This window comes from Balaenoptera musculus, chromosome 2, assembly GCF_009873245.2.
Source record: "Balaenoptera musculus isolate JJ_BM4_2016_0621 chromosome 2, mBalMus1.pri.v3, whole genome shotgun sequence".
NCBI classification, from domain to species: domain Eukaryota; kingdom Metazoa; phylum Chordata; class Mammalia; order Artiodactyla; family Balaenopteridae; genus Balaenoptera; species Balaenoptera musculus.
The window spans coordinates 102422189-102560697 of record NC_045786.1 but is presented as its reverse complement, the minus strand read 5'-3'; the positions used below and the strand labels follow the sequence as shown (position 1 = coordinate 102560697).

The 138509-nt window shown below is 46.5% G+C and overlaps 10 protein-coding genes across 23 annotated transcripts in view; 6 read left to right on the top strand and 4 right to left on the bottom strand.

The window, feature by feature from the left end:
* The window catches only part of LOC118890523 (granzyme B-like), a 3246-nt gene extending 1768 nt beyond the window's left edge, over window positions 1-1478 (top strand). Inside the window, exons 3-5 of the mRNA XM_036843499.1 lie at window positions 1-132; window positions 332-589; window positions 1243-1478. The exon at window positions 1-132 is cut by the window's left edge and continues 4 nt beyond it. Coding sequence (XP_036699394.1) covers window positions 1-132; window positions 332-589; window positions 1243-1386 — 534 coding nt within the window. The 3' untranslated portion in view covers window positions 1387-1478. The remainder of the gene's footprint in view (window positions 133-331; window positions 590-1242) is intronic.
* Window positions 1479-18738: 17260 nt separating this feature from the next.
* Window positions 18739-21816, top strand: LOC118890522 (granzyme H-like). The gene is made up of 5 exons (XM_036843498.1): window positions 18739-18867; window positions 19966-20126; window positions 20551-20686; window positions 20888-21145; window positions 21559-21816. The coding sequence occupies exons 1-5, from the start codon at window positions 18814-18816 to the stop codon at window positions 21700-21702; spliced, it is 753 nt and encodes a 250-aa protein (XP_036699393.1). The 5' UTR covers window positions 18739-18813; the 3' UTR covers window positions 21703-21816.
* Window positions 21817-47711: 25895 nt separating this feature from the next.
* Window positions 47712-50954, top strand: LOC118890521 (cathepsin G-like). 2 transcript variants are annotated; one of them, XM_036843495.1, is made up of 6 exons: window positions 47712-47740; window positions 48233-48349; window positions 49088-49232; window positions 49683-49818; window positions 49967-50221; window positions 50669-50954. In XM_036843495.1, exons 2-6 carry the CDS (start codon window positions 48295-48297, stop codon window positions 50828-50830), a joined length of 753 nt encoding a protein of 250 aa, XP_036699390.1. In that variant the 5' UTR covers window positions 47712-47740; window positions 48233-48294; the 3' UTR covers window positions 50831-50954. The 2 variants fall into 2 exon arrangements, with proteins under 2 accessions (XP_036699390.1, XP_036699392.1); XM_036843497.1 differs by lacking the exon at window positions 47712-47740 and adding an exon at window positions 47797-47975.
* Window positions 50955-54829: 3875 nt separating this feature from the next.
* LOC118890524 (40S ribosomal protein S26-like) lies at window positions 54830-55306 on the bottom strand. Its single transcript, XM_036843500.1, has one exon. It carries the CDS (start codon window positions 55283-55285, stop codon window positions 54914-54916), a length of 372 nt encoding a protein of 123 aa, XP_036699395.1. The 5' UTR covers window positions 55286-55306; the 3' UTR covers window positions 54830-54913.
* Window positions 55307-61896: 6590 nt separating this feature from the next.
* Window positions 61897-91447, bottom strand: LOC118890520 (cathepsin G-like). 4 transcript variants are annotated; one of them, XM_036843491.1, is made up of 14 exons: window positions 91331-91435; window positions 80295-80346; window positions 79766-79852; window positions 78341-78381; window positions 77910-78087; window positions 76857-77002; window positions 76449-76561; window positions 76182-76318; window positions 65116-65235; window positions 64502-64618; window positions 63618-63762; window positions 63032-63167; window positions 62629-62883; window positions 61897-62181 (listed from the first exon to the last, which is right to left on the bottom strand). In XM_036843491.1, the coding sequence occupies exons 10-14, from the start codon at window positions 64554-64556 to the stop codon at window positions 62020-62022; spliced, it is 753 nt and encodes a 250-aa protein (XP_036699386.1). In that variant the 5' UTR covers window positions 64557-64618; window positions 65116-65235; window positions 76182-76318; window positions 76449-76561; window positions 76857-77002; window positions 77910-78087; window positions 78341-78381; window positions 79766-79852; window positions 80295-80346; window positions 91331-91435; the 3' UTR covers window positions 61897-62019. The 4 variants fall into 4 exon arrangements, with proteins under 4 accessions (XP_036699386.1, XP_036699387.1, XP_036699388.1 ...); XM_036843492.1 differs by lacking the exons at window positions 77910-78087; window positions 78341-78381; XM_036843493.1 differs by lacking the exons at window positions 77910-78087; window positions 78341-78381; window positions 79766-79852; window positions 80295-80346; window positions 91331-91435 and adding an exon at window positions 77205-77253.
* On the top strand, window positions 76475-79603 carry CMA1 (chymase 1). Its single transcript, XM_036843501.1, has 6 exons — window positions 76475-76532; window positions 77149-77281; window positions 77590-77625; window positions 78366-78501; window positions 78721-78975; window positions 79442-79603. The coding sequence occupies exons 1-6, from the start codon at window positions 76475-76477 to the stop codon at window positions 79583-79585; spliced, it is 762 nt and encodes a 253-aa protein (XP_036699396.1). The 3' UTR covers window positions 79586-79603.
* A 198-nt stretch (window positions 91448-91645) lies between the features above and the next one.
* On the top strand, window positions 91646-94769 carry SDR39U1 (short chain dehydrogenase/reductase family 39U member 1). 2 transcript variants are annotated; one of them, XM_036844288.1, is made up of 6 exons: window positions 91646-91729; window positions 92037-92143; window positions 92237-92319; window positions 92691-92812; window positions 93577-93720; window positions 93997-94769. In XM_036844288.1, the coding sequence occupies exons 1-6, from the start codon at window positions 91714-91716 to the stop codon at window positions 94407-94409; spliced, it is 885 nt and encodes a 294-aa protein (XP_036700183.1). In that variant the 5' UTR covers window positions 91646-91713; the 3' UTR covers window positions 94410-94769. The 2 variants fall into 2 exon arrangements, with proteins under 2 accessions (XP_036700183.1, XP_036700184.1); XM_036844289.1 differs by lacking the exon at window positions 92037-92143 and having other exon boundaries at window positions 91702-91729.
* A 1367-nt stretch (window positions 94770-96136) lies between these two features.
* Window positions 96137-104732, bottom strand: KHNYN (KH and NYN domain containing). Of its 6 annotated transcripts, none has more exons than XM_036844284.1 (8): window positions 104607-104732; window positions 103584-103804; window positions 101648-102768; window positions 101359-101489; window positions 101176-101272; window positions 98439-98546; window positions 98129-98230; window positions 96137-97589 (listed from the first exon to the last, which is right to left on the bottom strand). In XM_036844284.1, exons 2-8 carry the CDS (start codon window positions 103782-103784, stop codon window positions 97337-97339), a joined length of 2013 nt encoding a protein of 670 aa, XP_036700179.1. In that variant the 5' UTR covers window positions 103785-103804; window positions 104607-104732; the 3' UTR covers window positions 96137-97336. The 6 variants fall into 6 exon arrangements, 5 of the variants coding, with proteins under 5 accessions (XP_036700179.1, XP_036700178.1, XP_036700177.1 ...); XM_036844283.1 differs by having other exon boundaries at window positions 104472-104719; XM_036844282.1 differs by lacking the exon at window positions 104607-104732 and adding an exon at window positions 104229-104291.
* Window positions 104733-105228: 496 nt separating this feature from the next.
* On the top strand, window positions 105229-113303 carry CBLN3 (cerebellin 3 precursor). Of its 3 annotated transcripts, XM_036844290.1 has the most exons (4): window positions 105230-105936; window positions 106230-106349; window positions 106689-106802; window positions 113090-113301. In XM_036844290.1, exons 1-4 carry the CDS (start codon window positions 105637-105639, stop codon window positions 113180-113182), a joined length of 627 nt encoding a protein of 208 aa, XP_036700185.1. In that variant the 5' UTR covers window positions 105230-105636; the 3' UTR covers window positions 113183-113301. The 3 variants fall into 3 exon arrangements, with proteins under 3 accessions (XP_036700187.1, XP_036700185.1, XP_036700186.1); XM_036844292.1 differs by lacking the exon at window positions 106689-106802 and having other exon boundaries at window positions 105229-105936; window positions 113090-113303; XM_036844291.1 differs by lacking the exon at window positions 113090-113301 and having other exon boundaries at window positions 105234-105936; window positions 106689-108261.
* Window positions 113304-116470: 3167 nt separating this feature from the next.
* Window positions 116471-136179, bottom strand: NYNRIN (NYN domain and retroviral integrase containing). 2 transcript variants are annotated; one of them, XM_036844279.1, is made up of 9 exons: window positions 135790-135877; window positions 130152-130201; window positions 127769-128412; window positions 126063-127649; window positions 124990-125120; window positions 124753-124849; window positions 123034-123135; window positions 122710-122811; window positions 116471-121146 (listed from the first exon to the last, which is right to left on the bottom strand). In XM_036844279.1, exons 3-9 carry the CDS (start codon window positions 128254-128256, stop codon window positions 118305-118307), a joined length of 5349 nt encoding a protein of 1782 aa, XP_036700174.1. In that variant the 5' UTR covers window positions 128257-128412; window positions 130152-130201; window positions 135790-135877; the 3' UTR covers window positions 116471-118304. The 2 variants fall into 2 exon arrangements, with proteins under 2 accessions (XP_036700174.1, XP_036700173.1); XM_036844278.1 differs by lacking the exon at window positions 130152-130201 and having other exon boundaries at window positions 135790-136179.
* Between the last annotated feature and the right edge of the window lie 2330 nt (window positions 136180-138509).

Genomic DNA, 138509 nt, shown 5'->3' with positions numbered 1-138509 from the left:
GTCAACGTCACCCTGGGGGCCCACAACATCAAGGTTCGGGAGAGGACCCAGCAGGTCATCCCGGTGAGAAAAGCCATCCCCCACCCAGACTATAATAAAAAGAACTACTCCAATGACATCATGTTACTAAAGGTAAACCTCCTTGCTTCTCCTGCCCTCCTGGAAACAGATCATTTCCCCTCCCACCGCCATGCATCCCTTTCCTCCCTCCCACCTGGCTGCCTGACCAGTCCCTGTGGCTCAGGTGAGAGGGAAGACACTGCAGCATCATTGCCATGTCCAGGCCTGGGGACCACTGGCTGAGCTGGACTCTCTTGCCTCTTCCCATCAGCTGGAGAGAAAGGCCAAGCAGACTGCAGCTGTGAGACCCCTCAGCCTGCCCAGGGGCAAGGCCCGGGTGAAGCCAGGACAGGTGTGCAGTGTAGCCGGCTGGGGGCAGGTCGCTATGGGCACGTACTCAGACACACTGCAGGAGGTAAAGCTGACCATACAGGAGGATCAAAAGTGTGAATCCCACTTACGCAATTATTACAACAACGCCATTCAGCTGTGTGTGGGGGACCCAAAGGAAAACAAAGCTTCCTTTAGGGTGAGTATGACCACCTACTTTGCTTGGCTCTGGGGAGACGCATGTTTGCAGAAGATCTGGGACCAGGGGACCCAAGCAGTGTGGGAACTGCCCCACCCTCTAAGCTGGGACCTTTCTCTCCAGGAAGAGAAGGGGGAACAGCCGGAGCTGGGAGTGCCTAGGGCCCCTGTACGCCTACAAAAGACCTGTGGTGAATCTAAACCTGGTGCTCCTTCAGAGGGGGAATTTGCAACACACTGAGGCACAGGTGTTAGAAAACTGGGCTTCCTGAGTGTGTGTAGTTAAAACCAGGTGCCTCCTCAGGACTGGAACCCACCTGGCTTAATGAGCTCATCCTCCCTGATGAGTGTTAGCCCACCAACCTGCTTCCATGTCCTTGAACAGCAGCTTGGAGCCAACAGTCCCACAGCGTCTTGACAGAGAAAGGATCTGAGACCCGGGGGAGGAGGGGGAGCTGCCACCTGGTGAAGTGAAGCGGTGACAATGTCCAGGGTCAGGGCTTGGCAGCCGAGGGGACCAGGGGGTCCTGCCCTGCCCTCTGATCTCCTACCTGGAGGCCATGCAAGGTGGCCTCCCCCGAGAGGGGGCTTGGGATGGCAGGGGGGGGCAGGACCAGGAGACCTGGCTCATTCCTTCCCCTTCTCTGTCCTCAGGGGGACTCCGGGGGCCCTCTGGTGTGTAACAATGTGGCCCAGGGCATTGTCTCCTATGGACAAAAAAATGGGTCACCTCCACGGGCCTGCACCAAAGTTTCAAGTTTCCTGCCCTGGATAAAGAAAACCATGAAAACCCTCTGACTGCGGAACCAGACCTTCTTCCCTGGAGCTGATCCAGAATCACACTTGGGGGCTGGAGGTATCAGCAGCTGAATAAATGTCTCTCAGCTGAGCAGGAAGGGCTGGTTTCTCGTTTACTCATTGACCCTTCTTCATAGGCACCCACTCTATATTTCGAAAGCCAACGACAAAATTTTGCTGTTTTCTGCTTCCACCTCTTCCCCCTCCCGCCATCTCTTCCCATAAACCCCATGCAAAGCTGTTACCCAGGTCCTGCATACCCACACCTGTCTTTCAGGGCCTGCCCTCCTGCCAGGGCTGAAGCTGAGCGCCATCAGGAGAAAACATGAACCTCTCTGGTCCTGGGGCTCAGGGTGAGCTTCTTGGCTCCTTGCCCTGTGTTACATGGCGGAGAAGAGGGGATCACACCATGGGTCCTGGACACCAAGCAGGCACAGCCTGGGGCTGCAGCTCCAGGACAGAGCCCCACCACTGGGGAGGGGAGGCACCTTCCTGAGCAGACGTTTCTGTCCCACAGCCAGGGAAGCTGGCGCAGAGCAGGGGTGGGTCTCTGGAGAAGCTCCTCATTCTCACCTAGGCTGGGCATCCTCCCAGCCCTCCTCGGAGCTCACGGACCAGTTCTGCCTCCAGGCCCCAGGCTGCCGCTTGTCCCTCCCTGCTCACCACCACGAGTTCTCAGAGCCCACCGACTCCTGTGCCCTCCAGACCGCACTGATCCGAGCTGACCCCTTCCTCATCTCCTTCCCACCCAGGACACCCTGAGCACCCTGGGGTTCCAGCAGGGCATCACCACAGAGATGCCAACCCAGCTCATGCCCTGGCAGAGAGGGGTATCAGAGGGACCAGGCCTGTGCTGGCACCAGGCAGGGCCCATGAGGGATGTCTCTCCAGAACCCTTGGCCCCATCTCTCTCCTGGGCAGGGCCAGCTCAATCCCCTCATCCAGCCCAGTGCCCCCCATGTGTTCAGGGTCCACTGGCCACCTGGTCACTCAGTAGCCTGAGTCCCTTTCAGCCTGTCCCTTTAGTCACTGCTGGCCTCTAGGCTAAGATTCCCTGCTGGTTACCTGGGACCTTTTGAGTTAGAAAGGGCTCCTGTCTTTAGTAGGACTGAAAAGCACAATGTTTTTCATCAATCAACACACGCACTGATTGAGCACCGACTAAGTGCCAGACACTGGGGTTGTACAGTGGACATAAGATAGGTGTAACAGAGAAGAGCCAAATCTGACTACATGTTGGATCTGTTTCTTTTACTTTAACCTTTGCTTTCCGTTGCTTTTGTTCACTAAAAGGATACTGTCTATACACAATGGCCTGCCTCAGGGAACCCTGCCTCTCTGCCTGAATGTTAAACGAAAGTGCCTTTGTTCAGGGAAACATCCTGACCCTGTCCACCTTTGGATGGTTGCAAGAAAAAAGAAATTGGACTTCCCTGGTGGCACAGTGGTTAAGAATCCACCTGCCAATGCAGGAGACACGGGTTCGAGCCCTGGTCCAGGAAGATCCCACATGCCACGGAGCAACTAAGCCCGTGCACCACAACTACTGAGCCTGCGCTCTAGAGCCTGCAAGCCACAACTACTGAGCCCACGTGCCACAACTACTGAAGCCCGTGCACCTAGAGCCCATGCTCCACAACAAGAGAAGCCACCACAATGAGAAGCCCGTGCACCACAATGAAGAGTAGCCCCCGCTCGCCGCAACTAGAGAAAGCCTGTGTGCAGCAACGAAGACCCAACGCAGCCAAAAATGAATGAATGAATGAAAATAAATAAATAAATAAATAAATTTATTAAGAAAGAAGAAACTATCACATTGCCTCCCCGAGGGAAGAAATTAGCACATCCCCTCCCGAAGGCTGGCCATTCCAGGGGACATTTGCCAATCTTATGGCCTTTTTACCTTACTTCCTCATCTCCTCTCCCATCTCTATTCTATAAAAGAAACTGGCATCCAAACCAAGATAAGATGGTTAGTTTTGAGACTTTAGTCGGCCATCTTCTCGGTCTGCCAGCTTTGCGAATAAAGTCCTATACCTTGCCTCAGTACCTCGTCTCTGATTTATTGGCCCATCATGCAGCAAGCAGAGCGAGTTTGGACTCTGTAACACAGGTTCTATCATCTGAGCGCAGGTGGAACTGACAGTGTTGACTTTCATCTGAATCTGTTATCCCCCTTCCCACCTTCACATGATTCCACCTGAGGGGCCTAGATCTCTTTATCCCTGTGGGAAGCCCACAGGGATAAAGCATTTGTGTTTATTTTTATTGCTGGTTACACTCTGTAGAAGTGTTATTACATGTGACTCTAGAACAAGTCATTTGTTTTCTAGATGTGAAAATCCTGCTCTGCTCACCGGAGCATCCTTGTCCCCTAGGGGAGAGGGTAGCAGGGAGGGAGGAAGAAGGAACAAGGGCAACCTTATTTCTTTTACTCTAAAAGTAGCAGGTAGGAGTGTCATTGCACACATTCAGATGGTAGGGAAACCCATAGGAAGTATTTGTTTGAAGGCAATCAGAATCTGAGTCTACACGCTCATCCTGTTGGATGGACCAAAAACATGATCCCTGTCATGACTGCAAGCTCCTGCCTGTGCAGATGAAACTGGAATCAGGGAGGCCCATGTGGTCTGGACAAATGGAGAAGCGTCTCTGCTCTTTAGGCCATCATGGTTACTGCTGCATCCACACAGTCCAAGACGACCTAGACTTTTCAGACTTAGGAAGGAAAGCCTTGGAGGCCACCATGTAGAGTATGTGATTTTTTACTGAGCAAGGATCTCCCTGTGCTGGGCTCACCTCGCCAGACACTCCCAGCAGCCATCCATCCAAGGTCTTGCACCGCTATGCAGCACTGCCTGGGAGGTGAGCGTCAGTTCTAGCTCTGTGATGGTGCCATCCTGCCCCCAAAACACACCATGCTCCTCTGCGGCATGGGGTCAATACTCTGGGATCACGTAACCCTCAAAAGCATGCCGTTTCCCATCTTTTTGTGCACAAAGCATGCAGCAACGTAATCTCCTAATGACCTGGGCACTTTTACAAAGGAAGAGCAGTGATGTCACACAGCTTCTGATTTAGAGCTGAAAAAACCCCTAAAGCATACTAAGGACCTGGCTCCTTGATTGAAAAAGACAAAAAGGAAAATGTAGAAACAAAACAAAAATAGCATTTTAAAAAGTTGCCCAGCCACATACATGTTCAGCTCAAGTATTATATTTATTTTGAGGAAATGGTTTTATGATTTAAAACAGGTTTAAGAATCTTTGTTGCTGGGGCTTCCCTGGTGGTGCAGTGGTTGAGAATCTGCCTGCCAATGCAGGGGACACGGGTTCGAGCCCTGGTCTGGGAAGATCCCACATGCCGCGGAGCAACTGGGCCCGTGAGCCACAACTACTGAACCTGCGCGTCTGGAGCCTGTGCTCCGCAACAAGAGAGGCCGCGATAGTGAGAGACCCGTGCACCGCGATGAAGAGTGGCCCCCACTCGCCGCAACTGGAGAAAGCCCTCACACAGAAACGAAGACTCAACACAGCCAAAAATAAAAATAATAAATAAATAATAAATAAATTAATTAAAAAAAAAAGAATCTTTGTTGCAGACCCTCATTCTCCTTTGAGAGATGAGGGAGACAAAGTCCCAGGAGGGGTTAGTGACCGACTGGAGGCACCACAGAGTTAGGACAGAGCCTGGACTGAGCCAGGTTCCCTGACAGCCAAGCCAGCAAGAGGCCTTCCATGTTTTCTAACCCCTGCCCTTGTGATGACTTCCTGGCATCCCTGGACAAGACATGAGCCTCTGCTCAGACACCTACCTCCCCGGAGAGCAAGCCTCTGGGCTCCCGTGGCAGCCATTCTCTGACAAGTATTCAAAACACCTTCCTGGTGAGCTGGTCTGTCTGCTCATGGGCACACGTGGATGGAGGCAGGTAAGTACCTGAAACATGCTGATTCCTTCAAATCTTCTTGTCCTTAGAAGTATCCTCTGTCCCCCACCTTCAAGGAAACAATTCTTGCCTTGCTTAAAGATCTCTGTAATGGAAATAAAAAATGAAATGCAGTAAAACATCTCCGCAATGACCTCTAACGAAATGCCTCTACTCACCAAGACTCTCTCCCATCACCCCTCCTGCCCTCCAGACCCACAAGAAGACTCAGGTCCCAGTGTGGTTGGAGAGAGAACTGCCAAGCCAGCTCTGGGGCGAGAGACCTAAAGGGATGCAAGATCTTGCTAATTTCTCTTGGGAATGTGCATTGGAACAGGGATGGCTCTGCCTTCCCTGCCCATGACCATACTTCTGCCAATAGCACTCACTGTGGACTTGCAGAACTTCCAGGGTTTATTTCCTGTCTTGGTATCCTACACAATACCCTTTTGGCCAAAAAACACATTTCACTATGAAAAAAGTTCAGCAAAAGTTTCCTTTCTTTCCAGAGGCATATTGCTAGACTACATTTCTTATTCAGAGTCAAGAGGCTCAATGAACCTGTGTTAATCAGGTAAGACAAAGAAAATCACATCTAAGCATGTAATAGTCAAATTAATGAAAATCAAAGATAAAGAGAAACAGTTGACCATAGGCAGAGGGGAAAAGAAGATACATTACTTGAGGGGAAACAAGAATCACAATGAGCTTCTTGTCAGAAATAATGGAAGTCAGAGGCAGGGAAATAACATTTTTAAATGATTGAAAGAAAAAAATAGGCAATATATTTCTGGAATTCAACCTAGAATTCTATGTCCAGTGAAAATATTGTTCAAAAATGAAGAAAAAATAAAGACATTTTCAGAAAAACAAAGGTAAGAGAATTTGTTGCCATCAGACCTGCACTGCAAGAAATACTAAAAGAAGTCTTCAGGCTGAAGGGAGATGATTCCCCCATTTGCAAGCAGGAAGGGAAAAACAAAAATAAAAGTGTAAAATGTGGACTCAAGTTGGTGAAGTAGGAAGACCCCGAGCTCACCTGCCCCCAAGAACACATCAAAACTACAACTACATATAGAGCAACTCTTGCTGAGAATAACCTGAAGACTAGAAGAATAGCTCTTCTACAACCAAGGCTATTAAAGCACACATACACACACACAGGGAGTTCAGGAAGAGGAGGAGATGATATCTAGGCAAGACCTTTATCCCTAGTGATGACCCATAAAACGAGGGGATGTCATAAACTCAGGGATCCTCACTGTGAAGAGAGGGGGTTTGAGCTTCATATTAGGCACCCCAGCCCTGGGGTCTGACACTGAAAAGGTGAGACCCATTAGCTGGTTTAAAAATCATTGGGCTTACTGGAGGGTTCTCCCTAGACTCCACTCTTGAAGAGTGCACAGACTTGCTCCCAGTCCCTGCACCAAGGCAGCATACTGAAAACTGCCCCTGTTTTTTGTTGTTGTTGTTTTTTTGTTTTTAAGAAGAAAAGGGAGAGAACCCAAATAAATAAAATAAGAAATGAAATAGGTGAAGCTACAACTGATACCACAGAAATACAAACAATCATAAGAGAATACTGCAAAAAAGTTATATGCCAACAAATTGGACAACCTAGAAGAAATGGATGAATTCCTAGAGACATACAATCTTCCAAGACTGAATCAGGAAGAAATAGATCATCTGAACAGGCTGAGAACTAGAATTGAAATTGATTCAGAAATCAAAAATCTTCCAGTAAACAGAAGTCCAAGACCAGACAGTTTGACAAGGGAATTCTACCAAACATTTAAAGAGTTAATACCTATCCTCCTCAACTATTCCAAAATAATGAAGAGGGAACACTCACAAACATTCCATGAGGATAACATTACTCTGATACTGAAATCAGACAAATACAAAAGAAGAAAGAAAGAAAAGAAAGAAAGAAAGAAAGAAAGAAAGAAAGAAAGAAAGAAAGAAAGAAAGAAAGAAAGAAAGAAAGGAAGGAAGGAAGGAAGGAAGGAAGGAAGGAAGAGAAAGAAAGAAAGAAGAAAGAGAGAGAGAGAGAGAGAAGGAAGGAAGGAAAGAAGGAAGGAAAGAAGGAAGGAAGGAAGAAAATACAAAAAAAGAAAATCCCTGACCTACATAGATGCAAAAATCCTCAATAAAATATTAACAAACCAACTTCAACAATGCATTAAAAGGATCATACACCAAGATCAAGTGGGATTTATTCAAGGGACAGATGGATGGTTCCTTATCTGCAAATCAATCAATCCTACACCACATTAACAAAACAAAGAATAAAAATCACATGATCATCTCAATAGATGCAGATAAAGCACTTGACAAAATTCAACATCGATTCATGACAAAAACTCTCAACAAAGTTGGTATAGAGCGAACATGTCTCAACATAATAAAGGCCATTTATGACAAACCCACAGCTAACATCATATTCAACAATGAAAAGCTGAAAGCTTTTCCTCTAAGATTAGGAACAAGACAAAAAGGCCCACACTCACAATTTCTATTTAACATAGTATTGGAAGTCCTAGCCACAACAATCAGACAAGAAAAAGAAATAAAAGCATCCAAATAGGAATGAAAGAAGTAAAACTGTCACTATTTGCAGATGACATAATATTATATATAGAAAACTGAAATGACTCCACCAAAAAAAAAAAGAAAAACTATTAGAAGTAATAAATGAATTCAGTAAAGTTGCAGGATACAAGATGAATATATGGAAAACTGTTGTTTTTTTTATACACTAGTAATGAACTCTCAGAAATAGAAAGAAAAAAAATCCCAATTACAACCCATCAAAATAAATAAAATACCTATGAATAAATTTACTCAAAAAGGTGAAAGATCTATACTCTAAAAACTATAAAACATTGATTGAAGGAAGTTGAATGAATAAATGGAAAGATATCACATGTTCAGGGATTGAAATAATTAATATTATTAAAATGAGATACGACCCAAAGCAATCTACAGATTTAATGCAATCCCTATAAAAATACCCATGACATTTTTCAGAACTAGAACAAATAATCCTAAAATTCATATGCAACAACAAAGGACCCCAAATAGCCAAAGAAATGCTGAGGAAAAAGAACAAAGCTGGAGGTATCATCCTCCCTGACTTCAGACTGTACCATAAAGCTACCATAATTAAAACAGTATGAAATTGGCACAAAAACAGACACAAAGATTAATGGAACAGAATAGAGAGCTCAGAAGTGAACACATGTACATAAGGTCAATAAATATACCACAAAGAAGGCAAGATAATACAATGGAGAAAAGACAGTCTCTTCAATAAGTGGTGTCAGGAAAACTGGACAGCTACATGTGAAAGAGTAAAATTAGAACATTTTCTCACACCATATACAAAAATAAACTCAAAATTTATTAAAGACCTTAAACCATTAAATTCTCAGAAGAAAACATAGGCAGTGCACTCTTTCGCATAGGTCTCAGCAATATATTGGGGTTTTTTGGATATTTCTCCTCAGGCAAGGGAAACAAAAGCAAAAAGAAACAAATGGGACCTAATTAAACTTAAAAGCTTTTGCACAGCAAAGCAAACCGTCAACAAAACCAAAAGGCAACCTACTGAATAAGAGAAAGTATTTGCAAGTGATATGTCTGATAAGCAATTAATATCTAAAATATATAAAGAACTCACACAACTCATTATCAAAAAAAAAAAAACCCAATTGAAAAATAGGCAGAGCACAGGGAACTATACTCAATATCCTGTGACAAATCATAATGGAAAAGAATATGAAAAAGAATATATATAACTGAATCATTTTGATGTGCAGCAGAAATTAACACAACATTGTAAATCAACTATACTTCAATGAAAAAAAGTTTTTTAATGGGCAGTCATCTAAGTAGACATTTTTCCAAGGAAGACATGCAAATGGCCAACAGATACATGAAAAGACGTTCAACATCACTAGTCATCAGGTAAATGCAAATCAAAATCACAGTGAGATATCACCTCACACTTCTCAGAATGGTTATTGCCAAAAAGATAAGAAATAACAAATGTTAGCAAGGATGTGTTGAAAAGAAAAAACTGGTATCCTGTTGGTGGGAATAAAAATTGTTTAAGCCAGTATAGAAAACAGTACTGAGGTTCCTCAAATACTTAAAAATAGAACTACCATGTGATTCAGCAATTCCACTCCTGGGTATATATCTGAAGAAAACAAAAAAAACTAGTTCAAAAAGTTATACCAATGTTCACAGAAGCCAAGCTATGGAATCAATCTCAGTGTCCATCAACAGAGGCATGCATAGAGAAGATGTGGCATATATATATGCACAATGGAATATACTCAGCCATAAAATAAACAATGAAATTTACCATTTGCAACAACATGGATGGACCTGGAGGGTATTATGTTTAGTGAAATAAATCAGATAAAGACAAATACTGTACATTTTCACTTACACATGGAATCTAAAATATAAAACAAATGAATGAATGTAATAAAACACAAACAGACTCATAGATACAGAGAAAAAAGCTAGTGGTTACCAGAGGGGAGAGGGTAATGGGAGAAAGAAGATAGAGAAAGGAGACTAAGAGGTAAAAACCACTAGGTATAAAAATAAATAAGATACAAGGATGTAATGTACAACACAGGAAATATAGCCAATATTTTATAATAACTTTATAGTGAGTATAAAAATGTAAAAATACGGACACCTGAAACTAATATAATATTGTAAATCAACTATAATCTAATTTTTAAAAAGTGACTAAGTGGAAAAGTATTTATATCAATTTCTTACATGGATTATTGACTTTAAGGCAAAAAATGCTTTAGTATTTATGGCATATAGTGGTGAAATGTATGACAAAAAGAACTCAAAGGGTCAGAAGGAAGACAAATGAAAATATATCATTACAATGTTCATATATGAAGTGGTATAGCATGAATTCAAGGTTGCCTGTAATATGTGAAGGAGGCATATTGTAATCCTAGAGTAATAGCTAAAATAATATAGAGAGATATAACTAAAAGCCAATAAAGAAGACAAAATGAGATACAACAAAATATAGCAGGAAAAGTAGGGCAAAAGAACAAAGAATAAATCACATTAATAGAAATCAAATAGCAATACGATATTCTTTAATCCAACCCTATCAGTAGCTGCATTAAATGTAGCTAGATTAAATACTCCAAAGGACAGAGATTGTTAGTCTGGATAAAAATGCAAGACTCAACTTTGTGCTGTTTAATGAGAAACATCTTAAATATAAAGACATGGATAGGAGGAAAGTAAACTTATGTGGGAAAAAAAGATGTATCCTGCAACACCATTTAAAAAAAAGCCTTACCCATGGTATATGCTGTTTAACTTTAGAACTTTTGGCCATCCAAGAGATGAGATAGAGTAGAATAATTATTTTCTTTTTTTCCTTTTGTTTTTTCTATTTATCTGAATAAGAGTGAAGTTGAGACTCTTTATTATTTTTTACATATATTTTACTGTGAATGCTCAGGTCTTTTGCCCATTCTATCAGGTTTTTGGTCTGTTTCTTCTGGATTTAGAGATCTTTGAATATTAGATTAGCTCCTTAATTGTGACATAGGTTGCAATAATTCTTTACAAGTTTGCTGCATGTAATTTGAATTTTCTTACACTCTTCTTTGATATACGAACTTTAAAATTTATTTTTTCAAATCATAATTTATTTATCAGTCTTTCTTTTAAAGTGTATGAATTTAGAGTCATTGCTAGAAAGGCTTTCTCCACTCTCACTTTCTAAAGGACTTTACCCATGTTTATTTCTAGGTAATATATGGTTTTATTTTGTGTATTTCAGTATACAAATATCTTACCTATTTGGACTTTATTCTGGTGGTTTCTGTGAGATACTGCTCCAACTTAATCTCTTAACAAATGACTATCCAGTTGTTCCTAAATCATTTATTAAAAGTCCATCTTTTCCCTTATGATTTGAATTTCTACCTTATTATAAACTTCATTTCCATATATACTTGTGAATGTTTCTGAATTTTTCCATTGTGTTTCACTAGTCTCTCTCTCTGTTCATGATACAACACCACACTGTTTTTCGGAAAGAATTTTTATAGGCGTTCTTAAGATCTGATAGGCTAACCCTCTGCCGTACTATTCCTTTTTCTTTTTGACAATTTCCCTAGTGATTCTTTCATGCTTATTTTCCACACAAATTTTAGAAACAATCTAGACCTTGTGTAACACCCGGTGAAAAAACTGGGTGGGTTTTTTAAAATCACATCATATATATTATTTTTATAATCCCATTTATATATTAGCTTTGGGAGAATCAGTACCTTTTTGGTGTAGATCTGTCATATGTGAGAACTAAGAATATCTTGCTGTTTCTAAGTCTGTTTTTGTGTTTTTCAGAAGTTCTTTAACATTTTGCACAAATAGGTTTTTCACAATTCTGGTTAAGGTTTTCCTAAGCCCCTCATCTTTTTTTGCTGCTACTATAACAGATTTTCTTCCCAGTTATATCTTCAAAGTGGTTATTATTTGTATATATGAAAGGTACAGATTTCCTTTTAATTTTGAAAAAATCTCCAGCTTATAGAAAAGTTGCCATTGCAATACAAAAACTTTTGTCTTCCAGACCCATTTGCGAGTAAAATTAGTGACGTGATGTTCCATCAACTTCCCAAATACTTTAGAGTGTAATCCCTACAAACAAGGACACTCTTACAAAACCACAGTCCTACGATCAAACCCAGGGAATTAACATTGATGCCACCAATACCATCTAATCCTCACACAGTGAGAAACCTGGCTCATTAGCTTAATATGTTGACTTATTTGATTAATCCCCACAGAGGTTTATATAACAGATCTCTCACTCATCTTCTCCAAGTGCCTCCCCTGCTTCCCCCAACCCAGGCTCTGGTGATCCACATCAGGCAGCCCCTTCATACCAATGCCCACCTCACCCTATTTATCCTGCTCTGACACATCCTGCCAGACTCCCCTCCCGCCCCGCCCCGACTCCATGAAGGCCTTTAAATCTCCCTTGAACTCCGATACCACCTAATAGCCAGTCCCTGTTTGAACACCCTCTTCAACCCACTTGGGCATCCACTCCCTGCCTCACATGTATTCTAATTACTCATCCAGGCTGCCCAGTGCAGGGTGTCCGAGCCCATGTAGGGAGTGTGTCCACACAGGAGAGAGGCCTGGAGTAGGCACGTTCCCACCCCACGCAGGCTTGGCTTGGACACCACGGTCTCATTTACTGTGGCTCCCCTGCCAGAATCCCTACTGAGAGCGTGCTTTGTTTCTTTAAGGTTTTGTTGCTTTTTAAGAGACTTGGGATCAAGATATTTAGAAGCAACAATATTTTCAATTCCATGACTCTCTCCTTCTTTTCCGTTATGGGGACATGATCAGGATAATTTGTTTAGCAAATGGTACAGGGACATCAGAATGCAATTCTCTGGTTAGTGGTGTGGGAATCCTGCTTTGGCACCCTGGCATCCATTCTCACTTCACGTGGTATCAGTAATTCATTAAAAAGAGTAACTCTGGGGACAGGCAAACTTCTTCCATTCTCAGTGCACGTGGGTTGGACAGAGCAGACGCCAACCTATCCAAAGGCACTGACCTAGGCTTAGACGTATCAGTGGTTTCAGTGGCTCTGACTAACCCTCCAGACCCCTAAAGCAGTGTGGCAGATTCTGCTTTGCTGTGACTGCCGTTGTGTATCTCCCATCCCACACGCTCTCCTTACTTGACTGCAACATTCCTCCTGCTGGGAGGTGGGGTCTATGACCCTTCCTTTTTAATCTGGTGGGGGCTCTTGATTGCTTCAATTAGTGGAATATGGTAGAATAGATGCTTCTGCCTGGCTCATTCTTTTTTTAGCAGATGCTCATTCTGGGGAAGCCAACCACTGTATTGTGAGGGAGCCAAACAATCCCATGAACTGAGACTACTTGAGGGGACCTGGTGAAGAGAAACCAACGAACAGCAAGCACTAACCACTGGGTAGGTGTGAGTGAGCCTTCGGATGATTCAGCCTCCAGGATTCAAGCCTCCCTGACACCAAGGGGAACAGAGGGGTGCCATCCACACTGTATCCTGACCAAAATGCAGATTCGTGCGTAAAAGCACTGTTGCTGCTGTTCTTAAACCACTCAGTTCTTTATAACTGGAATAAGCCCTCTTCAGCATCACTCTCACACCATTCTGTCCATCCCATACCAAGGATCTCACCATCTTTGTCTGACCATGACGGCTTGTCTCCTCCACCAGAAGCAAGAGATCTTATCTCCAATGTTTCCCACAGTCTCACACAAAAAAGAGGCCTCAATACACAATCACCCTGGTGATCTAAAGACAACCAAGAAAATTTATATATTCTTGAATCTATCATCATGAGACCCAGGTTGCTAGGGCTCAGGGACCTGCTATTGGCTGATACAACATCTCCAACTACCCTTACTTGGAGCTGCCTTTCTTGTTTTCTGCTGCTGTGGTGGTGCTGAGCCGAGAGCTACGGGTCCTTCTGTGGTGACTGATAGTTCATGCTCCACTCAGACCCCAGGACTTGATCAGACAGAGCTGTGAGACTTTCAGAGAAACCTCATTTGATAAAGGTCACAACACCAGAGGGGACACTCAGGGTTAAAAGACCAGAAGGAAGCAGCGGCAGCTCAGACGTGGGCAGCCTTCCTGGAGAGATGCTCCCGCTCCTGCTGGCCCTTCTTCTGTCCCCCACTGGGGAGGCAGGTAAGTGACCATCCTCACCATCAGAGGCCCAGTCCCATCCTGCACTGGAGCAACCCTGGTCAGGTGCTCCACTCATACATGTCCTGGCCCTGGTCCATCTCCAGGAACTTTCTGAACTCTGGTCAAAATCCCTCAAAGACCAGCAAATCTGCTCCCATCTCCCCTCTCCAGCCTTTGGCTCCATGAGCACAGCGGGCAGGCTGCAATCTTTCTTCCAGGGAAAATCACTGGGGGCCATGAGGCCAAGCCTCACTCTCATCCCTACATGGCATTTCTTGAGTACCATGTTTCAGAGAAAAGTTTCATCTGTGGGGGTCTCCTCGTGCGTGAGGACTTCGTGCTGACAGCAGCTCACTGCTGGGGAAGGTGAGGAGCAGCACCTGGGCCCCCACCCCTCTGTAGACCCCTCACAGGGAACCCCCTTCTCAGGGGCTGCAGACGTGGGCCGCTAAGTAACATAGGAGAGCTCTTCAGAGGACAGGTGAGCTTTGGGGAGAGAGGAACAGGTCAATGCGAGTGGCCCATGGAGAGAAGGGACTGATCAAAGGTGGGATGGAAGGAAGCTGAAGTTGCACCCTGGAGTCCAGAGTGCAGATGTGAGAAATTCCTGGTTTTCCTTAGAGACAGTCAAGCTCTGTGCAGGACTGAACACCCTAAGTGGACTCCAGGAACTTGCACCCAGCCCGGGCTGCCAGGAAGCAGACAGCACAGAGATGCTCAGCCCCAGGTCCCATACCTAGAATTCTCTCCCCTCCAGTCCCGCCCTGTCCCAAGCTGTGCTCTTTCCTTACAGCTCCTGGCCTGTATTTCCTGTGACTCCACCTCCCTCTCTGCTCTCGGTGTAGCTCAGTCAACGTCACCCTGAGGGACCACAACATCTACCAGCAGGAGAGGACCCAGCAGGTCATCCCAGTGAGAAGAGCCATCCCCCCCAGGCTATGATCATAAGTGGGTCAACGCTATCATGTTACTGCAGGTAGGGCATGTGGCCGCACCGGTTCTTGCACACTTTCATCCTGGGGTTTTGAATCCCCCATGACCTCATTCCTGTCCCTCCTTCCAGTACGACCCCTTCAGTTGTCCCAGGGAAGTGAGGAAGGCAACCCCACAACTGTCTCTGAGGGTTTTGTGGGCCAAAAGTAGGTTAGAATGCCTTTCCTCTGCCTTCAGCTGAGGAGGAAGGCCTACCTGACCGCTGCTGTGAGCCCCATCAGGCTGCCCTGGAGAAGGGAGCTGGTGAAGCCAGGGATGGTGTGCAGTGTGGCCGGCTGGGGGCACCTGGGCGTGAACATCCCGTGGCGGAGAAACTGCAGGAGGTAGAGCTTGAAGTCCGAAGGGATGAGGAATGCATCTCTCGCTACAAAGATTACAACACTACCACCCAGATATGTGCAGGGAACCCAAGAAAGAGGAAGGGTTCTTTTCTGGTGAGATCCCCAGTGTTATCCATGCAAAGCCCTGGGCACAGCCAAGCTGTGAGGGTCCGGGGCAGTGGGAGCTAATCATATCCCTATGTCCCCAGCCTTTTCTCCTATCCAGTCTCTGTCCTTTTTCCCTGGGGGCATGGAGACTGTCCCACCATCACATATGGGCAGAGGCTTCCTTGGGGAGGAGAAGGGGAGATTGTCAAGGCCAGGCTGAATCCTCAGGACCAACAGCCCCTGATATCAGTCAGGGCCCCCAACAGAGACCATCCACCCTGGGGCGGCACAGAGGACCACACCTGAAGAAGGTTCGGCTCAGCCCTTCCTCTCTCTGCCCACAAGGCGCCTCTGGGGGTCCCCTTGTGTGTAACGGCATGGGCCAGGGCATTGTCTCATTTGGAGAAGAGAATGGGACACCTCCAAATGTCTACACCAGAGTCTCGAGCTTTCTGTACTGGATCCAAAAAACAATGAGCTACTACAAACTGCAGGGAGCAGATTGAGGTGCCCCTGGGATGGATCCCTCCATCTTCTCTGGGGTAAAGGTCAGAATGGCACTGGGCCAAAAGGGGGCAAAGGGGGGACTGCCTGGAACTTAATAAACTTTCATCTCTTGAGCAGAAATCATTGATTCCTATTTTATTCATTCAAACACATTCATTAGGCACCTACTGTGTCTGGCAACCATCCGTTCACATTTCTGATCTGTTACGGGCTTCCCCCTCCAACACACCACCCACCCTTCCAACTCTAGAATAAAAATTTCTGCTGCACTGACAGCCAGCTCCCTCCAGCCACTCGTCCCCAGTGCCAGCCTCCCCTGCCAGGCTGACCATGGGCTCCATCAGAAAAGGGAGACACCTCCTCAGGAGAACACGACCCTCTTCTAGAGGACCCTCTTATCGCATCCATATGTCCTCCTCCTAATCCACACCCACTCCCCTGCCCCACCCTATCCCAGTGCCAATGTGGCAACATAAGAGAATCCAGATTTGGAAGGAGGACCACCTGAGAAGCTCTGGGGTTGAGGGGGGCACTTCTCAACCCCAGAAACAGAAATGTGGGGAGGCTTTAGAAATGTGTAGTGCTCCCATGCAGAGTTCCCTCTCCACATCAGAGCAGCCAGAGCTCCGAAGGCTGAGAGAGTTTCAGGGGGGCCTTCAGTATTCCCAGACCCAGCTCAAGTGCCCGTCCCAGCTCTGTCCTGGAGTCCTGAGCCCAGGACCCTGTGCAATCTCTGGTGTCCTGACGGCACATCCTCCTTCGGCCCCAAGTGGCCTTGAAGGCGCTCTTCCATCTTGGTCTGAGCCAGCGTCTCCTCAACTCCCACTCTTTTCACCTATGTGTGTTTAAATATATTTATTTCCAAAGGAAACTCACTGTAATGAAAATTATTGGTTTCAAGGGTATCCTAATGTTTCAAAGATGTCTATAGCCCATATTTTATTGAGTAAATTTTTTCTTCTATTTTTCAATAATCTCTGAATTTTTAATATAAGAATGTATTCAGAAAAGCAACCTCATTTTTAAAACATGCAGCTTCGAGATGGCTGGGCTGAAGAGAAGAACTGGTTTGCTGAATGTTTGCATGGTGAGTGAGCTTCATCTCTGGCAAAATGTGTTTTGGGTATAAAAGTAACATATATTCATCATAACATATTCATCATAGAAAGACAATTAAATACAGAACATATAAGTAAGAAAATTAAAATTACCAAGAATTCCACCATCCCAAGATCATCATCATTCATGCTTAAGCATGTTTCCTTCCCCTCTTTTTCTATAAGTCCATAGAATGCTGTTTCTTCAACTGACTTGGGGTTGGGTTGTTTAGAACTCCTCATGCCTTCCCTGCCATCACTCTTCCTTCTGTCCTCATACTGGTGAGAGTGGTGGATCATCTGCAAATGTTTAGGATTACTATGCCCAGGGCCATCAGAGACGTGGTTCTCTGGACAGAGAATACTTAGTGGGTAGTAATTATTAGGATGACCGGCATCCGTTTCACCTTCAGTGCACACCAGTAAGCAGCATTTCTATAGAGGAAGCCCCTCCCCACTCACAGGCACCCTGATTTGAGTGGGACAGCCCCCATCTCAGCTCGAGGGGTGCTAAATACCTCAGCACAATCCAATCAGTCACTCACTTCCAATGGACCCAGTGATGGTTTGTTTTGGTCAAGTGAATACCAAGTCCAGGAATTTTGTTCAAGATTGTGGGATAAGAAAAGCTCTCTTGGACTTCCCCGGTGGCACAGTGGTTAAGAATCCACCTGCCAATGTAGGGGACATGGGTTCGAGCCCTGGTCCGAGAAGATACCACATGCCACAGAGCAACTAAGCCTGTGCACCACAACTATTGAGCCTGCACTCTAGAGCCCGTGAGCCACAACTACTGAGCCCACGTGCCGCAACTACTGAAGCCCGCATGCCTAGAGCCCGTGCTCTGCAACAAGGGAAGCCACTGCAATGAGAAGCCCGCACACCCCAACGAAGAGTAGCCCCTGCTCGCCACAACTAGAGAAAGCCCGCGTGCAGCAACAAAGACCCAACGCAGCCAAAAACAAATAATTAATTAATTAATTTGAAAAAACAAACCACAAAAACAAAAAACCACCACCAAAAAAAAAAAAGCTCTCTTTGTTGCAGAATGTTTACATTTAAAGAGGCGATTCTAAACACTTCAAAAATATGAGGCTGGGATGGTGGCAACATAAGAAATGGGGTTGCTGCGTGGGGTACTTGGGTATGTCTAGGTCTATCTGCTCCTAAAGCAAGTCCAGCCTCTACCTCACAATGGCACCAAGCAGACCCCCCTCACCATAGTCCTTGCCATCTTGTTCTCTACCCACAGATTCTAGGTCTACTCCAGCTGACAGCCAGCCTCTCAAGGGCAGGAGCTGTGTCTCTCATATTACACAATAAGACCTAGCCTATTGTGTAATTATTCAGGATTTCACCAGAATCGAAAAAGAACCAAGAGTCGAAAAATGAAGATATTCTTGATTCAGTCACTGAGGGGCTTCTGGGACCCAGCCCCTGTGCTGGCTGAACCACAGCCTTCACTTTCTTGTTCTTTCTTCTTGCTTTGTGACTCAGCGGTGGGAGTACAAGTGTGGTGACAGTGTCGTTCTCACTTAACCCACGGCAGAGAACGTGGACGACCACGTTGCATGCTAACACCCGGCTCGGGGGGAGCACAGGTCTGGGAGGTCTGTGTGTGCATTGAGCCTGCCCTTCTTCCTTCCACTGTGTTTTGTGTCTGGAAGAAAGAAACACCAGCAGCTCCAACCTAGGCAGAACTTCGGGGAAGATGCAGCCTCTCCTGCTCCTAATGGCCTTTCTTCTGCCCCCCGGGCTGGGACTGGTGAGTGACAATCCCCATTCTTAAGGCCAGAGCCCATCTCACTAAACCTACTGTAGTCCTGACCCTTCTGCCCAGCTCAACTTTCTCAACCCCAGCTCCCGTCCCAAACCCAGACTAACAATTTCGATGCTGCATAGACACTCAGCGAGGATGGATGGCAGAAAGGAAGGGTGGGTCTTAGCCTAAAAGCTCTCGTGGGTCTTAGCCTCTCTCTCACCAGCAGGGAAAGTGGGTTGTGTATTTGGCAGAGGATGTGAAGCTACAAAACACAGGTAATTAAAATCCCTCACTTCAACCCAGGAATAGGCAGCTCAAGTGAACCCACTATAGTATAGGAATTGTCAGTGGACCCAGCTTAAGAACCAATGAAATTTCTCAGTGCCCTCCACCCCTCACTCCTGCCCAGGAGAGGAACCCAGGGGGTGATTGATCAGAAGTGGCTGGATGACAGCACCCAAAGCTCTCCGGGTGACTTGACTCTGCCCCAGGACCCAAGCAGCTCATTTTCTGCCCCATCTCCCCCACCTCCCAGGTCCTTGGCTGTCCCACTGCCTTTGGCAGTGCTCTCCCCCCATCCCTATGGCCTTGAATCCCACCAGCACTATTCCCACCAAACCTCAGCCTAAAGCTAATTGGAGGCTATTCACTCTTGCAGCCAAAAAACATCTACTGAGATCCTAGGTTGTGTTAGGCCCAAGGACATGAGGATTTTAGAAAATCCAATTCCGTAAGCTCATAGGTAATTATTAGAAAATGGCACAAATCAAGATGTTAGCAGAGGCTTAGAGGGGTCCCGGAGACTCAGCGGGAGTGAGGGCTCATCAGGGAGTCCCGTCCACGATTCTCTGGGCCTCCACCATCCGGAAGGCAGACCCGCCCTCCTCCACACATGTGTCTGATGCAGGACCTGGAGAACAAGCACTGACCCCTTTCTCAGAGGGAAATTCTGAGGCTTGAGGTTCAGAAAAGGTTATCCTGCTGCAGTGAGAACCTGGGGGACTCTCCCCCGGTGTCTGCAAGGCGCTGTCAACCCACCTCGACTGCCACCTCCCTGAACCTCCATCCTGACCACACCTCTCCCATCACCCCATCTTCCAGCCTTTTCTTTCAGAGGAGATCATCGGGGGCCACGAGGCCAAGCCCCACTCCCGCCCCTACATGGTGTTTGTTCAGTCTCTGGATAAGGAGAGTTGGAAGAGGTGCAGCGGTGTCCTCGTGCAAAAGGACTTTGTTCTGACGGCTGCTCACTGCAGAGGAAGGTGAGGGGCAGCGGTCAGCCTACCCCTCCTGAGACCCCGACAGGGACCCCGTCCTCTCCACAGGGGCTGAGCCCAGGGGAACCCCTCCCTCACCCTGAGATCGTGGTAAGTCAGGACCACAAGACCTCATCAAACAAGCCATCTTAAGAGCCGCACTAGGGTGACGAAAAGCTGAGAAATGGGGCAGGTAAGTTTTGAGGTCAGAGGGTCAGAGGTGAGAGCAAGAGGCAAGGTTGAGAAGCGAGGGCCCACACGGGTCAAATAAAGCATCAACGGAGGATGAAAGGGGGCACAGAGAGTCAAAATCCAAACTCAGAGTAATTTCACCATATTGCCTGAGAAAGCTCCCAGGATCCCTGCCCTCAGGTCACTGAGAAGCACAGGGCACAGAGTCCCGCCAACTCCTGCTCTGCTCTCTGTGCAGTTTAATCAACATCACCCTGGGGGCCCACAACATCAAGAAACAGGAGAGGACCCAGCAGATGATCCCAGTGAGACGAGCCATCCCCCACCCAGACTACAGTCCTAAGAACTACTCCAATGACATCATGTTACTGCAGGCAAGGAAACCTCCCCACTCCTCCTGCCCTCCTGGGGACAGATTGTTTCCCCTCCACTACCGCCTGTCCCTTCCCTCCCTCCCATCTGGCTGCCTGACCAGTCCCAGTGGCTCAGGTGAGGGGGGTGGTCAGTGCGGCCTCATCGTGGCACCCAAGCCCAGAGACCATTGGCTGAGCTGGACTCTTGCCTCTTCCCATCAGCTGGAGAGAAAGGCCAAGAGGACTGCAGCCGTGAGACCCCTCAGCCTGCCCAGGGGCAAGGCCCGGGTGAAGCCAGGAAAGGCGTGCAGTGTGGCCGGCTGGGGGCAGGTGGCTGTGGGCACTCCAACCACCACCCTGCAGGAGGCAGAGCTGACGGTGCAGGAGGATCCAGTGTGCAAATCCCTCTTCCCCGGCTATTACAGCCAGGCCACCCAGATTTGCGTGGGGGACCCGAGGAAGGTGAAGGCTGCCTTCAAGGTCAGGTTCCTCGCATCTAAGCACACAGGCCCCGGGGAGAGGATCTTGGGGAGGTCTGGGAAGGGGACAGGCCACATCCTCATCCTCAGCTTGAGAGCTTGGGCAGCCAGGTCCACTAATCCAAAATTTAATTCTCTCCCCTGAGTGGATCAGGGTTGGGGGTGAGGAAGGATCAGTCATCCCGTAGCTGCGTTATCACCAGAGTTTCCATGAGGACTGACAGAAAGGTAGACCTGAGTCGAGCTGCAAAGAACAGTCAGAGCCAGGCTGGACCCCAGGAGCGAGGGAGGTGACCAGGCCCCCTCTGGCCCAGATCTTCCTCACAGCCCCTGACAGAGACCACCCAGCCTGGGGTGGCAGGGAAGACAGGACCGTGAGGAGGCCCACTCAGCCCTTCCTTTCTCTACCCACAGGGTGACTCCGGCGGGCCCCTCATGTGCAAAAAAGTGGTCCAGGGTATTTTCTCCTATGGAAAAGTGAACGGGAAATCTCCAGGAGTCTTCACCAAGGTCTCACACTTCCTGTCCTGGATAAAGAGAACAATGAAGCGCCTCTAACAGCAGCTTGAGACTAACCTTTTTCTCTGCTGACCATCATTCTGCGGCAGCGGCAAGAATTCCATAAGGCTTAGCAGTGGGATCACAGGGCCACAATAAATGGATCTCTAGAGTGATTACGACTGAATTCCTATTTATTCATTGAACCACCTCAATATGCAACCACACTGCTCCAGGATGCCCTCTGCTGTCAGTTCTGGGTTTTGCTTCCCCCTTCCTCCCCAGCCCTCACTCCTCCCTAAATCCCATGCTGTCTGTATAGAGTCTCACTGATTTCTCAATCATGCCTCTTTGGTGCTTAGCCTTCTGCCAGGTCTGAGTCTAAAGTGAGGTCCATTAAAAAGGACAATCTTCTCTCCCCCAAAATGGTCCTCTCTGGGCCTTAGAAATTTCTTACCTTCTCTAAGCCAACCACTGTCACCAACCCCTCTTCAATTTGGCAGAACAAAGAACAGGTCAGAGGAAGGAAAATAACTCCAGGGACCTAGAATGTCAGGGGGTCATGCCATGGACACTCAGTTTCCTGTTTCCAGGGCCTCTCTCTCCAGTGAGGGCAGGCTTCTCCCGTAACCAGGACCGTCTAGAGCTTAGGAGGCTGAGATGTTCCCATGATGGCCCTCAGCCTCACTGGGGTCCCATCTCCCTACTCTGCCCTGGGCCCAACATGGGACTCAGTCAACCTTGCTCCCTGTCTACCGTCCCATACCAGCCCCTGTTTTCTATCTGAGTGCCCTGGCCACCAGCTCCTTTCCATTCCAGCTCACGCTGTTTTGAGCCAGCCTCCCTCTCATCTCCCTAACAGAGCTCCCAGGGCCCCATGTGAATTCTCCTCCTTTGCCTGTCCCCTCCAAACCTGACTTGCCAGCCAGTACCTGCTGCTTATCAGAGGAGCCAGTACCCATCTCCCACCTGGGTGGGGCCATCTCAGGCCCTGGATCCAACCCAGCATCCTCCAGGGGCTCAGCCACCTCCAAGGCCTGTGTAGTCACTCAGCAGCCTAAGCCCTTTTCCGCCTGGCCTGGCCTTGGACCCCTGACTCTCCCTGCTGACAACCAGGTTATGGCAGCCTTGTGAGCCAGAGGGACCCGGGGCTGCTGGGTGGGAAAGTACCACTTTGCCATCCATCAGTAGATCAAATGTTGACCTCTCTCTGTACCAGCACATAACAGGCTCTGTATCTGCCATTGGGAAACTTACAGTGATGAGAAATTTCCTCTAAATTCTGCTGGTTCCTCTCCTTCCACTAGGAAGTTCAGTTTGACACAGATGGACCTGTATTTGTAATCTGGAAGAAATCTTGTCTTGAAAATAATTAAATTCTCTGTATTTTAGCTGGATTGCACATTAGAGTTTCACATGCATGATCTTGTTTGATTCCAGAAGGGCAATGTGAAATTGGAAGAGGCTTGGTGACCCACAGGTCCTGGGGTTTCCAATCTGTGCTCTGTGGAGTCCATGTCCGGAGGAGAGGGAGGGAAGAAGGAAAGAGGCAACCAGAACAGCCTGATCTTTAGTTATATTACATGTGGAGGCATGAACCTCAGTCCACAAATCCATGAAAAGCCACATTTAAAGGGTAACACAGTTCACTGTGACCCAGATGTCCTGTATCCTTCAAACAGCACCACCAGTGCATTGGAGGTGACAGAACACAACAAATTCACGATAACTGGACAAACACTGAATAAAGTGAGATCAACATCGTAAATGGAAGGAATTTCACTAAAAAGAAAAACAAATCGCATGAATATGAAAAGCAAAATTCAGCACATTGAAAACTAAGGTGAAAAGCAAATAAAAACTTATTTTTTACACAAGACAGTCCCTACATCCATCTGCCAAGTCTTCCCTGGAGCCGGCAGAGCAAGGTGACAAAGAGCTGAATACATGCACGGAGGTGAGCAAGCGAACAGTAAGATGTGCATGAGCCAAGGGACAACTTCAGGTCACAGCAGTAAATGACGACACTCTTAGGAGAAGCTGTCATACAAAAGGAATGTAGAGAGCCCAGAAAGTCAGCCATGAAGAGCTCCATGGAACCCCAAGGTGTAAGCCGGAGCCAGCAGCAGATCCACCACCACAGGCAAGGGTGTGTGGCCTTGAGGGACAGTGCCTGATGGGTCACTCTTCCCCCTTACACCTGATAGAAACACTTGACATAGTGTGTGTTTAGGGGGGTTATTCATATCGATGTTCATCACACCATTATTTAATCATAGATCTCAAATTAGAATCAGTATTAATGTCCAAAATAGGGAGATGGTAAAATATGGCACATTCGCATTATATATTATGTAGCCATTAGCATCTACATTATCCACCGCTCTAGAAAACTAGGCTAAGAAAACAGAAGAACAAAAACTAAGCTGAGAAAACAAAAGAAAGTAAACTAGGCTAAGAACATTAATAGGCAAATCATAAATAAACTGAATAAACACTTGGGAAAAAGTGAAAGCTCACTAATTAATCAATGCAAATTAAAATATTAATAATTTTTGCTTATATAATTGAGAAGGATTGACAAAAATGATAATGATATGCAGAATGGACATCGAGAAAATGCACTATCACACCTTGTACACAAATATCTTTAAGAAAAAAAAAAGGAAAAAAGGTGTCTGATGTAACCATCAACCACACGGAGAAAAGTGGAGAAGGTAATGCCTAAAAAAGTTACACAAGTCAAATCTTAGAAATACTAATTAATCCAACACTAACTGGGGTTTTGCTTTTTAGAAGTTTCATAGCTTTGAACACTATGGAAACTTTAAAGTCATGATATAGAATTACAATTGCCACATGAAAGAATGTTCATTAGATTTAAGTCAAAAGCAGGTTAAGAGCAGCATATACTGCAGTCAATTTTTGTTTATACATACATTTTCCTTTTAGGCCTTTCTTCCTGCACATCCACTTATCTAATTTTTCTACAACATTTATGTATGATTTAGATAACTTAAGTGCCTGTTTATTAAATATGAAGAGATTCTAAAATGATCTTCACTAATAGATTTTTTTTTTTTAATAAATTTATTTATTTATTTATTTTTGGCTGTGTTGGGTCTTCGTTTCTGTGCGAGGGCTTTCCCCAGCTGCGGCAAGCGGGGACCACTCTTCATCGCGGTGCGCGGGCCCCTCACCATCGCGGCCTCTCCCGTTGCGGAGCACAGGCTCCAGACGCGCAGGCTCAGCAGTCGTGGCTCACGGGCCCAGTCGCTCCGCGGCATGTGGGATCCTCCCAGACCAGGGCTCGAACCCGTGTCCCCTGCATTGGCAGGCAGACTCTCAACCACTGCGCCACCAGGGAAGCCCAGATTTTTTAATAAAATGAGGAAAATGTTTGTTGAATGAACTATAGGATCCAAAACTGAATGAATGTACTGTAATCACATCTATAAAAAATACACATGTAAAAAATCTGGATGGAAATACATCCGTTAACAGTGGTCAGTTGGATGGTGAGATTAGGGCTGACATTTTTCTTCTTTCTGTTTTTAATTTATTCACTATTTAAAATTTATCATTAGTAAAACAATTCTATTTTTAAAAACATTCCATGTTAGAAAAAGGCTGGCTTAAGTAAGTTGGCACTTGTTAGTTAAGATAACCCTGACAATTCTAACAGATAAACTTTAGCATTTCGTGGCTAGCACAATAGAAGTATATTTCTTGCTCAGGCACAGTCTATTTCTTGCTCAGGCACAGTCCAAAGAGAGTATTCCTGCTGAGCAGTGCCCCCTTCCACTCTCAAGTGTCCCAGTTGGGTAATAAATTACATGGTCAGCCTAAGATTATGAGACACAGTCTCAGTTCCCTAAAGATGCTTCCAAGTTCCCTGTGTTCATCTGTGTCAAATCCTGGAACGGGAAGAAACTAGATGGTCAGGCATGGGAGTTTACAGCCCAGCTCTGGAAGGGGCTCACAGCGTTTCATTCACATCCCATTTCCTGCGACAGTGACAGAGTCACACCTACCCTCAAGGTAGACTGGGCAGTGCAGTTCACCTATGTCCCCTGGAAGAAAAGAAAACTGGTTTTGCTAAGCTGCCAGATCTTCTCTACCACGGCGCTTAATACTGTGTGCTGTTTAAAAGGATCATGGGCCCTAAATTTTTTTTCTGCTTATTTTTTTATAGAAAAATCAGATTTAATTAGATAAATTTTCATTTATTTGTTTTTGCTTTTAGATTTTTTTATTTATGTCTTTTTATTGAAGTATAGTTGATTTACATTATTATATTTGTTTTAGGTATACAGCATAGTGATTCAGTATTTTACAGATTATACTCCATTAAAAGTTATTACAAGGGCTTCCCTGGTGGTGCAGTGGTTGAGAATCCGCCTGCCAATGCAGGGGACACAGGTTCAAGCCCTGGTCTGGGAAGATCCCACATGCCGCGGAGCAACTGCGCTCGTGAGCCACAACTACTGAGCCTGCGCGTCTGGAGCCTATGCTCCGCAACAAGAGAGGCCGTGATAGTGAGAGGCCCTTGGACCGCGATGAAGAGTGGCCCCTGCTTGTCACAACTAGAGAAAGCCCTCGCACAGAAACAAAGACCCAACACAGCCATAAATAAATAAATAAATAAATAAATTTTAAAAAGAAAAGATGACTACTATCTTAAAAAAAAAAAAGTTATTACAAGATAACGGTTATAATTCCCTGTGCTGTACAGTATATCCTTGTTGCTTATCTATTTTATACACAATAGTTTGTACCTCTAAATCACATACCCCTAAATGCCACTCCCAGCTTCCCTCTCTCCTTTGGTAACCACTAGTTTGTTCTCTATATCTGTGAGTGTGTTTCCACTTTCCATATACATACATTTGTACTATTTTTTAGATTCCACATATAAATATCATATAGTATTTATCTTCTAACTTATTTCACTAATCATAATATTCTCTAGGTCCAACCACACTGCTGCAAATGGCAGAATTTCATTCTTTTTAATGGCCAAGTAATATTCCACTGTATATGTATACCATATCTTCTTTATCCATTTGTTTAATTGGCACTTGGGTTGCTTCTGTATCTTGGCACTTGTAAATAGTGCTATTATGAACACTGGGGTGCATGTATTTTTTCAATTAGTGTTTTTGTTTATTTTTCTGGATATATACCCAGGAATGGAATCACTGGATCATATGGAAGTTTATTTTTAGCTTTTTGAGGAACCTCCATACTGTTTTCCATAGTGGCTGCACCAGCTTACATTCCCACCAGCAGTGTAGGAGGGTTCCCTTTTCTCCACATCCTTTCCAACATTTGTTATTTGTGTTCTTTTCGTTGATAGCCATTCCAACAGGTATGAGGTGATATCTCATTGTTGTTTTGATTTGCATGTTGAGCATCTTTTCATGTGCCAGTTAGCCATTTGTGTGTCTTCTTTGGAAAAAAATGTCTATTCAGGTCTTCTGCCCATTTATTGATTGGGTTGTTTGCTTTTTGATATTGAGTTGTATGAGCTGCTTATATATTTTAGATATTAACCCCATGTCAGTCATATCATTTGCAAATATTTTCTTCCATTCCATAGGTTGCCTTTTCTTTGGTTTCTTTTGTTTCCTTTGCTGTGCAAAAGCTTTTACATTTAATTAGGTACCATTTGTTTATTTTTGCTTCTATTTCCTTTGCCTTAGGAGATAAATCCAAAAAAATATTTTTACAATAGGCAGTGTTCTGGCTATGTTCTCTTCTAGGAGTTTTACGGTTTCAGGTCTTACATTTAGGTCTTTAAACCATTTTGAGTTTATTTTTGTTTATGGTGTGAGGAAGTGTCTAATCTAGTTGTTTTACATGTAGCTGTCCAGTTTTCCCAGCACCACTTGTTGAAGAGATTGTCTTTCTCCATTGTAGACTCTTGTCTCTTTTGTTGTAGATTAATGGACCATAGGTGCATGAGTTTATTTCCTAGGTTAAATGGACTGTAGGTGCATGGGTTGTATATTCTATTCCACTGTTCTATGTGCCTGTTTGTATGCCAGTACCATGCTGTTTGGATTACTGTAGCTTTGTAGTACAGCCTGAAGTCAGAGAGAGTGATAACTCCAGCTTTGTTCTTTTTTCTCAAGATTGCTTTGGCAATTTGGGGTCTCTTGTTGTTCCATATGAATTTTAGGACGGTTTTTTCTAGTTATTTGAAAAATGTCATGGTTATTTTTTTTAATGTCAATTTCTTATTAATTATTTATTTTATATTAATTTTGGCTGTGTTGGGTCTTCGTTTCTGTGCGAGGGCCTCCTCTAGTTGTGGCAAGTGGGGGCCACTCTTCATCGCAGTGCGCGGGCCTCTCACTATCATGGCCTCTTTTTGTTGCAGAGCACAGGCTCCAGATGCGCAGGCTCAGTAGTTGTGGCTCACAGGCCTAGTTGCTCCGCAGCATGTGGGATCTTCCCAGACCAGGGCTCGAACCCATGTCCCCTGCATTGGCAGGCAGATTCTCAACCACTGCGCCACCAGGGAAGCCCCTGTCATGGGTATTTTGATAGGGATTGCATACCCTGTAGATTGCTTGGGTAGTAAGGTCATTTTAACAATATTAATTCTTCCAGTCTAAGAGTGCCAGATATCTTTCCATTTCTTTGTATCATCTCCAATTCCTCATCAGGGTTTATAGTTTTCTATAGGTCTTTTACCTCCTTGGTTAAGTTTATTCCTTAATTTTATTCTTTCTGATACAATTTATTTTTTTAATACCTTTATGGAGTATAATTGTTTTACAATGTTGTGTTAGTTTCTGCTGTACAACAAAGTGAATCAGCTATAAGTATACATATATCCCCATATATGGGCATCCTTGACTGTGAGTTTGTCATAAATGGCCTTTATTATGTTGAGATGTGTTCCCTGTATACCCACTTTGCTAGGAGTTTTTATCATGAGTGGATGTTGAATTTTGTCAAGTGCTTTTTTTGTGTCTATTGAAATGATCATTTGATTTTTATCTGTGCTTTTTTAATGTGGTGTATCACATGGATTGGTTTGTGAATGTTGAATGATCCTTGTGTCCTGGAATAAATCCAACTTGATCACATTGTATGATCCTTCTTATATATTGTTGGATTTGGTTTGCTAATATTTTGTTGAGGATTTTTACATCTATATTCTTCAAAGATATTGGCCTATAATTTTTTTTGTAGTGCCTTTGTATGGTTTTGGTATCAGGGTAATGGTGCCATCATACAATGAATTTGGGAGTGTATCTTCCTCTTTAATTTTTTGGAATAGTTTGAGATGGGTAGGTATAAGCTCTTACTTATATGTTTGGTAGACTTCCCCTGTGAAGTCATCTGGTCCTGGACTTTTGTTTGCTGGGAGTTTTGTTAATTAGACATTCAATTTCACTACTAGTGATCAGTCTGTTCAAATTATCTGTTTCTTCTTGACTCTGTCTTGGCAGGTTGTGACTTTCTAGAAATTTGTCCATTTCTTCTAGGTTGACCAGTGTGTTGGCACATATATGTTTGTAGTATTCTCTTATGATTTTTTGTATCTCTGTGATGTCAGTTGTTATTTCTCCTCTTTCATTTCTTTTTTTTTTAAATTAATTAATTAATTTATTTTTAGCTGTGTTGGGTCTTCGTTTCTGTGTGAGGGCTTTCTCTAGTTGTGGCAAGCGGGGGCCACTCTTCATCGCGGTGCGCAGGCCTCTCACTATCGCGGCCTCTCTTGTTGCAGAGCACAGGCTCCAGACGCGCAGGCTCAGTAGTTGTGGCTCACGGGCCCAGTTGCTCCGTGGCATGTGGGATCTTCCCAGACCAGGGCTCGAACCCGTGTCACCTGCATTGGCAGGCAGATTCTCAACCACTGCGTCACCAGGGAAGCCCTCATTTCTTATTTTGTTTACTTGGGGCCTCTCTCTTTTCTTCTTGGTGAACATGGCTAAAGGTTTATTAATTTTGTTTATCCCTTCAAAAAAATCAGCTCTTGGTTTCATTGATTTTTTTTCCATTATTTGTTGTCTCCATTTTATTTATTTCCTCTCTGATCTTTATTATTTCCTTCCTTCTGCTGACTTTGGGCTTTTTTTTTTTTTTTTTTAATGCCTTTAGATGATAGGTTACCTTGCTTATTTGAGATGTTTCTTGTTTCTTGAGGAATGCTTGTATTGCATTAAATTCCCTCTTAGAACTGCTTTTGCTGCATCTCATAGATTTTGGAGTGTTGTGTTTCCATTTCATTTGTCTTTCTTTACACATGCAGTGAAAAGACAATGGTGGTGGCAACACAAGCTCATCAGTAGAAGTTCCCCAAGGAGCTTCCAAAATGTCCTTCTAAGAGTGATGTTAAAATAGCCCTGATGATGTCCAGAATGCCTCAAGAGTACACTGGTCTCCTACAAAGCCAAGACCAACCATGTTGATTTTGACCAAAGAAGCAGCAAAAGAGGGAAGGGGAAGTGATCCAGCACCATCTGGCAACTGCCTGCCCAGAATATTTGGATTGTTGGTGGTGTTTGGAGCCCAGGGAAGATATGGGAAACACCCTATCTAATGTCCCAACATCCCAGAGAAGAAAAAAATTGTAACTTATGGAAATGTAATAAAACAGTCCGAAGTAGATGTAAGTAGCTATGGATATTGTGAAATGTATCACAGTCTTATTTGTTCAAATATCACACTTTCTTTCATTAAAACAGAAAATAAAAGCATATATACCTCTCTCTACTGTCATATATCCCCTCTCCACCCAAATGTTCTCTCTAATCCCTGACCTCTGGCTTTTGTTTCTCTCTATTTTAATGTCAAAGCCATCAATACTTTTATTGATGATTAATACTTTTATGTAACGTATTTTAAATATTTACCTATCATGAAGATATTGTTGCATTATATTTTCAAATACTTATTCACACTTGGATCTATAATCCACCTGAAATGGATTATTGGGCATGGTGTGAAATAAAGGTCAGGTTTTTTTTCCATGTATAAATTTGTGTTCTTATAGGACACCATAGAGACATTTATTGTCCTAGCACCCCTTATTGATGAGAAAAAAAGAAAATAGTCTTTCCCCCAGTCTCTGCCATAAAACCTCCATCATAAACCAAGTGTTCAATATGTGTGTATCAGTGTCCATATCTGTGTGGGATCTCTATTTCTTGTCCCTTAGTCTATGTCTCTATGCCCTCATCAATACCACACTATTGTCATTACTATGACTTCATTTGCTAAAGCAAGACCTCCCATCTTATTCTCATTCTTCAAGACTGTCCTGGCTAATGTGGGCCATTGATTTTTCCACATCTATTTAGAATCAATTAAGTTCTATGAAATACATCTTGGGTGCAATGAATCTATAGATCACTTTTTGGAGAACTGACATTTTAAAAATATTTTCTCTTCCAAACATGAACATAGAATATCTCTAAGCTTAGGTCTTCTTAATATAATTCTATCATTATCACCAAAGAGGTCTTGCACATCTTTTTTTTAGATTTATATTTAGTTATTTGATAATTTTCATGATTTAAACATTAACATTTTCAAATTTCATTTTCCAACAATATTACAGTATATATCAAAATATGATTAAAGTTTAAGTTGATTTTGTGCCCAGCAAATTTGTCAAACTGTCTAATTAATTGTAATAATTGATCTGCAGGTTCTTGAGCATTCTCTGGGTACACTATAGTATCTCAAATATTCAAAGTTTTATTTCCTCTTTTCCTGACCTTATGCCTTTCACTTCTATTTCCTGCTTAACTGCACTGGGTAAAATCTATAGTATAATACTGAAGACAAATGGTGATTATGGCTATCCATGTGTCCTTGTATTTTTTTGCTCTCAAACAAAAACATTGTGTGTTTCAGCATATAATGATTGCTTGGGGATTTTTAATGGAGACATTTAATCAAATTAAAGACATTCTTTTTTTATTTCTAGTTTGCTAGAATTTTAATTAATGAGGGTGAACTTCAGAAATTGCTTATTCTGTTTTGCTTTAATTGAATAATCATTTTATCAATCAATGTATTGTGTTATAGCAATTGGGTTTTGAATGAAATGCCACCTACTCCTAAACCCAAATTAGTCCTGAGATAATATTTTTCCTTATTGAATGATTTGACTTACCTCAATATTCAAGTGATATTAGCCTGAAATATTCCTTTCCCATACTGTCTTCACTGGGTTTGGCATCGAGGTTTTGCTAGTCCCATAAAGGAGATCAGTAGTGTCTACTCTCCAGAAGACATTATATAGTGTTCTTTGACTATTTTGTAGAGATGTTCAGTGAAGCTTTATGAGCGTGGGGCTCTCCTTGATGGAATGTTTTTGAAAACTGAATCAATTTATTTGTTTATAGGAAAATTCAAACTTCTTGGGTACATTTCATTAACTTATATTTTTAGGGATTTGTCAATTTAATGTATATTTTCAAAATTATTGCCTTCCCAATGACATATAAGATAACATAGATATGATTTATACATATACACACATATCTCCTAGATAGAAACCCTTTCTCAGTTATTGCAAATATTTTCTCCTACCCTGTGGCTTTCCTTTTCACTATCTTAATAGTATCTTTGATAATCAGAATTTCACCTCTATTCATATTTACCCAACAAATTTTTTCTTTCTTTTTTTTTTTTTTTTTTTTTATTTACTTATTTATTTATTTATGGCTGTGTTGGGTCTTCGTTTCTGTGCGAGGGCTTTCTCTAGTTGTGGCAAGCAGGGGCCACTCTTCATCGCAGTGCGCGGGCCTCTCACTATCGCGGCCTCTCTTGTTGCGGAGCACAGGCTCCAGACGCGCAGGCTCAGTAGTTGTGGCTCACGGGCCCAGTTGCTCTGCGGCATGTGGGATCTTCCCAGACCAGGGCTCGAACCCGCATCCCCTGCATTGGCAGGCAGATTCTCAACCACTGCGCCACCAGGGAAGCCCCCAACAAATTTTTTAAATAGATCAATTTATCCATTTTTACTTTGTAATTACTGAAGTTTAGTACTTTTTATATCTTAAATTTTTTCCCAATGTCAAGTTTATAAAGAAATTCTCCTATCTTCTAAAAGTTTTTTCTTTAAATTAATTAATTTGAGGTATAATGTTAAATGGTCATTTTATTTTTATTCATACATACTCAACAAATTTTACTACAAATTATTTTTAACATTATTAATCATTTTGAACTCGTTTTTTTCCCATTATGTTTTATATTTTGACTCATTATTGACACTTGATCATTGAGCAGTATAGGAGTTAAGGGGATCAACCCTCCACCCAGTGGAAAATTCAAGTAAAACTTATAGTCAGCCCTCTGTTTTGCAGTTTTGCATTCACTTATACAATCAACCATGGATAGTGTAGTATGGTAGTATTTACTATTGAAAAAAACTCGTGTAGGACAAGAGACAAGACGGTGGAGTAAAAGGACTTGATCTTACCTCCTCTAAAGAAAACACCAAAATCACAACTAACTGCTGAACAATGATTGACAAAAAAGACTCGAACCTACCAAAAAAAATATTCAACACAGAAAGACAAATAAGAAGCTGCAATGAGATGGCAGGAGGGGCACTTACACAATATAATCAAATTCCATACCCACCAGGTGGGCAACCCACAAACTGGAAAATAATTATATTTCAGAGATTCTCCCACAGGAGTGAGACTTCTGAGCCCCATATCAGGATCCCCAGACTGGGGGTCTGGCATCAGGAGGAGGAGCCCCGAGAGCAATAGACTTTGAAGGATGGGGGGCTTGAATGAAGGAATTCCACAGGACTAGGGGAAACAGAGACTTCACTCTTGGAGTACGCATGCAAGGTTGCACATGCACTAGGACCCAGGACAAAACAGTGACTCCATAAGAGCCTGGGTCAGACCTACCTGTGGGTCCCGGAAGGTCTCCTGGGGAGGCAGGGATCAACTGTGGCTCACTGTGGGGGCAACGACACTGGTGACAGATACCCAAGGGACTCATCAGTGTGAGATCTCCCAGAGGTTGCCATTTTGGCACAGAGACCTGGCCCTACCCAACAGCCTGCAGAATCCAGTCCTGGGACACCTCAGGCCAAACAACCAAAGGGTGGAAACACAGTCCAACCCATCAGCAGACAGGTTGCCTAAAGTCGTCCTGAGCCAAGATCTGTCTATAAACACACCCCTTGACATGGCCCTGCCCACCAGAGGGAAAAAACCCAGCTCCACCCTCCAGTGGGCAGGCAACAGTCCTGCCTACCAGAAAGCCTGCACAATCCTCTAGACCAACCTCACCCACCAGGCAGCAGACACCAGAACCCAAAGGAATTACCATCCTGCAGCCTGAGGAACAGAGACCACAAACACAGAAAGTTAGACAAAAAGAGATGGCGGAGAAATAAGATCCAGACAAAGGAACAAGATAAAACCCAAGAAGAACAACCAAGTGAAGTGAAGATAGGTTATCTAACTTAAAAAAATTTCAGAGTAATGAGAGTAAAGATGATCCAAGATATAGGAAAAAGAATGGAGGCACAGACAGAGAGGATACAAGAAATGTTTAGTAAAGGTCTAGAAGCTTTAAAGAACAGAGATGAACAATACAATACAATACAATAACTGAAAACTACAATACAATAACTGAAATAAAAAATACACTAGAAGGACTCAATAACAGAATAAATAAGGCAGAAGAATGAATAAGTGAGTTGGAAGACAGACTGGTGGAAATCACTGTTGCAGAACAGAATAAAGAAAGAAGAATGAAAAGAGATGAAGACAGTCTAAGAAACCAACATTCACATTATACGGGTCCCAGAAGAAGAGAGAGAAAGGAACTAAGAAAATATTTAAAGAGATAATAGCCAAAAACTTCCCTAACATGGGAAAGGAAATACTCAAGCTCAGGAAGCACAGACAGTCCCATACAAGATAAGCCTAAGGCAGAATACACAAAAACACATATTAATCAAATTAACAAAAATTAAATACAAAGAGAAAATATTAAAAGCAACAAGGGAAAAGCAGCAAATAACATACAAGGGAATCCCCATAAGGTTATCTTTTGATTTTTCGGCAGAAATTCTGCAGACCAGAAGGGAGTGGCATGACATATTTAAACTGATGAAAGGGAAAAACCTACAACCAAGAATACTCTAGCCAGCAACGCTCTCATTCAGATTTAATGGAGAAATCAAAACTTTACAGACAAGCAAAAGCTAAGAGAATTCAGCACCACCAAAAACAGCTTTCCAACAAATGCTAAAGGAACTTCTCTAGATGGAAAAGAAAAGGCCACAACTAGAAACAAGAAAATTACAAATGGGAAAGCTCACCAGTAAAGGCAAACATACAGCAAAGGTAGGAAATTATCCACACACAATTATGATATCAAAACCAACAATCATGAGAAGAGGAGAGTACAAATGCAGTATATTGGAAATGCATTTGAAATTAAGAGACCAGTATATATATATATACATATATACATGGCTGGCTGTATCAAAACCTCACTGGAACAACAAACCAAAAATCTACAATAGATACACACACAGAAAAGGAAAAGTAATCCAAACACAACACTAAACATAGTCATCAAAACACAAGATAAGAGAACAAAAGAGGAAGGGAAGAAAAAAGGCCTACCAAAACAAATCCAAAACAATTAACAAGATAGCAATAAGCACATATGTATCAATACCTACCTTAAATGTAAATGGATTAAATGCTCCAACCAAAAGATATAGACTGGCTGAATGGATACAAAAACAAGATCCGTATATATGTTGTCTACAAGAGACCCACCTCAGATCTAGGAACACATACAGACTGAAAGTGAGGGGATGGAAAAAGGTATTCCACACAGATGGAAATCAAAAGAAAGATGGAGTAGCAATACTCATATCAGATAAACTAGACTTTAAAATAAAGACTGTTATAAGAGACAAAGCAGGACACTACATAAAGATCCAGGGATCAATCCAAGAAGAAGATAAAATAATTGTAAATATACATGCACCCAACATAGGAGCAGCTCAATATACAAGACAAATGTTAACAGCCATAAATGGAGACATCAACAGTAACACAATAATAGTGGGGGACTTTAACACCCCACTTACATCAATGGACAGATCAACCAGACAGAAAATCAATAAGGAAATATGGACCTTAAATGACACATTAGACCAGATGGATTTAATTGATACTTATAGAACATTCCATCCAAAAGCATCAGAATACACATTCTTCTCAAGGGCACATGGAACATTCTCCAGGAGAGATCACATGCTGGGTCACAAAGCAAGCCTTGGTAACTTTAAGAAAACTGAAATCATATCAATCTTCTTCTCTGACCACAACACTATGAGATCATAAATCAACTATAAGAAAAAAACTGTAAAAAACCACAAACACTTGGAGGCTAAACAATGTTATTAAACAACCAATGGATCACTGACGAAATCAAAGAGGAACTCAAAAAATACCTAGAGACAAATGAAAACTAAAACACAATGATCCAAACACCTATGGATGCAGCAAAAGCAGTTTCTAAGAGGGAAGTTTATAGCAATACAATCTTACCTGAGGAAAAAAAACAAAAATCTCAAATAAACAACCTAAAGCAATTAGAGAAAGAAGAAGAACAACAACAAAAAAAACCCCAAAGTTGGCAGAAGAAAGAAATCATAGAGATCAGAGCAGAAATAAATAAAATAGAGACACAGGAAAACAACAAAAAGATCAATGAAACTAAAAGCTGGTTCTTTGAAAAAGATAAACTCTAGCCAGACTCATCAAGAAAAAAGGGAGAGAACTCAAATCAATAAAATTAAAATGAAAAGAAGTTACAACAGACACACAGAAACACAAAGGGTCTTAAGAAACTACTACAAGCAACTATATGCTAATAAAATGGACAACCTAGAAGAAACGGACAAATTCTTAGAAAGGTACAATCTTCCAAGACTGAACCAGGAAGAAATAGAAAATATGAATAGACCAATCACAAGTACTGAAATTGAAACTATGATTTTAAATTTCCAAAAACAAAAAGTCCAGGACCATATGATTTCACAGGTGACTTCTATCAAGCATTAGAAAAGAGTTAACACCCTATCCTTTGAAAGTATTCCAGAAAAAATTGCAAAGGAAAAAATACTCCCAAACTCATTCTATGAGGCCACCATCACCTTGATACCAAAACCGACAAAGATACTACAAAAAAAGAAAATCAATATCACTGATGAACATAGACGCAAAAATCCTCAACAAGATGCTAGCAAACCAAATCCAACAATACTTTAAGAGACTCATACACCATGATCAAGTGGGATTTATGTCAGGGATGCAAAGATTTTTCAATATCCGCAAATAAATCTGTGTGATACACCACATCAACAAATTGAAGAATAAAAACCATATGATCACCTCAAAAGATGCAGAAAAAGCTTTTGACAAAACTCAGCATCCATTTATGATAAAAACTCTCCAGAAAGTGGGCATAGAGGGAAACTACCTCAACATAATAAAGGCCATATATGACAAACCCACAGCAAACATCATTCTCAATGGTGGAAAATCTGAAAGCATTTCCTCTAAGATTAAGAACAGGACAAGGATGTCCACTCTCGCCACAATTATTCAACATAGTTTTGGAATTCTTAACCATGGCAATCAGAGAAGAAAAAGAAATAAAAGACATCCAAATTGGGTAAGAAGAAGTAAAACTGTCACTGTTTGCAGATGACATGATCCTATACATAGACAATCCTAAAGATGCCATCAGAAAACTACTAGAGCTAATCAATGAATTTGGTAAAGTTTCAGGATACAAAATTAATACACAGAAAACTCTTGCATTTCTATACACTAACAATGAAAGATCAGAAAGAGAAATCAAGGAAACAATCCCATTTACCATCACATCCAAAAGAATAAAATACCTAGGAATAAACCTACCTAAGAAGGCAAAAGACATGCACTTGGAAAACTATAAGACACCGATGAAAGAAATCAAAGACTACTCAAACAGATCGAAAGATATACCATGTTCTTGGATTGGAAGAATCAATATTGTCAAAATGACTATACTACCCAAGCCAATCTACAGTCAATGCAATCCCTATCAAATAACCAATGGCATTTTTCACAGAACTAGAACAAAAAATACTAAAATTTATATGGAAACACAAAAGACCCCAAATAACCAAAGAAATCCTGAGAAAGAAAAAGGGAGCTGGAGGAATCAGACTCCCTGACTTCCGACTATACTACAAAGCTACAGTAATCAAGACAGTATGGTACTGGCACAAAAACAGAAATATAGATCAATGGAACAAAATAGACAGCCCAGAAATAAACTTACACACCTGTGGTCAATTAATCTATGACAAAGGAGACAAGAACAGTCTCTTCAATAAGAAGAGGTGCTGGAAAAACTGGACAGCTACATGTAAAAGAATGAAACTAGAACATTATCTAACACCATACACAAAAATAAACTCATATGGAGTAAAGAACTAATGTAAGGACTGGATATACTATAAAAACTCTTAGAGGAAAACATAGGAAGAACAAACTTTGACATAAATTTCAGCAATATCTTTTTGACCCACCTCCTAGAATAATGAAAATCAAACCAAAAATAAACAAATGGGACCTAATTAAACTTAAAAGCTTTTAGACAGCAAAGGAAACCATAAACAAAATGCAACCCACGGAATGAGAGAAAATATTTGCAAACAAAGCAACCAACAAGGGATTAATCTCCAAAATATACAAACAGCTCATGCAGCTAAATATCAAAAAAAAAAAAAATCAAAAAATGAGCAGAAGACCTAAATAGACATTTCGCCAAAGAAGACATACAGATGGCCAAAAAGCACATGAAAAGATGTGCAACATCACTAATTATTAGAGAAATGCAAATCAAAACTACAATGAGGTATCACCTCACACCGGTCAGAATGGCCATCATCAAAAAGGCTACAAACAATAAATGCTGGAGAGGGTGTGGAGAAAAGGGAACCCTCCTACACTGTTGGTGGGAATGTAAATTGGTACAACCACTAGGGAGAACAGTATGGGGCTTCCTTCAAGAACTAAAAATAGAATGACCATATGATCCAGCAATCCCAGCCCTGGGCGTATATCCAGAGAAAACCACAATTCAAAAAGATACATGTAACCCAATGTTCATTGCAGCACTAGTTACAACAGCCAAGACATGGAATCAACCTAAATGTCCATCAACAAAGGAATGGATAAAGAAGATGTGGTACATATATACAATGGAGTATTAGTCAGCCATAAAATAGAATGAAATAATGCCATTCGCAGCAACATGGATGGACCTAGAGATTATCATACTAAGTGAAGTAAGTCAGACAGAGAAAGACAAATATCATATGATGTCACTTATATGTGGAACCTAAAAAAAAAATGATACAAATGAACTTCTTTACAAAACAGAAAAACACTCATAGGCATATAAAACAAACTTACAGTTACCAAAAGGAAAAGGAGGGGGGAGGGATAAATTAGGAGTTTGTGATTAACATATACACACTATTATACATAAGATAGATAATCAACAAGGACCTACTGTAAAGCACAGGGAACACTACTCAATAATCTGTAATAACCTATATGGGAAAGCATCTGATAAAGAATGGGTATATGTATATGTATAACTGAATCACTTTGCTATACACCTGAAACTAACAAAACATTGTAAATCAACTATACTCTAATATAAAATAAAAATTAAATTTAAAGAAAAAGAAAAAGAAAAAACCTCGAGTATAAGTGGAGGCCAAGCGGTTTTGATAAACCTGCATCATTCACTTGTCAGTTGTATTTAGCAGTCTATTTCTCTAGTTTTAAAAATATAAGGATTTTCTTCTCATACTCTTTTTAAGGTATTTCTAGCTTAAACTCATTGTGGCCTATAACAAATGATGTATCATTTTAATCCTTTTAAACGTTTTTTAGACCTAATCTATGGCCTAATCTATGGTCAACATCCATCTCTGCTTGTAAAATGTGTAGTCTGCCTTGTCTTGGTTAAGATGTTCTATATGTGTTCATTTTTTCATCAGCCATTTTAAATTCTATATCATTACTAATCAATTTATAAGATGTGTTTTAAATCTTCCCAAATGACTATGAAATGGCACTTTTCTGGTAGCATCCACTCACTGTGCTGTGAAAACTCAGCCTTGATCTGCCAGTCACTTGAAATAATCTGCCTTTCTTTCTCTAGATGCTCTTAACATTTCTGCAATATGATTTCTTGATATGGATTCTTTTTATTATTTGCTTGAGATTTATCTTTTTAACCTCTAATTAGATGTTTTTCTCCAGTTATTTTAAAAATCTCGGCCAATATCTGATTATATATTGCCTCTTCTCATTGTCTCTCATTCTTCTAGAACTTTAATTCAACATATGTTTAACCTTCTAATTCTACTATTTTCTATTTTTTTTATCTTTATACCTGTCTGGGATCCATCCTTTACACTTCTTTCAGAACGATTTTATTTTATTTATTTATTTATTTTAACATCTTTATTGGAGTATAATTGCTTTACAATGTTGTGTTAGCTTCCACTGTACAACAAAGTGAATCAGCTATATGTATACATACAACCCTATATCCCCTCCCTCTTGGGTCTCCCTCCCACCCTCCCTATCCCACCCCTCTAGGTGGTCACAAAGCACCAAACTGATCTCCCTGTGCTATGCAGCTTCTTCCCACTAGCTAGCTATTTTACATTTCGTAGTGTATATACGTCAATTCTACTCTCTCACTCCGTCCCAGCTTACCCTTCCCCCTCGCCGTGTCCTCAAGTCCATTCTCTACGTCTGCGTCTTTATTCCTGTCCTGCCCCTAAGTTCATCACAACGTTTCTTTTTTTTAAGACTCCATATATATGTGTTAGCATACAGTATTTGTTTTTCTCTTTCTGACTCACTTCACTCTGTATGACAGACTGTCTGTAGGTCCATCCACCTTACTACAAATAGTTCAATTTCATTTATTTTTACGGCTGAGTAATATTCCACCGTGGATATGTGTCACACCTTCTGTATCCATTCATCTGTCAATGGACACTGAGGTTGCATCCATGTCCTGGCTATTATAAATAGTGCTGCAATAAATATTGTGGTACATGTCTATTTTTGAATTGTGGTTTCCTCAGGGTATAGGCCCAGGAGTGGGACGCTGGGTCGTATGGTAGTTCTATTTTTAGTTTTTTAAGGAACCTCCATACTGTTCTCCATAGTGACTGTATCAATTTACATTCCCACCAACAGTGCAAGAGGGTTCCCTTTTCTCCACACCCTCTCCAGCATTTACTGTTTGTAGATTTTTGATGATGGCCATTCTGACCGGTGTGAGGTGATACCTCATTGTAGTTTTGATTTGCATTTCTCTAATGATTAGTGATGTTGAGCATCCTTTCATGTGTTTGTTGACAATCTGTATGTCTTCTTTGGAGAAATGTCTATTTAGGTCTTCTGCCCATTTTTGGATTGGGTTGTTTGTTTTATTGATATTGAGCTGCATGAGCTGCTTGTAAATTTTGGAGATTAATCCTTTGTCTGTTGCTTCATTTGCAAATATTTTTTCCCATTCTGAGGGTTGTCTTTTCACCTTGTTTACGGTTTCCTTTGCTACGCAAAAGCTTTTAACGTTTCATTAGGTCCCATTTGTTTATTTTTGCTTTTATTTTCCATTTCTCTAGGAGGTTGGGTCAAAAAGGATCTTGCAAGTGATTTATGTCATGGAGTGTTCTGCCTATGTTTTTCCTCCAGAGTTTATAGTGTCCAGTCTTACATTTAGGCTCTATCCATTTTGACTTTATTTTGTGTATGGTATTAGGGAAGTGTTCTAATTTCATTCTTTTACATGTAGCTGTTCAGTTTTGCAACACCACTACTGAAGAGGCTGTCTTCTCCATTGTATGTTCTTGCTTCCTTATCAATAATAAGGTGACATAGTGTGTGGATTTATCTCTGGGCTTTCTATCCTGTTCCATTGATCTATATTTCTGTTTTTGTGCCACTACCATACTGTCTTGATTACTGTAGCTTTGTAGTACAGTCTGAAGTCAGGGAGCCTGAGTCCTCCAGCTCTGTTTTTCTTTCTCAAGATTGCTTTGGCTATTTGGAGTCTTCTGTGTTTCCATACAAATTGTGATATTTTTTGTTCTAGTTCTGTGAAAACTGCCATTGGTAGTTTGATAGGGATTGCTCTGAATCTGTAGATTTTTCTGGGTAGTATAGTCGTTTTCACAATGTTGATTCTTCCAATCCAAGAACATGGTATACCTCTCCATCTGTTTCTATCATCTTTAATTTCTTTTATCAGTGTCATATAGTTTTCTGTATACAGGTCTTTTGTCTACCTAGGTAGATTTATTCCTAGGTATTTTATTCTTTTTGTTGCAATGGTAAATGGGAATGTTTCCTTAATATCTCTTTCAGATTTTTCATCATTAGTGTATAGGAATGCAAGAGATTTCTGTGCATTAATTTTGTATCCTGTTACGTTACCAACTTCATTCATTAGCTCTAGTAGTTTTCTGGTAGCATTTTGTAGGATTCTCTATGTTATAGCATCATGTCATCTGCAAACAGTGACAATTCTTTACTTCTTTTCCGATTTGGATTCATTTATTTCTTTTTCTTTCTCTGATTGCTGTGCTATAAACTTCTCCAAAAACCTATATTGAATAATAGAGGTGAGAATGGGCAACCTTGTCTTGTTCCTGATCTAAGAGGAAATGGTTTCAGTTTTTCACCATTGAGAATGAGGTTGGCTGTGGGTTTGTCATATATGGCCTTTATTATGTTGAGGTAAGTTCATTCTATGCCTAGTTTCTGGAGAGTTTTTAATCATAAATATGTGTTGAATTTTGTCAAAAGATTTTTCTGCACCTATTGAGATGATCATATGGTTTTTCTCCTTCAATTGGCTAATATGGTGTATCACCTTGATTGATTTGCATATATTGAAGAATCCTTGCATTTCTGGGATAAACCCCACTTGATCATGGTGTATGATCCTTTTAACGTGCTGTTGGATTCTGTTTGCTAGTATTTTGTTGAGGATTTTTGCATCTATGTTCATCAGTGATGTTGGTCTGTAGTTTTCTTTTTTTGTGACATTTTTGTCTGGTTTTGGTATCAGGGTGATGCTGGCCTCGTAGAATGAGTTTGGGAGTGTTCCCCCCTCTGCTATATTTTGGAAGAGTTTGAGAAGAGATAGGTGTTACTCTTCTCTAAATATTTGATAGAATTCGCTGTGAAGCCATCTGGTCCAGGGTTTCTTTGTTGGAAGATTTTTTAATCACAGTTTCAATTTCAGTGCTTGTGATTGGTCTGTTTATATTTTCTATTTCTTCCTGGTTCAGTCTTGGAAAGTTGTAGTTTTCTAAGAATTTGTCCATTCTTCCAAGTTGTCCATTTTATTGGCGTAGAGTTGCTTGTAGTAACTCTCTCATGATCCTTTGTATTCCTGCAGTGTAAGTTGTTACTTCTCCTTTTTCATTCTAATTCTGTTGATTTGAGTCTTCTCCCTTTGTTTCTTGATGAGTCGGGCTAATGGTTATCAATTTGTTTTTATCTTCTCAAAGAACCAGCTTTTAGTTTTATTGATCTTTGCTATCATTTTCTTCATTTCCTTTCATTTATATCTGATCTGGTCTTTATGATTTCTTTCCTTCTGCTAACTTTGGGGTTTTGTTCTTCTTTCTCTGATTGCTTTAGGGTGTAAGTTAGGTTGTTTATTTGAGGTGTTTCTTGTTTCTTGAGGTAGGATTGTATTGCTATAAACCTTCCCTCTTAGAACTGGTTTTGCTGCATCCCATGGTTTTGGGTCATCATGTTTTCATTGTCATTTGTTTCTAGGTCTTTTTTTATTTCCTCTTTGACTTCTTCAGTGACTTCTTGGTTATTTTGTAGTGTATTATTTAGCCTCCATGTGTTTGCATTTTTTACAGTTTTTTTTCGTCTAATTCATATCTAGTCTCATAGTGTTGTTGGTCAGAAAGATACTTGATATGTTTTTCAATTTTCTTAAATTTACCAAGGCTTTATTTGTGACCCAAGATATGATCTATCCTGGAGAATGTTCCATGAGCACATGAGAAGAAAGTGTATTCTGTTATTTTTGGATGGAATGTCCTACAAATATCAATTAAATCCATCTTGCTTAATGTGTCTTTTAAAGCTTGTGTTTCCTTATTTTTTTCATTTTGGGTGATCTGTCCATTGGTGAAAGTGGGTACTATTATTGTGTTACTGTTGATTTCCCCTTTTATGGCTGTTGGCATTTGCCTTATGCATTGAGGTGCACCTATGTTGGGTGCATAAATATTTATAATTGTTATATCTTCTTCTTGGATTGATCCCTTGATCATTATATAGTGTCCTTCTTTGTCTCTTGTAGTAGTCTTTATTTAGTCTATTTTCTCTTATATGAGAATTGCTACTCCAACTTTCTTTTGATTTCCATTTGCATGGAATATCCTTTTCCATCCCCTCACTTTCATTCTGTATGTGTCCCTAGGTCTGAAGTGGGTCTCTTGAAGACAGCATATATATGGGTCTTGTTTTTGTATCCATTCAGCCAGTCTATGTCTTTTGGTTGGAACATTTAATCCATTTACATTTAAGGTAACTATCAATATGTTTGTTCCTATTACCATTTTCTAAATTGTTTTGGGTTTGTTTTTGTAGGTCTTTTCCATCTCTTGTGTTTCCTGCCTAGAGAATTCCTTTAGCATTTGTTGTAAAGCTGGTTTGGTTGTTCTGAATTCTCTTAACTTTTGCTTGTCTGTATAGGTTTTAATTTCTCCATTGAGTCTGAATGAGATCCTTGCTGGGTAGAGTAATCTTGGCTGTAGGTTTTCCCTTTCATACTTTAAATATGTCCTGCCACTCCCTTCTGGCTTGCAGAGTTTCTGCTGAAAGATCAGCTGTTAACTTTATGGGGATTCCCTTCTATGTTATTTGTTGCTTTTCCCTTGCTGCTTTTAATATTTTTTCTTTGTATTTAATTTTTCATAGTTTGATTAATATATGTCATGGCATGTTTCTCTTTGGATTTATCCTGTATGGGACTCTCTGCACTTCCTGGACTTGACTGACTATTTCCTTTCCCATGTGAGGGAAGTTTTCAACTATAATCTCTTCAGATATTTTCTCAGACCCTTTCTTTTTCTCTTCTTCTTCTGGGACCCTTATAATTCGAATGTTGGTGCATTTAATGTTGTCGCAGAGGTCTCTTAGACTGTCCTCAATTCTTTTCATTCTTTTTTCTTTATTCTGCTCTGTGGTAGTTATTTCCACTATTTTATCTTCCAGGTCACTTATCTGTTCTTCTGCCTCAGTTATTCTGCTCTTGATTCCTTCTAGAGAATTTTTAATTTCATTTATTGTGTTGTTCTCATTGTTTGTTTGCTCTTTAGTTCTTCTAGGTCCCTTGTTAAACATTTCTTGTATTTCTCCATTCTATTTCCAAGATTTTGGATCATCTTTACTATCATTACTCTGAATTCTTTTTCAGACAGACTGCCTATTTCCTCTTCATTAGTTTGGTCTGGTGAGTTTTTACCTTGCTCTTTCATCTGCTGCATGTTTCTCTGTCTTCTCATTTTAACTTACTGTTTTTGGGGGTCTCCTTTTCAAAGGCTGCAGTTTGCAGTTCCTGTTGTTTTTGGTGTCTGCCCCCAGTGGGTGAGATTGGTCAGTGGCTTGTGTAGGCTTCCTTGTAGAGGGGACTGGTGCCTGTGTTCTGGTGTGTGGGGCTCGATCTTGTCTTTCTGGTGGCAGGGCCATGTCCTGGGGTGTGTTTTGGGGTGTCTGTGAACTTAGTATGATTTTAGGCAGCCTCTCTGCTAGTGGGTGGGGTTTGTTCCTTCTTGCTAGTTGATTGGCATGGGGCGTCCAGCACTGGAGCTTGCTGGCCATTGGGTGGAGCTGGGTCTTAACGTTGAGACGGAAATCTCTGGGAGAGCTCTCACCGATTGATACTGTGTGGGGCCAGGAGATCTCTGGTGGTCCAATGTCCTGAACTTGGCTCTCCCACCTCAGAGGCTCAGGCCTGACACCAGGCCGGAGCACCAAGCCCCTGTTAGCCACGTGTCTTAGGCTTCTAAATATGTATCCAGCATCCACTACATAGAAGTCTGATTTTCTCCTGTTGTAATTCACTTTCCAGTCCTTGCAGATTGGCTCTATTAGATCACTCTTCTGATGCTCAATAAGGCTGCTCACCGCTCCAGTCGGCAGCTCATTTCCTTCCTTAAGCGGGAAGATCTCTGAACTATTTTAGGTTAGTAATTCTCTTTTCATCTTTGTCTAAACTGTTATTAACTCTATTCACTGAGATTTTAATTTTAGTTTTTCTTTTTTTCACTTTTGAAAGTCTTATTTAGTTCTCTTTCAAATGTTATGTCACTTTTTTTAAGGATCATGTTCCCTGGAATTCTTTTAGGGTTTGTTTTTATTTCAGCATAATTGCTTTTCAATCTGTATTTTATTATACTAATAATATTATCCCAATAATTAATGGGGTTTTTTTCCCTCTTTTCTTATCTATTATTTCTTAGTCATGGTGTCTTATATCTTTGTTTCTTGTTGATCTGTTTACATTTGACTATATGTTTGTCATTAAACTTGAAAAATAAATTTTTAGGTGTCAAATTCTGGAATTAAGTGAATTTCCTCTCGATTTACATTTGACTCTGCCAGGTACTTTGGGACACAAGATATAACCACATTAATGGCAGTTCAAGGTTTGAGAGACCATAAAAAGTCCAGGTAATTACAATCTTTCACGAAATTATTTGCAAGAGCTAGCCCAATACCTCTTTTTTGTTACTTTAAGCGTGTAGACTTTTAAGTTCCCAGCTTATTGTGGGGAGGGTTTGACCAGACCTACTTGTGTGGGTCTTGGTCTTTCATTTCTACACCCCTCACCTTATATGGTCATCAAAACAAAAGTGCAACTTTTGTGGGTTCAGCAAATTACCCCAGAATAATAGTAGCTACCGCTGGATTCCCATTATTCCTTCTGTTTTAACTGAATAATCTCTCTTGCTTTGGGAGTTCTTCAAGACTTCTAAGGTTTTTATACATTTTAAACAGGTTTGTTTTGGGTTGTTTTTGGTGGGAAAATTGGCATGGAATCCTAGTCACTGTTAATGAAATCCCCTATCCACATCTCTATGCAGATCATTGGAAGCATATATTTTACTCCTCTTTTTTCACATGGGCAGTCTGGTTTATACTTTCCCCTTTGTTTAAGTTAGAGTAATAATTTTAAAACAAAATTAAGAGTTAAAAATTAAAGTAACAATAAATTAAACTTACCCAAATACTAAGGCACTAATAAAGCTCTTATACTATATTTGGTTTTTTTCCATTTTCTGCATATTAGTTTTCAGATTCATGAAGAAATTTCATGAGGTTGCAATCATTGAGAGTGTAATAGAGAAGGAATTAAGATCTTTACAGCTTTAAAATTGGTGATAATCTGTGTATATTTATATATAGGGAGGAGATCCTTAACTTTCATAAGATTTTCAAGTGGGTTATCACGATCCATAAAAGACTGAGAATTATATTAGTTTTCAATTCTGATACTTTTGCAAAAATTTTACCATACTATGTTTTTCTGTGCCAACACAGACTTCTAAGTATTTTTAAGAGTGTCTCACAGTCCCCTGTGTTACTCTGCAGGACTCTGCCGTGCCTTTCTCTCAATGATGAATGCCTGGTCTACTTCTTCATGTGTTACAGGAAGCACAGCAGTGACATAACTCCTTCTTAGGAGCTATCACCACTGGGGCAGAGATGGGATTAGGTTGATGGGTCTCTTATATCATGGATGAATAGGATCTGAGATATTTTTCCACCAGGGTCTGATGGTTTGCAACAAAATCAAGTCACTAGGCCTTTACTGCGTGCAGAGAAACTTCTGGGACATAAAGGCCTTTGCCTTGAGTAGAAAGCAGGAAAACAGAAGTCGTCCACAGTGTCAGGATTTCACTGAGAGTTTCTTGGGGCTCAAGTGACCTGAGAGTGTAATGGTCAGTGGCAGAGCCTCATTCTTCCCTTTTCTTTCCCTGACAGTGTCCTCCACACACTCAGGAGAGAGAGCTACTCAATCTGCATGACAACTTCTAGAAAGAAGTGGGAGCAGCAAGGGTCTCAACAGGGGGCTAAGACCAAAGGGTGAAGACATGCAGGCTCCAGTCCCTGAGGGAGAGGAAGGAGGAAATAGACAGCTCCCAGCTTTGATGCTTGTAGGGATTATTGAATTAGGTGGGTTTGAGGTTCTGGGACACAGTGACCCAGTCCCCATCCCTGTTGCCCTGGGTTCCCATTTCCACGGCCAGCACTGACTCAGCAGCTGTGCGGGATATTGTGCTGAAGGCTTGCGTTACTATCTTCCCCCAGATCACTGGCAGTTGGTGGGCAAGCCTCTTGGACAGCCTTGGGTGATGAAACCTATCACAGCAGCAGGAGAATGGGAATGCGAATTCTCAAGCCCCCACCCGCACCCTTCCTTCCTCTTTCAGGGGCTCAAAGTCTGGCAGGAGGAAGCACCAGCAGCAACTGACTGGGCAGACTTCCCAGGAAGATGCAGCCACTCCTGCTCCTGGTGGTCCTTCTCCTGCCGCCCAGGGCTAGGGCAGGTGAGTGACCGTCCCCATCCTCAGAGGCCGACCCCAGCCCATAGACTCTGGAGCCAGACCACTCAGGCACTTCCTAACCCTGTATCATTGGGCAGCTTGTATGAGTTCAAAGTTCCTCAGCTTCATCATCTATAAAACAGGCATTATATCAGGCCTACCTCAGAGAGTTGATATGAGAGTTAAATGACTTAGTGCACATAAAACTCTTGGAGTCGTCCTGGCACGTACTACTTGCTATACAAACATGCTCTCTGAACTCAGTCTGCAGCTCCTGTGGCAGAGCCTCGGAGATAAAGATACAGCAATAGCAGGCCCGCCAGCTCATCTTTAGAGCCCCTAAATTCATGAGCTGACCGTGAGCTGGACTCACAGGGATCTGGAGGCTCCCTGAGGAAGAAGTACCACGGCACTGCAGGGAGAGGCTGCGCAGAGGGCTCTGGATTTGCTGTCCCCACAGCAGAGGAACCTTCCTCGTTATGGGAGGCTGCAGCTGGCCTTGCCTTGTGCGGAGGTGGGAGGGAGCTGAGGCCGGGATGGGGAGCCAGCAGCGTTTCCTGCAGAATCCTGGAGCCTCCCCCCAAGGCTGGTGCCCTGCAGACCCAATTCTCATGAACCACCGGCTTCTCCGGCCCCTGCAGCACCTCTCCTGCCTCGCCATTTTCTAACCTTCCTGGAGCCACCAAGCTGAAGCCCACACACCTGTCAGTGCAGAGATAAGTGCCTAATGCTTCCTTCCAGGGCAGATCATCGGAGGCCAAGAGGCCAGGCCCCATTCCCACCCTTACATGGCATATGTTCAGATCCCAACTCCACGTCCGAAAACTTGTGGGGGGTTCCTGGTGCGAGAAGACTTTGTGATGACAGCAGCTCACTGTTTGGGAAGGTGAGGCACTAAGGGGCTTCTGGGCACCAGCAAAGCAGTTCCAGAAGACTTCCTGAGAGGAGCCATTGAAAGGCAGGGTTCTAGCAATAAAGGGGTGAAAAAAGAGCAGGTAGGGCTTGGGGGGCAGGGAGCAGGCCACTGTAAATGGGGAGAAAGCAGGACCTGATCAAAAAGAGCAAGATGGGGAGATGGAAGGCACGCATTGGGGCTCAAAATATGAATTCAAGCTCCTTTTTTATTGTAGGGGAGGCCAAATATAAGGTCCCTGGGTTTCCCACCACCCCCAGCTCAAGGCTGTGGAGGCCAAGGGCATAGAGCCCAGTCCCAGAGCCCTCCTGTCCCCACGTTCCCTTGGCTGAGGTCTCACCACCCTGGGCTGTCACGTGACCTGCATCGGGGACTGCAGTTCCTGCAGCTCAGACCTACCTCTGGGCTCCCTTTCCTTTGCAGCCAAATAAGTGTCATCCTGGGGGCCCACAACGTCAGTAGGTTGGAAAGGACTCAGCAGCGCATACCGGTGCTCAGAGCCATCCCCCACCCCAGGTACAATCAGCAGAACAACCAGAATGACATCATGTTACTGCAGGTACCGACCCTCTGGTCCTTCACCCGGGCTGCCCCCTCCCAGCTTGGGGGACCAGGGAGGGGGAAGCCGAGCAGACTCCCAGGGTGGTGGTGGGCGTGGGGTGAGCACGGCATAGACAGTCCCTGAGTGCCTGCGTGCTTCCTGCCAGCTGAGGAGCAGAGTCAGACGTAATCGAGCTGTGAGGCCGGTGGCTCTGCCTCAGACCCAGAACAGGCTGAGTGCTGGGACCCTGTGCACCGTGGCCGGCTGGGGCCTTGTCGGCCTGGACAGGAGAACAGACACTCTCCAGGATGTATGGATCAGAGTGCAGAGGGGTGAGGAGTGCAGTAGACTCTTCATGTTCTACACTGACCGAACACAGATTTGTGTGGGCGACCCAAGAGAGCGGAAATCCGCCTTCCTGGTAAGACCACGGGCATCTGCCGACACTGTCCAAGACAAAGGGACGTGGGCAGACTGGGCAGTGGGGACAGACTACATCCCCATGGCCTCAGTCTGGGGCCCAGACCAGAGCGAGGTGGGGGACTTTTCCCCATCAATCCGGTCTCTGGGGGGATAGCAGGTGCACCAGACACAGGACATACACGTGCAGTGTTTTCCTGGGGCCGGTGAAGGTACCTTGACCTGGGTTGTTCTGGAGAATAACCATTGCCAGGGCTGAAGCCCAGTGATGGAAAAATCCAGAAGCTCGACTTCTGCTCCCCCTCCCCCTCCCATCTCACACACAGCCAGCAGTGGAAGGAGCCCACCCACCCCTGTCTTCTCTGAGGGCGGGCCTTAGGGCCGCAGGAGCGGGGAGGCCTGGAGAATGGAGGCCCGGCTTAGTGTCCCTTCCTCTGGTTGCCCACAGGGGGACTCCGGGGGCCCCCTTGTGTGTAACAACGTGGCCCAGGGCATCGTCTCCTACGGAAAGAGGATTGGGACTCCTCCAGCAGTCTTCACCAGGATTTCCAGCTTCCTGCCCTGGATACGGAGAACGATGAGACGCTTCAAAGAGTGGGGGCTGGAGTGACACGCCCTGTCACTGACTCCCCTTCTCTGGGGCAGAGCCCAGATCCAGGGCGGTTCCCAGAGCCTTAATAAACATCCACATCTAGAGTGGAAATAACCGATTTCTCATTTGTTCATTAAACATGATTCAGTACACAGCAAATGTGTGCCAGGACTGAGTGTGAGCTCCTCCAGGAAAGTGGGGTCTCTTCCCCAGGACAAGTGAATCCCCATCCCCACCATCCTGGGAGTCAGGGTGAGCTTCTTCTCTCCTCCAAGCCATCCATTCCTCCGTCTCCCCTCCACCCGCTCTGGGGAGTGATGGAAGGACCTCTCTCTCCCCAGAGTAAGGCTCCTCATTCTCCACCCTACCAGAGACTCTCCTTTAGGTATTAAAGTGTGCCCCAAAACTGTGTGCCATTGGCGTGGGTAGGACAGGCAGATCAAAGAGAGAATTGAAATTCCATACAAGGCCCAATTTAATGTATGGTAAACGATTCTCAAATCACTGGGAAACAATGAACTTTTAATAGACGACATTGAAACAAAATAGAGAATCATTGGGGAAGAAAGATAAAGTTGGGTCCACACTTCTCATCATAATCCAAAATAACACTCAGATGGAATCAAAGACCTAAATGTAAAAAAATCAAACCATACAAGTACTAGAAGAAAGGAAAAAAACGGTTTACTTTCTTAAAAATATCTAACAAAACACCCATATCAAAGCTGCGCTATTCACAATGGCCAAGAGATGGGAGCAACCCAAGTGTCTATGGACAGCCAGAGTTTCTGAAACATTTACCCATACCAGCCCTGACTGTACTATAGACCAATGTTCTCATTTTCAATGTGATGAGGGTCTCCTTCCGGTTTCATTACTCTAAAACTATACAGTACAATATGTTGGCTAAAATAACTTGAATTTATACTAAAGATTAGCTTATGACTGATACATCAATATTATATTCAAATAATAGATTTCTGAAGTCACATAGTTTAAAACCGTGCTTTTAGCACCTCAAGGTAACTGTAAAGAATCAGCTGGGAAGTTCTTCTATGTTCATCAAAATGGTAATTACTCCTCGCAGTGTGACATTTCCCACCTGAATTTTTGCAGTTTCCATAATCTTGAATAATCACTGAACACATAGCAAAGCAACTGATACGCAGAAATGCTTTGGTAAATTTGATCATTCTTTTATAGGCATTTCTTGCCAGAAAGTCATTTGCCTAACATTCAGTGTAAGTCACTTATCAACAAAATTTTAATCAATAACACATCTTTGAAATTACTCAGTCATTTTTCCTATATTTGCTACCACCTACCCATAGGAATTCTCTCTTGCTTGTATGTTCTGGGGGAAAACAGTCTCATTGTTAAATGTTTGCATTGGCAGGTGGAAAGAATACTTGACGATGGAGGGGGGAGGAGAGAGCTGTGGAAGAGCCCTCATCCAGCCCTTTCTCTCTGTGACATTTACTTAGAGCCCCAGAGCACCGCCCAGGTCAGGACTCAGTCCCCAGGAAACTCCCAGGGCAGACCCATCTCTCCTCTAAGCCTCTCCCTGCCAGTCAGCACTTCCAAGGCAGCTCTCTGCCTCCAGCGGCCCTGCCGGAAACGTTTCTACAGACCTCACCGTGCTCACCTCCAGAGGACAATTCCCTTCATGATCATCCCAGAAGCCAGTTCCACCACCTCTTACAGCTCAGCACCCTCCCCCGATAAGTAAACCTCAGCAGCAGAGCTTTGGCAAGAAAGCATTTTGCACACCAAAAACTAGAGTAAAAGAACACAACTCCTCCCACTTTCTTTCTCCACTTTCCACCTCTGTGTCTTGGAAGCCCTACTGACTTGTCTGGAAAGTCACAAAACCACGGCAAGCTCATGGACAGAAACGCCACCGGGAACTTCTCTCCTGACCCCGTAGCTCAGGCAGACTTCCGGTCCCCCAGAGGCCTGGTGCCTGTGCCCTGGGGCAGAGCATCAGAGTCAGGAGAAGCTAGCCACTGGTGATTTGTCATAACTATAGCAACATCACAGAAGTGAGGTCTGGTAACCTTGATAATGGTGGTCTGAGTTTGTCTGGGAAATGGTGGGTGCCCCAGGGGAAAGCCACCTGAACCTCGGGTTGGAGAAGAGAGGGCAGCCCAGGAGCAGTTCCAGTAGCTCAAAGGAAATGTCTTTCTTATAGAAATGCGAAAAAACTCTCAGAAGTGGATGAAATCTTCCAAATACATTATGAACCATTTCAAGATTTTAGGTGGCATGACCCCCAGAACAACTAAAAACCCCATTAGACTGATACCCATCAAGATTGCTTTTTCGCCAGCAGTCCCACTCCTGGGCATATATCCAGACAAAACTCTAATCCTAAAAGATACCTGCACCCCTATGTTCATAGTAGCACTATTCACAATAGGCAAGACATGGTAGCAACCTAAATGTCCATCAACAGATGAGTGGATAAAGATGTGGTACACGTATACAATAAAATACCACTTGTTCTTTTTTATGACTGAAATAGCGCCATTTGCAGTAACATGGATGCAACTAGAATTTATCATATTAAGTGAAGTAAGTCAGAAAATGAAAGACAAAAACCATATGATATCACTTATATGTGAAATCTAAAATATGACACAGATGAACCTATCTACGAAAGAGAAACAGACTCAAACATAGAGAACAGACTTGTGATTGCCAAGGGGGAGGGGGTTGGGGGAGGCCTGGAGTGGGAGGTTGGGCTTAGCAGATGTAAGCTATTATATATGGAATGGATGAACAGCAAGGTCCTACTGTATAGCACAGAAAACTACATGCAGTATCTTATGATTAACCATTATGAAAAAGAATATTTTTTAAAAATAATGTATGTATAACGGAATCACTTTGCTGTACAAAAGAAATTAACACAACATTGTAAATCAGCTATACTTCAATTAAAAAAATAAGATTGCTTTTTCAAGTTTCCACCGAAATACATGTGAAGGGGAAGTGATCTGTCTTCCGGATAAACCATCTAGAAGACCTGGAAATAAATCTCTCTGACCTACCCTGGTTATTTCTTTGTCCCTGAGATTTTCAGACCCCCTGTGTCCTGCTTACTTCAAGGTGAGACTGGTTTCTAAAACCTGAAAATTTGAGCTCATGGAGCGGAATTCTCTGGCTTCTTTCTCCCCCATCATGAACCAGGCACATAGTAAATGTCCCATAAATACTTGTTGGATATGCGAATGAACAGTCCCCCAAATTGCTTTTGGTCCTAATGCAACCTGAACCTCAGCAGCGATTTATCTTTTTAAGGAATTTAACCATCAAGATAAAGAGGAACACATGTACAGGATTAGAAATCAGAGTGAGGTTGGGAAATGGGAGGAGGGGGTCTGGGTGGAAGCCAGCTTCCATTAGGGCCATGATCAGTGGTGAGGCAACACTGAGAGGCCCACTTAGGTTCTAGATATCTGCCCTGGTGGAGCAGGGTGGCTCAAGAAAGTGGGGAGACTGAGAAGGTGACATCTAGGAAACAGTGCAAGATAGCTCTTTCATTCTTGGTCTAGACAATAGCTCTTGGGATAGAGCAACCCACTCTTAGCTTTGGAGAATGGGAAGTTATAAGCCTCATTTTCAGCTTTCCCTCCACACCAGGATCCGTTGCCATCCTAATTATAAGTAACTTTCCATGTGCCAAGCTGTGACCCATGGAGAGGAGAAGACCCACCAGGTCTCCGTGGGAGTCTTTCCTGTAATCTGTGCACTATATACCCAGCGGCAGGTCTGGGGTTTAGCAAATTTCTGGGAATGGACTGAGGCAAGGAACAATCATAGCAATAGTCTTGCTGGGGCACTGGGGAAGTGTTGCTGCTGGAATAAGCCAGGGCTCTGAGGATAGGGAGAGTCACTTACCTCTTTCAGCCCTGGAGGTAGGCGATTGGCCACTAAGAACAGGAGAAGCAGCATATTCTCTGAAAAGCTGAGCAGGCCTGAAGTGGCATGTGATTTCTCCTTCCAGGCTTTTTCTTTTTTTTTTTTTTTAAAGTATAATTTCCACTTTATTGTCTTTCCAGGGAACAGTATTTCTTCAGTCTTTAAGGACTTAGCTCCTTACATGGGCTTTGGTGGAGGTCGTGGGGCAGCACCAGCAGGTCTAAATCGGGGTGGAGGTGTTCGGTCCTTCCGGGCTTCCCGAGAACGATTCCTGACTACCTGGCTGTGAATGGCACAACTCACGCAGTAATGCAGTTTCACATACAGCTTGGGAAGCACATAGGACAGTTCACGCGCCAGAAGCTCACCGTCGAAAACACTCGCTTCGGAAATGTCCCTGACGGCTGCGGCCTCTACGATGTTCCGAATGACGAACTTCTTAATAGCCTTATCCTTGGGCACGCAACGGGCACAATTGGTACAGCGAATAGGCTGCACGTGGCCGCGGCCCTTTTTGGCACGACCATTGTTCCTTCTTTTCTTGATCATCTTGGAAGCGAAGAGGCGAAAAAGGGCTTCCAGGCTTTTTCAATCCTGAGTTTCAAAGGGCAAGCTCAGGGCCCACCAATTTACTCCTGGTTCTATTGATTCTCAAGACATGAGCTTTCATCAGAAAAATCTGTATGGTGAGGGTGTTGCAGGAACCACATTCTTAGGCCCTTGGTAGTCAGCATGATCACGTTCACCTAGAGAAAATCCTGAACTCTGAATGGAGGAAGGGCTTTAGGGGGTTTGGGCGTTAATCAGAAATGGTGTCCCCTTCCTCTAAACTCAATCCTCCAAGACCATAAATCTGACCCCACCATGCCTTTTGTTTGTCATTAGGTAACTGTCTACTTCCTAAAAAAAAAAAAAAAAGCATACAACTATCCAATTATACTCTTTGCAGAGCTTCGGAGTTTTTTTTTGATAGCTGAAGAGTTTTTTTGCTGTTGTTCTAAATGCAAAAGTACCAAGAAAAAGTCTTTCCTAAAACACATTAGCCAAGAGCCTAGCCATTAATCAACTTCTTGGTAGTTTCAGGCAACTGCAAACTGTTGGGGATGGGGGTGAGGACCAGAGATTGAGGATGAAGTGGAGGTGGGGTATTGATGAGAGTACCAGGAAGATAGGGTGATGACAGAATAGGAGAGTTTAAGTAGAGGGGTTTGACAGACAAATGCACCTGAATTTATTGTGTGGTCCAGTCCCAGGTGGCCCTTATAAAGCCAGTATTATTCTCAACTTGTTGATATTTCAAAGGTTTAAAAGACCCCAATATTAAAGTAGTTGGGAAGCATCAGGTAGAGATGGAAAGAGGATAAACACACTTTGTCATTCATTCTAAGTTTTCCAGGTCACTCCTGTCCCACCTGGCCCAGGTAATCTGGGCTCCAGGGAAGACCATGATGTGGGCAAGTGTTCTGCCCCCCAAGGCGCCTTGCTCCTGATGAGGAACCAGGCATGTTTGCTCATGCAGTTCTCTGCACACAGGTGCTTAGGGTTGTCAGACTTTAGAAGGGCAAGTTCCAAGCTATGATTCTACTTAGAATACAGGCAATCAGCCGGACAGTTTAGAGTTCTATTTGTTCTTTTATAATTTAGTACAGACATGAGAAGACTTCTGGAATCTTATCTCAAACTGAACATAAAGTTTAAGCTGTTTTTGCATCTATTGGCTCAGTCATTACCCACAAGATAGAACATGTATCTTCTCATTTTCATTCTCTGCCTCAAGAATGACAGTGCCTTAAAGGGGATATATTGCCTCTTTGATGATTTACCTCTCCTCCCCACCGCCAATTTGCAAACCACAAGTATGCTCAGCAATGTTGCAGTAATTTATTAAATAACTGTGTCGACACACTGGTCTTTAACGCACCTATAAAATATTATTTATGATATTTGGGAAGTATAGAAAATCAAAGATGATAGACTATAATTTTAGCCCAAAGCAGGTGTTTATCATTTTAACGAATCTTGTCACATAGAACCATGAGAGTTTTCACAGTTTCTGCAGCTGGTTTCCTGTGCATTTGGCAGTGCTATCACATTTTTCTGATGATAGGCAGTTTTCCTCTGAGCTATTTGGACTCCACTTCCACCCCACACATGGCTCAGGCCTCCCTTCTCCCAGGGTTCCCCGTGGACCCACATAATAGTGATCAGCTGTTGTCTCTCTCTGCTCTCCTTCCACTCCCCTCCTCCTCCTATCTCACCTGACCCACATCTAGCTCTGCTGCACAGACCAAGGGCAAAAGGCACCGGTGTCTGAGCTTAGCGATTGTTCCAGAAGAGCAGCTGGCTGCTCTTGTGAAGTTACCACTAACAAATTTGTAATTGCTTCAGAACTTTTCAGTGAACAGAAGTAAAAAAGGAAGAGGGAAAATGAACAGGGTGTCAGATGTGTGGGACACTACATGCAACATATGTTTAGGGAGTCCCAGAAGGAGGGGAGATGGTTGAAGATTTCACAATATTGATGGGGAAAAAAACAACCCTGAAGCATGAATGTTCAAAACCAAGAAGCTCAGTGAACTCCAAGTAGGATAAAGTATCACAGAAGAATGGGCAAGATTTCCCCCATGCCTCCTTCCCTTCTATCCTAGATCTCATCATTTTATTTCCAGTCCAGCCCTCTCTTCAGATAGCACCTCTGGCTCATTCTCTCCCACAGCTGCTTCTTCTGTGTTACGTCCACATGTGAGAAGTGCTGGGATGGAGCTACTTCTGGGGTCTATGACATCATTCAGACATGGGGCCTCTTCTCCTTGATCTAGAAATCTAAGTGCTCTTAAGGGAAAAGTAGCTCCAACAGTGCTGTCCATGTGCAGAAGAGGTAGCTGACCACTTTCTCCAAATGACATCTTCTACCATTAGGGCATTTTTTAATTGAATTGCAAAAGATTCTTTTTTTTCATTACTATTTAAATTACTAATTAAATTTTGTGGTAAAATATACCTAATGGAAAATTTACCTATTAACCAATTTTAAGTGTGCAGTTCAATGGCATTAAGTACATGCACATTGTTGTGCAACCTTCACCATTAACCATCTTAAGAAATTTTTCACCTTCCCAAATTGAAACTCTGAACCCACTAAACAGTAACTCCCCATTACCCTTTCCCCCTAGCCCCTGGGAATCACCATTCTACTTTGTGTCGCTATGAATTTGCAAGAGATTCTTAAATAAATGCAAGAGTCTTGAGCACGGTCACATCATCAGTCTTATACCTCATTTATCACTTACACCTTAATAGGTAGTAGACAAAACCTATACAAATGGAGACTGTAAGAAAAGAGGAAGGGATGAAGGGAGAGCTGGGGAGGGGGCAAGTCATCACAAACAAGCCTGCCTGAATTCATCCTTCTGCCCCTGACCACCAAGTTGAAGCCAAGGTTCCTCCTACCTTTTCCTGAATGTACAGGTACGCTAGAGAGACCTAACGCTCCATGCTTTTGGTCATTTTGTAAGCTAAAGAAAGAGATGAGAAGCAAATTTCCTCATCTGGGTGGAGTATCGACGTCATCTGGGACAACTGAAAGATGCCTGAAGCCTGGGAACGGCCTCTGTTCTTGTTTTCAAGGAAAGAAGAGCCCCAGTTAAAAGTGACTGCCCCCACCTGGGCATCCTCCTCTGGCCTTTCTATAAAACTCACTGTATTGAGAAGAATGGCGGATGCAGAGGAAATATTTGTGGAATTGCCTCCAGAAACCACATCCCTCGTCCTAACCCTCAGTGGAGCCACTCCCTTGAGTGGAGGATGGGATCTTCTCCCACTGGTCCGGTATTCTTCATTGCCTGACAGGTGAGTTCGGCATGAGGCTTGAGAACACTCAACTTGTGGCTTGGTCTAGGAGGTCCCAGCCTTAGGCTCTGAGGAGAATTTCCACAAGAGAGGATACAGAGATTCCAGAAGAAACTCAGGTTAGTCAAACACTATCAATTTACTGAGACGTACGGATGACTGGAAAGCCCCAAGGAGAGAGATTTCATTTCAAAGAAACAGATGGGATGATCACTTGGTCCCGTGATACAAATAGGTCTAAGAACAGCAGGCTGAATGGCTCTGTGGCCAGAGGGACTGGGAGAGGATAGAGTTGAAGCACAGTACATTCTGATTGAGAGAGTGCTGGCTGGGAGTTGGGAGACCGGGTCCAGTTCCTGTGGAGAACACACCACATGGCTGTGTTGGTCACTACCTGGCCTTGTAGTTTTAATGGTTAGTGTCTATCAGTGTATTTCAAAATTTTTCTTTCTACAGTCATGAATATTTTCCTTAAGTAAAATTTGGACACATGCCAAATATTTAAAACAGATGCACAGCTCTGATTAAATGGTGTGGGGTGGAGGTTTGATCTCTTTCTTTTCTTTCCCTTCTAGGCAGTTCCACAATTTGAAAACCATGAGACATGATGAAACTCGATTGACAAACAGCTGGTCTACCAGAGCCATCCTGCAGACCATGGGGCACTTGCCGTTTTATCTGGTCTGGGTCTTTTGTCTCCATCAGGATGTGGGTTGTTTTTCCCCACAGGGATTTGCTGTGGATCGTTTCCTCCTCTGTGACATTTTGGGCACCATGCTTCACATCTATTTGTAGTAGAAAAGGTGAGGTGGGTGCACTCATACTGGCTTTCATTAGTCATCTGGTCTCTCCTTGCTTGGGAATTTGAAGTCTCAGTGATGACTGTCATGCCACCAAAGGCTTTCACTCTCCAGTGTGAATACCTGGAGGTGAGGTCATTCAGGCCATATCAGGGGCTGGCTACGACTGAAACACATACTAATAGTCAACGTTGTAATTGTACACTCAAGCACTAACAAGGCAAATTTTCTGGATTGTCGAAATGATATAGAACTTTTCTATACACAAAACAGTGAATCATACTGTAGCCAGAGAAAATTATACTTCTGGAAATTCAGTGGAAACTTGAAAACGTAATCCTAATAGGGTATCAGTCTAATGGGGTTTTTAGTTGTTCTGGGGGTCATGCCACCTAAAATCTTGAAATGGTTCATAATGTATTTGGAAGATTTCATCCACTTCTGAGAGTTTTTTCGCATTTCTATAAGAAAGACATTTCCTTTGAGCTACTGGAACTGCTCCTGGGCTGCCCTCTCTTCTCCAACCCGAGGTTCAGGTGGCTTTCCCCTGGGGCACCCACCATTTCCCAGACAAACTCAGACCACCATTATCAAGGTTACCAGACCTCACTTCTGTGATGTTGCTATAGTTACGACAAATCACCAGTGGCTAGCTTCTCCTGACTCTGATGCTCTGCCCCAGGGCACAGGCACCAGGCCTCTGGGGGACCGGAAGTCTGCCTGAGCTACGGGGTCAGGAGAGAAGTTCCCGGTGGCGTTTCTGTCCATGAGCTTGCCGTGGTTTTGTGACTTTCCAGACAAGTCAGTAGGGCTTCCAAGACACAGAGGTGGAAAGTGGAGAAAGAAAGTGGGAGGAGTTGTGTTCTTTTACTCTAGTTTTTGGTGTGCAAAATGCTTTCTTGCCAAAGCTCTGCTGCTGAGGTTTACTTATCGGGGGAGGGTGCTGAGCTGTGAGAGGTGGTGGAACTGGCTTCTGGGATGATCATGAAGGGAATTGTCCTCTGGAGGTGAGCACGGTGAGGTCTGTAGAAACGTTTCCGGCAGGGCCGCTGGAGGCAGAGAGCTGCCTTGGAAGTGCTGACTGGCAGGGAGAGGCTTAGAGGAGAGATGGGTCTGCCCTGGGAGTTTCCTGGGGACTGAGTCCTGACCTGGGCGGTGCTCTGGGGCTCTAAGTAAATGTCACAGAGAGAAAGGGCTGGATGAGGGCTCTTCCACAGCTCTCTCCTCCCCCCTCCATCGTCAAGTATTCTTTCCACCTGCCAATGCAAACATTTAACAATGAGACTGTTTTCCCCCAGAACATACAAGCAAGAGAGAATTCCTATGGGTAGGTGGTAGCAAATATAGGAAAAATGACTGAGTAATTTCAAAGATGTGTTATTGATTAAAATTTTGTTGATAAGTGACTTACACTGAATGTTAGGCAAATGACTTTCTGGCAAGAAATGCCTATAAAAGAATGATCAAATTTACCAAAGCATTTCTGCGTATCAGTTGCTTTGCTATGTGTTCAGTGATTATTCAAGATTATGGAAACTGCAAAAATTCAGGTGGGAAATGTCACACTGCGAGGAGTAATTACCATTTTGATGAACATAGAAGAACTTCCCAGCTGATTCTTTACAGTTACCTTGAGGTGCTAAAAGCACGGTTTTAAACTATGTGACTTCAGAAATCTATTATTTGAATATAATATTGATGTATCAGTCATAAGCTAATCTTTAGTATAAATTCAAGTTATTTTAGCCAACATATTGTACTGTATAGTTTTAGAGTAATGAAACCGGAAGGAGACCCTCATCACATTGAAAATGAGAACATTGGTCTATAGTACAGTCAGGGCTGGTATGGGTAAATGTTTCAGAAACTCTGGCTGTCCATAGACACTTGGGTTGCTCCCATCTCTTGGCCATTGTGAATAGCGCAGCTTTGATATGGGTGTTTTGTTAGATATTTTTAAGAAAGTAAACCGTTTTTTTCCTTTCTTCTAGTACTTGTATGGTTTGATTTTTTTACATTTAGGTCTTTGATTCCATCTGAGTGTTATTTTGGATTATGATGAGAAGTGTGGACCCAACTTTATCTTTCTTCCCCAATGATTCTCTATTTTGTTTCAATGTCGTCTATTAAAAGTTCATTGTTTCCCAGTGATTTGAGAATCGTTTACCATACATTAAATTGGGCCTTGTATGGAATTTCAATTCTCTCTTTGATCTGCCTGTCCTACCCACGCCAATGGCACACAGTTTTGGGGCACACTTTAATACCTAAAGGAGAGTCTCTGGTAGGGTGGAGAATGAGGAGCCTTACTCTGGGGAGAGAGAGGTCCTTCCATCACTCCCCAGAGCGGGTGGAGGGGAGACGGAGGAATGGATGGCTTGGAGGAGAGAAGAAGCTCACCCTGACTCCCAGGATGGTGGGGATGGGGATTCACTTGTCCTGGGGAAGAGACCCCACTTTCCTGGAGGAGCTCACACTCAGTCCTGGCACACATTTGCTGTGTACTGAATCATGTTTAATGAACAAATGAGAAATCGGTTATTTCCACTCTAGATGTGGATGTTTATTAAGGCTCTGGGAACCGCCCTGGATCTGGGCTCTGCCCCAGAGAAGGGGAGTCAGTGACAGGGCGTGTCACTCCAGCCCCCACTCTTTGAAGCGTCTCATCGTTCTCCGTATCCAGGGCAGGAAGCTGGAAATCCTGGTGAAGACTGCTGGAGGAGTCCCAATCCTCTTTCCGTAGGAGACGATGCCCTGGGCCACGTTGTTACACACAAGGGGGCCCCCGGAGTCCCCCTGTGGGCAACCAGAGGAAGGGACACTAAGCCGGGCCTCCATTCTCCAGGCCTCCCCGCTCCTGCGGCCCTAAGGCCCGCCCTCAGAGAAGACAGGGGTGGGTGGGCTCCTTCCACTGCTGGCTGTGTGTGAGATGGGAGGGGGAGGGGGAGCAGAAGTCGAGCTTCTGGATTTTTCCATCACTGGGCTTCAGCCCTGGCAATGGTTATTCTCCAGAACAACCCAGGTCAAGGTACCTTCACCGGCCCCAGGAAAACACTGCACGTGTATGTCCTGTGTCTGGTGCACCTGCTATCCCCCCAGAGACCGGATTGATGGGGAAAAGTCCCCCACCTCGCTCTGGTCTGGGCCCCAGACTGAGGCCATGGGGATGTAGTCTGTCCCCACTGCCCAGTCTGCCCACGTCCCTTTGTCTTGGACAGTGTCGGCAGATGCCCGTGGTCTTACCAGGAAGGCGGATTTCCGCTCTCTTGGGTCGCCCACACAAATCTGTGTTCGGTCAGTGTAGAACATGAAGAGTCTACTGCACTCCTCACCCCTCTGCACTCTGATCCATACATCCTGGAGAGTGTCTGTTCTCCTGTCCAGGCCGACAAGGCCCCAGCCGGCCACGGTGCACAGGGTCCCAGCACTCAGCCTGTTCTGGGTCTGAGGCAGAGCCACCGGCCTCACAGCTCGATTACGTCTGACTCTGCTCCTCAGCTGGCAGGAAGCACGCAGGCACTCAGGGACTGTCTATGCCGTGCTCACCCCACGCCCACCACCACCCTGGGAGTCTGCTCGGCTTCCCCCTCCCTGGTCCCCCAAGCTGGGAGGGGGCAGCCCGGGTGAAGGACCAGAGGGTCGGTACCTGCAGTAACATGATGTCATTCTGGTTGTTCTGCTGATTGTACCTGGGGTGGGGGATGGCTCTGAGCACCGGTATGCGCTGCTGAGTCCTTTCCAACCTACTGACGTTGTGGGCCCCCAGGATGACACTTATTTGGCTGCAAAGGAAAGGGAGCCCAGAGGTAGGTCTGAGCTGCAGGAACTGCAGTCCCCGATGCAGGTCACGTGACAGCCCAGGGTGGTGAGACCTCAGCCAAGGGAACGTGGGGACAGGAGGGCTCTGGGACTGGGCTCTATGCCCTTGGCCTCCACAGCCTTGAGCTGGGGGTGGTGGGAAACCCAGGGACCTTATATTTGGCCTCCCCTACAATAAAAAAGGAGCTTGAATTCATATTTTGAGCCCCAATGCGTGCCTTCCATCTCCCCATCTTGCTCTTTTTGATCAGGTCCTGCTTTCTCCCCATTTACAGTGGCCTGCTCCCTGCCCCCCAAGCCCTACCTGCTCTTTTTTCACCCCTTTATTGCTAGAACCCTGCCTTTCAATGGCTCCTCTCAGGAAGTCTTCTGGAACTGCTTTGCTGGTGCCCAGAAGCCCCTTAGTGCCTCACCTTCCCAAACAGTGAGCTGCTGTCATCACAAAGTCTTCTCGCACCAGGAACCCCCCACAAGTTTTCGGACGTGGAGTTGGGATCTGAACATATGCCATGTAAGGGTGGGAATGGGGCCTGGCCTCTTGGCCTCCGATGATCTGCCCTGGAAGGAAGCATTAGGCACTTATCTCTGCACTGACAGGTGTGTGGGCTTCAGCTTGGTGGCTCCAGGAAGGTTAGAAAATGGCGAGGCAGGAGAGGTGCTGCAGGGGCCGGAGAAGCCGGTGGTTCATGAGAATTGGGTCTGCAGGGCACCAGCCTTGGGGGGAGGCTCCAGGATTCTGCAGGAAACGCTGCTGGCTCCCCATCCCGGCCTCAGCTCCCTCCCACCTCCGCACAAGGCAAGGCCAGCTGCAGCCTCCCATAACGAGGAAGGTTCCTCTGCTGTGGGGACAGCAAATCCAGAGCCCTCTGCGCAGCCTCTCCCTGCAGTGCCGTGGTACTTTCTTCCTCAGGGAGCCTCCCAGATCCCTGTGAGTCCAGCTCACGGTCAGCTCATGAATTTAGGGCTCTAAAGATGAGCTGGCGGGCCTGCTATTGCTGTATCTTTATCTCCGAGGCTCTGCCACAGGAGCTGCAGACTGAGTTCAGAGAGCATGTTTGTATAGCAAGTAGTACGTGCCAGGACGACTCCAAGAGTTTTATGTGCACTAAGTCATTTAACTCTCATATCAACTCTCTGAGGTAGGCCTGATATAATGCCTGTTTTATAGATGATGAAGCTGAGGAACTTTGAACTCATACAAGCTGCCCAATGATACAGGGTTAGGAAGTGCCTGAGTGGTCTGGCTCCAGAGTCTATGGGCTGGGGTCGGCCTCTGAGGATGGGGACGGTCACTCACCTGCCCTAGCCCTGGGCGGCAGGAGAAGGACCACCAGGAGCAGGAGTGGCTGCATCTTCCTGGGAAGTCTGCCCAGTCAGTTGCTGCTGGTGCTTCCTCCTGCCAGACTTTGAGCCCCTGAAAGAGGAAGGAAGGGTGCGGGTGGGGGCTTGAGAATTCGCATTCCCATTCTCCTGCTGCTGTGATAGGTTTCATCACCCAAGGCTGCCCAAGAGGCTTGCCCACCAACTGCCAGTGATCTGGGGGAAGACAGTAACGCAAGCCTTCATTACAATATCCCGCACAGCTGCTGAGTCAGTGCTGGCCGTGGAAATGGGAACCCAGGGCAACAGGGATGGGGACTGGGTCACTGTGTCCCAGAACCTCAAACCCACCTAATTCAATAATCCCTACAAGCATCAAAGCTGGGAGCTGTCTATTTCCTCCTTCCTCTCCCTCAGGGACTGGAGCCTGCATGTCTTCACCCTTTGGTCTTAGCCCCCTGTTGAGACCCTTGCTGCTCCCACTTCTTTCTAGAAGTTGTCATGCAGATTGAGTAGCTCTCTCTCCTGAGTGTGTGGAGGAGAGGACACTGTCAGGGAAAGAAAAGGGAAGAATGAGGCTCTGCCACTGACCATTACACTCTCAGGTCACTTGAGCCCCAGCAAACTCTCAGTGAAATCTTGACACTGTGGACGACTTCTGTTTTCCTGCTTCCTACTCAAGGCGAAGGCCTTTATGTTCCAGAAGGTTCTCTGCATGCAGAAAAGGCCTAGTGACTTGATTTTGTTGCCAGCCATCAGACCCTGGTGGAAAAACATCTCAGATCCTATTCATCCATGGTATAAGAGACCCATCAACCTAATCCCATCTCTGCCCCAGGGGTGATAGCTCCTAAGAAGGAGGTCCCTCACTGCTGTGCTCCCTGTAACACATGAAGAAGTGGACCCAGGCATTCATCATTGAGAGAAAGGCACGGCAGAGTCCTGCAGAGCAACACAGGGGGCTGTGAGACGCTCTCAACAATACTTAGAAGATTCTCTGTTGGCACAGAAAGCACTACAATATAGTAAAATTTTTGCAAAAGTATCAGAATTGAAAGCTAATACAATTCTCAGTCTTCTATGGATTATTATAAGCCCACATGAAAATCTTATAAAAGTTAAGGATCCTCTCCCTATATATAAATATACACAGGTTATAGCTTATTTTCAGAGCTGCCAAGAACTTAATCCTTCCTCTAATGCACGGTTTATGATTGCAACCTCATGAAATTTCTTCATGCATCTGAAAGGTAATATGCAGAAAACGGGAAAAGAAACGAAAATAGTATAACAGCTTTATTAGTGCCTTAGCATCTGGGTAATTTTAATTTATTGTTAATTAAAGATTTTCAACACTTTATTTTATTTTTAAAACTTTAATGTAACTTTTTTAAAAAGTAAAGGATAAAGAGTAGCATGCGAAGAAATGGAAGTCAAATATATATGCTCCCAATGATCTGAATAGAGATGTGGATAGGGGATTTCATTAACAGTGACTAGGATTTCATGCCGATCTTCCCACCAAAAACAACCGAAAGAAACCTGTTTAAAATGGCTAAAAACCTTAAAAGCCTTGAAGAAATGCCAATGTAGGAGTGAATACCAGGCCAAAACTGAAGGAATAATGGGTGTCCAGTTAGACAGTTACTATCGTTCTGTGGAAATTTGCTGAACCCACAAAATTCGAACTTCTGTTTTAATGAGCATATAAAGTGAGAGGTATAGAAATCAAAGAGGGAGGAGATATGGGGATATATGTATATGTATAGCTGATTCACTTTGTTATAAAGCAGAAACTAACACACCATTGTAAAGCAATTATACTCCAATAAAGATGTTAAAAAAATAAATAAATTTTTAAAAATAAAATAAATTAAAAAGAAATTAAAAAAAAAACAAATCAAAGACCAAGACCCACACAAGCAGGTCTAGTCAAACCCTCCTCACAATAAGCTGGGAACTGAAAAGTTTACACACTCAAAGTAACAAAGAAGAGTTAATGGGCAAGTGCTTGCATGTAATTTCATGAAAGATGGGAATAGTACTGGACTTTCATAGACTCCCATACCTTGAACTTCGATTAATGTTGTTATGGACTGTTTGCCAAAGTAGCTGGCAAAATCAAATGCAAATGTAGAGGAAATTCACTTAATTCCAGTGTTTGAATTACACCTGAATATTGTTTTTCAAGTACAATGACAAGCATATAGTCAAATATAAACAGATCAACAAGCAAGCAAAGATATAAGACACCATGACTAATATACAATAGATGATAAGAGAAAAAATACTTTAATTATTGGGATAATACTATTAGTAAAATAAAATATAGATTGCAAAAAAAATTATGCTGAAATAAAAACAAGCTTTAAAAGCACTCCCGTGTTATGTCATAATTCTAGTTATTACTTTAAAACGTATATCTCAGAAATAACTAAATTTCCTTGTCAATTGCATTATTATGAACTTTCATCAAATCTCTAACCGTGGTCATTTTTAAGTGTTTTGTCATTTACAGACAGTTCTGTGTGTACTCTGATACTTTTGCAAATATGTTCCTATAAAAGGGTTTCATCTTCAAGGAATTCATGGAAAAGACTCTGACAAGTACAGGTTTCTGGTAACTGACTATACTGCTGAACTGAATGAATAAGCATTTTCAGAACTCTAATGGAAAACTGATGAATTCATAAAAGTGCTAACAAAAGATCAAGATGAAAAAAAAAACTAAGTACATGGGACTGAGTGAACTGATGAGGATGATTATAATTTTTGTGACTTTCTGTTTGAATAAAAAAAAAATCCCACAAGGACTCAGAGGCAAAAAATATACAAATCAATTTTTACTGCAAAGTAAAGGAGCTGTTACAGTGGAGGATTACTGGACTGAATGTCAATATTATGACATAGTGTGTTTCGTGTTTGGTAATTGCAATCATTGTTGCTTTTGTTGTGGTCATCCATTTACAATGCTTGGTGTCAGTTTATTTATCTCTTGTAAAAATAAAATACAGTGTGTGTGTGTGGAAAAAAAAAAAAAAAAAAGCACTCCCGGGAACATTAACCTTAAAAAAATGACATCTGAAAAAGAGCTAAATACAACTTCTAAAAGTGAGAAATATGAAAACACCAAAATTAAAGTCACAGTGAATAAAGTTAATAACAGATTAGACAAAGATGAAAATAGAATTACTAACCTGAAATGGCTCAGAAAAATTGTCAAGAATAGAGCACAGACAGGCATAAAGATAAAAATATAGAAAATAGTAGAATTAGAAGGTTGAAACCTATGTTGAATTAAAGTTCTAGAAGAAGAGAGAGAGAATGGGGGGGAAAAGTAATATATAATGAGATAGTGCTTCAGATTTTGTTAAAACTGATGACAAAAATGCAGTTAGAGGTTAAAAAAATACAAATAAATCTCAAGCAGAATACAGAAAAGAAATCTATACCTAGAAATCAATATTATATAGAAATAGCAGAAATCTTAAGGACAAGTAGAGTAAGATAGATTACACGCTTTCAAATGAATGGCAGAGCAAAGGCAGAATTTTCAACAGCAGCAGTGAGTGGATGCTACTCAGGAAGAAATGTCTTCATAGTCATTTGAGAAGATTTTAAAGCACATCTTATAAATTGATTAGTAATGTTACAGAATTTATGAATAGCTGATGAAAAAAACGAACACATATAGAACATCTTACCCAACAAAGGCAGATTACACACTTTACAAGCGCATATAGATGTTGACCATAGATTAGGCCATAGATTAGGTCTCAAAAATGTTTAAAGGATTAAAATGATACATCATTTTTCATAGACCACAATGAGTTTTAAGTTAGAATTTCATAACAAGAATATGAGCAGAAAATCCTTATATTTTTAAAACTAATGAAATAGACTGCTAAATACAGAGGATCCTTGAACAACAGGTATTTGAAATGGACAGGTCCACTTACATATGGCTTTTTCTCAGTAGTAAACACTAGAGTACTACACTACCCATAGTTGGTAGCAAAACCACAGAACAGAGGACCAACTATAAGTTATACTTGGATTTTCCACTAGGTGAAGGGCCGATGCCCCTAAACTCCCACGCTGTTCAAGGGCCAAATGAATCATGAGTAAAAACATAATGGAAACAAAAAATGAGTTCAAAATGATTAATAATGATGAAAATAATTTATAGTAAAATTTGTTGGGTATATGTGAGTAAAGATGAAACTTGACTAACACTATACCTCAAATTAATTAATTTAAAGGTAAAAACTTAAAACTTTGGATATAGGAGAATTTCTTTATACACTTAACATTGGGAAAACAATTTTATACAAAATATACAAAGCACTAACCATCAATAATAATGCAAAAATTGATCTACATTAAATGTTTGTTGTGTATATATGAATAAAGATGAAATTCTGGTTACACAGGACATTTTTTGAATTTTTGAATTTTATTTTATTTATTTTTTTATACAGCAGGTTCTTATTAGTTATCCATTTTATACATATTAGGGTATATATGTCAATCCCAATCTCCCCATTCATCACACCACCACCCCCCGCCGCTTTCCCCCCTTGGTGTCCATACGTTTGTTCTCTACATCTGTGTCTCAATTTCTGTCCTGCAAACTGGTCATCTGTACCATTTTTCTAGGTTCCACATATATGTGTTAATATATCATATTTGTTTTTCTCTTCTGACTTACTTCACTCTGTATGACAGTATCTAGATTCATCCATGTCTCTGCAAATGACCCAATTTCGTTCCTTTTTATGGCTGAGTCATATTCCATTGTATATATGTACCACAACTTCTTTATCCATTCGTCTGTCGATGGGCATTTAGGTTGCTTCCGTGACCTGGCTATTGTAAATAGTGCTGCAATGAACATTGGGGTGCATGTGTCTTTTTGAATTATGGTTTTCTCTGGGTATATGCCCAGTAGTGGGATTGCTGGGTCATATGGTAATTCTATTTTTAGTTTTTTAAGGAACCTCCATACAGTTCTCCATAGTGGCTGTATCAATTTACATTCCCAACAACAGTGCAAGAGGGTTCCCTTTTGGGGCTTCCCTGGTGGCGAAGTGGTTAAGAATCTGCCTGCCAATGCAGGGGACACGGGTTCAAGCCCTGGTCTGGGAAGATCCCACATGCCGCGGAGCAACTAAGCCCGTGAGCCACAACTACTGAGCCTGCACGTCTGGAGCCTGTGCTCCACAACGGGAGAGGCCGCGACAGTGAGAGGCCCGCGCACCGCGATGAAGAGTGGCCCCCGCTCGCCGCAACTGGAGAAAGCCCTTGCACAGAAACGAAGACCCAACACAGCCAAAAATAAATATAAAATAAAATAAAATTTAAAAAAAAAAAAAAAAAGAGGGTTCCCTTTTCTCCACACCCTCTCCAGCATTTGTTGTTTGTAGATTTTCTGATGATACCCATTCTGACTGGTATGAGGTGATACCTTATTGTAATTTTGATTTGCATTTCCCTAATAATTAGTGATGTTGAGCAGCTTTTCATGTGCTTCTTGGCCATCTGTATGTCTTCTTTGGAGAAATGTCTATTTAGGTCTTCTGCCCATTTTTGGATTAGGTTGTTCGTTTTTTTAATATTGAGCTGCATGATCTGTTTATATATTTTGGAGATTGATCCTTTGTCCGTTGATTCGTTTGCAAATATTTTCTCCCATTCTGAGGGTTGTCTTTTCATCTTGTTTGTAGTTTCCTTTGCTTTGCAAAAGCTTTTAAGTTTCATTAGGTCCCTTTTGTTTATTTTTGTTTTTATTTCCATTACTCTAGGAGGTGGATCAAAAAAGATCTTGCTGTGATTTATGTCAGTGTTCTTAACAAAAAAAACAAAAGAACCAGTGTTCTTCCTATGTTTTTCTCTAAGAGTTTTATAGTGTCCAGTCTTATGTTTAGGTCTCTAATCCATTTTGAGTTTATTTTTGTATATGGTGTTAGGGAGTGTTCAAATTTCATTCTTTTACATGTAGCTGTCCAGTGTTCCCAGCACCACTTACTGAAGAGACTGGGTTTTCTCCATTGTATATCCTTGCCTCCTTTGTAATAGATTAGTTGACCATAGGTGCATGGGTTTATCTCTGGGCTTTCTATCCTGTTCCATTGATCTATGTTTCTGTTTTTGTGCCAGTACCATATTGTCTTGATTACTGTAGATTTGTAGTATAGTCTGAAGTCAGGGAGTCTGATTCCTCCAGCTCCGTTTTTTTCCCTCAAGACTGCTTTGGCTATTGGGTGTCTTTTATGTCTCCATACAAATTTTAAGATTTTTGTTCTAGTTCTGTAAAAAATGCCATTGATAATTTGATAGGAATTGCATTAAATCTGTAGATTGCTTTGGGTAGTATAGTCATTTTCACAATATTGATTCTTTCAAACCAAGAACATGGTATATCTCTCCATCTGTTTGTATCATCTTTAATTTCTTTCATCAGTGTCCTATAATTTTCTGCATACAGGTCTTTTGTCTCCTTAGGTAGGTTTATTCCTAGGTATTTTATTCTTTTTGTTGCAGTGGTAAATGAGAGTGTTTCCATAATATCTCTTTCAGATTTTTCATCATTAGTGTATAGAAATGCAAGAGATTTCTGTGCATTAATTTTGTATCTTGCAACTTACCAAATTCACTGATTAGCTCTAGTAGTTTTCTGGAGGCAACTTTAGGATTCTCTATGTATAGTATCATGTGATCTACAAACAATGACAGTTTTACTTCTTGTTTTCCAATTTGTATTCCTTTTATTTCTTTTTCTTCTCTGATTGCCATGGCTAGGACTTCCAAAACTATGTTGAATAATAGTGGTGAGAGTGGACATCCTTGTCTCATTCCTGATCTTAGAGGAAATGCTTTCAGTTTTTCACCATTGAGAATGATGTTTGCTGTGGGTTTGTTGTATATGGCCTTTATTATGTTGAGATAGGTTCCCTCTATGCCCACTTTCTGGAGAGTTTTTATCATAAAAGGGTGTTGAATTGTGTCAAAAGCTTTTTCTGCATCTATTGAGATGATCATATGGTTTTTATCCTTCAATTTGTTAATGTGGTGTATCACATTGATTGATTTGTGTATATTGAAGAATCCTTGCATCCCTGGGATAAATCCCACTTGATCATGGTGTATGATCCTTTTAATGTGTTGTTGGATTCAGTTTGCTAGTACTTTGTTGAGGATTTTTACATCTATATTCATCAGTGATATTGGTCTGTAATTTTCTTTTTTTGTAGTATCTCTGTCTGGTTTTGGTATCAGGGTGATGGTGGCCTCATAGAATGAGTTTGGGAGTGTTCCTTCCTCTGCAATTTTTTGGAAGAGTTTGGGAAGGATGGGTATTAGCTCTTCTGTAAATATTTGATAGAATTCACCTGTGAAGCCATCTGGTCCTGGGCTTTTGTTTGTTGGAAGATTTTTAATCACAGTGTCAATTTCATTACTTGTGATTGGTCTGTTCATATTGTCTATGTTTTCCTGGTTCAGTCTTGGAAGGTTATACCTGTCTAAGGATTTGTCCACTTCTTCCAGGTTGTCACTTTTATTGGCATAACATTACTTGTAATAGTCTCTTAGGATGCTTTGTATTTCTGCGGTGTCTGTTGTAACTTCTCCTTTTTTGTTTCTAATTTTGTTGATTTGAGTCCTCTCCCTCTTTTTCTTGATGAGTCTGGCTAATGCTTTATCAATTTTGTTTATCTTCTCAAAGAAGCAGCTTTTAGTTTTATTGATCTTTGCTAGTGTTTTCTTTGTTTCTATTTCATTTATTTCTGCTCTGATTTTTATGATTTCTTTCCTTCTGCTAACTTTGGGTTTTGTTTGTTCTTCTTTCTCTAGTTCCTTTAGGTGTAAGGTTACATTGTTCATTTGAGATTTTTCTTGTTTCTTGAGGTAGGCTTGTATCACTGTAAACTTCCCTCTTAGAACTGCTTTTGCTGCATGCCATAGGTTTTGGATTGTCGTGTTTTCATTGTCATTTGTCTCTAGGTATTTGTTGATTTCCTCTTTGATTTCTTCAGTGATCTCTTGGTTACTTAGTAACGTATTGTTTAGCCTCCATGTGTTTCTGCTTGTTACTTTTTTTTTCCCTGTAATTGATTTCTAATCTTGAAGCGTTGTGGTCAGAAAAGATGCTTGATATGATTTCAATATTTTTTAATTTACTGAAACTTGATTTGTGACCCAAGATATGATCTATCCCGGAGAATGTTCTGTGCGCACTTGAGAAGAAAGTGTAATCTGCTGTTTTTGGATGGAATGTCCTATAAATATCAATTAAATTTATCTGGTCTATTGTGTCATTTAAAGCTTGTGTTTCCTTATGAATTTTCTGTTTGGATGATCTGTCCATTGGTGTCAGTGAGGTGTTAAAGTCCCCCACTATTATTGCATTACTGTCGATTTCCTCTTTTATAGCTGTTAGCAGTTGCCTTATGTATTGAGGTGCTCCTATGTTGCATGCATATATATTTATAATTGTTATATCTTCTTCTTCTTGGATTGATCCCTTGAACATTATGTAGTGTCTTTCGTTGTCTCTTGTAACATTCTTTATTTTAAAATCTATTTTATCTGATATGAGTATTGCTACTCTAGCTTTCTTTTTTTTTTTAATTAATTTATTTATTTATTTATTTTTGGCTGTGTTGGGTCTTTGTTTCTGTGCGAGGGCTTTCTCTAATTGCGGCAAGCGGGGGCCACTCTTCATCACGGTGCGAGGGCCTCTCACTGTCGCAGCCTCTCTTGTTGCAGAGCACAGGCTCCAGACACGCAGGCTCAGTAGTTGTGGCTCACGGGCCTAGTTGCTCCGCGGCACGTGGGATCTTCCCAGACCAGGGCTCAAACCCGTGTCCCCTGCATTGCCAGGCAGATTCTCAACCACTGCGCCACCAGGGAAGCCCCCCAGGTTTCTTTTGATTTCCATTTGGAGTATCTTTTTCCATCCCCTCCCTTTCAGTCTGTATGCGTCCCTAAGTCTGAAGTGGGTCTCTTGTACACAGCATATATATGGGTCTTGTTTTTGCATCCATTCAATGAGCCTGTGTCTTTTGGTTGGAGCATTTAATCCATTCACGTTTAAGGTAATTATCGATATGTATGTTCCTATGACCATTTTCTTAATTGTTTTGGGTTTGTTTTTGTAGGTCCTTTTCTTCTCCGTGTTTCCCACTTAGAGGAGTTCCTTTAGCGTTTGTTGTAGAGCTGGTTTGGTGGTGCGAATTCTCTTAGCTTTTGCTTGTCTGTAAAGCTTTTGATTTCTCCATCAAATCTGAATGAGATCCTTGCTGGGTAGAGTAATCTTGGTTGTAGGTTCTTCCCTTTCATCACTTTAAGTATATCATGCCACTCCCTTCTGGCTTGTAGAGTTTCTGCTGAGAAATCCACTGTTAACCTTATGGGAGTTCCCTTGTATGTTATTTGTCGTTTTTCCCTTGCTGCTTTCAATAATTTTTCTTTGTCTTTAATTTTTGCCACTTTGATTACTATGTGTCTTGGCGTGTTTCTCCTTGGGTTTATGCTGTATGGGACTCGCTGCTCTTCCTGGACTTGGGTGGCTATTTCATTTCCCATGTAAGGGAAATTTTCGACTATAATCTCTTCAAATATTTTCTCGGGTCCTTTCTCTCTCTCTTCTCCTTCTGGGACCCCTATAATGTGAATGTTTTTGCGTTTAACGTTGTCCTAGAGATCTCTTAGGCTGTCTTCATTTCTTTTCATTCTTTTTTCTTTATTCTGTTCCACAGCAGTGAATACCACCATTCTGTCTTCCAGGTCACTTATCCGTTCTTCTGCCTCAGTTATTCTGCTATTGATTCCTTCTAGTGTATTTTTCATTTCAGTTATTGTATTGTTCATCTCTGTTTATTTGTTGTTTAATTCTTCTAGGTCTTTGTTAAACATTTCTTTCATCTTCTCGATCTTTGCCTCCATTCTTTCTCCAAGGTCCTGGATCATCTTCACTATCATTATTCTGAATTCTTTTTCTGGAAGGTTGCCTATCTCCACTTCATTTAGCTGTTTTTCTGAGGTTTTCTCTTGTTTCTTCATCTGGTACATAGCCCTCTGCCTTTTCATCTTGTCTATCTTTCTGTAGATGTGGGTTTTTTTCCACAGACTGCAGGATTGTAGTTCTTCTTGCTTCTGCTGTCTGCCCTCTGGTGGATGAGGCTATCCAAGACACTACTGACATAGTGAAAAGTAAAGCCACAGGGTGGGAGAATTAAGAAAGGGTTTATATCTGGGAGATATATGTTTATATATAAATCATATCTATGTTACCTTACAGGTCACTGGGAAGCCAATAATTTTGAAGTTATACATGGAATTGACAAATCTCTAGGAAATATAACTGAAAGAAACATACTCAGGAAGTTTAAATTGTCCTATAAACATTAAATAAATTGATTCCATTTTCAAAAATATTCCAGCAAGTACAGCCCCAGGCTCACATGGCTTCACTGGAAATATGTAAAAAAAAAAAAAAAAAATTCAAAGAATGGTATACAATTTCTTTTGGAGAGTAGATGCTACCCATCTCCCTTATGAGACTAGCAAAACTTCAATGCCAAACCCAGTGAAGACAATATCCACAAATCAATCAGTGTGATACACCACATAAACAAATTGAAGAATAAAAACCATATGATTGTCTCAATAGATGCACAATAAGCTTTTGACGAAATTCAACACCCATTTATGATAAAAACTCTCCAGAAAGTGTGCATAGAAGGAACGTACCTCATCATAATAAGGGCCATATATGACAAACCTACAACTAACATCATACTCAAAGGTGACAAGCTGAAAGCATTTCCTCTAAGATCAGGAACAAGACAAGTATGTCCACCCTCACTATTTTTGTTCAACATAGTTTTGGAAGTCCTAGTTATGACAATCAGAGAAGAAAAAGAAATAAAAGGAATCCAAATTGGAAAAGAAGAAGTTAAACTGTCACTGTTTGCAGATGACATGATACTATACTTAGAGAATCCTAAGGATGTTACCAGAAAACTACTAGAGCTCACCAATGAATTCTGGAAAGTTGCAGGATACAAAATTAATACACAGAAATCTCTTGCATTCATATACACTAACAACAAAAGATCAAAAAGAGAAATTAAGGAAACAATCCCATTTACCATCGCATCAAAAAAAAATAAAACACCTAAGAATAAACCTACCTAGGGAGACAAAAGACCTGTACTCAGAAAACTGTAAGATATTGATGAAAGAAATCAAAGATGACACAAACAGATAGAGAGATATACCATGTTCTTGATTTGGAAGAATCAGTATTGTGGAAATGACTATGTAGACCCAAAGCAATCTACAGATTCAACGCAATCCCTATCAAACTACCAATGGCATTTTTCACAGAATTAGAACAAAAAATTTTACAATTTGTATAGAAACACAAAAGACCCCGAATAGCTTTTTCCTGAAACCCTTGATTCATTCACATGTGTGTAAGTTTATGTTCATGTACACACACATAAATATAGTATATGCATTGGGTTGTTTTGCAAAATGTATTTCCTACTGTGGGTCATGGCCGTAAAAGTGCATGTGCTTTCTGAATGTGCAGTGTAAAGACTTTCCCCCACCCATGTCTCTGATGGGGCTTTAATGAGCTTCCCTACCTGGGAAAGACATGATCCCTCCATCTCCCACCACAGATGAGGCACCAGGCTTGAGAGCTCATCCCTGAAGCCAAGACTCAGGAGTTCAGGACTCAACCTTGTCTCCAGCAAAACAGAGGGCATCTCTGGGGGAACCTCTGATTAGAAAGATAACCAGCTCAGAATGAGAGAAGAAAAGGTGACCATGCAGTTCCTGTGGTTACCAGCCCTGCCCTGCCTTCACTTGCTGGGAGTTATAAACCCAAGACTGGAAAATAGAAGAGGCACCTGTCCTGGACGGCCTCTCTGAGAAGATGCATCATCTTCCTCTCCCCCTGCTGCTCTTCCTCCTCTGCTCCAGAGGTGAAGCTGGTGAGTGTTGGGGTCATTCCATCTGGAAGCTGCAGCATCAAGACTAAATAAGATTTTAGTCTGAAAGTAGCTGACTCTTAAACAGAACCCCAGATCTCTCCCCAAGAGCCCAGAGTGAAGTTTCCACTGGGGTTGTGGCCACCCATTCTCTGCAGCCTGTGGTAGTTCCCAGGAACAAGGAACCCCACTTTGATCGGGGGAAAGCCCAGAGCAGGCAGGATGAAGGGGGTGTCATCTCTTTATATAACGTGTGACACTGTGCTTAAAGTCCTGTGTTGCCTTCACCTTCTGGCCTTGTAATTTGGCCGATCTGTGAGCACTCACGGGCTATGAAGACGGTTGAGACAGGAACCTGGAGAGCTTGTCCTGCACGGTGACAGAGGAGAGTCGAGCAGGTGCAGAATGGGAGTGGGGGAAATCCGAGGTGAAACACGACGGCATGGCATCTGAGGCCGAGCTGGCTGCCGTGCCTGGAGGAAGAAGAGCAGGTACCAGAGCCACCAGAGAGGGAGGATGGGCAGATCACAGGAGGAGGATGCATTTGAAAGAAGCCTCTCCCAACTTTAACCCAGCTTGTGCATTCTCTGTGTTCAAGCCCTGGGGTTCTCTGTTCCAGGCGACATCATCGGGGGCACAGAGAGCAAGCCACACTCCCGCCCCTACATGGCCCACCTGGAAATTGTCACTCCCCAGGATACACTGGTGGCTTGTGGTGGTTTCCTGATAAGAAGGGACTTTGGGCTTCCCTGGTGGCGCAGTGGTTGAGAATCTGCCTGCTAATGCAGGGGACACGGGTTCGAGCCCTGGTCTGGGAAGATCCCACATGCCGCGGAGCGGCTGGGCCCGTGAGCCACAACTACTGAGCCTGCGCGTCTGGAGCCTGTGCCCCGCAACGGGAGGGGCCGCGATAGTGAAAGGCCCGCGCACCGCGATGAAGAGTGGCCCCCACTTGCCACAACTAGAGAAAGTCCTCGCACGAACCGAAGACCCAGCACAGCCAAAAATAAATAAATAAATAAAAATAAAAAATAAAAAAAAAAAAAATAATAAAAAAAAGGGACTTTGTCCTGACGGCTGCTCACTGTGCAGGAAAGTGAGACAACAGGGTCCTGTTTATCTCCAAATGGGAGGTAAACAGCCAGAGGGGCAACCAGGGACACCCCCTGGGGGGCCTGAGGGGGAGCTCCTGGGTCTGGGTCTCTTCAAGGAGAGGAAAGACTTGGGCTTAAGGAAATCGGTCTCATAATTGAATAGCTCCCCTGACACTCAGTCACTGTGAGCTCAGCTCCCCTCAAAGGAAAGGCGACCCCATCCCAGCACCCCTCTTCTAAAAGTAGCTCCCTCTCCCCGACCCCAGCACATGAGATATGGACTCACTCTTCAGGGTCCCACCCAGTTCTCTGGGCCACTTCCTCTATGTGCTTTTCAGGAACACTGGCCTTCAGTTCCCAGGGGCCTGAACCCATCCTTTCCATGGGAGACAGAGAACAGCACCCACCTGAGACACCAGCACTTCCCCCTTCCCTCTGACACCTCTGGCTCCAAAGGGCTGGCCCTGATTAGGAAATGCCAATCCTGTCCCCTGGGTCCTCCATGGCCCGCTCAGTCCCCAGCAAGTCCCAAGGGTCTTGGAAATTGTCTCTGTTCCCTGGGAAAGCTCTTCCCTGAGTAAAACCTGAGCCCCTCCAATACCACAAGTGGCCCAGATAAGGGGGGCTGGGAAGAAACCATTGACCCTGTGAGAGACTCTGTCCCCTTTTCTCAGAATGGGCATATCTCAGGAGAAAATCACACTGTCACTGTTTTACCTTGTCCTTCTTCTCCCTCACAAAGGTCTATAATGGTCACCCTTGGAGCCCATAACATAAAAAAGAAAGAAGACACATGGCAGAAGCTTGAAGTCGTAAAACAGTTCCCTCACCCAAAATACAATGACTCTATTGTTCACCATGACATCATGTTACTGAAGGTGGAAATTCTTCTTCCCCTTCTCCACTTCCTGTTCTCCAGGGATTCTCCTTCAGGTCCCATTGCCCTGACATTTCCCCAACCTGCCCCTGGACAGCGCCCCTCAACTCCCACCTTGGAAGTGGCTGTAATGTGAAGCAACCTGCCCTGTCCCTCCCTGATTGCCTCCAGTTGCCCCCAAGCCCATTTCTAGCTCTGACAGCCCTCGTTTCCTTCACAGCTGAAGGGGAAAGCCAACCTGACCCTGGCCGTGGGGACACTCCCCCTTCCACCCCAATTCAACTTCATCCCACCCGGGAGAATGTGCCGGGTGGCTGGCTGGGGAAGAACAAATGTTCAGGAGCCGGGCTCCAACACTCTGCAAGAGGTGAAGCTGAGACTCATGGAGCCCCAGGCCTGCAGACACTTCACTACTTTTGACCACAATCTCCCACTGTGCGTGGGCAATCCCCAGAAGACAAAATCTGCATTTAAGGTGATCCTCAGAGTAGGGTCTTCTCCACAATCACTGTCCGGGGTCCGGACATCTCCTGGAAGGAGATGGAGTCAGAAGAGTGTCAGCCGGTGACAAAGTTTGAGATCACAGGACTGAGGAGCTGGAAACGTCCCTGTGCTGATCATCCTGCCGCGGCCCCATGCAGTCTCTGACTATCCCTCCCAGGCTGCTACACAGGGTCATGGGGCGCCAGGAAGGAAAGCAAGAAGCAGCATCAGACAGAGACATAGAACCTCATGAGGAACCAGGGTTCCCGCCACTGATGCTATTGGGTTGGCCAAAAAGTTCGTTCGGGTTTTTCCATAAGATGCTACGGAAAAATCTGAACGAACTTTTTGGCTAACCCAATAGGTCTGACCAACTCAGAGTTGGGACCATGGGGAGGAGTGGGTGGTTCCCTGGCTCACCTTTCCCCTCTCTCTCCCTTTCCCTCTCTGTCCCACAGGGAGACTCAGGGGGCCCTCTTCTCTGCGCTGGGGTAGCCCAGGGCATTGTCTCCTATGGACAGTCGGATGCAAAGCCCCCTGTCATCTTCACCCGGATCTCCCATTACCGGCCCTGGATCAATAAGGTCCTGAAAGAGAATTAACCTGGAACCTGGGTCAGCCTGAAGGGAAATCTGGAACCGGATCCAAGCAGGTTCTCTGTGCCACTCACTCTGGATCTGCCTCTGGTTCCTGCTCAAGTTCCACCACATCCCTAAGCCTCAGGAAGGCTCCTCCAGACCACAGAATTCCCAATAATTCCCAATAAATGCCCGCTTCCAGACCTGAGCGTGTGTCTCCTCTCTCTGCTGCTCTCTCCTCCCAGCGTCAGGCATTCCATAAGCCTTGAAAGGGGTGGGTGTGTGATGTGTCTGTGAGAGAGACAGAGACGGAGAGGAAACGGTGAAGAAAAATAGGAAAGAAAGAAGAGAAAGGGATTCCCTGGAGAGGCAGGACCCGTATTTCCAACATAAAGAAGAAATTACACCAGATCCTTCCTTGCCTTCATCGTCAACTCAACACCAACTCTGATTTATCTTTAAGGATATTCAGAATCACTAAGAACATTTCGAATTGTAGGATGTTTAGAGCATCCCTGACCTCTCCACTAGATGTCAGTAGCAACAGTCTCGTCTCAACCAACTTATGAATCAAAACCATATCCAGGCTTTGCTGTATGTCCCCTGGGGCTGTGGTTGGGGAGGGGTGAGGGAGCTGGGCAGGAATCACCCTCAGCTGAGAACCCCCAGTTTAGATGCATTTGGCACCGCGTTGGGCCCTCCTCACAGTCCCCCTCGATAGGAAAAGATCTACCATCTGTGGAGCTTTGATCTGAGAGGCAGAGAAGATCATCTGTCACTCATTTCTGCAAAACAAAAACATGGAACAGATAAGAGGAGGGACAGCATCACGAGTTCTGCACGAACGACAGCCACAAACGGCTGCTCCGTAACCAGCAGGAAGATGAAGGCCTAGAGCCTGCTTGGCCTCCAACTCTTGCCAGTTGAGGGACTGGCTGGAGGAGAGAAAAAGGGCGGGACAGGGACAGACACAGCAGGAGCCTGTGGCTGATACCACTCCTCGCTTCTGAGAGCATGGTGATTCCCTTCAACTAAGTGAACTCTTCCCAGAAATTCATCTTTAATAAAGAATCAGAGATATACACAAAAGTTTATGAATAAAAATTTTAATCTCAGCATTTTCAGTAGTAGAAAAACTAGATTCCCAGCCATGGAACAAAGTTTAAATAATAAATTCATATGATTGAATATTTTGAAGTTATTAAAAATTTATTTCAAAACATTGAATCATGTAGGAAAATGCAATGTAATAGAATGCTTTTTAAAAGCAACATAAATATCTCCCTGTAGTAGAATCTCAATTTTTGTAATTATATATTGTATGTATGCATAGAAAGACAACTAGAAGAAATTAACATCAAAATAATTATGGTGGTTATTCTAGAGGCTAGGATTAATAACTATCTTTATTTCCTTTATATGCTGGCTCCAAACCCCTGGTATTCTAACTATAGCTGACTCAGTACCATACATGGACCTACCTGTGCATAAGCACATACACCCATTCATTCTCCCGTTGGTCAAGGTTTGCTCTGTGGGGGGTAAATACCCTTGCACTTCCAGATCGCATCACTCAGCCCATATCCAGGATGTGGCTAAAGAAGCTAAGCCTTCATGGGAGCCCTTGGGTCAGTGCACAGGCATGGTGGTCTCTCCTTGTCAATTAGTGCCTTGCACGGACGTTCTTTTGTCTTTAGCAAAGGTAGTGGTGGCCAAGGATTTATACCCATGGGAATGGTGTGAGCTGGGAAGTATAGCTGATTGAGCTGATCAGAGGTAGTGGATAAAATGGTCCTGACAAAGCCTTCCCTATGCCACCCAAATCCACTTGCACCTTCTTACAGTATCTGGATCTTGCCTGAGAACAAGATGCCCATCCTTCTTTCCTGAGAGGGAAGGTACCAGTTCAAACCTTCAGTATAATAGCCAATCACAGTCTCCTAAAAAGACCTAAAGATGGTTGGCAAATCAAGCTACAGGGTCCTGTGCTACAGCTGTTCCCGGGTCTTAATTGATATTTCTCATCTCACCCCTCTACCACCCATTCTAGATTTCCCTCCCCTTTGGCCAACACTTGAGTTGGCCTGGGTTATATGTCTGCTAGGGTTACCCAGACCTCTAACCCTGAGGGGGCTGAGTCTTTAGTTGCCTTATATTTGACAGGTTTGACTAGTTGCTGTTGCCCATTTGTAATGATCACTGAGCACTAGAGTACAAGGGATGTCCCCAGCGAATCCCCTGGGTTCAAGTCATGCTCTTCTCTTCGCCCTTTGTACAGCAACAACCCTAGCTTCTCATAGGCATCACGGTCAATTACTCCAGCCAGTATAGTACCTCCTTTCTTTGCCTGCTGGTCCACTGATATGAGGAGCCCAAAATGGCCAGGTGATGGTCACAACTGCCAGTTCATGGAGCCTTTACCACCTCCCTTGGTGAAAGCATTTTCTTCCTAAAAATTCGGACTCACAGCAACATGGCTTTTAACTTTACTCACTCCATATAACTCCAGTGAAAGCTGCAGTAACTAAAAGAGCCATGCTTTATGGAAATGAGTGCCCTCTCTCTTTCTCCTTCTCCTTTTCTAACTTTTCGTCCAACTTCTCCTTTCCTTCCATCTCTTCCACCATCCCCACACCTACCCAAACCAGGCCAGGTCACAGATAAGCCAATATCGATTCATCAGAAGTGTCCCTAAAGGTGATCCTCAGTCCCATGGCTTCTGGCAGCCTCTACCCCTTGTACCCTCTTATCTACACCAAAATCATGTTTGTGACAAAAACCCAGAGAGCTCTCCTGAGCCCAAGGCCTTAGGACAAAGTGGGAAGCATCATGGGCCTGCAGGTCTCCAGAATCTCAGGTCTAATTAAGTCATCCACAGTAAATGAAAGGTATCAGGCCAATGAATGAGAGGCCAGTACAGGGTAGGATATCTCCAACCCAGGAAAGGGATGCTTAGGCTTCAGCCAAACCTGGCCCTAGAGCCAACTCTGAGTGCACCTGAAATCCAGCCTGTCACTAACACCAGAGTGACCCCAAATTTCTAGAGAATTCTAGACAGAATTTTTGAAATTAAGCCAAGCCTCCCAACAAAAGCTTTTCTTAACATTCTTTGCCACATACTTGATGCTTATCACCACCTACCGCTGGAACCAGGACTGGGAAACCAGCCCAGAAGCCCTCCAGTCCCAGGATACCTGACTAGAGCCTACGGTGAATGCCGGGCCACAGTTCTGGGATCATCAAACAGACTTCACTCTGATTTATAGGAGACAGGAGGACAGGCCTTCCTGCCTGGCTCCTCCTTCTGAAGTAACTCTCCTGCCTCCACAGCCTCCCACACCTAGGCTCCCCACACTGAGGGACTGCCAACATCTCCCGCTTGCTCCTGCCTCAGAGCTTGGGAGTCCTAACTCCAAATCTAGTTAGAAATGCAATACAATGCGAATTGAAGAAAGCAGAATATTCAAAAATGTACATTCACTTTGACTGCAACAGTGTGGAATACTGTACGTTTTGGGAGAAAACTGGACAGAATTCTTCAAAAATGGAGATAATGGTGTCAGAATTATAATTAAATAAATGGCTTATCCATTCTCTTTAAAATTATTTCTATATTTTTTACAAATGACCAAAAAAATGAAAAATGCAGAGAGACAAAAGTGCTTTCTGAAACTGCTTAGATGCTCAGCGAATGATCTTATCCCTGTTACTCCCATACACAGCACAGTCCCCAGGGAGCAGGGAAACCACAGGACACAGTGCCATGCTGTCCAGGAAAGAAGATGGGGGAGGGTAGACTTCCTCAGGATTGTCCAGAGGCTGTGCTGGGAGGGACCAGCTATGGGAGAACTTTAAGGATGCCCTGAAGGCAGTGTCTGGGTCTGCCCCGGGCCATGAGCCCAGAAAATAAGAAGCTCTTCTTGGACACAGAGTGTGGAAAAAGCTGTTGATGCCACACTGATCTCTTCAACCAGCTCACCCAGAAAAGACAAGATCAACCATCAGTGCAGATTTGATTCGGAGATGCAGAGAAAGTCATGGCTCCAGCTGTCAGATGCTGGGGTCTGATAAGAGGAAGGAAAACTTTACAACATCTGCAGGAGAATTAGCCCAAATATAAGAGGATTTCCCCATGCCATGGAAAAGAACAGCCTAGGACCTGCCCAGCACAAACACTACACAATTACAGTCCAAAGCAGACAGCTTCCCTGGGTTCTACCAAAAAGGCAGGGACAGAAGTGAGGAGGCTAGGGATTTCCCTGGTGGTCCAGTGGTTAAAACTCCACGCTTCCACTGCAGGGGGCACGGGTTCAATGCCTGATCAGGGAACTAAGATCCACATGCCACGAGGCGCAGCCAAAAAATTAATTAATTAATTAAATTTTTAAAAAAGAAGTGAGGAGGCTAAACAGTGTACCTCCACCCAGAGCTGAGCCTTCACCTAAGGCAGTGAGAGTTGTCTCCCTCCCTCTCTGCCTCCCATCATTCCCCTGGTTACCTTGGCGCCCTCGCCATCCAGCCTGATATAGAGAATTGGTGGATAAACCTAAGGAAATCTCCCAGATATTAGAGCAAAAAAAAGACTGAAAAAAACGAGAGAAATAAAAAGAAAATTGGAGCACCAGTCTAGGAAATTCAACACCTGAATGACAGAAGTTTGCATCAGCATAAAATTAAAACATTTTCAAATAGTTTACTTCCCAGCCCCCTTTCTCAGCACTGGAGGATGTGCTCCACCAACACAAGAGAATAAACCAAGAAGTGAAGAGAGATCCCAGGATGACAGCCTTTGGTGTGGGGAAAAATCAAAAGTGGGGAACGGGGCTAGTATTTTCATAACGTTCTTGCAGAATCACCTAACGATTTAACTATCTGCATGCATATTTGATAATAATAAAGCACAGCAAAAGACAGGTGTCGAGTAGCTGATTTACTGGGGAATAGAGCATTCCAAACGCAGAGGGCTGGGAAGGGGTACATGTCCGCCAGATGGCACCACTGAGCAGCAGGCAAGACAGCATGGGAGACAACCAAAGAGCTTGTATGTTGGGTGGATGGTGATAGAAGACAGGCATTCCAGGCACTGCAAGGTTAACTGGTTCTCATTTTAGATCTGGTGGGAAGACATTTCTGTGCATCACCAGCAGAGATGCAGGTAATGATTGCTGTAGGCGGTGCTGTCAGCAGCCAATGGTCTTTGCACAGAGCTGCAAACCAAGAGCGGCTGGAAGGCTACTTTATGCCTTCCAACCTGGGAGGCATAAAGTCAACCTGGGAGGGGCGGGGGGTTGTCCCACCTTCTTCCAGGGAGGCCAGCACCACCTCGCTTGGAGAGCCAGATGTCCAAGCTCAGGGCAGAGGATGGGGAGGTGCAAGCAGGCAGGCTTTGTTTGACCTGGCCTCCTCTCCCTGCCAGGCTTCACCTCTTATGTCGTCCCAGGAGTCCCCGCCTTGCTCAACACTCAACTTACAGTGCTTTTCCTTTCCTCCTGCTTTTTTCCTTCTGCTGCTTGGCCTTTGTCTTCATAGAACCCAATTCAAGGTGAAAAACTATGATTCGGATGCCAAACCAACCCATGAGTCTCAATAAGGGCACTTGGCCATGCACTCACAGAGGAATGTGCGATTGGCCTATCTGCCTATAAGTATTGATATTATAATATCAAATTATAATATATTATTATGATTATCATCATCATATCGAGCATCATCAATGTTGTTAGTCGTCATTATTGTGGTTGTTACTGTTATTATTACTGATTGCTGTTATTGTGGTTGTTATAAAATATTGAATAAAGTTTCTCTATCCATGACAAAAAAAAAATGTCAGCCCTAAGCCAAGGAAGAGCAGGCTCAGTGCCAGGCAGGGCTGGGCAGGCAGTCCTCAAGGTCCCTAGGTGCATCAGAATCCAGCCCAGGTCCCAAGGGAAGCACTGCACTCTCTCTACAAGCCCAAGTCTGTGTGACCTCAACAACGCCCAGCACTTGTGGGGAGGCACAGAGGAGAGAGGCAGTAGGGCACTAGTAGGGCAATGTCGCCTACCCTGGCTGAGAGGGGATCAGACCCCTGATTTAGACAGGGCCTCTTCTCAAAAGCAGCCCAACCCTTCACATCCAGCCCAGCCTCCCGCTGGACTCAGAGCCCACTGGAAGTCCCGTCACTAGGCAGCCTCGGCTTCCTTCAGCCTGCCCTGGACTTGGGGCTAGGACTCGCCCAGCTGGCCACCTTTTGAGCAAAAATGTGCCTCTCTGCCATGGCCTTGCCCTCAATCCATAAACAAGTCGTGCTGTGCACCTACAGTGTCCCAGGCACAGGGAGACAAGAGTAAATAAGATAGGTTCAGTGCCTGCCCTATCAGAGCTCACAGTCTATGAGGCTTTGCCTGATTCATGTAATAATCTCATTTTGAAAAAAATACAAGATGTGAAGTTGTGTCATTTGTATAGAATAATGCAAAGTTCACAAATATTTTTTCGTTTAACCCCAAAAGCACAGTATGATTAGAGCTGGAACACTAAGACTTATCGCTGAAAAGTTGTATGGTTTAGTGGTTAAGCATGCCAGCTCTGGAACTGACTGCCTAGGTTCAAATCCCAGCTCTGCCACTTAGTAGCTATGTGCCGACCATAGGCAAAATACTTAATGTCTTTACGCCTCGGTTTCTTCATGTCTGAAATACAGGTATTTATAGTTCCCATCTCATACAGCTGTTGTTAGCATTAACTGAACCAATATTCTGCTTAAAACACAGAAGAGCTCAATGTAAGTTAGCTATCATTGCTATCACCTAATCCAAAGCCCTAATTGTGTAATTAGAACCCAGAAAGGTAAAAGGACTTCTACAGTCATACAAAGTTTCTGACCCTTAACCAAGGTTCTATTCTCTCTGTCACTGATCTTCTCAGGAACTAGAAAATTCACTCAAAGGAACTTAACTTACCCACCTGCCACTCTAACCAAATGCTTAAACCCTCCTACCTCATCCTCAGCTGATGATCACCAAGCAAGGTGGCTACTCCACTTTCTGACCATTCAGATTAGAAAGTTCTCAAACTAAAATCTGCTTTTTGCAAACATGGTTCAAAAGGATACATGCACCCCAATGTTCATTGCAGTGGTGTTTACAATAGCCAAGACATCGAAGCAATGTCCATCGACAGAGGAATGGATAAAGAAGATGTGGTGCTTATATACAATGGAATATTACTCAGCCATTAAAAAGAATGAAATAATGCCATTTGCAGCAACATGGATGGATCTAGAGATTATCATACTAAGTTAAGTAAGTCAGACAGAGAAAGACAAATATCATATGATACAGCTTATATGTGGAATCTAAAAAAAAAATGATACAAATGAAGCAAAAGGTGGGTAACAGAGCAGGGAGGAGGGTGGATCTGAAGAGGTGAGTGGAGAATAGGGCCTTTTTCCCGTCTGCACCCAATCCCTGAGAGAACCTTCCATTGAGTCCTTTGGCCTGTTCCGTCTCTCACGTCTTTGGTTGACAGTCCTAAAGCCGCACCCCTTCCAGGAATCACATCATAAATAAATTACTTGCACTCAAGTCTTTGTTATCAGGGTCTGTTTCTGGGAAAACCCAAACTAAGATACCCCCCGAAATCAAGATTTATTAAATCTACTATAATTAGTACAATGTGATGTTGATGCAAAGACAATCAATTAGAGCAATGAAACAGAACGGAGTCCAGAAAAAGACACATTCATCCATGGACACTTGGTGTATGGCAAAGGAGGAAGTACAGGGCAGTGGGAAAGGACACTCATTTCGGTGCATATTGCTGGGTCAAGTGAATATCCATGGGGAAAAATGAAATTTGACCCCTATCTCACACACACACAAACATCAGTTCCAGGTGTCCCACACATTAAAAATAAAATAATAAAACTTCTAGACAATATGACAGGAGTATCTTTATCACCTTGGGGTTTAGAAAGATTTCTTCAAGGCACACAAAAATCACTAACCTTAAAACAAGTTTCTCAACCTTGCACTACTGATATTTTGAACAGGATAAATTTTTGTTGTGGGGGAATGTCCCATGCATTGTAGGATGTTTAAAAGCATCCCTGGCCTCTACCCACTGATGCCAGTAGCACCACCACCACTGCCCCGGTTATGACGATGAAAAATGTCTCCAGAACATTGCCAAATGTCCCCTGGGGGAAATGTTGCCATGTTTGGTGAGGGGGGACAGAACACACAGTTAAAATTGAATCTCAGATTCAACAACAACAACAACAAAAATAGTGTGTGTCCCAAAAATTTCCTGGGAAAAAATTAAATGTTTTCATTGTTTATCTGATATTCAGATTTAACTAGGGGTCCTGTATTTTATCTGAAATTCACCCTCAGTTGAGAATTACTGTCTTAAAGGAAAAGTGATTTGATAAATTGGATTACAAGAAGGACTTCTCATCAAAAGACATCTTTAAGAGAGTGAAAAGGCAAGCCACCCAGTGGAGGAAGATCCTTACAGCACATATGCCAACAAAGGGCTCACATGCAGAATTTATAGATAATGCCTGTCAATCAATAAGAAAAAAAATAAGACAACCCGAAAGAAACACTGACAGACTTGAACAGGAAATTCACAAAATAAGATATCCAGATGGCCAATAAACATATGAAAGGCACCCAACCTTATTAGTAATCAGGAAAATACAAATTAAAACTACAATGCAACTGGGACTTACCTGGTGGCACAGTGGTTAAGAATCCACCTGCCAATGCAGGGGACACGGGTTCGAGCCCTGGTCCGGGAAGATCCCACAAGCTGTGGAGCAACTAAGCCCGTGCACCACAACTACTGAAGCCCGCGCACCTAGAGCCCGTGCTCCACAACAAGAGAAGCCACCGCAATGAGAAGCCTGCGCACCGCAATGAAAAGTAGCCCCTGCTCACCGCAACTAGAGAAAGCCCGCGCACAGCAATGAAGACCCAATGCAGCCAAAAATAAAATAAATAAAAATTAATTTTAAAAAAAAAAAAAAAGTCCATGAGTTCAAGTCCCAATCTAGGTTTTGGCCAGGTTCGAGTCCCAGCACGTGGGTTCAAGTCCCAATCTGAGTTGCTTGGTTTCACTTCTATCTCCACAAACTCTGGGGTCTAAAGAGACTATGTTAAAAAAAAGGGACCAGGGCTTCCCTGGTGGCGCAGTGGTTAAGAATCCGCCTGCCAAGGCAGGGGACACAGGTTTGAGCCCTGGTCCGGGAAGATCCCACATGCCGCGGAGCAACTAAGCCCGTGCGCCACAACTACTGAGCCTGCGCTCTAGAGCCCGCGAGCCACAACTACTGAGCCCGCGCGCCTAGAGCCCGTGCTCCACAACAAGAGAAGCCACCGCAATGAGAAACCCGTGCACCGCAACGAAGAGTAACCCCTGCTCACCGCAACCAGAGAAAGGCCGCGCACAGCAACAAAGACCAAATGCAGCCAAAACTAAATAAATAAATTTATAAAACGGGTGACCAGAGGGGCTCTAGGCTCCTTTATCTGTTGGGTCTCCATGTTAGGATCTTGGTTGATTGGTTGGTTGGTCCTGTCATACTTTAATTAGAAACTATGTGAAATGATGATGTGAATAGCATTTAGCAAATTACATCCCAGAGCCTGAGAGAAGTTGCAAAAATCTGCCCAAGCAAGATGAAGCAGGGGGCATTCACAAAGAGCTGGCATGGGGGAAGGTGCAGAGTTGCCAGCAAACCCCTCATCCTGCCCTGCCCTAGCCCACGCTGACAGGAAGATCTCTCCCTGAGTCCTGGCTTCCTGACCCGCCCCACAGTGATGGCCTGACCACCCAGAGAGACTGTGCTCAACTCCTTTTGCTGTTTCAGGAAGCAGCTGTGGGGGAAACTGTCCCATTTCAATGAAAGAAGTCCTTGTGATTGCTACAGACTCAGGAGGGACCCTTGTCTTCCTGAAGGGCACCAGGTGCACTTGCCCCTACACCCAGATGTGCAGACAGAAATTTCTCAGGTCTTGTTGTCTGGCTCAGATTTGAACGTTTTAACTGCCAAAGTGTCAGATGGACTTTGAGATCTGCGAACGGTTTAACTTAACTAGATCAGTTGTCAAAGGAGAGGCTGAGGAGGAGGGAGAAGCTGACCCACCCATCTCCAGAACCCCAGAGTAAAAAGACTCTAAGGCATTACAAACCTGCTCTCCATAAGCCTCCCAGGGGAGGAGGAGTGGTTGCTGGGATCAGAGCGCTGTCCCTATGTATGTCCCCTCTTACAAGGGGCACAAAGCTCTGGAAGGGATTCCCACCTCACTTCCATGAGGATACTGATGGACCTCCACCCTCCTGAATCTGTGGTCTAAAGGCATCTGATTTAGCAGACTCTCCTCCCCCTCTCCCCACAGCTCCCCACCCCCGCACTGTCCCAGGTATTGTCTCCTGTCAGCCAGGTCTCTAGGTTACAAAGACTGACTGACAACGCACAAGATAGCCTCAGTCCCAAAGCACACTTTGTTTTTGGTCTCTGGAGAGTTCTTTTATTTTCTAGCAAACTCGACAACGCATTTAAGTGAAGATGTGTTCAATTCTATCCAGCATATCCATTTGTAACGGGAGTGTTTCAGGATTCATATGCCACAAAGTGTTCCGCCCACATAATTTTTTATATATATATTTTTAAATATTTATTTATTTGGCTGCGCTGGGTCTTAGTTGCGGCATGTGGGATCTTCGTTGCTGTGTGCAGTATCTTCGTTGCGGCATGTGGGATCTTTAGTAGCAGCATGCAGATTCTTTATTTGCGGCATGTTAACTCTTAGTTGCAGCATGCATGTGGGATCTAGTTCCCTAACCAGGGACCAAACCCAGGCCCCCTGCATTGGAAGCACAGAGTCTTAACCACTGGACCACCAGGGAATTCCCCCACATACTTTTAAAAGATCATTCCACTTGCAGTGTGTGGAACAGTTTGGAGAGAAAAAAACATGCAGAAGCAGAAATCTATTAAAGAGACTATTGCATAAAATAGACCAAAGAGGATAATAACTTGAAGAAGAGTCATGGTGGCAGAGATAGAAATAGATGGATCTGGGAGATATTTAGTAAGTAAAATCAAAAGGGTTTTAGATATCCAAGAAGATATATCCAGTGGGAAGTTTTTATAGGATTCAGGAGCTCTGAGGCTCTCCTATAGTTCATAGGCGATTCGGGAAGTCTTCTTTGAAAAAACTGGTAACCGAATTCACCGAGGTAGATTCTTGGGAGAAAGTGCACAATGGGAAGAAAGGAAGATCCGTAGGATCCAGCTTTGAGGAATATCAACATTGTAAGACCTTAGAGGAGGTGGAGCAAGCAACACAGACTGAATAAAGCTGGGCGAAAGACCCAGAAGAGAGTGTGGCTTTCCTTGAGGCCGAGAAAAGAGCATTTCCAAAGGGAGGGAGGAGTCAGCAAGTGTCCAGTGATACAGAGGTCAAGAAAAACGACTGAAAACTAGGCATTAGTTTTGGTGACACGTGGGAAATTAGTGATATTGGCGAGAGGGGCAATGAATGATAAAGGCAAAGCCAGACGGATGTGAAGTAGTAGAAAATGGACACCACTCTTTTAAGAAGTTTGGCTATGAAGTTAAAGAGAAAGATAGGACATTAGCGGAGGAAGAAGAGCGCTGGAGAAGGGTTATTTTAAGTCGAGGGGAACTTGAGAACGTTTAAATGCCGACAGGAAGGAGCCGGAACAGGGAGAAGAAAAGGTGAAATAATAGGCCGGGTAGAAAGAAATCCATTGTACCTCTGGGCGGATTCTCTTGTACTACGTATCCACCACACTGAAGAGACAGCCAGAAGCCGGAGGATTGAGCAGCTTCGAACTTTAGGTCAAAGGTTTTTTCTACACTAAAACCTTCCCTCCTCCGCCTCCTCCCCTTCTTTCCCCGCCCCCTCAGTCTATTTCTCCACCCCCCGGCCTCCTTGCCAAGATCCCCGCCTCTCCTTGCAGTGAAATATACAGCCTTCACTACGAATTCTTCCGGGTTGCCAGGCAGGGCCACGCCCAGTCCTGCCCGCCCCACAAGTGGAGGGCGCTTCCCGAAAGACGCATGCGCAGAAAGGCTGCAGTCGTCCTAGAGGAGGTGGACTGTAAATCTTGCGCAGGCGCGTGAGGTCCTGGTCGCTATGAGGGTTCTTGTGGGTGAGGGAGGGCAGGAAGGGGGAGTGGGAGGAGGCCGGTTTATACAAAGAAAACATAGCCAGAAGTTGAGGGCTAGGAGGCCGTTTCTGAGAGAGGGTACCGTCTCGTGCACAGGCAACCTGGCCTTGGCCTCAGAGCCCGAGAAGCCGAATCTCCCTAAGCTCTGTGACCTGTATCACCTCTGCATCGCGGGGAGGGGGCGAGGAGGGGAGAAGTCTGGCGTCAGATGGGAGGGCACCGGAAGAGGGGGCCACGTGGGGATGCAAGGCGCCCCCGGGAGGGTAAACACCTCTCATTTTCTGATCAGGTGGCGGGACGGGCTTCATTGGGACAGCCCTAACCCAGCTGCTGAAGGCCAGGGGCCACGAAGTGACTTTGGTCTCCCGAAAGCCAGGGCCCGGTCGGATCACGTGGGTATGTCCAAATTCTGGAAGCATGGGGGGTGGGGGGGCCTAGTTTGGTGGCGCAGGGCGAGGGCTCGCGGGCACTGTGTGCTTTCTCCAACAGGATGAGCTCGCTACGTCGGAGCTGCCCCGCTGCGATGCCGCCGTCAACCTGGCGGGAGAGAACATCCTCAACCCTCTCCGCAGGTCAGCCGGGCCCTAAAGCTGACATCCTTCAGAGCAGAGGGAGGAGAGGGCCGACTCTGAGGAGAACCTGTGAGCTGTGGAGAATGGGACTTCCAGATTGAGAACTCAACCCATATCCCGGACTGCTCATTCCCCCACCCCCACTCCTCCACACCCACTTGCCCGTCTTCCCGCCCAGCTGGTGGACCTTACTCCCCACTCAGGATGCCCAAAGTAGACATACCTTTTCCTTCTACAGAAGAGATGGACCATTTAAGCTGCAATGCAGGGTTTTATTAGAAACGGATATGGATGGGCCCCAGGGAAGGAGAGGGAAGGGAGGGTATGTGCATGTATTTAGTGGCATTTTATTTCCCCCGTTTCTCCTGCAGGTGGAATGAAGCCTTCCAAAAAGAGGTTCTCAGCAGCCGCCTGGAGACCACCCAAATGCTGGCTAGAGCCATTGCCAAGGCCCCACAATCCCCCCAGGCCTGGGTCTTAGTCACAGGTGTAGGTATGTCCCACACCACCAACCCTTAGACTAGCCAGGGAAAGGAGGGAGCACAGTGAGGGGCAACTCAGGCCCCAGAGTGCTGGTCTTTTCCAAGCACGGGAACTACCTAGGCCCTCATTCCATGCATATTTCTCCTGACTTTTGTGTACTTTCACTGAGAAATGGGGACCTCAGAGAAAGTGAGGGGAGTGGCACTGCTCCCAGTGCCAGGGAAAGTCCCACCTACTTCCAGGTCCCTTATTTCTTATAGCACAGTTCTTTAGGAACAGAATTCTTGATTCTTGTATTTTACCTTTGGGACCAAATAACAAATATATATATATACACACACACATTAGCCACTATTCTAAGTGATTTGCACATATTACATTTAATCCTCACGAGAAACCTATGCGGTAGGTACTATTATTCCCATTTTAAAGATGCAAAAATTCTGCACAGAGAGGTTATGTAATTTGCCTGAAGTCACAGAGTTAATAAATGGTGGAGCTGAGATTAAAACTCAAGGCAGTCTGGCACCCGTCTTTGTTCTTAGCTTCTCACTCTTAGCACCTCAGCTTAGCCCCATAACGAGAAATAAGAATGACTCCAGGGCCGGAACAGGTCAGCTCATGGAGAAGATCAAGGGGAAAATATCCATGGCTCTGAGTTCCCATGGGGAGATCCCAAGGGCCAAGGAGGGTGAGGCCAAGGGGAGCCTTGACTGCAAAGGGCCAGACAGGACCAAGGACACCCAGAGCAAACAAGTGCTGTTCCACCGGCAGCTTACTACCAGCCCAGCCTGACAGCCGAGTACGATGAAGACAGCCCAGGAGGAGATTTTGACTTCTTCTCCAACCTTGTAACCAAATGGGAAGCTGCAGCGAGGCTTCCTGGAGATTCTACACGCCAAGTGGTGGTGCGCTCCGGTGAGAACCAGGGGCCTGGGTATCAGACAGGGTTGGAATGTCTTCTCTGGGCTGGGAGGGTGGGGGGATAAGGGGAGCTGGGCTTACAGAGGATGCCTCCACTTCTAGCTAACATACAGGTGGGAGGGCGGGACATCCCAAAGAGAGCCACACCCCTTGCCTGCCACAAAGCAAAGTCAGCATGGGGAAAAGGTGAGGAAGGGGAAGCAGGGAGGAACAGTGGGACTGCCTGGAGGCTGAGGGGCCTTCCTGTACTGTCCTTCTTGCCTGCTCTAGGGGTTGTGCTGGGCCGTGGAGGCGGTGCCATTGGTCACATGCTGCTGCCCTTCCGCCTGGGCCTGGGGGGCCCCATCGGCTCAGGCCACCAGTTCTTCCCCTGGATTCACATCAGAGACTTGGCGGGAATCCTGGCCCACGCCCTTGAAGCAAGCCACGTGCAAGGGGTCCTGAACGGAGTGGCTCCAGCCTCCTCCACTACCAACGCTGAGTTTGCCCGGGCCTTGGGCACAGCCCTGGGCCGCCCAGCCTTCATCCCTCTCCCCAGCACTGTGGTACAAGCTGTCTTTGGGCGAGAACGTGCCATCATGCTGCTGGAGGGCCAGAAGGTGGTCCCAAGGCGGACACTGGCTGCTGGCTACCAGTATTCTTTCCCAGAGCTGGGGGCCGCCTTGAAGGAAGTCATAGGCTAGGTGGGGGAGGCTCAAGGAAGGGCCTGTTGCCTGTCCCTCAGCGAGGGCTTCCTAATGAGAAACTATGAGCTCAGGTTCTCCTCTACTTGAAACCTGAAACCATCTGGTTCTTAAGGGAGTCCTCTTTCTTTCTCATTGTCCTGTTGCCTCACCTTATTTAACTGAGAGACTGTCCGCTGTTTCAAGGTTGCAGTCTCATCAAGTTGGGACCTTAACCTCTTCAACTGCTCCTAAATAAATTCCCAAGTTTGGTTTCCCTGCATGTCCTGTTCCTGGCCCATTTCTCCTTTTTGCTGTGTAGAGAATGTTCCGTGGTTTAGGCAATAAAGATAAATCATCTCACTAGCTTCAGCTCATCTCTTTGGCCTAGGTTCTGAAATTTATTTCAAGAAGTGCCATCCTAGAAGACCCTTTACTTTACACGGGGTTTTGAAAGTTATAATGTGCAACATCTCCCTTCTTGGTCCCTCCATTGCCAAAAGAGCTGGCAACAAATTTGAGGCACGAGGTTATGACAAAGGTAGAGGCAAAAAGAATGGTGATCCATTTCCAGTGGGCTCTGTGGTCACCCTGCATACTTGTTTCACGCAGTGCCATTAGGATGCCAGCAGAGGAAGGGACAAGGCCCAAGTCCAGGACAGCCTTCAGTCTGTCACTGAACAGCAGTGAATTGACATAAAGCAATCACACACTGGCCCCAGTTCATCAGGCTGCAGCAGGACAAAGCTGTGCAAAGCTTTAGGACTGTCAAAAGATAAGGACTTGCCTCTCATCTGACTGGGGCCACTTCAGTCAACCAGGATCCCTAGCACGAAGGGGCAGAAGATACCTTGAGCCCACTGCATACCCATGAGCATTGAAAGTGAAAGGTACAAGGAACCTATCAAAAGCTACAAACTCAATCCTTTCAGGGAAAAAGAGTCCCAAGTATTCGTCAAGGAGCCTCTCCCTTTTTATCGACCCTGGTTTCTGCCACAGTTTGACCAGAAGCAGTTCCCCTAGCCCCCAATTCAGGCCATATTAACCAATCTCCTTTCTTCTGAGGGGACTATGGGTTGTCTTTGAATCACTGTTACCACCCCGACTAGCCTCTCCAACTCGCCTGCCCCCAGCCCAGCTCAGTGCAGTGTAGTGGTGGATCTCACCAATGGGGAGGGGCAAAGAAACTGGGACCCTAGGACCCTCTCCATCATCATTCAGCTCCACATGCTAGTTGCTGATACAAGGATCTGGGGTGATTTCAACTCCCTGTGCCACTCAGGGAACAGAAATCAGCCTAAAAAGAGGGCCATGTCCAGGGACTTGCTGCAGGGCCCAGACAGCACAGAATCCAGGGACACCTGTCTTACTTCTTTATCTGGTTTTGGACTCTTTAGGAAGTTGACTGGCTCTGTACTGTTCCTGACGGAATGACTGGCCCCAAAGGTAGAAGTAACAGAAAAGCATATTTGGGGATGCACTAAAGGAAGGACTGACTAGTACTGTCCACGGGTGGATGTGCTGCCTCGGAGGCAGTCAATTCCCTGGTACAGGAGGACTTCAAGCAGGTACAGGACAATGACCTGTAGGAATCAAGGAGGAAAGAGAATGTCCTGAGGTGACAGCAGCTGGTCTGGTGGCCAGTCAAGTACCTTCTGACTCTGATTCTTCAATTTTCGTTTTCCAGATTGGTTCCTCTAGATACAAACTCTATAAACCCTCCCATCCGCATACACGCACACACAGAGCAGAAGTGGGTCTCGCTTTATGCAACATATATGTTCTGTAAAGAAGATGCTAGGGTCAGGTCACATGAACATTTTCCTCGCAGAACATGGCTTCATTGGTTTGGTGACTGCTCAACTCTCGAGCAAGTGCATTAACCGGGGACTGCGGACTTTCTGACACGTTCGTTCAACTGTAAACAAACACCTGAATGCAACAGGAGAGCTGCCATTGATAGGAAGGAACCCTGAGAGTTTTCTGGTAATGCAAACAGTCACCGCTAATTAACCATTTTGTAAATGTGGATTTGGGGGGGGGGGGGGGGGTGCCCAAAAGGGACGCAGCCATTATAGGGCACATTATACTGATGCAGTGTAAAAAATCTAGGGCACAGGTCCTGGGGACAGAGGACCCTCAGCTCTCTGAAAGTGAGGTTTTGGTTAGGAAGCCTGTGCAACCACAGACAGACACACCTGAGGCTTGGTCCAAGTACCTTTCCTCCAAGGAGCTTTCCTCCACGTTCTCATCTCTCCTCCCAACAGGCATTTTTACCCCTGACTTGTAGGCAGAAGTAAAGACCAAGATCAATCAAGGTCACAGGCAGGCATAGCTGAGACCAGAAGCCAACTCTCCCTCTGCCTTCTCCACCAGATCCCTGCTGCCCCACTGGGACCCAGAGCCCATAACACTAGCCTTTCCAGGGCCCAGCATTCCCTTTGATGCGCCCAGGAGCCCAGCCAGGCCTGGGACTCGTCCTGTCCTCTGGCCATCAGAGCAGCAGCCAGGAGGAGGAAAGGCTTAGCTTCCTGGCCACCTGTTCTACATTCCCCTCTCACCCACCCTTGCCTCCATCCCCAGCTCAGCGTGGAGGAGGGGCCGACAGTCCCCATCTCGGTGACCCACCCTTCCCAGCAGCCCCCATTCCCTACAGAAACCCTGCATAAGGCAAGGTTAAGAAGTTAAGGCTGAGCAGAACCTCCTGAGAGCTGGTTGAGGCCCTGACTCAAGATGAGATCAGGTCACCTTACAGACCTGTCCCCAAAGTGCCCCAGGCAAGAGCATTCCCCACACACGAATGCGCTTCCTTGGTGCTTCCCTGACACAAAGCACCAACTCAGGGTGAGACTGGGTCAGGGTCTGAGCAGCAGAGGGACCCTCACAGAATGAGCTGAGCTGGATGAGGCTGGAGCTGACGGGGTGGCAGTCACCAAGACAGGTGAGGCTCAAAAGTTGAGACTGAGCAGGGCCTCGGAGAGCTGGTTGATGTCCCGGCAGTACGGCTCCCGCTGCAGGATGAAGTCCACCTTGTGATCCTGGCCCCAAAACACCTCCAGCAGTTGGCGCCGGAGCCGCTCTGTCTCCCGCGTCTTCCGAATGCCACCACTGCCTTTTTCCTCTTCTTTTCTCCCCTGCTGCTGATTACTGTGTTCTGTGAAGCCCTTGGCAGAATGCTGAGCCTTAGAAGACCCCTGTGCCCTGGGAAGCAGCAGAGGGAACAGGAAGAGCTGATAAGCATCCTCGAGGGAGGTTAGAGCCCAGTGGGCCTCCCTGCTCTCCACTCCCAGTTAACTGCCCTGCCCAGTCTGGGCTCTGGGGAGCGACCCTGAAGTTCCAGAAACTGACCACTGAGGGGCAGTATCAACCCACTTCTGAAGGGAAGATGGCCTGTTCCTTTGGAACCTGGAAGGTGAACCTGCCACTATCTAGTTCTAGTCTAATCAATTAATCACTTTATGTCCAACAGAGGGCATGCTCAATGCAGCTGGCTATAAGTAAAAGCAACCACCTTCCAAATAACTCCATCCAACACACTGATTAGGGAAAACAGGAAACAGGAGTTTCCCTCCCAGCCAGGAGGGTCTGAGTCAGGATTCCTTGGGCCAAGCCCAAGGCAACTTGAACTACTACAGAATAAAGCTGTCCCAGATTGAGGTCATTCTTCCCCCAATTCTCCAGGCCTGCAAGGCCCCTGCAGAGCAAAAGCCAGGGCTTCCTAGGAGAGTCTGAGGCATTACCTGACCGGCTTCTTCAGGAACTCATCCAGTGTAGGGCCATTTCGCCCCAGTGGGTCATCAGGCACCATGAAGAGGTTTCCCACGAAGGTGAAGGGCAGCAGGCTGGATGGGCACAGAGAATGTGTGGTCACAGAGGGGCCTCTGCCCACCTCCCGGACAGTTAAGACCAACACCATCAGAAGCTGCCAGCTACCATCCTTCGCAAAGCAACGTCAGCCCCTTCCCAGAGTCCTCACCCGGTGGCACAGCAGAGCTGGTTTTAGAGAAAGGTCTGAGTCCGTGCCCTGTGCTCAGGGGAGGGCTCCCTCACCGCTCTCTAATGATTGCCATCCACTTCTCAGACTCCTCTGCCAGGTCCCGGAACTGGTCATTGGAGACAATGATCCCATCCGTCTCTTCAGCCAGCTTCACCATGAACCTGTCACGAAAGCCACGGCAGCCATATTGGGATTCTCCAAGGTCCCAACCCCAAAGAGCGTTATCGACTCCCGGGACCCACTTCTGGTGATGGAGATCTGGCCCCCTCACCTTGATCCAGCCACCAGGTGACTGACTGCATACGGGCGCCATGGGGTAGAAAGGAAACCCATGAAAGATGAATCCATCGTGGTTCCCCAACAGCATCCCCTCAAGTCACCACCATCCTCCACTCAACACTCTGTGCCTCATTAGTGTGAGACAGAAAGATCTGGCTCTGGCTCTGTCTTCTTCCACCGTGCCCCCATAGATCAGTCACAGATCCATCATGCTCCTCCTCTGAAAGCCTTTCCACTCTGCTTCCTTCCTTTCCAGTCCCACCATTACCATCTGAGCTACTTGGACATTGCAAGCGTGGTACTACTGCATAGCCTCCTGATGAGGGGCTCCCCTGCCCCCAGCCACTTACCACCCTCCAGTCTCTCCTGAACCCCCCCAAGAACATGGTCTTCCCTCCACAAAAGTCTTCCAGACATGCCCTTTATCTACCGAATATTTCCACATGCCCAGGCCTGGCAGCCAAGGCCGTCTAGAACCCAGCTCCAAGCCACTCTTACGGCCTTATCTCGCCCCATACTCCCTAATGTACTCAGCTCCTGCCAAAGTCAATGATCAGATTACACCCTGTCCTTCAAACATGCCCCATGCTGTCCGGCTTCCATGTTTCTCAAACTATTCCCTCCATCTGGAAGGTGCTTCCCCAACCTCCCTGATGAACGGAATCACCAGGGGAACTTTAAAAAAATAGATGCCTGGGCCCCACTCTAGTAATTCTGATTCCACAGGACTCGGGTAGGACTCATGAGGTGAGTCCTTTTTAACAGGTTTAAAACCCAGAGCTCCAACGCATCCCATGTCCTTGTCAACCAATCAACAAAAACTCTCAAAGCCTTCTCTTCCCACAAAACCCCAGCCAGAAGGGGGATCCCTTTCCTCTCCATTCTGTACTGTTTGGTTTACAGTTTCTTTGGGCTCTTTGAAGTCGAGAATCAGATCTTCCCTGATTCCCTGCATTCCTGCTTCCTTTGGCAGGCCTCGCGCCTAGTACTAAGCAGGCAGTCAGTATTTGAAAGACAGTGTGGTATAGAGAGAACTAGTAATCAGGATTCGGTGTGACAGGTGTCTGGTTCTGAGTTTCTGTCTGGGAAACAAATTAAGAAGATGACATAAAAATGTATATGGTATCATATAATGTACAAAAGGTATTTTCAAGTTAAACATATTTCAATACTATTATCACGTTACATCATACGTTGTTCCGCAGTATTCAGTAGGCCTGTGCTACGTGCCACTGTGTTTTTCACTGTAACTAGGCAAAATTCCAAATTCATATTGTGCTGTCTGCCTATCAGGACGTACACAACTGTACAGACATGTGCCTTCAAAATTTATTACAACTGACTCAACCTTCAGTTTTAACTGTGTCAGTGCTGACGTGTAAAGAAGATTCCACAGTGCAGATAACCTGTGAAGTCTAGACATAAAACAGAATAGCATCGGGAGAACGTGAACTTTTTGTAGAATACCATTTTCCTATTAGGGAGTAAGAGCTAAGTATTTGAAAAAACAAAATATATAATCACTTCAGTTTGGAAACTCGTTTTTAATTTAAAACCGAAAATCCTAGAGAATAAAGAACTTGTCACTAGTTTTTTTAAATTGGTTAGTTAGCTTTTAAAATCCGCCCATCTCCCACGCTGTGTGCACACTGGGGAGGGAATGTGCCCCGTGTTTTTCAGTTAAACCAGCTAGCAGCTCTAAGTTCTCATTTTCCCTTTGCTACTTCATAGCCTTTGCCAAGAAAGTTAACTACTCTGACCCTCCGTCTCCATTTCTGTACAACAGAGGTAAGACCCTCTGCCACACTTGATTGGATCCATGAAAAACTAAGGAGTATCACTGCCCTCCTGCCCAGCACCTTGAGTGAGACAAACACATACCTTAGCTTCTTTTGACATTCACAAGGAGGATGAATGAATGGAAGAGGACCTTGAGACAATGAGATTAATCCACTAAGAGACTCCACAGTCAATGACTGTGCAACCTGGGACTCAAATCCAGACCTGCAAATTCTAAGACCAGTGATCTTTCACTATCTCTTATAATACCATGTTTTGTACAGTCTTATTATGCATGGAATGCATTCTTCATTTATCGTTATTTTGAACATTTACTCCGGTTTTTCCAGAAGGTTGAGGAATTTCTCTATGTGTTTGGACACCTAGGTTGTAAGAGGCATTTGTCAGCTATTCATGTCATTGGCTTTCCCATCTTTCCATTAAATCAGTATTTTCTAGACAGTAAGGCACTATATAAATATGAGGCATCCTTTAGTTTGATGAGTGAAAAGTGAAGGATGAGTGGACAAACAGAGCTGTCCACCATCCATCTCATCCTGCCTGCAGGGCAGGTTTACCTCCCCAATCATAGGGGCTCACGGAGGAGAACTGACCCTTGTCCCACGACTCAGGCTTACAGACAGTGTGAAGGGTCAGGAGCTTCTGTCTCTCCCTCAGTCTCCCACTTGGCTCCTTGAATGTCGAGCCTGTGACCAAGAGAGAAGCAAGTACCTGTCGTCATAGGAAGAGATCCTCTTGCCATCCAAGACCCGGGAGGGAGTGAGGGAGAGCAGGCTGAGGGAATACAGCTTGTGCAGGAAGTGACCCTCTAGAGAAACAGAGGAGCACAATGGGGTTATCCTCAAGGTGGAAGCAGGGCCCACCCCCGGACACAAAAGACCAGGCCCAACTCACCTCTGACCTTGGAGTCCCTACTGAAACGCCACTGAGGCACAAAGACAGTTATGTCGCGGTGGCCACGGTCCCAGAAGTACTGCACAGCAATGGCAATGCCCCGGCTGGAGAAGTAGTGCTGGAGGCCGTGCCTGCAGTGGAAAGGGGTCAGCGTTCTGGCGCCCCCAGGGGGGCCTGGCAGCCTGGCTGTGCTGCCCCCCACTTCGCACATATCCCCAAGGTGAACGCAACTGCCCGTCTCGTCATCTCATCCCCCTCCCCAGGACTCTCAGCCCCACCAGGTACTCACACCATGGCCACGTTGCTGCCATCGATGACAATATGGCGCAGGTCTGGCTTGCCTGGCACGTTGGCAAGGCACAGGGTGAAAGGGTCCTGGAGGGCCTCCTGGAAACGCTGCGTGCCAGTCACCAAATTACCCCCCCGGGTGCCTCGTTTCCACGGAGACCCCCGACCTCGAGCCACGACCTGCTGCTTGTCTGCCCTGTCTCCTCTGTCCCCTCGATCTCCGCAGTGCCAAGGGGGTTCAGGCGCTGGTGGGGGGCTGGGCACTCTTGGAGGTGAGGCTTCCCCATTATGGAGCCGCTGCAGGAGGGAGGCTCCCCGGGGCTGAGCTGCCTTCTGACAGGGGCCCTGGGTGCCAGGAGGCTCGCCCTGGACCCAGAACCTTCCTCTTTCCTGAGGCACCCCCTCCTTCCCCAGGGCCTTCCCTTTCAGAGGCACTGCCTGCCCTGCCTCTCCTCCTCCTGACTGTGGCCTGAAGGCCACTTGTCTCTCCCAGGCCTCTTCCCCGGGCCACTCCTTCCACCCCAAATCCATCTCCCTGGGACCACCGTGCTTTGTCCCCTCCTTCTCCATAGCACGTCTCTCTCCCCTTGACTCTTGCCACCCTGCAGGTCCTGTGTCCAGAGACTCCCTGCTGTCACTCAGGGGACTCCTGACTCCCTGGTGCTGAGCACCCAGCAGACCTGGGCTCCCCCACTCCCAGGACGGGAATGCTTGGGGCCCCTGCCCCCTGGATGCCTCTTGCACCAGGCTCAGCAGTTCTTCCTGGACAGCAAGGGGCAGCTGCAGCAGGGCCTCTGTGTGGGCATCCCCCCGGGACTGCAGCAGAGAAGAGAATTCTCTCAGCACTCCAGCACACTGAGAGGCTCCAGGGGATGGCCCCAGCCGAAAGTCCCAGCTCAGGCGCTCCACCAGCTCCTCCACTCGGCTCTGGACCATGACAAAGGCCTCGGTCAGGCCGCTGACCATCAGCGAGCCGGGCGCCCCCGGCACCAGGTGGGCTGATGTGCTCCAAGTCAGGCAATCAAGGAAGAAGCCCTGGGCTCCCAGAAAGATGCAGTGCAGTTTGGGTGGGTAGTGAATTTCATTCTGTAGCTCTGGGCTGCAGAGACCCTTCAGGTACTCCTGGGGGAAAAGGTGGGGAGGGGAGGTAGGAAAAAAAAAGAGACTGCTGGAATCCTAAGTGGCCCAATAGCTCCTTCGGGGCCGCTGCTCTCCTCTGAGCTCCAGGATGCCTGAGCAGAGCAATGGAGCCCTACAGATCCTGAAAAACGTGGTGGTTAAGAGGGGATCAAGAAACTCACTTCTTTGCCTTTTCAGTTGACAGCCTGTGGCTGAATTTCCATTTAGAACTTGCCTCAACTTAAGAAACTGTTATAATTAATTGGTTAAAAGGCTGTCTCTTCTAAACATTTATGTGTGTGTATGTGTGTTGTATATTTCCATCATAACGATCATCACTGATAACTTTTACTGAACTCACGCTTTACATGCTTTACCTAATTCACAATGAGTTCAGTGAGGTGGATACTGTTATTATGCACATTTTATAGATAAGGAAACAAACAAGGACCACAAGGATGGTATTTGGTCGTGCCATTCTGTAAGTCCTGACTAACTCCAAAGGAATCAGTGTGGCCTCCCACCCCACAGTGAATTCCTTGGTGGGGCCTGCTTGCCCAACCAGATTATCTCTTCTCTCCCAAAGAGTACAAACTGATTTGAACTGAGTCACTTATCTCCAAGCCCTGGCAGAATCTGGGTCATCGCAGCAGAAATGAAACCAAAACTCTTGACAAATAGAGAGTTTGTAAGTTCCTCAAAGCTCAGGGCCAGTGAGACAAGCAAAGAGTGGAGATCCTCCCCAGCCCCTCCTCTCTTCTGCCTCCTCGGGGGAGGGAGTCATTGTTTCCCCGGAAGGGTCAGGGAGAGGCGTTCACCTTGGCTCTGCTGGCGTTCTCCTTGGGGCCCTCCAGCTGCAGCCAGATGTGAGGGTTCTCAGGACAGTCCTTCGGGAGGACGCTCATCCCCACCCTGAAGATGCGCTCCACGTGGGGTTGCTGTTCCCGCACCTTGTCCTCGGCCTCCGCAGACACCGCAAAACGGTCAGGGGACGGGGAGCCAGCCCCCCAAGTAGGCATGGCTCCTTGGCCGCCCAGCCCTGGAAGGAGGGAAAGCAGCTCAGAGCCTCAATGTCCCCTCACCCCAAATTTGGTCTCCTGGCCTACACCAGCTATCAACAGGTCGCACCTAGTTACCAAACTGGTAAACAACCCAAGAGATAACCAGCACTTCAGTCCATCTTGGGGATAGGGAGGGAATGTCAGATTATCTGGACACAAGGGCCTTCTCTCCGGAGACAAGTCATGGATAAACAAGGCTGTCTCTCTGGGATGGGTGTGTGGCCTTTGGAAAATGACCACAGTCCTGAGCAGGAAGCGGGGGCGGGGCGGGGCGGTGGGGGGGGGGGCAGATCCAGCTGGGTCTGGAGGCCAGAAGGAGGGGACAGGTGACGAAAGAGTCCCTCTCCTCCGGGTCTCTGCAATCTCCGGGTCCAAGACAGCCTCTTAAAGATGAATCCTCACCAGGGCTTGAACTGGGCTGTCCTCTGGGTCCCCTGTCAGCCATTTCCCAGGTTCTAGCCACTCCCACCCCTCCCCCTTCCTCCGCCGTCTGCTGCACCCCTCGGTCGCGCCACGAGCCCCACGCGGGGCCCAGGGGTCGGACCGGGCCCCGCCCATAGCCGCTGGCGGCTGCCGCCCCCCGACTGCGCTCTGCAGTGCGGCCTCTGGCTCCCGCGGCCCGGGCGCGGGGGAGAGCGCGCCTACCCGCCTCGCCGCCCGCTGCGGCCTCAGTCCCGCCGGCGCCGCTCGGTGCCCGCCGGCCCCAGCTTCGCCCGCGCCCCCGGCCCAGGGAAGAAGGGCGGGGGGCCCGAATCTGGGCGGGCCTTCCCGATTCCTCACCCAACGGGGACCTCTCTTCCCCACATCACGAACAGTTTTTTGAGTCACTTCCTGGCCGGGGGCGGAGTCAGCTGGGCCCCTCCCGGGGCTGGGCCTGCACCGAGCCCCGGCGCGCGCCCGCCCCCGCCAGCTGCAGGCGGCTCCCCGCCCGCGGCCGGAGCCTCGGCCCGGGCCCAGGCCCCAGCCGGCTCCCCGCCCCCGGCCCCGCCCTCAGCCTGCTCGCCCCCCCCGGCCCCGCCCACTCGCCCACTCTTGCTCCAAGCCTGCGGGGTTACGTCTTCGCGCTCTTCTGAGTTTTCAGTCGCTCCACGCAGTTGTTTCTCAGGAATGAGGAACCACTTCATGGAGCGATGGAGGTGAAGGGCGCTTTAAAGGGACTAATGCAGTCCCTTCGGATGAAGATACAGAAGACCAAGGAAAGGAAGAGACGGGCCCAGGGTCACAGGATAGTGACACTGTTGGGCCAAGCGCTTTCCACCAAAACAATTGCGGGGGAAACACAAGGACACTCCCTTTTTTCCAACGGTGGAAAAGATGCTGCTAAGAGGGCTGCTGACTTGCGAGGGATTTTGAAGAGGGGAGGAGTGAGGGGAGGAGCTGTAGGAGCTGTCTCACACATACGCACACACACACACACATACACATACAGGAACTCGCAGTCTCACACAGACACCCATGTTCTCTGTCGTCCCAGTTCCAGCCTTCAGTGCTCTCGGGAGGGGCTGCCCTGGGGTTCTGGCTGTAGCCCTCCTGTATGGCTGCCTCATTTCTCCTCTCCCTCCCAGAGCCCAGCTGCTGTCATTTTGTGCCCTGCCGAGGAGGCAGGAACTGCAGTGACAGCAGGAGTGAGAGGCAGGACAGAGTCGTGGGGCACAGAGAGGGATGGAGAGGGAGATGCCAAAACCAGGTGACCATGAGTCCCAGAGAGAGGGCTGAGAAGCAGGGTGAGGGGTGGTGAGAGCTTGGAGGAGAGGTGGGCAAAACCAAGGAGCAGACAGAGAAGGCTTGTGGGTCACAGAGCCACTCAGCCATGCTGGGAGCAAAGCGACACTGGCCACCAGGTCCCTCACTCAGCCCCGGGCTGACCTTGGCCCTGACACTTCTGGCCCTGAGGACCGGGTGGGCCCAGGAGGGGACAGAGCCAGTCCTCCTGGAAGGTGAGTGCCTGGTGGTCTGTGAGCCCAGCCGAGCTGCTTCAGGGGGGCCAGGGGGAGCAGCCCTGGGAGAGGCGCCCCCTGGAAGAGTGGCATTTGCTGCAGTCCGAAGCCACCACCACGAGCCAGCAGGGGAGATCGGCAATGGCACCAGTGGAGCCATATACTTCGACCAGGTAATCCCTCTACCCTGCAAAGACCTGGAATCACTGTCCAAACCCACTCTGCTGCTAAGGAAACAGACCTGCTGCGGCCAGTTGCCCCCAAGCCCGCTGCCCGTCTCCCTTCCCTTCATTCCCACCACACCCTCCTTGCCCTTTCTCACCATTGCTTTTGAATCCGTGCATTCCTCCTGTTTGGTCTACTTGCCACCCCTTCCTTTCCTTACTCACTGCCCCTTCCCCCCAATCCTGGTTTCCCCGAGCCCCAGGCATCCCCAAGCCCCACTCAGTAGGGTCGCTTCTCACAGGTCCTGGTGAACGAGGGCGGTGGCTTTGACCGGGCCTCAGGCTCCTTCGTGGCCCCTGTCCGGGGCGTCTACAGCTTCCGGTTCCATGTGGTGAAGGTGTACAACCGCCAGACTGTCCAGGTGACCTGAACCCTAGGCCCTGTCCCATCCCCGGCTCAGGAGGGGAAGGGAAGGGGGGAATAAGTGGAGCCCAGGGGATCCCCAGGCAGACCTCCATTGGCCTGCATCCTGGGGGGGCAGGAGCAAGGCGGGAAAGGGCCCGCCTAGCAGAGACTGTGAAGGAGGCACAGAGTCCAACACCGGCCACCTCTCAGCCCTCCCAGGAGGGTGCTCTGAGCCTCAGGTTCCCAGGTTCCAGAGTGTCCCTCTGGGGCTGCAGAGATGGAAGGAAGCCCTCAGGCAAGTGGGGGTCCTGGGACAAGGACTGGGGTGAGGTGCTGACTCGGCTCCCCTCCCCAGGTGAGCCTGATGCTGAACACATGGCCTGTCATCTCGGCCTTTGCCAACGACCCAGACGTGACCCGGGAGGCAGCCACCAGCTCTGTGCTACTGCCCCTGGACCCCGGGGACCGGGTATCTCTGCGCCTGCGTCGAGGGAACCTGCTGGGTGGCTGGAAATATTCAAGCTTCTCTGGCTTCCTCATTTTCCCACTCTGAGGACTCAAGCCTTTCAAGGATGGAAATCTAGCCCCTGACCCCTGCCCTCTGCCCTCTCCTGCCCCAGAAGTAGCATCTTTAGGGCAGGAGAGAGACTCCCTCTGGCTGCCTTTATTCCACGTCCTTGCATGGGACCCTGTGCCAAACATCCAAGGTGAAGAGTAGAGCTCTGGTGTCTCGGGACCTGCCCCTCTTAACCTACCCCTCACGGTTGCCTCTCACTGCATCTCTTTCTGCCTGCAGCCCTAGGATCAGGGCAGGGTTTGGCAGGTAGGGAGGCCTGTGCTACTTTGCAGACTCTGCTCCTCCTGTCCCCCAACTCCAACCCAGCTTCCTGCTCAGTGCTATTTGGGAACAGGTGGTACAGGTGAGCCTGACAGGCCCCTACAGGGGACCAGATGGACTAGCCTCAGCATACCCAGCAGGATCCTTCCTGTGAGGAATGCCAGCATCACAGAGCTCGGCCAGCACAGTCAGAAGCTGAGCCAGCACCGTGCGGACTAGAGCAGGAGGGAGGCTCAGCCAGTAGCAGAACTGTGGGGGGGGCCACAGAGCAGCCCAGAGCCTGTGGCTGGTGCAGCAGGAAGGGGGCATGCACCCAGCCTGAGCACAGTATACATTTTCCATGTACATTGGGGCAGCCAGCAGACGGTGAACCGGGCGTCTATTTGTGGCAGATCCCAGATGGACTCTGGCCCTCATCTCCCCACCCAAGACATGGGTGTGTATGTTTGCTTTAGCCGAGAGTGGGTATACAGAGGTTCCTTTGGCAGCTGGAGGTGGAGGTAGGTCACATGTGGGCAATTGTAGATCTCCAGGCATGGAACACATCAATGACCGTGGCCCCCTCCTAGAACTGCTCCACCTTTGTAGTCTTAAGTTCAATCACTTCACGCTCTGACCACCACCTCCTTCCTCCCAGCTCTCTCAGGGACCTTCACTGTACCTGTCCCACACTATCCCACAACCTCTCTTCTTTCTCCTGATTTGTGCTGTCCTATCCTCCTCCTTAAAATTCCTTGGATTCCATAATGCATCCTTTCAACCACTCTCCTTCCAGTATTATAAACTCTGTCTCATCTCTCTGTCCCATTGGCCCAGCATGGATGAATCTATCAATAAAGTAATTAGAGAATGATGCTCAGTGAGACCCTACAGGATCACTAAAGAGAGAACACGACATTACAACTGGGTTCAGGGGTTACAGGATACAAGCAGGTATGCTGTAGGGAAAATAAATGTAAAACTGTATGTCAGAGTCAAATAAAAGAGGATTTGGTAGTGCCTGAGTTAAATAGGAAATACCAATGTGAATTTGTGGTTTTCAAAAGAAATAACTTTTTCAAACTTTGTCACTAAAGCGGCATAGAAACAACATCAGGAAAAAATCTGATATGCATTCTTAGCACCTGAATCTTTGCCTCAAATATTATTCACCTTTAAAAGGACTCAAGGTCCCTTGGAGAATAGCTCCATGTCATAAATAACTCTAGGCCTGGAACCTATTGATGAAGACAAAAAGCAAAGATACTTTCTTAAATGTAGGGTAGAGCTGAGAAGGCAAAGGAACCAATTTTAATAGGCTTCCACAAATTGACATTCTGTGACAATTTGATAATCAAAAGGAAAATAATATTGTTAATTGGAACAAGGTGAATTTTTAAAATCCACAACTCTGTTGTGATTTTCAAAAAGGAAAAAGTAACTCTACAATGTGCAAAAATGTAGTTAATATACTGAACGAAGAAGTATGACTATAATAGGATATTTTTAGTTAATTTTGATAAGTAGAAGAGTATAAGTATAGCAGATATTATATCTATTCATAAGGTGCATTTATTTTTCTTTATCTGCATAAGTAGGGAGGGGTGGATCCAGAGAGCTCTCAGTAATTCCAGAAAAAGTTGAAACTGTATCAAAAATGAAAGAGACTGATTGGCACCATCTGGTCATATATTACAACTAGGAAGAAAGAAGCTCCAACAGTGTGTTACATGAACATGAATTAGGCAAACATCCAAAAGATAACTGCTCACTGCTCAAACATGATCCTTCATTTCTTGGGAAAGGGGGCCTCTATACTACACTACTAATTATAATGAGATTACAGTAACAGTAAAACCCAAAATAATAATGGGTTAAACAAGATGGCAGATTACTTCTGTCTCACATAGAAGAATCTGCAAATAAAGAGTGCAGGGTTGGATGGCAGTTTTATGATCACCACAGCCCAGTTTCCTTTCTTGCTGTTCTACGACCTTTAGCATATCACCTCCTGACCCAAGATAGCTCCTTGAGCTCCAGCCATTACTTCACCCTTACAGTCCCAGGAAGGAGGAAGGAAGGGCAAACCCATTTCCTTTTAAAGAAGCTTTCTGAGAGGTACCTCCAACAGTTCTGTTTGCATCTCATTGGCTAGAATTTAGTCATATCTAGCCACACCAGGCAAGGGAGAGAGGCTAGGAAATAGAGTCTTTATTCCAGGCAGCTATGCCCAGCTAAAAGTCAGGAGTTACATAATAAGGAAGAAGAGGAGATTGGATATTAGGGAAAACAACAATATTGGGGATATTGGGGAAGTTTGTAAAAATGCAAATGAGCTAGATAAATTTGTAAATAATGTCAGTAAAGTTATTGTATTAGTTTCCTATTGCTGTGTAATAATTACCACAAAGTAGTGTCTTAACACAACTTTGAACTATTTATTATCTCACAGTTTCTGTAGGTCAGAAGTCCAGCAGAGCATGACTGGATTCTGGTTTCATTAGGTCAAAAGAAAGGTGTAGGCAGGGCTGCCTTCCTTACTGAAGTAGAAGAATCCACTCCCAAGCTCATTCAGAATTCAGTTCCTTATGGTTGTAGGACTGAGGTTCCTTGCCATCAATCTCTGGGCCAAAAACGTCAGGCCAAGTCCTTCTCACAGTTTGAACCTCTCTGACCTACCCTTCTGTCATGTCTCTGACTTTAAAAATTCTCTGATTTTAAGGGTTCTTGTGATTAGATTGGGCCCACACAGATAATCCAGGATAAGCTCTCTATTTTAAGGTGCGTAACTTTAATTACATAGAAAATGTCCCTTTACTGTTAAACATAAGAGGTTTGGGCATGGACATCTCTGGGACATCTGCATATCATAGTCATTAAACTTAAAGATGACATCGTTTAAAGAAAAGTCATCCAGTTACAATACACTAATTCATGCAAAAAGTGTGGACTTGAAAAGTTCTAGTGATATATAAGATAAGCACTGGCTCAGATTTTCATCATCTTAGAAGGTAAAGTATTTCCCAGGTCCCAACCAAGAATTCATTGATTAATAATTCAAAACTTCATCTGCACTGAGATAATATTCTTCTTTTGGATATCCAACTTCAAAAATTGGTCTGAACTGAGATAGTGTCCTTCTCTTGGGTCTACAAACCCATTTTTATAATGAGTATAAGAGTAGGTGTAAAAATTTTTATAATCCTTGTAAGATGTGTGTGCTTTACCAAAATGCTTGATGCTTTTAGAGAAGCTGACATATTATACTGATGATTTGATTGAAATGTATAGGAAGATTTAAGTTTGCAATCAATGTTTAAATAATTTGATTTGTAAAATGTGTAGATTTTTACTTGGTTATATAGTGTTTAAATGTTGCGACAAGTTTTGCTTAAGTAGGTTTATGAAGTAAATTAATTAAACAATAAATAAAGTACAGATGGTGGCTAGTGTTCCTCTCCAGGCACAAAAATCTCCTAGGACTCTAAGGATCCTAAGAATAGAATCCAACTGTCTGCCTTCCCTACACCCACGCCCTGGCAGCTGATTGCTACAGAGAAAAGTCCTGCTGAAGGATATGCTGTGGATCTAAGTCCATGGTCTCCAGCCACCCCTGGAGCAATTCTCCAAGCAATTCTTCTGTGGTTTCCTTTGCCAGCTTCTTTCCTCATCTTCCCTGGAATCCAACTGAAGGCTTCTGTTCTCTCCTTAAAACTTTTACTCCTCCAACTGCCCCCATTGCCAGCAGCAGATTCTTCACCTTCTACTTCACTGAGAAAGCAGGAACCCCAGGAGGAACACTTCCCACCAGCGCATCCGAAAACTCACCTTCCTCCTCATCTCTCCTTCCTGTCTGGCTCAGTAGACGTCGTGTCCTTCTTTCTGTCAAGGTGGCTATCTTCATCCACCAGTCATGGATTCCATTTCCTGGAAACATGCTCTTTTCTTTTCCTCTCCTCCCTCCTGTATGTTCAATGTCTCCCTCCCTACTCACTCCTTCTGTTGAGCAGTTAAATAGACGCAAGTCTCTTAAGTCTAAAACAAAAAATGATGGATATGGAAACAGTGGTAGCTATATGGTTACCCTCAGCTTTATATGCTAGTTAGCGTCACCTCTCCTCCCCTTTAGAGCCAAATATCTATGCTTACCAGTTGCTCACCCCTTAAGTCAACTGTGGCCTCTGCTGCTCCACCTAAACTGCCCTCAGCTAGTCACTCACAACTTCTGCGTCACTAATGTCACTATCATCTAGTCCTCTGTCACTCAGGCTCTCCCTAACATTTGACCCTGTTGGCCACACCCTCCTTCTAGAAGCGCTCCCGCCCCCATTTCCCTGACTGTGCATGCTCTGGGCTCTGCTTCCACCTGTCTGCTGAGGCCACTTTCTTTTTCAGCCTCCTGTACCTCTGCCCATCTCATAAATGTCAGTTTCCCTCAAGGTTCTGCCCTAGGATTCCTTTCATCCTGACACACTCTCAAAAGCCTGAATCTCCATCCATATGCTGACAACTTCCACATTTTTTATCTCTATCCAGGACCTCCCTCCCAAATGTCAGACTCCTACTTTGCCTAGCCCACCTTAAAGTCAACCTGCTAAAATTAGAGTCTTTCCTCCCGAAATCTGTTTTCTCCCTTATTCTCTGTGTCTAAAAATAGAACGTCCCTGTTGCCCTAACCAAACACCAGCCATGATCCTCGATTCCTCCCTCTCCCATAACCCCCATAAATCAGTTCCATCCATTGTTTTCCATCCATCTGGCTACCAATATCTCAGAGTTCTACGAAAGCTTCCTAATTGGCCCCTTGGCCTCCAGTTTTGCTTCTCTGAGTCCATTCTCCACACGGGGGTTGCCAGAGTGGCAACTTCACTGCCTAAAGCCCTTTAGGGTATTGTGGGGAAGGGAGAGGGTCTAGGATTAAATCCATATTGCTTAACGTGGTTTTTTTTTTTAGGTCCTTTGCAATCCAGCTGCTGTGACCTCCCCTGATTCATTTTTCACCATCTTACAAAATAGCACTATTTATTAGCTGAGGGAAAATGGCACCCCCTTGTGTGTTGCGGGACCCATAGCTGGTGTATTAAATTAAGGATATGCAGATTATGATCTGCTGAATGCGGAAGCACAGGCCACCACATGGGGTCAGGAGGTAGCTCCCTCGGTTCCCCATCTGGGGAAGTAAAAACTCTGTAGTCGTTTTGATTGAAGGTGTAGTACACTCACACAAAGGAAGTAAAGTTTAAAGATTTATTACTTACAGATCCCAGAAACCAGGAGGGGGAAAAGGGAAGCAGTGAGCCAGGAGAAGGACAGTCCTCTGCCCCAGTTCACATGTGAGCAGGATAGCAAGAACCTATTATGTGTAAGGTAGTTGGGGTGCAGGTCACTAACTTTACCCGGGCTCAACTATAAGTGGTCATTTCAAAAGGCGCCCCAGGAAAAGCAAGCGGGAATTTGGGGCAGGAGTCCTAAACTCAGGTCCTTATCTAAATGTCCAGACTCTGGATGTGAGCAGGGTCATTATACTGTAAAATGCCTAAGTGGCAACTCAAAATAGAGATTTTCTCATTATAGCTCAGAAAACGAGGGCATGGCATTCGCGTCAAAATTTATCAGGGCCAACAGAATTGTTCTTGGACCCAACTGAGGTAAACCAGGCTCTGTTTTAGTTTGTAAATCATCTTAATCTGGACCAAACTGAAATGGAGAAATCTTAATATACAGTATACTAATGTATATTAATATCATACATTAATAAAGGATAGAGAGGCCATAGATTAGTGGGGAGAAAGTAACTCTAGCAACAAAGTGAATATACTTGCATGAGAAGCAGTGAGCATAGTGGTGAAGGTGGTGGGCACTGGAGCCTCTCACTTAGTAGCTGCATATGACCTTCGGCAAATAACTCAAACTCCCCTTGCCTCATTTTCTTCCTCTAGACAATGAAGAGAAACATGGTATATATCCCACAGCGTTGGAAAGCACAGAGCAAGTATCCACTATATGTAAGTTACTGTTACCATATGAATTAGGAAACAAGTTAAAACTGGTACATGTCCCAGGGATTCTTGGACAATCTTTAAAAAGTGGGTAGGTCTTTAATCCATTTTGAGTTTATTTTTCTGTATGGTGCTAGGAAGTGTTCTAATTTCATTCTTTTACATGCAGCTGTCCAGTTTTCCCAGCACCACTTATTGAAGAGGCTGTCTTTTCTCCACTGTACACTCTTGCCTCCTTTATCAAAGATAAAGTGACCATATGTGCATGGGTTTATCTCTGGGCTTTCTATCCTGTTCCATTGATCTATATTTCTGTTTCTGTGTCAGTACCATACTGTCTTGATTACTGTAGCTTGGTAGTATAGTCTGAAGTCCGGGAGCCTGATTCCACCAGCTCCGTTCTTCTTTCTCAAGATTGCTTTGGCTATTCGGGGTCTTTTGTGTTTCCATACAAATTGTACAATTTTTTGTTCTAGTTCTGTGAAAAATGCCATTGGTAGTTTGATAGGGATTGCATTGAATCTGTAGATTGCTTTGGGTAGTATAGTCATTTTCACAATGTTGATTCTTCCAACCCAAGAACATGGTATATCTCTCCATCTGTTTGTATCACCTCTAACTTGAGGACACGGGGAGGGGGAAGGGTAAGCTGGGACGAAGTGAGAGAGTGACATGAACATATATACACTACCAAATGTAAAATAGATAGCTAGTGGGAAGCAGCTGCATAGCAGAGGGAGATCAGCTCGGTGTTTTGCAATCACCTAGAGTGGTGGGATAGGGAGGGTGGGAGGGAGACACAAGAGGGAGGGGATATGGGGATATATATATGCATATAGCTGATTCACTTTGTTATACAGCAGTAACTAACATAACACTGCAAAGCAATTGTACTCCAATAAAGATGTTAAAAGGGGCTTCCCTGGTGGCGCAGTGGTTGAGAATCTGCCTGCCAATGCAGGGGACACGGGTTCAAGCCCTGGTCTGGGAAGATCCCACATGCCGCGGAGCGGCTAGGCCCGTGCTTCACAACTACTGAGCCTGCACGTCTGGAGCCTGTGCTCCGCAACAAGAGAGGCCGCGACAGTGAGAGGCCCGCGCACAGCGATGAAGAGTGGCCCCCACTCGCCACAACTAGAGAAAGCCCTCGCACAGAAACGAAGACCCAACACAGCCAAAAATAAATAAATAAATAAATAAATTTATTTAAAAAAAAAAAAAGTGAGTAGGATTTTTGTTTTATTGTAGCCATTTACCTGTTATAATGCTGCTTTCTTTCAGGTGTGTTCACTTCTACCCGGAAACACAAGGACATCATAAACTGTCCCTAGGAAAACATGGTATAGCAAAGCTTAGGGGGTCCCCATCTCACCAGATAGTTAATGTACATTTTTTAAAATTTGTTATTTGAGTATAGTTGATTTACAATATTGTGTTAGTAGTTTATGTACTTTTTAACATGAGAATGAGATACACTGCAGGACGTTCTTTATATAATATTTTTGCTTATGTCTGGGACTGTCTGCCTACTGGTGACTTTGTAATTTCTCTGTTAGAGACTTGGGAAGCTCACCTGCCAGTGCCCCAAATGAGAAGGGGAAATCGTGATGGTATAAAGGAGAGAAGCAGTGACTAGTAGGCTGCACTGCCCATGGCGCTCAACTGTGGACACATCTTTATTCGCTCCGCTAAAAATATGTCAAATCAGACCTTGTAAATTGTTCAGCCGCGAAGAAGAGAAATCTCACCAACACAGGGCTCAGAAGCCAATGTGGATAAATTCTGAATATTGCTTAAAGTTCTCTTGAGTAGAAAGTAGAGGTTTTGCTAAGCCACCTTCCTGATCGATCTTTCACTTAGGAGTTCCGAACCTTTCACTTGCTGCCCTGTCCTAAGAGCATGTGCATTATTTTCAGTGAAAGGGTTCAGGAAGACAAGACCTCGCTGGATTGCACACGAGCCGAGGCTTCAGACCCCTGTGCTGTGGGCTCCTATGCCGTGTTCCTTCCCTTACCACCCTGCAGTGTATTTGCTTGTTGAATTGCCTCCCTCACCTAACGGTGGGCCCCAGAGGGGCACCATGCCATTCCCATTACCTGCCATCCACTCCACACCAGACAGGGCCCGGCACACAGTAGGTGCTCTATAAATACTAAGTGACCGTGTCCACATGAGCCAGGGAGTTCTCAGGAAGGACATTTCCTTCCTGCCACTCCATCCCCCTGCCAATGCTGAACAGACATTCCGGCAGGTGAGAAAACAGCAAGAAGCAGACACCCGAAGTCTGGAAGCTTGGCCAGGGTTAGGAAGGTTTCTGAGCCCAGGCGGCAATAACAGCAAGCACTCCAGGGGCAGGAAGAAAAGAAACGTTAGCTAGTATGTGATTGTCTTTATCGGTTCGGGCTGCTGTAACAAGAACCCCAAAGACTGGGTGGCTTAAACAACAGAAACTTAGTTCTGGAGGCTGGGCATTCAAGATCAAGGTGCCAGCAAATCAAGTGTCTGGTAAGAGCCCACTTCCTCACTTGCAGATGGCCATCTTCTCATTGTACCCTCAAGTGGTGGAGAGAGAGGCAGCCCTAGTTTCTTTCTCTTATAAGGACACTAATCTCATCTTGGGTGCTCCACCCTCATGACCTTATCTAAACCTAATTAACCCCCCAAAGCCCCACCTCCTAATACCATCCCACTAGGGGTTAGGGTTTCAACATATGAATTTGGAAGAACACAAACATGCAGTCCATCACAGTGATGAAGGCTTACTCCATACCCGGCACCACAGTAGCCTCTTTGCACGATTACTTCATAAGATCCTTGCACCATCCATAATTTAGGAATTGTTACCCTGCACCTGATAGGTGGGGAGACCAAGGCCCCAGGAAAAGGCTTCATAGGTAGCAGCCATGGAGTCAGTATTCAAACCTAGTTCTATTGTGTTTCCGATACAGCCAAGCTGGTTCAGCACTGATGCCATTCTTACACCAGCCTTCATTCATCTTCATTCCCACCCTGCCCACTTCTAAGACGTGAACGGGAAAGAGCACTAGCATGGAAGCCCTCGGCCTGGGCTCTCCTCACAGCCCTGCCATGAACCAGTAGGGGGAGAGAGGTTGAGCTCTATCACTACCTGGGCGCTGGTCTCCTCGGTAAAATAAGAGCTCAGGTCAGATGTACTTGGAAAGTTACTATCCAGACTGTCAAATCTGCAAGTCTGCCTGGAGAACATGCAGCACCCATGCCCACAACTGCCTCCCACCCTCCTCATAATTGAGGCTAAAGCTAAAAGAAAAAAATTTTTTCTTAAATACTGGACATTAGCTCCTTTTTGATCCGTTTATTGACAAATCAAATGGGGGAAAAAAGGTCACCAAAAGGGGTATAAGGTCATAAATGTGGTTAACGGGGAATGGATACAGCACTGAGGAGGGAGAATGAGGTTGAACAGACCATCAGAGGGAGGAGGAGGAGAAGGAGAGGGGCAGGTTCAGGGCGACGAGGAGGAGGGGGAAAGAGGTATCTGCTAAAAACCCCACGGCTCACCTTTCAATTTGTCAGCTGTCACCCAATCATTCTTTCCTGGACAGAATTAACAGCTAGAAATGGTTTGAGGGCAACACCTAAGTAGTTTGTCTTCAAGATCTGGGAGATGAGGAGCTGGAGGGAAGATGGGTATAAGATTTTGAGACCTTCTCTCACTTGAACCCCATCTGTGGCGAACAGAGAATCAGGAAGCTTAATCCTGGTCCCAGCTCAGCCACCAACTATCTCTGTGACTTCGGGCAAGTCACTTCCCCTCTCTGGGCCTCTTTCCTCGGCTGTAAAACAAGCTAATTGGACTCAGTGGCAGGCTCTACTCTGGCTCTAGCAATGTCAAGCGTTTTCGCAACTGGAGCTAGGCCAGGAGACTGGCTCAGTTTTGGAGAAATAGAACTACTTAGAGGCCCAGCCAGAGTGACCCAGTGCTGGCCTCCACCTGGACCCCCCTCTGTCGGCAGCAGCAGCCATTCGGAGGGAGAGTGAAGGCACACACACCTGTGAGAAACGCACTCTTGCAGTCAGTGATCTTTGCAGAGCGGCTCTGGGGGAGGCCGGGATTTTCTCTACCCAGAAGGCAGGGTCCAGGGGACTAGGGTGGGGGTCTGGGGAATCCAAACAGAGCAGTCGTACACTATGCAGGGTCTGGGGATGCAGGGTACAGTGGCAGCGGGAGGAGCGGGCTGCGGGCTGCGGGGTGGGATTGGGAGGTAGAGCCACGCCAGCACCTCACCGTGCGCCAGACCACTCATTTCAGTCACCCTCCCCCTGAAGCCGAGGCCTGGGCCCCTTGGTCTAGTCGAAGCAGCTCTTCAGGTACAGATGCCACACTTGGCATCGAGATCCTTGACTCCTGTGGGCTCGATATCATCGAAGCCGGGGTCAGGGAGCGTCTCCATTGGCTGGAGTCAAATGAGGTAGGCTGACTCCGTCTCCCCCTTGCCCTTCCCGTGCTGACGGGCAGGATGCACCTACAGGATGGCTGGCCGGCCATCCTCCCACCCCAGCTCCGAGCCTCGAGGCCCAGGACTGCCAGCCTTTCCTTGACAGCTGGGCAGGCCTAGCCTGGCCTGAGAAAGCGAACCATGAGATAAGGGACGGCCTGCCTCTCCACAGCCCACGTGGATTTGGGTCAGCTGTGACAGATTCAAGGGCAAAGGGCCCCCAGTCAGGGACAACAATCGGGGGAGGAGCCCACAATCGAGGTTTCTGTTTGAGAGGGGAATGTGGTTTTGATTCTGAGGTCCAGAGCCACACTGTTTCATGGTAAAGGCAGCCAGAAATAAGATTCTGGGCTACGCGTGTATATGTACACTTTCACGTGGGGAGAGACACTGAACCTGGCCTGCCCCAGGAAGGGATACCTGCCAGGGTAGAATTATCAGAGGCCCACATCTGACAGCCTTCAACAGCTTCTCCCAATACCCCATACTGGGCATGTTTCCATAGGGACGCTGGTCCCCAGTTCAAGGCAGTTCAGCAAAGCTTTATGAAGTAACTTCTCTACAAAAGGCACAATGAAGGGCCCCCAGGGGGCTGTGAGAGCATTGCTGGGGTCAAGGGGAGGCCTAGCAGCAGAAGCCCAGGACCCTGGGGCGGGGGGCTCCCCCACTGCTCCAGCTCACTGCTCCAAGACCTTGAAGGACAGCGGGGTGCCACTCTTGGCAAAGGTCTTCATCAGACTGCTAGGATAGATGCACCCAAGCTTCTCTGGGGTGGGGAAGCCCCAGACCCTGTAGAGGGACAGGCTCAGCCGGTCCCCGATATAGAAGGGACCCACCCACTTGGCACTGCTGCCGTTCCTGGGGAGGGACAGCAAGAGGACCTGGTCACCCACATTCCACTCCTTCTCCTGGCTCTCCCGCTTGAAACGCCTATTCTCAGCCTTTTCACTCGTCTTCTCAGACACCCTCCAGTGGAGCTCCAGCAGCTCCCCCATCAGCTGTAGCAGGAAGACATCCATCTTGAGCCCTTCGATGTTTGCACTGCTCACCTCCCACCACAGGGGCTCGGTCAGCCTCTCCTCGCCCCCCGTCAGGATCTGGAACGGCGTGGCCTGGCTGGAGGAGGCCCTGAAGGCCAGGTGCAGCAAGGGCAGGGACGCCGCCCACTTCTTGCCGTGCAGGAAGATGAACTCCTTGAGGGCCCTCTTGAATTCCCAGTAGGCCCCGGAGCTCGTCAGGCAGGGGAACTGAAGGTCCCTACTCAAGGAGGCCACCTGGGCTCCCAGGGCCAGCCCACAGCTTACCAGGACATGGCGGGCAAACTGGGGGCCCTGGGCGGCCTCCAGCCTCACCGGTACACCCCACCTCGCGAACACGTGCTGAAGGAGCACCTGGGCCACGGCCATGTGCGTGTAGGGCTTCAGCGGGAATGCCTCTACCCACCTGGTGTTGGGATCAGCCACAATCAGCACGTGCTTGTGGCCCTCCTCGCTGACAGTGACTGGGCCCACCACCTCGATCTGCAGGTGGGACCAGGGGGCGGTGGACCTGAGGGGCCACAGGGACTCAATAACCTTCAACTCACTGCCTATGAGATTCCGGGGGATGCAGAACAAGCAGCTCCTACAGTAATCTCTCACGTGCTCCTGCATGCCCGGCCACCACCCCAGCAACCGCAGCTTCTTGTAGGTCTCCTCGGGCCTCTGGTGGGCCCCCATGGGGAGGTCGTGCACAGCGAAAATCAGATCCCTCCGGAGCTGCCTCGGGACTACCCAGACCCGGGGCCTCTTGTCTCCCTTGAACATAAGCAGGCCGCTCTCCTTGTCTAGGCTGAGGGAGTTAAAGGCAGAACTGAAGGGTGAGGAGCTGGATAATTTCTGCCCGGCCTGCAGCTTGGCAATGGTATCAGCCAGGGTGCTGTCACTCAGCTGTAATGCCAGCAAGTTGGGCCTCTTGCCCGTGGTACGGGGAGACACTACGGGGACGGGAACATCGTTCGGCAAATTCCACCACTGGCCGCCCCCCTGGGCACCCTGCTTGGCCAGGGTGTCCACCGTCACAGCAAACAGGGAGCCCCGGTAGGAGGTTCGGTAGATAAATGGAAGGGATGAGAGGCCGGAGGTGAGCGCTATGATGTAGGAGAGCAGGCTTGGGTGAGGTAGTGGAGCCCCGTCGGAGGAGAGGAAGCCCCGAGCCCTCCAGAGGGGCAGGAGCTCCCAGAGGAGGCTGAAGATCCAGTTGCAGTGCGTGAGGAAAACCACGGGCAGGTGGGACTGGCCAAAGCGTTCCAGGCCACAGGCCACGGCCGCCAGGTGGGCATAGGTCGGGGTGTAAGGGGAGCAAGAGAAAGAAAGGGAGACAGGGGGGCTGGTGGGAGACAGAACATAGAGACCGAAGCCAGCACACCACTCATCCTCTCGGTAAAAGCAATACCCCGACATGTGGATGCAAACAAAAGTGGACAAGTCAGAAAAAGGAGGCAGAACCTGGAAAAAACGAGGCATGGAAGCCGCAGGAGTCAGCAGCCGGTTTTCCCCTAGCAGGCCCTGGAGAAGGGTCAATTCCAGTGCCCTCTTGCCTTTGTCCTGTACCAAGAGGGACCATCTGATCAACCATGCTTTGGCAACCCTGCGGCCGTCCCATGCCCCAGGGTCCACAGTGGTCCGGGAGGCATAGGAAAGGCCCAGGACCACTGGGGTGTCTCCAATGCAGCGGGAAAAGTGCTTGAGGGCCCAGGCCATGGCATAGGGGCTGTCTCCCCCTGACTGCGGGCCCTCGCTCTCCTCGTCGGGGAGGAGGGGTTTCGAGGTATAGGCTACGGGGTGCTTTCTCCCTGAGCGCTCCTGGTACACGACAGCCGTCAGGGCCACTTGGCTCACCGTCACCTCCAGGCGGAAGGGCAGCTGGGGGTTGGGGGCCGTCAGGCAGAGGGCGGACACCAGAGCTCGCTTCAGGGCCAGGAAGGCCTTCTCGTGCTCCCAGTCCCACTGCCAGCCCGGCTTCTGCTTGAGGAGGCTGTGCAGGGGCCCCACGAGGGCCTCATAGTCAGGGATGACGTCCCGGTGGGAGTCCATGAATCCCACGAAGAAGGAGAGCGCGGTGAAGTTGCTGGGGATGGTCAGCTGGGCCAGCTGGGCAAGAACCTGCTGGCAGGGAGCCTTCCCATCCCAGGGGATGCCCAGGGAGGGAGAAGGTACCGCCGGCAGGAGATCGATGTCGAGGGCTTCATCCTGGGGGTCGTGCAGGCTGAGGCACCGGAGTATCTCCTCTGAGAGGGAAGAGCACTCAGCCCTGAACACGGACATCAGCGAAGAGTCCAGGTCATCCTCCTTCTCGGCCGGCTTCTGCATCTCCTGCTCCTCATCCTGCCTCTCCTCCTTCTCCTCCCTGACTTCTTCCACGTTCTGCGGACTCTCCGGGGGCCCAGGGTCAGCATCCTCACTCAGCTCAGAGACACTGGCAGAGCTGGGAGGAAGGGTCTTCCACACCTTCAGGAAGTTGCCAATGTCAGTGTCCAACCTACACCAAAACAGCAGGACAGAGGAGTCTGATGGAGGAGGTGGGGGGGACAGCCCGCCCCGAGAGGCCATCCAAGGCGAAACCACATCTGTGGAAGCCCCACAGAGCCTCACCCCGTTGCTGAGTTTCCCTGAGGCTGGGCCGAGGGCCAGCCTCCAACATGGCACAGCCTCAGACAGGACCTGCCCGCAGATATTCCCTCCACTCCCAGCATCTGCCGGACGGCAATGTTAGAGATTCATCTGGGCTTTGAAGACTTACCCAATCAAAACCTCATTGACCAAGTGACATGTCCAACCAGTTTTAAGCCAATGGTTTGATAAGAATTAGATGGCTGGGGGGCTTCCCTGGTGGCGCAGTGGTTGGGAGTCTGCCTGCCAATGCAGGGGACACGGGTTCGAGCCCTGGTCTGGGAAGATCCCACATGCCACAGAGCAACTGGGCCCGTGAGCCACAATTACTGAGCCTGCGCGTCTGGAGCCTGTGCTCCGCAACAAGAGAGGCCGCGATGGTGAGAGGCCCGCGCACCGCGATGAAGAGTGGTCCCCACTTGCCGCAACTAGAGAAAGCCCTCGCACAGAAACGAAGACTCAACACAGTCATAAATAAATAAATAAATAAATAAATAAAAGAACGTGAATTTCAAAAAAAAAAAGAATTAGATGGCTGGTACTTCCAATCAGACTCCAGGATGAGCAAGCCGGGGGAGGTCAGGAGAGGGAAGGAGGCTTGACGTGGGGCTTGGGAGCGCACAGCACGCAAACCTCGGCCACGTCACTTTTCTTCAAATTGGAGAAATGGGACTGGGGGACCTGGCCCGGGAAGCAGTGCCCTGCCCAGAAGGTCCTGACCACAGTCCCCTGCCGGGCCCAGGGAACTGGGAGGTGAGCAGCAAGGCGGCTCAGAGTGGGTGGAAGCCAGAGGAACTGAGTTATTGCAAATCAGTTCTGCCGGCAGCAGCACAACGACCTCGGGAAAGTACTTGAGTCTCAGATTCCTCATCTGTAAAACGAGCACAGCGGTCACGTATGCCTAACTCGAGCTGTGAGGATCAAAGTGGGTAATAAATGTGGAAAAAGTTCTAGTTGGTATGTACTCCAGACACAGCTCCCCCTGCACACAATGAAACAAGAACAAGGCGGTTCACTGCAGCACTGGTACCAACAGCATAACACGGAAACTGTCGAATGGCCCTCCACAAAAGACCCCATAAACCTGTTGGGTACTCACATAATGGAATAGAGCATGGACATTAAAGCCAGCCACATGAACTAACATGGCATACATCTGGGAAAAACAATAAAACATGGCGACAAATGCCAGTTGTGGAATGTTACATATAGTATTGAAGCATGTGTGCAAGACTGTGAAACTGTAAAACCATATTGTAAGTGGTTTATGGATGTGCACATGTGGGTGGAAGTACAAAGACCTGAAAAACTCAAATCACTCTGCTCACTATTAAGCCCTAGAAAAACGTTGGCTAGCACCAAGGGGAAGCTTCCAGCCAGCCCCAGGAGCGGCTGGGAGGAGGGGTGTGGAGGGGGGTGCCTGGCCCATTACCTGTTTGGCTTCTTCAGAAACTCATCCAGAGTGGGGCCATCACGGCCCAGAGGATCGTCGGGCACCATGAAGAGATTCCCCGCAAAAGTGAAGGGCAGCAGGCTGGACCCGGGATGGAGGAGGAAACGTCACAGAGGAGCCCTTGACCCACCCACACCCTGCTACCACCTGGTATCTCCACAGGGGCTGAGACCCACATCTCCTTCCAGCAGGTGCTGATGGAGCACTGCTCCAAGGCCCTTCCCCCTGCCCAAACCCCTCCTGCCAGGGACTGCCCAGCACCCGAGGGGAAGGAACAGCCCAATCCCCTGGGAGCTGCCTCACCGATCTTTGACCATAAGTTTCTTGGAATTATTCATCAGGACGTGGAGCTGCTCGTTGGTGACGATGATGCCATCTGTCTCTTCCGCCAGCTTTACCATGAACCTGCAGGGAGAGGGGAAGTCGCTAACGACCCAGTACCCAGACCCTCACCTCCCCAGTCCTCTGAGAAAATGAACTTGCAGCCTCCTGTTGAGGTGTGTTGGACAAAAACGCTGCCCTTGATAGTCGGGGAGCCAAGACTCAAGAGCCCATCCTCGTCTATGCAGTCGACTGGGATGTCCACTCGCCCCTGGGAGGGAGAACTGGGATGCACATCCCCCAACTGTATATGCAAACACAGACCCCTATTTTACACATAGGCATTCACATACACATGCTCAGACCCGCATACAGAAAGACATGCACTTGTCCACATCCATACGTGCATTTTTACTTCTTCGGTTTCCACATCTGTCAAACTAACATAAAATACCTACCCTCTACTGCTGTGAGGATTAAACTGAATGAGACAATACACTAGACACTGAAGTGTCTAGTTCAGTGCCTGACACACAGCATGTACCAAGTATTCCATGATTACTCTTTGCCAATGCACAACATTCAGGTACATGCCAAGACACACATACATACATATGGATATGTGTATACACGTATAAAAACACATACCTGAATAAACAAATCCATTTTTCCAAGGATCACTTCTCCTCGAAAGAGGGCTGTGACCAGGAAAGAAAGCAAAGGCCACCTACTTCTCGGCATTCCCTGCAGAGTGCCATTCTGGCGGCCACGAGCATGCAATTCCACAAGTGACCAGCAGAGGGGCCTCCTGCAGGAAAGCTACCTTCCCTCAAACCCAGGCCTGAATTTAAAGGCACTTAAAGACCTTACCCAGGGGGGGCCAGCTCTTGAAGGAAGGATGCCTGAGCTGCCCTGCCCAGCCCTTCCCAGGCTTGAAGGCTGAGTGGGCGCCAGGTCTTGGGGAGGAACAGAACTTCTCCCTGCCTGGCATGGGAGGTGCCTAAGTGGAGCCAAGACCTGGCCTGCTGGGCATCGAGTCCAGCCCAGGGTCAGTGACCTGGACAGGGCCTTCTCGGTCCCATCAGAGGCAGCATCACAGGCACCCCTATGCACACGGGTCCTGCAGCCACGCTGGGGAGTGGGTGCTGAGGACTGGCAAGTAGGGAGGCATTCAGGCTTTAGCTAGGAGACAGGGCCAATCTGACTCCATTTTCAGAGCCCAGCCAGGGCTCCCGTCACGTACCTCCTCCCAAGGCGAGGGCTGGTGGGAGGAAAAGACTGCAGCAATTCCTTGAGAAAACCTGAGCTCCAACCCAAACTGGCACCCAAATCAGCTGCTGGGGGAAGCAGCTCTCTTGAAGAACCAGGAGTCACCTGGGCTAGTCCCATCCAAAGAAAGCAGAGGGTTTCACCCCATACTTCAAGGGGGAGAAAGCCTCTTAACTCAGGGAAATTGGGCTGCAGAGTCCCAAATTCAGGAACACCTCTTGCGTTTGAATAGAGCCGACCTTGGAGCCCTCTCCTCTCTGTGTCTCTCCCTCTGCCTACAGAGGGACGGTGCACCACACCACCCTCTCAGACATGACCCTCTGACATATTTGCTTCCATCTCCCCAGAGCAAATGAGGCAAGACTCCACCTGACACACCAGCCCAGCCCAAGCCCCGGGGCCCCACAAGAGAAGGCCTGCAGACCAGCACACCTATAATCGTAGGTAGTGATCTTCTTGCCGTTCTCGAGCTGAGAGGGGGTGATTGAAAGCATCTTGAGGGAGTGTAGCTTCGTCAGAAAGTGGCTCTCTGGAGGTGAAAGGCAAAAGACAGTGATGGTCAGAGGAAGGGCTAAATGGAAAAGGCCGTGGTGGGGACAGAAAGGCAAGGAAAAGTATGGCATAGAGAGTAAGCCCACTGGAGGGGCTGGGCAGCTGGGGACAGCTCACCTCTCACCCTCCGGTTCTTCTTAAGCTGCCAGGTGGGTACAAACACAGTGACCTCTCGGTGTCCCCGGTTCCAGAAGTACTGCACTGCCATGGCAATGCCCCGGCAAGAGAAGAAGTGCTGGAGGCCGTGCCTGGGGTTGGGGGGTGGGGGGGGGGAGATGGGGGGAATTAGTGAGGTAGCAATTTTCTGCCCTAGGAATGGCCCTGCCTCTCCACCCCTCCCTCAGAGCCAGCCTAGGGCAGCACATCTGGCAATGCCAGGCCATCAGCACCATGGGCACTAACAATGCCCCCTCCCCTCTCTCCATCATCAAACAGTGAGCAGCTACTGGGTCCACTCACCTGCTGTGTGTGTGTGTGTGTATGTGTGTGTGTGTGTGTAGGGGCCTCCAGGGCAAAAGGAAGAAGGCAACCTCTACATCCAAAGAGCTCAGTTTAGGGCTGGAAGCAAACAAACATTTGCTGACCAACTGTGTGCTGGGAGCGTGCTCAGCACAGATACCTATTCTACTGTGTGGGCAAATGAAAACATCCTGCATGTATTTATGCTAGCACGTATATAGCAGTAAGTGCTGTGCAGAGAGGGTGATCTCTGAGAGTTGGCATGGTTGGGAAAAGCTTCACAGGGGAGATCAGTGCTGGACCTTAAGGGCTGGGCTAAACATTTGAAAACTGGCCTGGGGTTGACAGACCCCATGCTATGTGAGGCAGGCTGAAATGGGAAGAGCATGGGCCTGGGCAGTGGGCAGATCTGAACCCAAAGGCCAGCTGGGCCCCTTACTGGCTCTGGGACCTTGGTCAAGATTAATCGCTTCTCTGAGCCTGTTGCTGCTTCTATGAGGGAAGGAGAACAGAAACCTACTTTTGAAGGCTGCTGTGATGATTCCATGAACACCACCCAGCATGCAGTAGCCCCTCAACATGTACCACTTCCCTCCCATCTTTCCCCCATTTGAACCCCATGTCACCCGTATACAGAGGTCAAGAAAGGATGCCCACAGTCTATCACCCCAGGGACACCCCGCCCGAGCTCCCCAGCAACCCCAGCCCACCCCAGGTCCGTGGCTACTCACACCATGGCCACGCTGCTGCCGTCAATGACCACACGCCTCAACCCCTGGTTCCCCGGTTCTTCTGACAGGTTCAGCTCGAAGGGTGTATTCAGGGCCTCGTGGTACCTCTGGAAGCTGGTTACTGTGCTGTTCGCCTGTGGGTGGCGAGGCGGCTGCCTCGGAACCCCCTCCCACGCCCCTAGGAGCCCCTCCACCTGAGGTTGGCGCTTACTACTGGGAGCCAAAGTGCCACTGGACTGGGGCCCCTGCCTTCCAGCTTCCCCCTGGCCCTTCAGGAAGGAAGCACTGCCCCTTGACGAAGGCTGGCCCTCACTTGGGAATTTGGCTGCATCCAGGGTTGGCCCTGGATCTGTGGGTGCCTTCTGAGCTGCAGGCATTTTCAGAGCTCTGGAAGTTTTGGGAGCTGCAGGTGCTTTGGGGGCTGCAGGGGCTTTAGGAGCTGCAGGTGCTTTGGGAGCTGCAGACCCTGTTTTAGCTGTAGTCCCAGTCTGGGCTCTGGGTGTTTGGGGACCTGCAGGTGATGTTTTCGCTGCATGCCTTTTCTGCATTGTGGGAGTTTTGGGGGCTGCAGGCACCATTTGAGCTGCTGGTGCCAGTTCACCCACAGCTGCCTTTTGTGCCGTGGGCACCACTTGAGCTGCTGGCTTTGTCGGAGCCAAAGGCACTTTGGGGGCTGCAGGTTCTTCATGGACTGCCGGCATAGTCTGGGTTTCAGGCACTTTGGGGGCTTCAGGCAGCACGGGATTTGTGGGTGGGGTTTGAGCTGTGGGCACTGCTGCAGCCATGGGCACTTTGAGAGTTTCAGGCACTGTTTGAGGTTCAGGTCCTGAAGGAGCTGTCAGCCCCCCTTGAGTGGCGGGCCTCCCCTGAGCAGTAGGCACCCCTTGCCCTGTGGAAGGCCCTGGAAACGGCCTCTCTTCGGGCTCCTTACAATCCCACTGCATATTTCCTCGATCCCCCGGCTCACTTCCAGCTTGGAGTTGGGGTGTAGAGGTCAAAGGTGGCCCTATCTGTGGAAGTCCTGGGCTAGCCTTGTCCTTTACCCCTGAGCCTCCTGAGACCACCAATAAACTCATTACTTTTTTAGGGGTCTCTGGCCTTGGGCAATTCTGAAGGGCTGCCTCTCCTCCTGGCCCCCCATCTGGTCTACAATCTGGGCTTTCCACACTGGGCAAAGGAAGCAGCTCCTTCTGTCTCCATCCCAGATTTAAGGGCAAAGGATTCTGCCCTGGCAGCTTGAACTGAATGGGGCCCAGTGGCCTCTGCCAGAAAGGGAAACTGAAGCAAGCCTGGGACAGGAGCCAGGCCAGGTGGAGAGAATGCAGTTCATTGATCCTCCAGAAGGTTGCAGCAATAGTCCCCGGCCACAAGGGCCCAAAGGCTGGCCCCGGGGTCCAGGACTTCCAGGGCGAGCACACACTCAGGGCTGATACTGGAGGCTGGAGAGGGAGCTCGTCTTCCCCCCTCCGGGCCTGCCGCTGCTGGGCCGAGGCTTGTGTGCGGTCCGCGGGGTCCTGGCTGCTGCTGGTTTGTACTGACCCTTCCTCACAAGCGCTGTCCGTACCACCTTGGTTGTTGGAACCAACCCTGGAGGAAACCCAAGTTTGTTGGAAAGGTGGTAAGGCCAGTTAGGTCCCAAACTATTTCCCTGGGGTTGGGGAGCAGGAGCAGGGGCAGAGAAGCCAAACTGATCCTCCAGAACTTACCGTACCAGCTGGTTTGCTGTCTCCAGCTGAGTGTTCTGGCCTGGGATTAGGGCCCCCATGGCTCCTAGGCTGGTTAACCTCTTTGAATTTTCTGGGCTCCCCATCTCCAGAAAAGGCCCAGGACCATCTCCCATGGACACCATGGCTGGACCTTCCTTCTGCTGGTGGGCTGGGCAGATCAGGAGCTCGGGGTCCGAGCGGGAGTCGGAGGCGCCAATGCAGCCGAGCCACTGGATGATGTCCTCCTTGCCCGCGACATCCCGCACCAGGCTCAGCAGCAGTTCCTGCACTGCTGCGGGCAGCTGTAGCAGGTCCCCGGCATACTGGTCACCACGGATCCAGACCAGAGCCCCAAAAGCCCGGGTCACCTCGGCCTCCCAGATGCCCCGGGGGGTGAGCAGAGGGGCAGGGCCCCAGCGCAGCCGCCCTACCAGCTCCTCCAGCCAGTTCTGGGTCATGATGAAAGACTCGGTCAGCCCGCCCACCATCAGGGAGCCCGGCGGGCCAGGCACCAGGTAGGCCAGCGTGCTCCAGCACAGGCAGTCCAAGAAGAGGCCCTGGGCCCCAAGGAAGGCGCAGTGCAGGGCCGCCGGGTAGCGGACCTCCTTCCACAGCTCCGGGCTGCACAGGCCCTTCAGATACTCCTGAAGCCAGTGGGGAGAGCACAAAGGAAGCCAGCCGTTATGGGCCTGCCACTGGCACTCACTCCCCTCACAAGCACATGCCCTGCCCCTGCCCGCCATAAGCCAAATGACACCCCCCCCCCCCCCCCGGCCCAACACTCTCTCCCTGGTCCTGACTCCTCACACACTCATCTCTTTCCAGGGAGCTCCGACAGATGGGGGAGGCCGGAGGGGCGGGGGAGCACCTGGGCTTGGAGTCAGGGGCCCTGGTTCTAGTTCCAACCTGACCTCAGTGGGTTAAGGTTACCGTGGGAAATTTGTCATCTTCTCAGGGCCTCAGTCTCCTCACCTATAAAATGATGGATTAAATTAGATACTCCTAAGGTCCAGTCCTACCCTGGCGTTCTAGAATTGTGAAATAGCTGGGGGGAGGGGGATGGTACATTACTGAGTACCCTCCATGTGCCAGGAGCTTATGTGACCTGGAGTAAGTTATCTACTATCCTTATGCCTACGTTTCCTCATCTGTAAAATGGGGATAATGGTTCCCACCTCATTAGGCTATTATGAAGCTTCAGTGAGATAATACAAAAGAAGTGCTTAGCTTATGCCTGGCACAGCCTATTCCCATTTTGCAGGCTCAGAAAGGCTCTATCGCTGACCCAAGGGCACACAGCTAGTGGGTGACTGGGTAAGGACCACAGCCCACATCCATCTGACTCTGAAACCAGAGCTCTTTCCATGTCCTTAGGCTGACTACACAGTGACTACAGGGTAATCCACTGAGATTCTGGTTAATCCCCCTGCAGAAGGTCTCCGGCACAACCTGTACCTGTAACCATGGTAACTCTGTTATCCAGAGGGGACAGAGGAGAAGGTAAGTTGCTGGGCCAGTATCCAGGGGATCCCCACAGATACGCACAATGGCTGAACCAGAAGGGAAACCTCTGGCCGTCTGGGCACCAGGTCCTTGTGTTTCCAGGGCTCACACACTCAGTCTTTAGCGTCACTGGGACAGGAGGGGTTGGGTTCCTCCACTGTATGGCTGAGTTCCACCAGCATGACCCCATGAGCTCCAAAGAACCATGAGCACTCCCTCTTAATCAGCCAACCCTCGATGACTGCATTAGCCCTCAAGTCCCTCCTCATGCCTGTGTCAGTGACAGTCATCCCTCTTCCCGCTTTCCCATGACAGTTCCATTATGGAACGAATGCTCCATTTGGGATCTCCAGCAGCCATCCCAAAGACCACTCTGGCCCCTCTGCTCAGTACCCAGACCATCCTTCCCTGCTCAGGCCTAAGCTTATCTCTGCCACATGGCCAGGCTATGGACCTCCAACACCTTCCGCAAAGGGCCTAAGGTACACCCAGGCACTTAGGCCCATGTCTAACGCCTTTTCAGTCAGTCTAAAATCAGCTCAAAATCTGATAGACATCCCAAGCCAACCCCTCCCACCCAGAACCTCAGCTGGTCCACACTGCCTGGCAAGGGTGAATCTGACCAGGTGGAATAACTCTCATAGACCTGAACAAACTCCCCCACCCCACTGACCCCACGTTCTAACTACATGAAAACAATATGTAAAAATGAAGAGATGTGCTGGGGAAGAAGATGGTGGGTGGTTTCTTTCTCCTTCTGCAAAGACCTTAAAATATTTATTGTTCCATTAACCATCAATATTTTTAAACAAAAAGATAAATTGGAAATGAGATAATTTTCAAAATAATAAATCTGAACTGATATTTATTGAATACTTACTATGTGCCAGGCTCTTTACATACATCAGCTCATTGATTCCTCTCTCAGCCCTATAAAGAAATTACTATTATCCCCATTTTAGGTGGGCAAGGAAGGGCACATGTCCGAGGTCACACAGGTAGTAGGCTGGGACACTTAGGCACTCTGACTCCAAAGTCTGGGGTCTTAACCATGATGCTGTCTATACCTTAGAGCAAAAACAGATATGGAAACAACAGGCATTTACATCCAGAAAATATCTGGAGCAATTTTCCTGCTTAAAGCCCACCCAGACCTTTTTCTCCAAGAGGAGAAAAAATAGAGAAGAGGCAGGAACAAAATAAGCACAGAAAAATGTGCATTTGTTAAAATATGTTGCCCAATGTCCCGCAAGTCATTTGTCAACTTGTAAGTTAAATAAAAACAATACCACCAGGTAGTTTTCTACTGCTCTATACTTGATCAATCCTGTCTTAGGATTCTCCTTTCTCATAAGTCAGTTGCCATACACTGTCTGCTTTCCAGAACCACCCCAAATTACACCACAGAATACTCAAAAAGCTCAAAAAAATGGCAGCACCAAGGAACTCTGGAATTAGGAATGAAAGAGAACATTTTTTAAAAGGTGGACTAAGGTAAAGTTGTTTGAGGAGCAGTTAGATCTGGGAGTCCACCCACCCCTCTACACAAAGGCTGAGCAAGTACCTCCCTACCCACTGGAGTTCGTTCTGTGGAAAGTAAAAGACAAGGTCTTAGGATCAGAGGTTGATCAGCATACTTGAGGGTGTGGGTACCATAAAAATCATGAAGGAAGAGAGGAAGGCCAGTAGTGAGGTCTACAGTGAGTGCTGAGTGCAGAGAAACTCATTCTTCCCATATAGAGACTCCGCAATAGTAACTGATGATGGATGAAGACAGATACTCACACAGAGGGGTCTCACTGGGGCACCTCAGAACAGTGGGGGAAACTACAGACTTCCAGAGAGAAAAAAAACTTCACATACAAAGGACCAGGGACCAAGAATAGCTTCAGATATCCCTAAAGCAAGAAGTCAATGGATTAATGCCTTCTCATTTCTGAAGGAAAATAATTTTCCATGTATAATTTGATACCAGCCAAATTGTCAATCAAGTGACCGTCAGATATGCAATGTAGATATGCATATATGCAACCCCAAGAGTTTACCTCCTATAAAACCTTTCTCAGGAAGCTACTAGAGAGCATTTTCCAGCAAATCAAGAAAAGAAACCAAGAAAGGAGACCCAACATTAAAAAAAAAAAGCAAAGACAATCTCCAGGAAGATTGTGGAGAGAAATCTCAGAATGTACTCATCCATTCAATAAACACTACTGAGCACCTACTACGTGTCAGGCACTGTTCTAGGAGGCATAGAGGACGACTAGTTCAGACTGGAGAGTGGGACTGCAGAAACAACATTCTTGTTTCGGCACCATCTTTCTAACTTGGTGACGCTACTGAAGGACGTGCTCCACCAACTCAAGACAAAGACACAGCATCCAGGAAACGAGGTATCTAACAAGGAAAGAAGGCAAGAGGATGCCAAGAATGACAGCAAACGGGAGTCTCAGGATGACAGCTGTGCAGTCCTGACCAGACAGAAGGAAGGATGCCCCCAGGAAAAAATCTGGAACTGACAGACCACCTTGAATCGATAGATTGTCCTTGTAGAAAATTGTAGTGAGAAGCTACTGAAAGTTATAAGAATTAGCAATAGGTACAAAGGAAAACAAGCAAACTAGAATGGAGTTGAGTTCTTTACCTCAGGGAAATCGAAAAGTAAGAGAGAAAACCTAATCATAGTACACTTCAACACTTTTAGATGTAAATGATATTTGCAAGGGCATAATGTTGCAAACACTAAATACAAATTTAACAGAAAAATGAAATATAACTATATTGGGAAGAAAGAAGGGATGGCAATATAAGGAAGCTAAATCCTCATCTATAATAATAGGAAGTAAAAAGATATCTAAAATTGATTAATCAAAAGATATAGTAGTTACATATTTTTTTAGGAATGTGGAGATGTAGAAATGCCAGAGCAGATATTTTCTACAGGGAAGAGCACTGAAGAGGGAGTTGGCAGGGACAAAGCAAGGAATCGCTGCGTTATACTGTGAGCTTTTTAAAAATCATTGGACTTTTAAATTATGTATTATTTTGATAAAAGAAAAATTAAGTTTAAAATAAAGGGAGAAGGATTAGGTGCCCACAACACAATTAGATGTGCTGGTAAGTGTTTAACAATCATGCAGTTATGGGGGAAATAGTCCCGATTTGTAGCATTTGCCAATTTCTGTGGTGTAAATACTCCCTCCATGGTTGACTTCAAACTACCAACAGGACTCCATTGGCTCAAAAACTTCCTGAATTTTCAACGATGGGTCAGCAGGAGTTGGTTCCAGCACACCCCTGGCCACTACTAGCTTCCGTGGTACTTTTCACAGTCAGTGTGGGCCAGGGACAGATCAACTTCCTCCTGACAGCAAAGCCCAAAGTCAGCAAACCACACCCTGTCCCACAGCTCCCCACCCCAACCTCTGGCTCCCCATCACCTCCCTCCCTCCATCGTGTCCAAAAAGGGGAGAATCAAGCTGTCACCTGTCCTCTCTGTGCCCGAACCTTCTTTACATCGTTGCCAAGGAGGACAGAAGAGCCGAGCAGGGCTTGTCTCTGGGCGACTTTGATCATTAGTAAAAACCCTCCTTTCCACGCTGAGATGAGGCTGATTTCACCTCAGAAAGGCCAGGCCTCCCCAGTGTTTCTTTTTGCTGCCTAGGAATGGGATTTCCAGCAATGTCTTCATTATTTTTTAAATCCCACCACAAGAAAACTACTTAAAGGCACTTCCGAGTTCTACAGAGTTTTTCCTGGAAAAACAGTGCATATAATGTAGAAAACACCCGGGCTCTTCTCCAGAGAAGCCTGTATCCTTCTTGACCCCTCCTCCCCTCACAGACAAGACACCCCCATCCATCACCCCTTCCCCATCCTACAACCTCCAGTCTCACTGAGCCCTCTCTGCCAGCTGGCCTGTGTATATTAGGCCATTATCCAGGTGCGTGATTCTGCGCCCCTGCAGCTGGGATTGGGGTCAGCCACAGCTCCTCCACATGGAAACCGCAAGACATCCTTATACGTGGGAAATTTTCCTGTATCAGATCGCTGGGCCTTAGAAAGCATTTGATCCAAGGTTCTCACTTTGCAAACAAGGAGACCGAGACTCAAGAGAGGGAAAAGAACTCATTCAAAGTTATACAGCTAGTTACAAAAACAGTAACTGATATCTCTACTCTGTAACTCTCCACATTTGCAGAAGTCCATAAGAACGCCTTATTTCAATTGACTCTTACAACTCTGCCATGAAGTGGGTATTATTATATTGATTTATAGATGAGGAAATAGGCTCAAGAGAAGGTCAATGATTTGACCGAGGTCAGCCAGTTAGAAGGTAGCAAACCCCAACCTCCAACTCTCTCCACCACGCCCCTCTGTCCCAGCAGTAACTTTGTGACAGCAAATTGAACCCAGATCTCCTAACTTCTGGAACAAAACCTTATCCTCCCCACCTTCCCTGCTCTCCTGCTCCAAAGCTCCAAAAATCTCTTCTTTCTGCTCATTCTGTGCAATAAGGGAGGGAGTTACCCAAAACCCCTCATGTTGTTTCCATCTTAAATCATGCTTTTCCGCGGGGGAAGACAGAGGGGAAAGAGATGATAGGATGGGGGGAATGGAGAAAGCCACTGGTTACACTAGCAGGGCCTGGGGTGTGAGGGAAAGTCGGTGGGCCCAGGAACTCTGAGGCAGCAGTGGGAGCAGGAGTAGCCAAGCCTGGAGAAGCTGATGGAAGATGTAAGCAGGGGACAGGTGACCTAGACACTTCAGAAAGCACCAGTCCCATAAAAGGGTGAGCAGGTGTATTTCAAATTAACAAAAAGATTAAGAACCCGGGACTTCCCTGGTGGCGCAGTGGTTAAGAATCCGCCTGCCAATGCAGGGCACACGGGTTCAATCCCTGGTCCGGGAAGATCCCACATGCCGCGGAGCAACTAAGCCCGTGCGCCACAACTACTGAGTCTGCGCTCTAGAGCCCATGAGTCACAACTACTGAGCCTGCGTGCCACAACTACTGAAGCCCGCGTGCCTAGAGCCCATGCTCCGCAACAAGAGAAGCCACTGCAGTGAGAAGTGCGTGCGCCACAATGAAGAGTAGCCCCCGCTCGCCGCAACTAGACAAAGCCTGCGCACAGCAACGAAGACCCAACGCAGACAAAAATAAATAAATAAATAAATAAATAAATAATAAACAAACAAAACCACCCTTACTTAAAAAAAAAAAAAAGATTAAGAACCCAAAACAATCCAAAGGCTCCTCTTGTTAACCTACCCTATGCCAGCTACTGAAAAGTCTCCATCTCAGGGGTTCCTGCACATCTGCTCTCCAGGCAGGAACCCCTCCCCTCCCCCAGTACCTCTGTCAGAACTGGAAAAACTGCTGACGAAGCAGCTCAACAGAGGGGCTGAGGGAGGAACTTTCCAGCCTGCCTGCCCACTGGCCAGTGTGTTCTGGGCCTCCCCCACCCATGGCCTTGACCAATTAGGATATGGACAGAGACCCAGCTAGGGAAGGGCTGTGTGTTGGGGTGGGTGGGTGCATGGGGGAGCAGGTGGTCTGGGGCTGAGGGAGGCTGCAGCATTCCTACCAGGAAATGATAAGATAAGGGAATCTGGGGGAAGAGCGAGGCCTTGGCCACGACTGGGCGGTCAGAGGGAACCTGAGAGGCCCAAGCGGAGGAGAAGCTTATGAGAGAAGCCAGGGCACATGTGAGAGAGGCACACTGTGACCTGGCCTGTCCAGCGTCCAGCCCCACACAGCAAGCCCTTTCATCTGAAAGCCCACAGCCCTCCTCCCAGATTCCCACCCATCCCCTAGGGCTGCTGCCTTCCAGGGTTGCTGCAGCCCCACCTCTGAGCCCCTGCAAGAGGCTGCCTAGAGCATCAAGAGTGTGGGGTGCGGAGCCCAGAGCCCTGGGTTCTGGTCCCAGCCCCTGCCACGCCCCACCTACCCGACCCTGAGTGCTCAGGGAGGCCCCTTACCCTCTCCAGCCCCCAATTCCTCATCTGTAGAGTGCCAGCATTGCTCTAGAAGCATCTCTAATGGCCCTTCCAGTCCCAGCACTCTGAGAGGCTCCAAGGGGCAGCCCAGGATTTAAGGAGACTTAAAAGGCGGCAGAAAGACCTGGGCCTTCCAGGCTCTTGGTGGAGAACAAAGAGGTATGTTGCACAGACTACAGAAATGCAGGACCTTAAGTTGCTCCCCAGATGGAGGAGCAGGCTGTAAGTGCGGGGCCCTGGCCAGGGAAGGCTCACGGGGGGACACACGACGCCGAGCCTCTCTCAGCGCACTTGAGGGACAGAAGTGACACGCAAGAGAGGGGTGGGGCAGAAAAAAAAGAAGGAACCAGAGGGAAGGACCCAAGGCTGCAGATCTGGAAAGGCAGGAGGATGGCCCAGTACCTGCCCGCCATACTGCCGAATCCAGGTCGGGGGACCTCTGGGGACCCCTGGGGGGGCGGGGGGGCGAGGAGCGGGAGAAGGGTCTGGCTGGAAGTGATAGGTGGGGAGAAGCTGTTTACCTTGGCTCTGCCCATGTTCTCCCTGGGCCCCTCGAGCTGCAGCCAGAAGTAGGGGGTGTCCGGGCGGCTCTGGAAAGCGTTCAGCTTGACCCTGAAGATGCGCTGCACTTGCAGCCGCTGCCGCTGCACCCGGGGCTTCGACTTGGTCTGCACCATGAACCATTCCTGCGCCGGAGGGTCGCCCCCGGACAGGAGCATGGCTGGCCCGCCCGCCCCAGGAAGGAGGGAGCCCACAGTGCCACCGGGGTCCCCCGGCCGAAGGCGCCTAAGCCACGCCCCCTCCTCCCGGCGGCGCGCCCCCGCCTTGACCCGTGTCCTCCCGGCTCGCGGACGCACCCGCCGCGGCTCGGGCGCCCTTCCTCCAGAGCTCCGAGCCTTTCAGCGGCGGCTCCCGCTACAATCTCTTCCTGCCAGAGGTTACAGCCGGGGGTGGGACCAGTCGGGCTCCCTTCCCTCCGCCCCCAGCCTTCGCCCCTTCACTACTGCGCCAGCCCCTCCAGGATGAACTTTAGCTGAGTCGGCTGGGTAGCTTCAAGGGGCGCGGAAGGAGGAGGGAGGCGGCGGGGATGGGGGCGGGGAGGGTCTTGGAAACCTCTGCCTCCCACTCGAGTTTTGGGCCCAGAGCCAGAATCCGGGGGTCAAAGTAAATCTCCTTCCACATTCCCCTTTCCCCAGTGGGAGGGAAAGGGAAGGAGGGGCATCGGGTGGGGGAGAGGGGGTATGGTTTCGGGGACCGGCCTTTCTCTCAGTTCCTCCTGCCCACCCTGCCGCCTCCCAGGCCTCCCTGGAGAACAGAGACCTGCGCCCCTCCTTCCCTCGGAGGAAAGGGTTAAGGGAGAGCAGGGTGGGGAGCCTGGGAGGCTGGGGCCTGTGGAAATTCTGGGCTGGAGACCGAGCAGGAAGGAGAGGGTAACAGCACCGCCTCCCCACTCCCCATCCCCATGTCTGGGGACAGCCCGGGGCTGGCAGGCAGCCCAGACCCTCCTGAAGCCCCCAGGGCTGGAGGGGCGGGGAGAGCGCCCGAGTTTTCAGACTTGCGTTGTTTATGAAAGCCTTTTTGAGCAAGTTTGAGCTAAGCCAAGAGGGAAAGCTTTAGGCTAGGAGTGAGGGTCTGGTTGGTGACAACCTCTAAGGGTTCCCTCAACCCCCGACCCGCAGCCAGTCCGCTGCTTGGCTGGGGGGCCGCCTCCAACACCCTGCCCTGGAGGCATCCCCAGCACAAAGAACACGTTTTGCAGCCCTGTGGCCTGAACAGAAGCTGGCTCTGTGGAGGGCAGAGTCTGCATCCTGGGCCTCGGTGAGCTTTCTTTTCCAAACCCAAACCCAGAGCTGCTGTCTGACAGGCACAAGTGTACCTATGGGGACAAAGGGCAGTGGACTTCAAATTCGTTCCGCCCTGGCACATCTGGGCTGCAGGGGCTGTGGCATGTTTGTGCGCAGGTGCAGGCAGAAAGCCAGGAGCACCCCGCTGCAAGGAAAGGGCCCAACTGGGGGAGGGGAGAGGGGCTCACACTGAGTCCTCATCTGGCCTGGACTCAGCCCCTCCTGTGCCACCCACCTCCACTCCTGCTTCTTCTTCCTAGATTGGAATCCAGAAAAAGAAAAGGGTATCTGTGTCACCTCTGGCTCCAAGGTCTGCCCGCTCTGGTGTCCCTGTGCTGCCTCTCCATAGCGCCTTGAAGAAGAAGACCCTCTGGAGGAGCTTCCATCTCTCTCCACTCTTCCCACATCTAGCTGTTCTCCCTTTATCAGAAGAAGCTCTTGCCTTATTTAGCCTTATTGTGCCTCAGTTTCTCCTCTGAAGCAAATGAGAGTCTCGTACCTGTGCTCCCTACTTCTTCCCTGAATAAACACTTATTTCTTGGTGCCCTCTTCCAACTGACTGTGGACTACATGCACAGTGACATCTTGAAGGAAAACTCTCAGGTTTAACCCTATGTTCAAAGAGGCAGTGTGGAGGGTGGGAAGAGGTCAAGCTTAGGCATCAGGTACTTGATAAGTGGGCAAAAGAGGGTAATTTATTTGAACTCTTGTGCCTCCATTTCCTTAGCTCATAAAAATGGGGATGAGGGTATCTATAACACAGGTTGCAAATTAGACCAAACAGGTACCACACCTGGCACATCATCTGGAACAGAGTAGGCACCCAATTCATTTCATTTTCCCTTCCTTGATCTTGTCTCTTCTCCCCCACCTCACCTCTGGCCAGTACATCACAATACCTTCCCAGAGATCCCCTCTTTCCCATCCTTTTACATCTCACTGTCACCAGCCCAGCTCCTAGATCAGCCTCTCCTCAGCCTTCCTGCTAACCCATCCCTCCCACTCCTTCCTCTCCCCTGGATATAGCAGATTTAGTTAGATACCCTGGTTCCAGTCCCAGCTTTGCCCCTGATGAGTTGTGTGCCCTAAGCAGGTAGCTAATTCCCTTGACCTCTCCAGGCTTCCTCATCTAAATTCATTCATAGGGCCAAATTCATTTACTCACTCAACAAATTCAACACATATTTATTGAGTGTCTACTATGAGCCAGGCCCTGGGAGTATAGCACTGACTAAGAAAGATATCTCCCTGCCTTCATGGAATGGGTGAAGAAAGAAGAAAACAGCTCTGATTTCAGGGAATGAGAAATGCTCTGCTGGAAATAAAACAAGGTGTGGTGATGGAGAGTTCCCTGAGGGGGCCTCTCTGCTGAGGTGATATTTCAGCTAGAGGGAGCG

Excerpts from the sequence above, each read along its gene's own strand:
- CBLN3 (XM_036844290.1), top strand. The coding sequence starts at position 105,637 with ATGCTGGGAGCAAAGCGACACTGGCCACCAGGTCCCTCACTCAGCCCC. Across the intron at positions 105,937-106,229 it reads GAGCCATATACTTCGACCAG|GTCCTGGTGAACGAGGGCGG; the intron begins GTAATCCCTCTA and ends CGCTTCTCACAG. Across the intron at positions 106,350-106,688 it reads ACAACCGCCAGACTGTCCAG|GTGAGCCTGATGCTGAACAC; the intron begins GTGACCTGAACC and ends TCCCCTCCCCAG.
- SDR39U1 (XM_036844288.1), top strand. Across the intron at positions 92,144-92,236 it reads GGCCCGGTCGGATCACGTGG|GATGAGCTCGCTACGTCGGA; the intron begins GTATGTCCAAAT and ends TTTCTCCAACAG. Across the intron at positions 92,813-93,576 it reads GGTCTTAGTCACAGGTGTAG|CTTACTACCAGCCCAGCCTG; the intron begins GTATGTCCCACA and ends TTCCACCGGCAG.
- NYNRIN (XM_036844278.1), bottom strand. The coding sequence starts at position 135,987 with ATGCTCCTGTCCGGGGGCGACCCTCCGGCGCAGGAATGGTTCATGGTG. Across the intron at positions 125,121-126,062 it reads GGCAGCAGCGTGGCCATGGT|GCACGGCCTCCAGCACTTCT; the intron begins GTGAGTAGCCAC and ends CCCCAACCCCAG. Across the intron at positions 121,147-122,709 it reads TTTCTGAAGAAGCCAAACAG|GTTGGACACTGACATTGGCA; the intron begins GTAATGGGCCAG and ends GTTTTGGTGTAG.
- KHNYN (XM_036844282.1), bottom strand. The coding sequence starts at position 104,271 with ATGGCTGACAGGGGACCCAGAGGACAGCCCAGTTCAAGCCCTG. Across the intron at positions 102,769-103,583 it reads AGAACGCCAGCAGAGCCAAG|GAGTACCTGAAGGGTCTCTG; the intron begins GTGAACGCCTCT and ends CTTTTCCCCCAG. Across the intron at positions 101,490-101,647 it reads GGCAGCAACGTGGCCATGGT|GCACGGCCTCCAGCACTACT; the intron begins GTGAGTACCTGG and ends TTTCCACTGCAG.
- CMA1 (XM_036843501.1), top strand. The coding sequence starts at position 76,475 with ATGCATCATCTTCCTCTCCCCCTGCTGCTCTTCCTCCTCTGCTCCAGA. Across the intron at positions 76,533-77,148 it reads CTGCTCCAGAGGTGAAGCTG|GCGACATCATCGGGGGCACA; the intron begins GTGAGTGTTGGG and ends TCTCTGTTCCAG. Across the intron at positions 77,282-77,589 it reads AGGGACTTTGGGCTTCCCTG|GGACTTTGTCCTGACGGCTG; the intron begins GTGGCGCAGTGG and ends AATAAAAAAAAG.
- LOC118890521 (XM_036843495.1), top strand. The coding sequence starts at position 48,295 with ATGCAGCCACTCCTGCTCCTGGTGGTCCTTCTCCTGCCGCCCAGGGCT. Across the intron at positions 49,233-49,682 it reads GCAGCTCACTGTTTGGGAAG|CCAAATAAGTGTCATCCTGG; the intron begins GTGAGGCACTAA and ends TTTCCTTTGCAG. Across the intron at positions 49,819-49,966 it reads ATGACATCATGTTACTGCAG|CTGAGGAGCAGAGTCAGACG; the intron begins GTACCGACCCTC and ends GCTTCCTGCCAG.
- LOC118890522 (XM_036843498.1), top strand. The coding sequence starts at position 18,814 with ATGCAGCCTCTCCTGCTCCTAATGGCCTTTCTTCTGCCCCCCGGGCTG. Across the intron at positions 20,127-20,550 it reads GCTGCTCACTGCAGAGGAAG|TTTAATCAACATCACCCTGG; the intron begins GTGAGGGGCAGC and ends CTCTCTGTGCAG. Across the intron at positions 21,146-21,558 it reads AGGTGAAGGCTGCCTTCAAG|GGTGACTCCGGCGGGCCCCT; the intron begins GTCAGGTTCCTC and ends CTCTACCCACAG.
- LOC118890524 (XM_036843500.1), bottom strand. The coding sequence starts at position 55,285 with ATGATCAAGAAAAGAAGGAACAATGGTCGTGCCAAAAAGGGCCGCGGC.
- LOC118890520 (XM_036843494.1), bottom strand. The coding sequence starts at position 64,556 with ATGCAGCCACTCCTGCTCCTGGTGGTCCTTCTCCTGCCGCCCAGGGCT. Across the intron at positions 63,168-63,617 it reads GCAGCTCACTGTTTGGGAAG|CCAAATAAGTGTCATCCTGG; the intron begins GTGAGGCACTAA and ends TTTCCTTTGCAG. Across the intron at positions 62,182-62,628 it reads AGCGGAAATCCGCCTTCCTG|GGGGACTCCGGGGGCCCCCT; the intron begins GTAAGACCACGG and ends GGTTGCCCACAG.